A 144,179-nucleotide genomic window follows, 5' to 3' on the forward strand; every position below is an offset into this window, starting at 1 on the left:
TGCTAAAGTCAAGAAACAATACATCCACTGCTTTCCCTTCATCCACAGAACCAGTAATCTCATCATAAAAGGCGATTAGATTAGTCAGGCATGACCTTCCCTTGGTGAATCCATGCTGACTGTTCCTGATCACTTTCCTCTCCTCTAAGTGCTTCAGGATTGATTCTTTGAGGACCTGCTCCATGATTTTTCCAGGGACTGAGGTGAGGCTGACCGGCCTGTAGTTCCCAGGATCCTCCTTCTTACCTTTTTTAAAGATGGGCACTACATTAGCCTTTTTCCAGTCATCCGGGACTTCCCCCGTTCGCCACGAGTTTTCAAAGATAATGGCCAAGGGCTCTGCAATCACAGCCGCCAATTCCTTCAGCACTCTCGGATGCAATTCGTCCGGCCCCATGGACTTGTGCACGTCCAGCTTTTCTAAATAGTCCCTAACCACCTCTATCTCTACAGAGGGCTGGCCATCTCTTCCCCATTTTGTGTTGCCCAGCACAGCAGTCTGGGAGCTGACCTTGTTAGTGAAAACAGAAGCAAAAAAAGCATTGAGTACATTAGCTTTTTCCACATCCTCTGTCACTAGCTTGCCTCCCTCATTCAGTAAGGGGCCCACACTTTCCTTGGCTTTCTTCTTGTTGCCAACATACCTGAAGAAACCCTTCTTGTTACTCTTGACATCTCTTGCTAGCTGCAGCTCCAGGTGCGATTTGGCCCTCCTGATATCTTTCCTACATGCCCGAGCAATATTTTTATACTCTTCCCTGGTCATATGTCCAACCTTCCACTTCTTGTAAGCTTCTTTTTATGTTTAAGATCCGCTAGGATTTCACCATTAAGCCAAGCTGGTCGCCTGCCATATTTACTATTCTTTCGATTCATCGGGATGGTTTGTCCCTGTAACCTCAACAGGGATTCCTTGAAATACAGCCAGCACTCCTGGACTCCCTTCCCTTTCATGTTAGTCCCCCAGGGGATCCTGGCCATCTGTTCCCTGAGGGAGTCAAAGTCTGCTTTCCTGAAGTCCAGGGTCCGTATCCTGCTGCTTACCTTTCTTCCCTGCGTCAGGATCCTGAACTCAACCAACTCATGGTCACTGCCTCCCAGATTCCCATCCACTTTTGCTTCCCCCACTAATTCTACCCGGTTTGTGAGCAGCAGGTCAAGAAAAGCGCCCCCTAGTTGGCTCCCCTAGCACTTGCACCAGGAAATTGTCCCCTACGCTTTCCAAAAACTTCCTGGATTGTCTATGCACCGCTGTATTGCTCTCCCAGCAGATATCAGGAAAATTAAAGTCACCCATGAGAATCAGGGCATGCGATCTAGTAGCTTCCGTGAGTTGCCGGAAGAAAGCCTCATCCACCTCATCCCCCTGGTCCGGTGGTCTATAGCAGACTCCCACCATGACATCACTCTTGTTGCACACACTTCTAAACTTAATCCAGAGACACTCAGGTTTTTCCACAGTTTCGTACCGGAGCTCTGAGCAGTCATACTGCTCCCTTACATACAGTGCTACTCCCCCACCTTTTCTGCCCTGCCTGTCCTTCCTGAACAGTTTATAACCATCCATGACTGTACTCCAGTCATGTGAGTTATCCCACCAAGTCTCTGTTATTCCAATCACGTCATAATTCCTTGACATCACCAGGACCTCCAGTTCTCCCTGCTTGTTTCCAAGGCTTTGTGCATTTGTATATAAGCACTTGAGATAACCTGTTGATCGCCCCTCATTCCCAGTATGAGGCAGGAGCCCCCCCTCTCAGACATTCCTGCCTGTGCTTCCTCCCGGTATCCCGCTTTCCCACTTACCTCAGGGCTTTGGTCTCCTTCCCCCGGTGAACCTAGTTTAAAGCCCTCCTCACTAGGTTAGCCAGCCTGCTGGCAAAGATGTTCTTCCCTCTCTTCGTAAGATGGAGCCCGTCTCTGCCCAGCACTCCTCCTTCATGGAACACCATCCCATGGTCAAAGAATCCAAAGCCTTCTCTCCGACACCACCTGCGTAGCCATTCGTTGACCTCCACGATTCGACGGTCCCTACCCAGGCCTTTTCCTTCCACGGGGAGGATGGACGAGAACACCACTTGCGCCTCCAACTCCTTTATCCTTCTTCCCAGAGCCACGTAGTCCGCAGTGATCCGCTCAAGGTCATTCTTGGCAGTATCATTGGTGCCCACGTGGAGAAGCAGGAAGGGGTAGCGATCCGAGGGCTTGATGAGTCTCGGCAGTCTCTCCGTCACATCACGAATCTTAGCCCCTGGCAAGCAGCAGACTTCTCGGTTTTCCCGGTCAGGGCGGCAGATAGATGACTCAGTCCCCCGGAGGAGAGAGTCCCCAACCACCACCACCCGCCTTCTCCTCTTGGGAGTGGTGGTCGTGGAACCCCCAACCTCAGGACATCGCATCTCATGCCTCCCAACCAGCGGGGTCTCCTTCTGCTTTCTCCCCCCAGACATATCATCTGGTCCACTCTCCGCAATGGTACCTGTGGAGAGAACATGAAAGCGGTTAGTTACCTGTGTCTGTGTTACTGGAACCCGGACATTCCGCTTACCTCTTCTGGAGGTCACATGTTGCCAAGCTTCTTCACTGGCCTCTTGGCTCCTCTGTGCAACCTGCTCTACATCTTTAGAGCTTTGTGCCCCTAGAAGGCTATCCTGAGTTTGGTCCAGAAAATCCTCAGTCTCTGGTATACAACGCAGGGTCGTTACCTGTTGCTCCAGACCTTCAATCTTCTCTTCCAATATGGAGACCAGCTTGCACTTTGTACAGACAAAGTCGCTTCTGTCCTGTGGAAGAAAGACAAACATGGCACATCCAGTGCAGGTCACAATAGCTGAACCCCTCCCTTCCATATCACCTACCTACTATGAGCTTCCTCAGAGACGTTGGCAAGATGTAAGCCTCACTGGGCTCACTCCAGGCGAACTCCCAGGCAAACTCCTGCTGTGAGCTGCTCTGCTGTCCCCGCTGCTCAGCTGGTTCGCGAGGCTCTGGCTATTTTCAAACAGCCAGGCTTCCCTGACGCAAACACACAGACACCCTAATGCCCGCCCCCTGCAGGCTAGCAGCCAATCAGACACTCACTCAGGCTCTCTCCCTGCCCTCCCAGCAAACACACGCTCGGATACTTCCTCAGCAAGCAAACACACACACTCGGATACTTACCAGTCCCAGGCAAACTCCTGCTGTGAGCTGCTCTGCTGTCCCCGCTGCTCCGCTGGTTCGCTGCCGCTCAGCTGGTTCGCGAGGCTCTGGCAGAGATCTCCTGGCAGAGAAGAAATCTTTATCTTAAAGCCAACTGAGACCTTTGTTTATTACCTAATATTAAATACTGAAACACTCTTATACTGAGGATCTTTCCTTTAACGATATACTTGATAGGAGAGAACAGTCTATGTTCACTAGCTTTCACCTTCAGTATTAATAACAGTACTATTCCTATCTGAAATGTCTTTGATAATTGTGTAATTACACACCTCATTTATCCAATTGTTAAGCCAAGAGGCTGATTAAATATTAACAACTGCTTGGTTCTTCTAGTGTCATTAGTTGGAAAGCAACCCTGTAATCTCAGGTAACACATGATGGTAATTATCCTTCACAGTCACACTTAGCTGAAAATCCAGTAAAATCAGTGCAGGTAAGGTTGCCCAGTAGAAAATACGTTACCTTTATATTCTTTGTTATTTTAGTGCCCAAGCAATGTACATTTCATGCAGACTACCCAAGAATATAAAGTAAACCATAATATGCTTATAGTATGGGAGAGTTTTAATAAGCAGCTCAGTTCTCTCTTATGCCTACTCGCCAAAATCCACAGTTGAAAATTGCATCTTGGTTTCAAAAGTCATAATGGAATTTTTACATAAAGAAATGGCCAGTTTGTTTTTGTCCAAATATCCTTCCAGAAAACAAGCTGGAATTCGTAGCAGCTTGGCTGACTTTAGCAATGGAAAAGCCTGGAACTATGATCTGGTTCTCTAGGACTAGGACAATGAGGAGCGTACCCTGTGCATTCTATGAATTATACAAATGTAGCTGAGTTACATAAAAGAGAGATGACCCTAAACTAGAACCAGTGCATTACGTAGCATTGTGCATGGGGATGTCGCAGGGTGATTTCCAATAAAACATTGCTAAGGAGAGCATTCAAATGTTATAAACAATCCAAAGCAATGGCAAACAGATGTTTCTTTAGTTGAATAACAGTGTGGGACTGATGAATAGAAACAGGAAGTGAGACTCAGAGCATAGTTACTAAAGGCTCTCTCCCTCCCAGAGATCTCAGCTTGTAACATAGGACCCATTCTGACCTCAGTGAGGTGCCTAGAATCAGACCCAGATTAAGGAAATCTAGGGCCCTAGCCACAATCCAACTGGGACCTTTGTCGCTCCACCCTTCCTTGGGGTGAGAAAATCAACCTACGTAAGTGCCATCTGCTAGGCTGGTAGAAGTTCTGCCTCCACTCTTGTTTGAGTATGCCAACTCCCTCACCCCCACTTCTGGTCTATCCTGAAGCAGATAAGACTCAGCTCGCACCCACATAAGCAGAAAAGTTTGTATGTGGGCGTCTTTGCTGACACCATCGTAGCAGAGTCATGGTAGGGCAGCAGCATCCCCTTTTGCTCCCAAGTTGCTGGGAAGGTTTAGATGTGAGCAATGGTTTCTCTGTTAACATCTCATTATGATGAATGGTGCAGTTTACACCTCTGGGAGCTATGTGCTTCAAGGCTGTCTCAAAAGTCAGGTTGGCATCACCAGATCCACTCCATTCAGTTCATGTTTTCAAGCTTTTCTTTGTAATCATGAGGTCTAGAAACATTTTTTAAAAGGAAAGCTGAGATGTTTGCTAATTTGTAGCACCCTAAGATGCATCCTGGGAGCCACTTACAAATCCTCTGGGAGGATATGACTTGTCCACCCAACCTCTCTGCTGTGGTGATAAAGAGTCTTGGTGATTTCCTAATGTGCTTGGTTCTTTGCAGGTAGAACACCAGGGCACACTGGACATTGAGAGAGTGAAGTCTCTTGTCTTCAGAGGAAGTGTGGGGTTTTTGATGTGGAACTCAGAAACAATCCTAAGGAGAAACCTAGGGTATAATCAAAGATAAACCTTTTCTTTGTAAAATACTGTATAAGGAGGGTCCACCATGATGGCTCCAAGCTCACTGACCCTCCTAGCTAAGGTGATAGCTATTAAGAATGCCACCTTTGTGGACAGGTGGGCCATGGTACAAGTCAACATGGGTTCAAAAGCTGGACTAGTGAGCTTGGAGAGGAGGAGTTTAATGTCCCATTGAGGAGTACTTTTAAGTGCTGGTGGGAAGGTCCTGATCAGGCCTTTCATGAATTGTACTGGGTAAATTAAGATGGAGCGTCCTTCCATCGCAGGGAGGAAGATACTAATCGCTGCTAGGTGTAGTCCTCCTAGTGAACTAATAGAGAGACCTGATGTTCAGGGACGGGGATAGTCTAGAACAACCAGGATGCTTATGGTATCTGGAGAATGTTGGTGTAGTTGTGCCCAGGCCAAAAAGTGTCTCCATTTGGCTTGATAGCAGGTTCTAGTAGACTCTTTTCTACTGTGATTAAGATCACCTGAGGGGAGGCTGAATATTTCTTTGTAACCAATTCTGACTTTTATGCCTCATTACTTGTAATCACTTAAAAACTATACTTCTGTAGTTAATAAACGTGTTTTATTGTTTTATCTAAAACTTTATTGTTTGCATTGAAGTGTTTGGGGAACTTCCTTTGAGATAACAAGGTTTGTGCATATCATTCTCTATTAATAAAATGACAGACTGTTTATGAGCTTGTATTGTCTTGGACAGTTCTGGGCAGTGCAAGACACACATTTCCAGGGGGAAGTCTGGGACTGGGAGTTTGCTGGTGTTCCCTGTAATGTAATTCATGAGTGGCTGGCTATAGTACTCATACAATATAGCCGGGAGTGATTTACATGCTCGAGGCTGTGCATGAGCAGGCCAGGAGTGGTTGCTCTCACAGCAAAGCAGTGTAAGAGGCACTCCAGGTTGGAGAATTGAGGGACACAACTGGCCATCTGTCCAGAATGTACCGTGGAAAATGTCGCACACTATAGGATTGCCTCTGTTGTTTCCTCCTGGGGGCCAGAGTATAAATCCTCAGGGAACATAGAGTCAATCTTGAGTCTTAGTGAATGTAGGAACTTGCCCATTTTCTCTCTGAAAAGATTTGGCTCATCAAAAGAGAGGTCCTTGGTGGCGTTTTGGACCTCCCTAGGAAACCCCGATGAAAGCCATCAGGAATCCCTCCTCTCGGCTAATCCAACAGCCAAATTTCTGGAAGCCCTGTCGATCAAGTCTACAAGCCTGGAATAGGCATTAAAATCATATTTTGCTAACACTGCTTGTTAATTAGTGACACAAAATTGCAGGCCTGCAGAGAAGACCTTCTTCCCAGGAGATCCAGTCTCTTAGAACCTTTATCTGCTTGGGTGGCCCTTTGATAGTGTGACCAAGCCCTTTCAGCAGCTGTCTGAATCACCAGCAAGTTGGGGGTGGGATGGGAGAACAAGAATTCATCCCCTTTAGCAGAAACAAAACACTGTCTCTCTGCCCTTTTTGGTGTAGGGGCTTAGGTTGCTGAAGTGTGCCATATTGCTCTAGCCAGTTCTAGTATGGCCTCATTGATGGGCAGGGCCACTATTTCTTGGTCTCTGTGGCTGCAAGACGTCCGGAGCTGGTGTTGAGCGTCCTAGATCTCATCTAATGGGATCTATAGATCACTGACAACTCTTTGTAACAGCTTCTGGTATTGGCGGTGGTAATCCAGCAGAGAAAGCAAAGCTGGAGTGACCACCTCATCCAGGGATGATGAAAAGGAACCCATTGGAACTGTCAGTATCTATGGGTCTGGATCAACCTTATCTCCTCATACACTGATGGAACTAGCTAGTGAGAAGGATATAAGCAGTACGACTTCAGAGAGGGGTCTGGATGCCTACCATAAGGATCCTATGGACCCCAGTAAGGTCAGAAACAGGGATCAGTTGGTACCAGTGGAATGTGAGCATAGCCTCTTGATGTCTATCAGAGCAGTTCTCAACCAGGAGTCCGCAGCCCCTAGAGTCCATGAGCCTTCTTAGGGGGTCTGCGGGGCCCTGCAGCTGAAACACAGTGCCCTGAGCCCTGGTGACCCACCTGGGGCTTAAGCCCAGAGTCCTGCTGCTCCCCTGTGGGGCTGAAGCTGGGACTGGCATGGGGCTGAAGCCAGCAAATCCCCCTCCCCACTGAAACAGCCCGGGGCGGAAGCTGGGAACTGCGTGGGACTGAAGCCCCTGAGCCCCGGCTCTTCCCGCAGGTAGAAGTCCTGAGCCCATGGGCAGAGATGGAGGGGGGGACAAAGGTGTTGCGCGCCCCCCCCACACACACACTGCAGCACTTTACCCAGAGTGGGGCAGTCCGGGGGAAGCTCCAAACCCCTACCACCCTTAGCCTCCCTCAGGCCCAGCTGCTCCTCTGGCTGGTGGTGCCATGGAGCAGACAGCCTTGGTGTTCCCCCATCTGCTGCTGGTGTCCGGGGTTGCGGCTGCTCCTCAGCTTCCAGCCCCCTTTGTCTGCTCACACAGCCAGTAAGAGCCACCTAGGTCGGGGGACCCAGCTCTGGGTCCAGCAGAGCCCTCAGGGAGCAGCCACGATGGGGGGAGCCCTCCTGGCACACATCCCCTAACTACCCACTCCTTGCACCCTGAACTACCCCCCTTCCCAAACACATCCCCTAGCTACCACCTCCCTGAAACCTGAGCTATCCCCCTGCCTCTACACAGCCCCTAGCTATCCCCTGCCTACACCCTGAGCTACCTTCCTGCTCACACACAGCCCCTAGCTATCCCCTGCCTGCACCTTGAGCTAGTCCCCTGCCTGCACACAGCCCCTAGCTTCCCCCTGCCTGCACCCTGAGTGGTTTTCAAACTTTTTGACCTGAGTTATATTTTTTGGTTGGGGCCCCCCACAACCCAGACAGGCTGGGTGGCCTGCTGAGGTGAGTCAGGGTGAAAGTGGCGCTCCCTTCCTGGACCCCGCTGTGTGGAGTTGGCATGAGCCCTGCCAGCCGTTGACCCCCGCAAAATAGAAATCAAATATGCCTATGCCCAAGGGTTTCCTCCCCTTCCACTGCCTGGACTCCTGAGTCTGCCCCCCCCACACCGCTGGGCCCTGGAGTTTTTATAGAATGTTGAGGGGGCCTCAGCAAGAACAAGGTTGAGAACCCCTGGTCTATCGGATCTCTCACCTGCCTCTGCAGAGATTACAAGTGTGGCCATCTCTGTTTCATCCGAGTCCAGAAACTGCCCACTGGTAGCAGCAGTGCCGTCGGGACTGGGGACACTCGTGCCAGATGCTTGGAGGTGAGATGGCTTCTGGGACAGTGATGTAGACTCCCTCCTCCAGAGTAGGAACATCCCTCAGGAAGGCCAGACTGGAACGAATGTAGACTAGGACACGGAAGGATATATCCACGCTGTTACTTAAGTCTCAGGTATGACCTGGTATCCAAGGGATTCCTGCAGTTAAGTCTGATGGATCCAGTGCATCTTTAGTGACCAGACGGTCTTAGAGAGATGAGGTGTATTCAACAATGAGTCCAGGGCAGTACTCGTAGATGGAACCAGTGACGTCTATCCTGGATGCTTCAGTACCAAGGTGGACAGATAGATCAGCGGATTTTTTTTTTTAAGCATCTTGCCTCTGATCTGGAAATCTTCATCAGAACCAGTTCCTTAGGTTCTGTATGCAAGATCTCACACCTACCAGGACAGGCTCAAGGGAGGGAAGCTATCTTCTTATGGACAGTCCTCAGTGGGATCTGTCCTGCCATGAGAGTGCCCCCTACTCTCATGGGGAGTCCTAGAAGACAGGGCTTAGATGCTGAGGGCTCCACTCCCAAAGCATGTGCTTGGAGGGGCACTGCTGATCAGCTGAGGCTAATGTACACGGGGTACCCCTGGCCCAGATTGGAGAGAAGCCTGACAGCCATCAGGTGCTTCTGCAGGCAAAGCTCCTGGGCTTCTCAAGTTCTAAGTAGGAAGGAGCCACAGATACTGCACTTTGCAGAGATATGTGCCTCATCCAGACAGTACAGGCAGTGTTGATTTTCATCACTGGTGGAGAAGGATCGAGGGCAGACTTCTGTGCGGCATTTGGCATGCTACTGCACGACATTTTGATTAAAAAATGAGAATGATATAAAATTAACATAAGACAAGGTGGGTGAGGTAATATCTTTTATTGGACCAACTTCTGTTAGTGAAAGAGACATGCTTTCAAGCTACACAAAGCTCTTCTTTAGGTCTGGGAAAGGTACTCAGAATGTCACAGCTAAATACTAGGTGGAACAGATTGTTCCATAAATTCCATAAATAGTTAACACATATTGTAAGAGGCCATTCAAGCTGGAGTGGCCAGTTACAGTCTCTGCAGTCACAGGGCAAAAAAGGGGGGTTAGTGGGTTACAGATTTTGTAATAATAAAGATACTGGATTTGTAGTTTAAGGCCATGATTTTCAGTATCTAGCAAAATTATGACTTTAAACTCCCAGGCTTGTCTTGTGAGGGTGTTGTTGCAGGTTTCTTTGAGGACAAAAAATGAGAGATTAGATATAGAGTGATTGTTTGTGAAAAGTTTGCCCACGGGTGATATGATGTTCTTGTCTTTTATCTTTTTTTTGTGTGAGTTCATTAGAGACCACACAGATAGTCTGGTTCTACCCATAAGTTTTATTGGGGCATTTTGTGCATTGGGTAACATGGCCACACATGAATGGATTAAAAAGTGGCTAACTGATAGGTTCAAAATATAATTGTAAATGGAGAATCATCATTGTACATTTCCAGTGTGTCCCACAGGGATCTGTTCTTGGCCCCTAAGCAGTTTAACATTTTTTATCAATGAACTGAAAGAAAACATAAAATCATCACTGATAAAAGTTTACAGATGACACAAAAATTGGGGGAAAATGGTAAGTAATGAAGAGGACAGGTCACTGGTATACAGCATTTGGTAAGGGCACAAACAAACAATATGCATTTTAATATATTTAAATATAAACATATATCTAGGAACAAAGAACGTAGGCTTAACTTACAGGATGGGTGACTCTATTCTGGGAAGCAATGACTGTGAAAAAGATTCGGGAATGAGGGTGGATAATCAGCTGAACATGAGTTTCTAGTAAAACTCTATGGCCAAAAAGGCTAATGAAATCCTGTGATGCATGACCAGGAGTATCTTGAATAGGAGTGAAACCATTACAGTAACTGTGGTTACTTCGAGATGTGATGCAGATGTATATTCCAAGTGGGTAGTGGAATACACATCTGCAGCTACTCAAGAAGAAACAGAGATTATATTACCTCTATAGTTGGCACTGATGTGACTGCTGATGGATACTGTTCCAGTTCAGAGTGTCCATAATTCAAGAAGGATGTTGAAAAATTGGACAGGATTCAGAGATGAGCCCAAACAATTAAAGGATTAGAAAACTGACATAGTGATAGACTCAAAGTGCTCAATCTAGTTAGTTTAACAAGGAGAAGATTAAGGAATGACTTGATTACAGTCTAGACATAGCTACATATGGAGCAAATACTTGATGATATGGGTCTATTCAGTCTAGTGGAGAAAAGTATAAAATGATCCAATGCCTGTAAGCTGAAGCTAGGCAAATTCAGACTGGAAATAAGGTGTAAGTTTTTTAAAAGGGTAATTAACCATTGGAAACAATTACCAAGTGTCATGGTGGATTCTCCTTCATGGCAGTTTTAAATCATGATTAGATGTTTTTCTACAAGATATGCTCTAGGATTATTTTGGGTAAATTCTCTGGCCTATATTACACAGGAGGTCAGAACTAGACTATCACAATGGTCCCTTCTGGCCTTGAAATCTATCAATCTATAATAGTGTCACCGGGGTAGCCAAAAGCTCCTCAGATCCTGAAGGAATTGCCCTGGGCTAACCCAGCAATAGCTCAGCCCCCGTGTACAACTGGAGCCATTTCTGCCCACAGCAGAACTGCTAGTTTCCTTTGAACTCCAATGGCAGACTTCCTGTAGCACTCGCACAGCTGGAGCCAGTTGCTGCCCTGGCAGGTGGAGCACTCCTCTGAGCAGTTCCACTTCCAGAAGATCTGATTGCTTTCACAAGTACTGAGGCAGCACCAACTGGACTCCTCTACACATGGAACAGACTGACTCAGGTAAGTACGTACATTACACAAGAAAAACAAGAAGCATCTCTGTAATCTCTTGAATTCTAATTCCTGCCACTGACTCATGTACTCCTGATATAATTACCTTACAGGTATCATTAGTGAATTCCATCTGCTATCATGTTGTCCAAAGTCTTTGCTAAACTTTATAATTTTGTGCCATCTGCAATTGTCGCTATCTCACTGTTCAACCCTTCCTCCAGATTATAAATATATTAAATGTCAGTTCTAACACGTCTTTATGGCAGCCAACTATTAACCTCTTTTCCTGTTGAAAATTAAGTATTTATTCTTACTCTTTTTTCCTATCTTAATAAGTTAATGGTTCATAATAGAACTTCACCTCTCTTCACACAACTACTTAGTTTCCTGTAAAGTTCACTTGCTTCTCAGAAATTCCCCTTGTTCTTTTGGTATTGTAAACTCTTGAGTGGCACAGCTGTGTTCTGTAAATAGCTGATATGATTAATTTCAGGAGTGAGTGAGAGATTCCATTATATTCCATTGACTTACACAAGACTACTCACTGTACACAAAATGAATCAGGGCCATAGTGTGTAAAGTGCTCCAGGTTTCCAGTTCAGGAATGCATCCCTAACTAGGACAGCACTTATATATACTTAACTTTCAATAAATGGGACTGAAAAAAGAGTACACTAGTCACATGGTAATGTCTCCATCAGTACCCTACTGTATGAGTTGTGGTTTTGAGACATATCAGCCCTCTGCAGTCTATAAAATTATATGTTTTCGAAACAATATTAAATGCTCTACTAATAGAATGGTGCTCTAGTTGGATATTCTACCATCCAGTTAGTATTCTGGTACTTAGCATAGTGAGATATTAAAATTGGTAAGTTAAAAAATGGGAAGTGGTGCTTTTACTTTATTTCTTCTTAAGCTTTGTACTTAGAAATAAACTTGGACAACTAATCACTTCAATTTGAAAGTCAACTAAGTACTGCTATTTGCTATAGTTTCTGAAAATCTTTGGAAGGATTTGGATACATTAAAGATTTATTAAAACATTGACGTACTTTGCCTATTACAAAGATAGAGGACGAATGGTAGAAGGCTGTGCAGAACTGATACCAGAGAGTATTAATCTAACCTTGGTATCCTGAATGGCAGGTAACCTGAAAGGTGAATGACAAGCTACTTAAGTCTTCATTATAACTGCAACATTCATATTTTTTGACTTGATACCTCTGTCCCTGTAAACTGCAGATTCAACTGCTTTGTAGACTTAACAGTGATTAAAATTCTAGCATCTATTTTCCACATCAAAGCCGTACTATAATATTAGGTTAGGAAAATATGCAAATACAAACTCTGCATATAGAATAAATGACAATTCCAGATGACAAATTCATGCTTGCTCTCTTTTCCTTCTCTAACAATGAGAACAGATCTTTTTATGTTTTCAAAAGCAAAACAATATTCCTCCAATTATAATAAAGACCATTTTGATTGCTCTTAATTGTACTGTACACACTTTGTTAGAGCTGCAGAATTATGAAAATCTAAATCAGGCACAATCACAGAGCATTACTTTTATCTAGAGGAAGTAGTCTACACTCACATAGTTTGTAGATATTAGAGAGGATTTTTTTTAAAAAAAGACTTCTTTACGCAGTACTCACAGTTCACTAACTTTTTATTTGGAATTGTACTCACTCCAGGATTCCTCAAAACATTGATTATATATTTTAGGCACTAGCAGAAGATTTTGACTGAACAAAAAACAACTATATTTTCTTTCTTTATATATTTATATTTTGAGTGAAGTAAACCTGAATTCTCATAACTTTATGAGCTAGAAAGCCTTAAACATTAGAAGATCTTTCCCATAACTTCTAACAGATCATCTTCAAAAGGACAAAACCCCATCCAATGCTGGGTAAACTAAATAGTAATACGCTTTTTAAAAAAACCCTTTAAATCTAGCTTGTGGATTTACCATCTTACTTTCCTTGTATGCAACTGCAAAAAGGGAATTATTTTTCATAGCTGACAGTGAGTATACTGAACCCAGGAGGCATATAGCTCAAAAGATGTGACAGCATGCTTGCACTGTGCCTGAAAAATGTGACTCATCTAAATGTTGCTCAGAAAGAAAGAAAGAGAGAGGATGACTTTAATTGGTTCTGACTATAGAAGTCAGATCTCAGTTTTCTCTAGAGATGTGCATTGCAGGAAACACTTCCTGAACCTGGATCTTTTTTAAAAGGCCTAATTTAATCATGCTTCAAGATCATTTTATAATGCAAAAATGTAGGACACTATTAGGAGATTTAATTATAATATTTTGTAATTAGTAAAAATTATGAAATGTTCTTTATTTGAGGCCAGAGAAAATTATTTGGGAGAACAACATTATGCAATGGCAAAACACAAAAGCAAAGTGGGTCCCTTTCTTCTTTTTAAAAAGGTTCAAAACAGACAATTTATGAATAAACTATAGCTATTATGCTCAAAATGAAAACATGGGAGAAAAGTGCACTGAATAAAGTAAGTCTATTTACAATGAAGACTTGGAAACAAATTCTTCTTAGGCGACAGGTGACATGAGTTCAGTGATCAAAATATTTTCTTGCTCAGTGGATAATGTTAAACATTTCAAAATGCAGACAATTAGATACAATTAGCAGTTCTTGCTCAAAAGAGCCCATAGAACTGCAAGCTAAGGAGCTTATATTATCCTCCCATTCTAGAGTTAGACAGGAAGCATAGTTCATTGTTATATGAATTGGTATAGAAACAGTATGGAATTTGTCCTGTACTCTTCTATCCAGCTACAGATTGCAGAGATACACTAAGGGCTTCAGGTTTCTAATTTTTTCAATCTCTCAAATTACATAAGCACCTAATTTATCAAAAAGAAATAAAGGGGAAAAATCCATTCAGTGTTGAAATAGACAGACTGCCACCTGGACTGCTTCCTAATGTAAGCAATTCCCAGTGGTAAAGTTTAATACCAGATTTTTGTGCTGTACTAATATATTACTATCAGAAATTTTGTTTTGAGTCCTATATGTGCTGTTAACCAGCCATCTTAATATGCTTTATAAGAAACTCAAACAATTCAATAATTAATCCAGTTTCCTGGAGGAACTCAGATGGCCATTGTCTGTTTCAGGTTTTAGAGCAGCCATACATATATTGGTACTACAGTAAGCACAGCTTTACATCACTTTAATAAGAAGTAAAGAAAAATAACTGTCCTGGAATACACTGTGTGTAGTTTGGCATATACATTATTTTTACTAACACGGGGAGGTTTAAAAAATGCCACACATTTAATCCTTTTACAGTGGATATTTTTTCTTGATATAAACACCTGGGAAATTCTGCCCCTGACAGGCATTAGAATACTAACCTGTACAGAAATGGTAGTTTGTCTCCTGGTGTGCTGGCACCCCAACCATTTATCAGACTGTCTCACAAGGTAAAAATAAAATGGTGCTTGAATTTAACAGAATGCAATCAATTTACAAAGCATGGGCTCTGGTTTGGTCTAGTCAGAAGAGATAAGAAGAATGGACTGGAAGAGCATCATGTAAAATAACACAGGAAATAAAGACTTTTCTTCCCTAGAAATTTTTTTCGTTCTCTCCAACTACACATATTGAAAAATCAAAATACAGATTAAAAGGAAGGCACCTCTAGAAAAAAAAATCTTTTCTCCACTTTTATAGTTTACTGCAGTGATGCAATTCATCTTATTTAATATGCCTAACTGAAATGGTCTTCTGGAGACTGCTACATTTAAAATATCTCTCACAAACTTTGATTAACTTGACAGAAAGTATGGCAGATGACTTTTAATGGCAGGAAGGTGGATTTATTGGCAACAATGTCAGGGTTGCACTTTACAAGAAATTGGCAGATAGTAGAAAATGATTTGGATGGGATTCAGACTCCAACAGATGCAAGAGCTAAGAATTTTCTAAAAGGATTTATTTTAATAGGTAAATAGGGTAGAAAATATTTACTTTGGTTAAAAGTAATAAGTGCTTTACACTAAAACATGTAGAAACTAACTTACAGTGAAAACAGATTGCACTGCTCCTGACATGTGGTCAGAAATGCTCCCAAGGAGAAACGTGTTACCTTTAACCCTATTAAAGGTGAAGCAGACCAACATTATTTAACATACAGTAACAACGTACTTCATTTTTATCCTAATTGGTTTAAATGACATTCAGGGCATTCATTATTCATGAAATGTGACAGAATGGGCAGCTCAGAGTTAGAAAATGCAGAAAAAGTACAGGTCAGTGGCAGCACAAGCTTCCTCACACAGGCATGCAAATATACACCAACTGTGCCTTGGAAAGACCACTGTTCAGGCCTTATTTTTTACCCACTAGGGTAGGTTTTTTGCCGAAAATTTCTCACTGTTGCAGCTCTACCAGTTGTAGCCACGGCAGTTTTGCCAACTCTTGTGGTTTTATTGCCAAATCTTGTGATGCTTAATATTTTAACCACCCCAGGTCATAAAACATCAGACTATCTACTTTCATTTTAAAAAAAGATTCTAGCTCTCATGGTTGCCAAGAAAACCTGAATGCTTAAAAACCAGAAAGCAAATAAAAGAGAACCCAAACTTTAATTAAAAAGCTGTATATTTTAAGCCAATCGCGTGTTTTTGAGGGGCTTGACATGATTTTTGAGCAATTGGGGCTGGCACTACTGCAAAAGTGGGAGTGGTAATGTAGACAATGTTCCAGTGAATGCCAGCATTTAAATCACCATATCATATAGATCTGGTGGTAATCACAGGATTAGAAGATTTGGTGCTTAAAACCTCAGATGCTGCAATGGAGCCCTGACTACACTAGAACTGCCACGACTGGTAGCTAAATTGGTGGTAATAACTTTGGATATTTTTACCAAGAAGTCAAGCATGGCCAACTCCCTAGTGCAAGTGGCTTACATACCTATTCAGGCCTAGACTAAAACTGCAAACAAGGGAGCCATTTGTGATGTCCACTTTGGTGAGGCAGACATTTGATACTTAATAACTAAATATTTCCTGTTGGCCACAGAACAGGCAATGGGCCCTATTTTAAAATTCTCTCAGGGTGGATCTGAACTACTGCATTGTACCCTCACATCTAGCTTCCGGAGAGAGCTCTAGAGAAATTTATGATTGTACAGTCCAGCTTGCTTTAAAGGTACACAAAAATTACAGGATTCGAGTTAATTACCTTCCTCTGTCACAGATACAGTTCATTTGTGACTCCTCAACTCGTGTTTCCAAGTATTTCTCACTATTCTACCTCCCGGGCCTTTGAAGGAGCTATTTTCCCAATAATTTGATATACATAAAAGTAACATTTTACCATGACAGCAAGAACTAAAAGGCATTTTCCTCAATAATAAGGGTAAAAATTACAGTTCTCAAAAACCTGTAGCAATATTAAAGGCTAGATTGTGTGAAGTGGGAACGGTTAGTTGGAAGGTGCAGGGAACCTCCACAATCTCAGGCCTGTGTACAATAGAACTAGTACAATTTATGCCAATCTTCACGCCGACTACTTTATTTCCATGTTCTTCCTCCTCTTATCGCAATTTTCCACCTTTGATTCAGCTCTTTGGAGCAATGACCATCTCTTCCTATATGTTTTTCTAGCACTAGCACAATGAGTCCCTAATCTGGATTGGCTGCTACCACAATACAAATATTAATCAGCACTCCCATAAGAGAAAAAATAAGGGGGACATGTATTCTGCCAGCAGAAGACTTGAGACTTAAAACTAGCACCAGATATGGAACTATTAGCTGAACATTGATCATGTGACTGCGAAGTGTGTATCTGGAAACCTATCCACAGCCAAAACTGCAGAGTGAAATGCCAGCCAGCAGAATTTGGTTTGATTTCCATTGCCCCGTTCATGCAGGGTAGATCACTCACACACCCCACACAGTAGAATTTTGTCCAAAGTAGTGTAGACCTGGAAATATTTACTAGAATTAATGTGTTATTTTCACTATTTATTTTTAAAACAGTGACAAGTAATTTATAGCAATTGAAACAACTTTTAATCTCTGTCATCCCAGTATAAACCTGGAGTATCTCCAAGGTAACTTCATGATAAATTCTCTGGATTTACCCCAGGTAAGAGAAATCACAATCACAACCCATTATTTCTAGGAAAAGCAAGTGACAACACCCACCTGGAGAAGTTGGCCAGAAAAGTAAATGTGTATAGTCAGCCTCTTTCATGCTAAAGTAAACAGCACTGCACCATATCATTTTTCAGAGACAACAGTCTAAAATAATAAAATTGCCACACAGGTAATAAAGCATATTATCAGTTCTTACTGCAATTTTTGAAAACTAGTATCAGCAAACTATTAGCAGCTCACTTACATTTCTGAAACGTCTTAGTTTAACCCCCAAAACCTTGCAATTTATACTTGGGAAACTAGCAGAAGAGTCAGCCATACACAGGCAGTCACATATTAAGGCCCCAGTCCTGCATGTGCTCCATGCAGGGAGATGCTTGTGCAGAGTCTAATCCTACGTGTCTCTATGCAGATGTGTGTATGTAGGATGGTGGGGTCTGCCCATGAAGACCAGCTTGCAGGATCAGGCCCCATTCATTATTACTAACCAAGAAAAAATGCAAAAAATGCATCCGATGAAGTGAGCTGTAGCTCACGAAAGCTTATGCTCTAATACATTTGTTAGTCTCTAAGGTGCCACAAGTACTCCTTTTCTTTTTGCAAATACAGACTAACACGGCTGCTACTCTGAAACAAGAAAAAATGAGAACATTTTAAGAAACAAAAGGGAAACCCTCCCATAATGTAATGAATCATCTGTAAAACTGCATTAAAACGGGAAAAATCAACCGTTGCCACTCTTTTTAAGTCATCATATATAATTTTCTTCAAGAGGTCATAATTTTTCTTGTGTCATATTCTGTGCACAGACATTTTCACACTTCAGAGCGATGAGGAATTTGACAAGTAAGCCTATTAAAGTTATAGCATTTTAATCTTTATGCTTGATAAACACAAACCAAAGTTGTACAGGTTTGATAATGGTAAATTCAACATTAGTTGAATTTATAGTTATAATTAAAAAGAAAAAGAGTACTTGTGGCACCTTAACGACTAACAAATTTATTTGAGCATAAGCTTTCGTGAGCTACAGCTCACATCATCGGTTCATGAAGTGATAGATTTCCACTCCATACGGCTAAATTCAGTGCCTTGCATAATGACAGGTTTCAGAGTAGCAGCCATGTTAGTCTGTATTCGCAAAAAGAAAAGGAGTAAAGCTTATGCTCAAATAAATTTGTTAGTCTCTAAGGTGCCACACATACTCCTTTTCTTTTTGCGAATACAGACTAACATGGCTGCTACTCTGAAAATAGTTATAAATGTCCTTCCAAAACAAATGGATATATAGTGGATGTATTGTAGAAATATAATAAACTACATGGTTGGGCCTAAATAAGCTGATGATTCTCAAACATCAGCACCATTTGTCTAAAGTTAAAACTTAAATCTACTCTCCTAAATTCCTATTCATCCTTCTTATGACATTTTTTCCAAAAAGAACAGTGAATGGTAGATAAAATAAGTATCTACCAAGGCACGACAGTAGCTCTGATGGAGCCAAACAGCAGAGATCTAAATTCTAATAAATAAATGAAGTTTAGCAATTATTGCCAGCAATCATGTCAAGCAGGCCATAGGAAACTGTAGCAGTGCAGCTGGAGAAGGGCAAGATTCTGCAAGCCAGAGAAGTCAATGGAACTCATCCAGCTTTGATAATTTATGGCATGCTGACGAAGGAAGAACCTTCCATACAAGGAACAGCTTTTAAGTTGAACAGTGAAGCTGAAACAGTTTTAGAAAGGAAGAAAACAAAACAAAAAAAACAGAATACCCAAAACTACAGCTACAAAAACAATGACATTCATTTCAATAATTTTAAAAATCATTTATGTGCAAAAACAGATGTTAGTTTGTCAAACTTCGAGGTAAACAGCAAACTGTATTCATGACAACCACTTTGTTTAGCAGTAAATTTGCTCTATTTAATGATGCTGTAAATAGACCTCCACATGTTGCTTCCAAATATTATCATATTGAGTACAAATTCAAGCAGAAGCACATGTAAAGCAAAGTATACATCTGTAATTAATACTGAACTATTTTCAAATACCCAAAACTTTGTATTTCCTTGCACAGGCTATCATAATCATAAAAACCTGAAATGTATAAAATATTTTTGTTTTAGTGTCTGATTATAAGCACTCCAGAGGACACTGAGAAGCAGCTTAGAACCATGGTCTCATTTGCCTTTAAACCTATGAAATATGAGGACCTTTTATGCCTCTCTGGCTCTTTTATCCAGTGTCAAGGGGCTGAAGAGGGAGTGAGGATCTCATGGCTCATGAAGAATTCTAATTCTTACTTTAAAAGAAAAATCACCACAGATACATATTATATATAAAGAAAATAAAAATTAGTGTTTGTTCTTGTTTGAACAAAATAAAAGGGTAAATGTGTGTGCCTGCTCTCCCATTTTGCTGTTTCTGTTGCAGCAGCATTTTGTCAAATATTTTCTTAGGGTTTTTCCAAGAACTGCTCTGACATCACTGATGCTACTCCTGAACACAAGAAAGAACAATAAAGCTGTGTCTATTTGAGCTCCTTTAAAAATACATTGGAAGGAAAGGGGATTTTTTTGTGGGGAAGGGGGGGATTAATATTTGCAACAAAAAGTGTGAGCAGAACAGAAATGAAGATTTTTTTATTTGCAAGGTTTTGGCTAGATCTTAAAACAAGGGGAGGACAAAAAAATTAAAACAAATGTCCTTTTAAATATGACATGGTTGTAACATCTTTAAATTATTATTTAATGAAAACAAAACATTGAGTTTTACACAAGTTCCTTTGATGTGTTTTAACTACATAACTAGAGGGATTACTCTTATATTCTAGAATTTAGTCTCAAAGACACCACTCTAAGCAGTCTGAATTTGAAAATTAGCAAAGGCTAATTCAGAAGCATGCTTCTAAATGAAAACATGCTAATTCAGGAGAAAATACTTCTTAGGCCACGTCTACACTACCCGCCAGATCGGTGGGTAGTGATTGATCCCCGATCACTCTGCTGTCAACTCTGGAACTCCACCAGGGTGAGAGGCAGAAGTGCAGTCGACGGGGGAGTGGCGGCCGTCGATCTCACACCGCGAGGACGCGGAGTGAGTGATTCTAAGTCGATCTAAGATACGTCGACTTCAGCTACACTATTCTCGTAGCTGAAGTTGCGTATCTTAGATCGACCCCCCCCCCATGTAGACCAGGCCTTAGTGTAAATACACTGTACTTAATGAAATATACTCCCTGTTTGAAAAGAAACATTCAACTTTAAAAGTATTCTTTTCTAAATGTTCTGCACGTGCTTACTTCACCTATTCAGTAAGAGCACATGTGAAAGGTACAATATGAATACACGTTAGCATCAGAGTATGAACAGTTTTTATATCTCCAGGCAGTAGAGATTTACAGGTCATCAAAACAACCCATCAGAACATAAAATGAAGTATTTCAGAACTAGTTTGGCATATGAAAATAGTATCTTTCTGATAAAAGTTAAAGTAATGAAACAACCAAGTATTTGAATCAATGGGAATTTGGAGGGAAATTGTCAAATTCTACAGGGATTTTTTCCCCCTCCTCAAATGACTGCAGTTTCTGAGATTTTTCCTTTTTTTTTTCTATTTTATTTGGCTCCAGTCTCATAATTAAACACCAAACAGCATTATAGGATAAGGAATGTCATTCAAAAGTTATCGTTTTATCAAACTTTTATTGATGTTACAGAAAAATCATGTAGTATCTTCCAGAATCCCACTATGAGAATCCAACATTTTTTAGGTCTGATCTTCCTATGTTCCCATAACCAGGCTAAAGTCTTGGACTTTTCAGAGTTTTAGCAAAGTCGTATGTGCCTACCCCAGACTTTCTATGGATAATTCTTCCATCACTGTACTACCACAGGTACAGCTCGACAGATGATAGAAATGGAGGAAGCAATAGGGTAAAAGGAGTATCAGCATTTTTATCATTGTGTCATCTTACGTCCTTCGAGCACCGTTAGATAACATAGCGGTGAGTACCTAAGCCATCTACGTTAGTGTCCCCAAAAGAGTCTAGGTGTAGACGAAGTTTTAGCTCATAGTAGCATAAACACAACTTTTAGGCTGTGTCTACATTGGCTGGCCAAACAATATAGGAACCCCATTTGGTCACAACAAACTTTAAACAAGACTTATAACCTTGATTGTTAGTGCAGAAGGAATCAGAGCCAGCAGTGTGAAGGTTATCTTTATAATCAGAATATCAAACTTTTTTTTTTAAGAAAGCTTAAGTTCTGAAGACTGCTAAAGCAATCCATAGGAGCTCCTTGGAGTTCATTAATATTTTTTCTTGTGGTTTTCTATTGTCCCAGTGTACAACTGTGCTCCATATTTATAAGCATAAAAAAGCATGTACATTAAATCTTAACATGCACCCAGAGAACTGTATGCATATATACATTTCCCATAAAATCTGGAGGCACTGTTAAGACTGCAAATTATATTTTCAATCTGGTTTGTCATTCTGTACAAGAAGAGCATTTGTATGCCATTACTTTACAAAGGGCACACATTAATGTATCTGAGTTCAGCACAATATCAGTTCCTCCCTTTTTCCTCTTAATTTCAACCTCTGACATTCTGCATACTTGTTTCTGTGAAGGACCTTGTGCATCAACCTTAAGTATGGCATTATATAACAGGCTTGTGTGTGTCTCTGTGTGTGTGTGTGTATATCTATATATCTAGATATATAGATAGATAGATATATCTGAAAAGGCCTATGGTGAGAATTAACAGTTTTGTATTCAGCAAACAAACCTAAACTACATGTAAAACTACTGCAACTGATCACCAAAGAGAATGGGTGAATTAACTGTAAATTTTTGTGACACTGTAAATCAGACACAAATAAATCAGTAACCTTGGAAACGGAATACTTTTTGAGCTGAATTTTGCCAATGCTTCATTTTTCAGCATTATTAGAAAGTTCAATAACTCCCTGTTTGGAGAATGAATTAAAAATAGTCCAAAGAAGAGAGGGGTCTTCACAATTATGATGATTCTGCCAATGACTGAAAAGCTCCTCTTTTCTTCTAAATACCTGCTTGCATAAAATGCAGTTATAATCAGCTTTACACCAAATTTGAATTTTTTTATTTTGTGTGGAACAGCCAAAATTTTGAAACTCCTTTCCTGGTTCACTGTTACCTGATGGAATAAGCTCACTTTTAGTTAATATATCAAAATTATTTTGGTGAAGATATATTTGCCTTTTCAGTTTTGGAAAAGCATAAAACTCTTCCTCACAAGTGCCATGTTTGACTGGATTTCGTCTCTCTTTGTGCTGCTTCCAGAAATGAGCTGCATGTTTGATTAGTTCTTCCTGAGCGCCCTTGCCTCCCTGTAGAATTTCTTCTTTTATTCTTCCTTGGAGCTCCTCTCCATGAAAACACAACAAATGAAACTTCATCTCAGCAAAAGACTGTGCAGTAAACTGGCATCTGCCACAACTGATCTGCAATTTGACTTCTCCTTGACTCTGAAATAAATCTTCAAAATTGCATTTATTTCCCCTAAAATAGGAAGAAAAAAAAGGAATATGTACGCTACTTCAATACTAGCCATGTTTGGAATTAAAATGGAAATTTCTAATCTTCTAAATTTTAAGAAGTGGAAAAGGAGGAGGAATTTATGAAACATTATATTTACTTTATTAAAACCATGCATTTTTACTGCAATTAATAAAATGTCTGAGGTATAAGGACCGCAAAGAAAAATAATGTGATAAAATAGTAGGCAGTATGGGGTGAACAAAACAAATTATATGAAATTATATACAAATTGAAGCTGTCAGGAAAATAATTGTCTTCAAAATCAGGTTTTGTTAAACTTTTACCAATCCCTAGATAAATTTCAATAAAATGTTAAAACATAACAATAACCATATGTTGGCAACCCAAATATTGCAGCACTGTGTTAGTAAGATGGAAGTGAAAATTACTAGACATTGACTTTCAAAAGAGAAATTCATCAGGCTATTTTCATTTATTGACATGAGAAAAATCCAAGTTCTTTTTTTAAAAGGCAGAAATAGGAAAAATAAAATGGAATATTAAAGTTTTTTCGATTTTAACAGTCTATTACTCCTGAGGGCATTCTGCACCAAAAAAATTAAAATTCGGCACACACTATTTGTCAAATATATGTGGAGGCTCCGGCATGGCACTGGGGAGAACAGGCCACTGGCTGCACAGAGGTGGTTGATCACTGTGCAGCTCCCCCCCGCGGGATACGGATTCAGCAGTGAGGCTGTACCCAACTCTGACACAGTGCAAAGTCCTGGCCTGCCCCTCTGTGTGGGCCAGCAGGCTCAGCAAGGCAGGATCCAAGTGTGAAGGAGCTTAATGTGGGGAGGAACCAGGTGTGGGTTGAGAGGGTTCTTTGTGGGGCAATTTGGGTGCGGGTGGCTCAGTGGGGATCTGGGTGCAATCTGGATGCACAAGGGCTTGTTGGGGGTTCTGGGTGCAACAGTAATGGGACTCTGCAGGGGGTCCAGATGAGATGGTTGAGGCTCAGTGGGAGGAGGGTCAGGTCGGTGTGGGGGGGTAGAGCTAGGCAGGAGAGTCTGGGTGTGAGGGGGCTCAGTGCGGGGTCCAGGTGCTAGGGGATTGGGGCTCAGTGGGCTTGGCATTCAGGTGCAGCTGGTTGGAGCTCCGTGGGGTGGGGATCTGGGTGCGGGTGGTTCGCCAGGTGCAGGGGGAGTGGGGCTCATCGGGGGGAAGCGGGTTCTGAGTCTGCAAGAGAAAGGCTTGGCAGGAGGGTCTGGGTATGAGGGGGTCTGGATGCCTGGGGTTGGACGCATGGGGGAGCAGCTCCATGTACAGGGATCCCTCCCCCTGTAGCTGAGGAGCGATGGGTGCAGGAAACAGGGGAGTTTGCAGAGCTTCCTGCAGCCAAGGACAAATCTGTGGGTGGCTCTGACCCAGCCCCGAATGCCATGCAAGGGAAGAGGAAGTTCCATCCCCCACAGCTCAGCTGTGACCAACAGCCAAGCCTAGTACAGGGTAGGAGCCACCAGCCGGGTCTTCATCAGTTCCGCCTCCTGCCCCACAGTGATTTTTCTCTCTCCAGCTGCTCTGGGCACCTGAAACATACTGCTGGGGAGGCTCGCATGACCGCACTTGCAGCTTCCCTTTGCTTCCCTGTCAGAAAGTAATTTTTAAGCAGGGAAACAAAGAAATCTGCAGGGTACATAAATTCTGTGCATGCGCAGTGGCGCAGAATTGCCCCAGGTGTAGTCTATGATACTGTTGATGATATAGGTAAAGATTTTAAAAATATATATATAATTTATAACCAGACAGTAAATGCCCTTTTAATTTCTTTCTGTAACAGGATATAAAAAGATATGAAAGATAAAGGAAACAGATGTACAGACAGACAGCATCTCTTTGATTTGAATCAGGTTTTTGATATGGCTCCACAGAATACTTTCCCATAGTAGCTAGAGAAATATGGGTTAGATGGAATTACTATATAGTGATACAAAACTGACTAAAAATTTCGAACTAACAGGGTAATTATAAATGATTCATCATAAACTGGACAGTGAAAATTAATGAGGTATTATTGCGTGTCCACTTGGGTCCAATACTATTAACATTTTAATTAACATTTCAGAGGACAGACAATTCACTAGTCATACTCACAATGGTATAAAGCAGAGAGGGGGTCAAATTAAAACACAGTATAGTATTGATACAGTAGAGAAACAAAATGAACTTAATAAACTACATTTTAATAAATACAAATGCATAGTAATACAAACTAGAAAGATAGCATTTATCAGCCATGGAAAGATTAGTTCACCACAAGGTCATAAGGTAGGAGCAGGAACATTTTCTATCTTCTATAATAGAGAACAGAAAGCAGTAATCAAATGCATGAATATGGACTAGGTAGCAGTACTTCTGAGAAAGAACAGGGTAACAATACATAACATGGTAAACAGAGTACAAGTGAACAATGCAACACCATTAGATGTCTTGAAATGTTGTGTTCAGTTTTGAATACCATTCTTTTTAAAAATACAAATGGGAAAGAATACAGATGAGAACAAGGCTAAAATGAAAGACTAAATATTAGGAAATACTTTTAACTGTAAGAAGTCAGGGAATGAAAAAAAAACCCAGTTCCACTATTGGTTGTGGTATTACTTTAATAGGAAATATTCAAGACTAGACTAGACACCAATCTGTCAATGATAATTTAGGATTAATAAATCCTGATCGACTATAGGAGGAAAGGGATGGACTAGATGACTGACTAGAGAGGTCTAACAAATTTGCTAGCTGCTCTGAATCTCACCTTGGAAGAAAAAGTTAATAAAAATAAAAAACTTTTATAGTAATACAAGTCCATAAATAACACTAAAACAATTAAATCATTTTCTTATTGCCATTTAACTTGTATATGCACTCACCTTTCTGTTATTTCTTTTGCTCCTTTTATATTTATGTCTCTATTCTTTAAAGCATCTTGCAACTGCTGTTCACTTGTGGAGGGCTCAGTGCTGATAACAACCCTGTGTACTTCCTTCAGATGGCCAAAGTATACTCTTGCATGGCCAAATACTTTGGCACAAAACTCACAACACACAAGTTTCTTGAGTCTACCTTCGTTGTGATGAAGCTTCATGTGAGTGCTTAGGCTTCCTGAATGAACATATGCTTTATGGCAAATTCGACAACTATAAGGCCGTCTATTTGTGTGTGAGTTCATGTGGTCCTGAAGATGGTGTTTAAATTGAAAGTTGTGGTTACAGACATGGCACTTATGCCATGGCTTAGGTACAGTAGAAAATACATTTCTACACAGATCACTTTGTTTAGCAGAAGTGCCATCACTCTGCTTATAACTTAAATATTTATTTGGAAGTGGATCATTTAAGAAAATGTCTTGTTCTATGCAGTCAGGAGTATGAGTTTCTATTATAGCTGCAGGAGAAGTCAGTGGAGCTAAAGCCTGCATAACAACTACAGGTTTTGGTCTGATACTACGGTATTTTGTCAGCGACTCAGCCCTACAATCTTTTGATTCACGGGGATTAACTTTTATTCTCTCTTTACCCTCTCTAAATTTATTAATGATGCACTTTCTTCTTTTGGTCTGAAATGCCAATATATCATCTGGGGTTCTTCGTTTTCTGCCTCTTCTCTTAGAGGCTACACCATTCAATTTCTTTAGATTATCAACATCCAGTTTAGTGGCTGGACTGAAGGTATTTTCATAGGGGGCTTGTTTGGAGATTTGTGCAAAAGATATCGCTAGTAGTTTATCATAAACTCTGGTAGAAACATTAAAGGTTTTCACCAAAGGTGGTATTTTTTCACATTCAGGTCTTCGCCCAGGAGTAGATGCAGCCACAGTGTTAGAATTTTGTTTAGGTTTACAGAGCATTGCATTTTTCATTCTTGAATATGGCAAAATAGGAATTTTTCCTTTTGGTGTGGACTGAGTCAATTGAACTTCATTGCCAAATATTGCCGGTGACCGGACAGTGACAGAATTTGCGGAATTCACCAGTTTTTCTTTAAGTTTCTCAGACAGTATGACTGAGCCTTTTGTGGCTTCAATAGTTGATTTCATGGAATGTAGATTTATTTTCACAGGATTTCTAGCATTCATTGGCTTGGATAAAGATTCCTTAATGACAGATGGTCCCAAAATACTATCTTCAGCAGTTTCTGTTTTGTTTAGTAAAGGAGATACAGATTCTACACAGTTGTCTTCACTGAGTAAAGTAGCAACTGTAATTTCAGTAGAACCATGATCAATTAAAATAACTTGTTCAGATGAATTTGTAGTAGAATGAGCTTCAGGAAGGTCTCCAGTTGAAGTAGTCATTGCTGGTGTCTGTGATGAAATGTGTGCCTTGGTAGGAATCTTGTTAGGTGCACTTGACAAAGAGGTTTGAATTGTTTTTTTGTCAATCAACAATTTATTTTTTACAGATTGATACCTAGGAATAGGTAGCTTGAGGTTTTCAGGAGGGGGCACATTTGATTGTTGGATTCGTTGTGCTGCCAGTGAAGGGGTAATATGTGGCAAAGCTACAAGAGAAAAAGTTCCCTCACGACCAGCAACTTGCATTAGAGTATAGTTTTGTGTTGGCATTATAAGTGGTTTAGAGCTTGCAGATGAAATTGGATTAGTTTGTTCAGGAAGAACAGGTGGAAGACAAGACAACCCTGATGTTATAATTTTGGGTACCATCTTTGGTGCAATTGTCCTAAACTGACTTTTATTCTGAAAAGCGTTTCCACTTCTTATTATCCCAGAAGAAGATTTCCGTTTATCTGAAATAATGAAATAAAACACACAAACATGTAATATAACGTATAACAACTTTTTTGTTTAAATTACTTTATCAAAAAGGAACTTGTTTAGGAGGGATTCCATTTCACAAAAACTTACTATGTTGAGCATGCCTTTCTACCTGTCATGTTATCTTGCAATTCCTTTCTAACGCTTGTGGGTTTTTTAGATCTAGACAGAAGCTCATCTGATATTTCAAAAATTAATGCTACAAAACATGTAAACGTACCTTGGGATAAAATGTACTGCCAGCAAAACCTTATAATCACTCTTATTTCTGCCTGTTGAAATGATATGCACTTTGGCTGCATAGCACCAGAGTTCCATTTAAAGCTATGGTTGTAGTTCTATTCCCTTGTGGGACTCTTTTTTTAAAAGCTTTCCTCAGACTTTTATGTTTTTACATGTTTTTACAATTAAATCACAGACATTATAAAAGTGAGTCAACTCCTTTTAAAGTATTAATGGAAGAACAAAGAAAAACATGTTGATAAAGAATAAAGCTAATGAACAACAGAAGAAAGTTAAAATATACAAAAGGCAATGAACATGGATCAGCAGAGGCATAAGCCTACCTTTTAGGTAGTATGTGGAAAGACATTAAAGATGTGTCGCACTGCACCATTGCCATTTTCACATTACAGCCTCATTGCCTATCAACAAACAAACTCATTCTCTGACACCTCAAATTAGCACAGCCTGACGTTATTGCAGAAAAACTCCTCTCACTTTCTAGGAAGGAGGATGAACCAATGTTGCTCTAGATTTCCTGCTTGCTGATTTCAGTCACTTTGGTTTAAATCAATCCATCCTGTAACTTGAGATAGCTCTCATCCAGAACACTAGATGCTCAAATTCCAGAAATACAATCTGGTCAGGTCCATCACCTGTACGGTCCTAGGCCTTCAAGTAATATTGGGAAAAGAGCAAGGTGTGGTATTAGGAAAATTCAGTCTTAAACAGAGGGCTGTCAAACAGACAATATAAGAAATAAAGCAATATTGAAGGCTACAAGACACACCAAAAATGTTCACAGTGAAATACCGAGAAGTTGAAGTTTCTGTTATACGTACAGCATCACTGTACAGAGACTGAGAGTACCTTCCTTCTAATACTGCCAACTCTAACACTTTTATCCTTATATAGCATATACCAATTCATATTACAAGTTACATACATTATTTTTAAAAATACATTTTAATCTCACCCTAAAGGCCGTAATACAGAGGGGTTTTCACTAGAACCCACTGCTCTGCCAGAGTCCCTGGGCACAGAATCAAAGTAAAAAACCTATTCTTAGCTCTTAATACACAAGCTCTCAACTGTTAATATTATTGGTAGTACTCAGGCTTTTTGCTTCTTACACACAATTGTTGTTTTTAAGGTAAGATTTTATGTGCGTTTTGAGAAGTACAACATGACTATGTGCATTAATGTAATCATTAGCCCTGGCACATAATTCCGAGCTGTAGGCTAGATTCTGAATTTGAAAGTTCAAAATGCCTATATTATTTAATGACAGGAGATTAAAGGACAACTATATTTTTCTTTTAGGGGATAGAATCTGCTCTTATTTACTTTGTTACTTTCACCATGTTTGGATGTCAAAGAGTTTCTACACAACAGGCAGTTTTTTAGTTTATTACAATATTCCACATGAGGTTGTTTCCATTCTTCCTTCAATTTTGGCTTTCTCTGTGGTCTCCGTCATATTATCCCAAAGTCATTCAACAAAGTGAACATTCTGAGATGGATGACAATAGCTTTTTGTTTGAAGTGATGCTATAGCCTTTTTGATCCCAGGTTATTAGAGAGACAAGTTGGGCAAGGTGATATTTTTTATTGGACCAACTTCTGTTGGTGAAAGAGACAAGTTTTGAGCTTACACAGAATTCTACCAAATAAGTACTTTCCCTCTGACTAAAGAAGATGACCTATCAGAGACAATAATCCCAGTAACTCCCTGTGACAGACTGACAATATCCTGAACAAACCTTATTGAATTAAGTTAAACTTTACTAAATTAAGTTTAGCATCTTTGGAGTTCACTGTATTACAAATGCAAATATGTATGAACTATTGTGGGATTGTATGGAAGCTTTTTTAGATTAAGGGAGTTTCTCTAGGAGGAGGGGATATATGCTAATATAATTCCTCTTTTTATCAACCCTTTGAAGACTCCCCCTGAGGAGAGAGAGACCCATTGCACACTAATTATCTGCTTCTGGGAACACCAGATCAAAGATCTTTAATCTTTATAGTAGAGTGGACTAAACTTGTCATTTGAGTGTGCCTGTTCTGAGCTGAAGCTCTGATGAACTTATAATCACAAGGAAGCCCCTCAGATGGGGTGCTGAAAGAATGTTCTGGCCAGAGCCCACGTGACAGTCGGGAAGAACTCTGGGAAATACACAGTGAGGGCAGAGAATTGTGCAGCCTGGACACACCCTGGTCCGAAGGGCGCGAGATGTGGGTCTCCACCCAGAAAGGCAATGGCTGGAGATCTGGAAGCTGAGTTGGGCGCCCTTGCTGGATCACGGAGGGGAAATACAGGTGCAGTGGCCCTGAACACTCTAGGACCCAGGAGCCCAGAAATGTCAGGCACCACAAGAACTATTAATTTGGGGGTACGAGGCACCTTTTTTGGAAACTGCTGCATTAGATAGTGGGTATTTTTACATATTGTCCTTTTGTGAAACTCATGAATTTTCTTTATTGCAAACTTAGAAGACAGTAAAATGGTATTTATTGAAAGGAATTCTCTATACAATTCATCATTCTGAAGTGACAGTCTCATGAAGTTCTTAGCCAATAGAATAATAATTCATGAAACGGCCTTTAAAATAATGGATTTTTAAATCAATTTTTCATATTATGTAGTATATTGTAATGTTAAGCAATGATTTAGCTGAGTTTGAGACAAACACTTTTTTCAACTGGTCATAATTTTATTATAAATATTCCTTCCAAGCTGAACCATCCCATGTTTGGTCTCAGTATTGAGTGCTGATTTTTTTGCCAAGCTTACATTAGATAATCTAGTGAAGAAGCGTGCGTTGTAGTTTTTTTGGTATTGTAATGGATCACACACTTTTATCGCCTCCCAGTGGGAATGCCTTTCAGTCCAGTTTCCCACCCAAGATTGGGTTTAGCTTCAGCTCAGGTTTGCAATTTCTTTGCCCCTTTTGTTATCAAAGTGGGAGTGGGATTGGAACAATGCTTATGCCCCATTGCAGCAAGGATAGTTAGTATGGGAGTCTGGGCCCTCCGATGCCAACAGACACTGATCCAAGGCACAGCACCCTGGAGTGCCCTTGAAACCTTTCGTGGGTCACTTCCTATTATCTGTCCCTTCCCAGGGCTTCAAGTCCAAATCCCTTACCCAGGAGGCCTCAGGATATGTCTGTCTTCCTCCTCAGCTTCCCCTTCAGAGCGGAGTTGTCCCCGTTTAAGCTTCCTCTCCAGTTGTAGCATACACTGCAGGTCTGGAGGATTAAGACTACCTGGGCCCAGTACTGTACTCCTTTGGGCCCAGTGTGGATTTTCTGTACAGATATGCAGAGGATACTCAGCTTTTTATTTCCCTCTCATCCAACAGCTAGTGTAATTAAGATTCTTATCTAATAATAGAGAGACTGGGGCATCAAATCCTGTCTCAGGTAGCCACAGCAGCACATGGGACAGCAGGGGGAGCTATGGGTAGCCTGCTAGAGAAGAGATGTGACCCACTGCCAGTGGAGCTGCTGCTTCTCCCCCAATCATGGCTCCCATGCCTCCCAATCATGGGCCATTCTACCTCTTCTAGGTAAAAGGAGGAATGCTGGATGCTCTCTCTCTCCTCCCTCGGCCTCCTCTCCTTTTTCCTCCTTTTCCATTATGCTGGTGGTCGTGGCAACACGAAGATGGAATGGCAAGGGGCTGGCCAGGAAGACATACAGGTGACACCAGTACGACTGTTCATAGGCAGTACTATGGGTGGCATTTGTGTGAATACCACGACTTCTTATTTTTTGTAATTTAACCAAGGAGTACCTGAAACTTGCTATGTTACGTATGGCAGAAAGCTTCAAGATGTCAGAAACACTATTTAGTGATAAATGTTAATTGTTAATGGCAAAAACTGTATTATGGGAGTATTATATAAGAGATAGTATTATATAAGAGTAGGTATATGTAGATTGAAAGATAATGCAAAGAGTATAGCTCTCAATGTGTCAGGTGTGACAGTTTTTTTTAATTGCATTTAGTGATAAAGAAAGCATGACAAGCACTGTGGCCACACAGAGAGGTTCCGAATGAGGGAGAAAAAAATATGTGATTATGTAAAGGCTGTATCATAATGGATATGCAGTAGGGGGCTGAATTAAATTGTATAAGCAGCCTTAATTCTAGCACTTCCTAACTTTCATGTGCTTGACTTTGCAATCTAAACAACATTTTTTAACTTTTAAATATATTTGTATTAATAGTTGTGCCTGAAGGTCCTAATCAGGATTTGGGCCTCATTGTACTAGGCACTATAGAAACATAAGAAAATGCAGTCCTTGCATTGAATTGCTTATAGTTTTAAAAAAAAAATGCCACATAACACACGTAGATACAGTACATAACAGAGTATGGATTCAAAACTGTGTGACAGTATGCATGTTGGAGGAAACTATATCAGGTAAAAAGAAAAGGATGACTTGTGGCACCTCAGAGACTATTACATTTATTTGAGCATATGCTTTCGTGAGCTACAGCGCACTTCATCGGATGCATGTAGCTCACAAAAGCTTATGCTCAAATACATTTGTTAGTCTCTAAGGTGCCACAAGTACTCCTTTTCTTTTTGCGGATACAGACTAACACAGCTGCTACTCTGAAACCTGTCATTATATAAGGTAAGGTACTACAGGAGTCAGTATTGGAAACCATCATGTTGACTATTCTCATGAAGGAATTAGAGGAAGATAGATTAAAATCAATACAGAATACACTTGATCCCACACCAAAAGCAGAGGCACAGCAAACACACAGGAGGACAGAGTAAAGTGCTAAAGTGATCTGGAGAGACTAGCACAATAGATACATGGGATTAAATAAGATTTAACGCTTATAAACAATGTCCATCTACTTGGAAAAAAGATGCAAACCGATACTAATTGGAAGCGAAGTTATATAGATAGCAAGAAAAACAGAAATACTTATGGGTGACAATAAGTAAGAAATTGCAAGGAATTGTCCTTGAAAAAATAAATCAACATTATTTTTTATTCATATGAACTAAACAGATAGATATCTTGTATAAAATTAGGGAAGTGATAATGCTTCTATGGGTAGCTCTGTTACAAATTACCAATATCTAAAATACTGGGTGCTATTCTGGTCCTCAGAGTTTAAGGAGGATATTGAAAAGGATAAAGAAAATACAGAGGAAAAACAAATATACGAGCTAGATATTATTATTATGTACATGTACAAAGATTAGAAGATAACATACAAGGAAAGAAATCAATTTATGCAATATTTAAAAACTCAATGGGGACATGATTGCTGTATATAGACACACTAAAGGAAATAAGATGTGAAAAAAGAGTTTATTCACAAAAAGGTAGTACAAGGAGGAAAGGCCTAAAATTAAAAAATAAACTTTTAGACTATCAATTGGCATGTTTTTTGTAAAGCTGGAGAAAATAGGCATTGGGACAGTTTTCTCAGGGCTCAGTCATAAGCCCTCTTCCATATCCACACAGAAGGGGAAGGGGATCGCCCTCGCTCTTCTGTATGGGCTATACAGGAGGAGGAAAAAAGAGACCACCACTGTCACTGGGCTGCTTAGGTTCCAGCTCATGCAAAAGGGAGTTCCCCCATGAAACAAAGAGGAAGCACCAGACCGGATTCTCAGAGTAAATCTGATCCATGACGTGTTACCTCTTACTACAGTCATAATAGAACAATCCTGTCCTGTACCTACCTAGCTACTAGGTAGGACATGAGCGATAATAATGTAGGTCAACATCCAGGAATCTGGATGACTCAAGGTGGTATTTTCTGGCCCTACTATCTATGAATTTTACAGAAGAATACGAGTTTTCGATGTCTGCATGAAATCATGAAGGCAAAATACCTCTAAACCACCATAGTCTTAGAAGACATTACAGACTAAGAATAGTCAACCTTTATTTCCTTGGTAACTGTTGTCCACTTCAATCAATCAATTAATTCATTTGGAAAATAGTGAACAACAACAAAAATCTCATCTCACAGTAACTACCTAACTGAGTGTATGACTGGACCAATAACAGACAAACATGAAACAAGAGAACGATCATCTTGCTTCACATGAAAATTCAGACTTTAGATCAATAGGGCTTCATATAATTATTTTATTAAATGTGTCATAATATTCCCAGTTTTTTGTTGACTTTAAAAGAACTAATCATTTCTAAAGGGAAATACAAATGGTTGAAATATAGAAGAAAATTGTTATAACTGAGAGTCGATATTACATGTGTGTCAACACTAGCCAACTATTACATTTTACCAAATCTCCATACCCACTGTGGATACTGTCTTTCCAGTATAAGTTTCTTGTGTTTGACGACACAGCATAGTTTGTTGGACACAATGTTTCTCTTCAGGATTAGCATGCAAAAAACCACGATCTGCAAAAGTGCTTCAGTCACTTATAAACAGATCCCAAGACAAGAAATACATTAAAGAGACAATATACAGCTTTATCTTCCAGTTAATGCATTAAAAAAGATAAAGCTTCCTCCTCTTTGTCATTCTACTTCCACTCAAATAGCACTTTAAAAACTTGTATATTAAATGCTAAAAACAAGGTGATAGTTTAATAAATGACAAACGCTGGTTAATTTGATAAACAGACAGGACGATTTAGTTTCAGTGTTATGGCATGCAGTCAACAATACCAAAACAAAACAAAAAGCTCAAAGAAAACTGAAGTTCCAACAGCTCTTAAATACAGAGGGCTTGAAGGCAGTGCTGATTTACACTTCACACAATCCCACTGACATCAGTGGGACTGCACAAGCTAAGTAAATTCAGCACAGAATATCTTGAAAACTGATTCTGATGCACACTATTACAGGCGAGGCTGATAGCAGCACCTATTATGGTTACCCAACAATGACCATTATAAAAACCTGTTTCCATACTTTAACTGTTTGGACTGAAGTTTTTCATGCTAGCTGTTTGACTCGTAACGAATTTTTTTGGACAATTTCAGTTGAAATGGTTCAACTTTTTTCAAGAATGAGACTACGGGGAAAATATGTTGTTCTGTCCATGTAAAAACTCCTGGCAACCTTGTCTTTTAAAAAGCTCTAGAGACCCCATGTTCTGTAACAGACACTTGAAATTTGCAGTGAGGATGAGAAACTGTTTGTACATGCTCAGTAGACTTCTTAGATTTTTAGTAGCTAAATTTCCTGGAGAATCCATCTGCATTGGGCATTCTTCAGCAAATGGCTAAGCATGATTTGCCCTGCAATTGCACCTGTATGCTGTGAACCATGCCAGGTCCAGGCAACTGAACAGAAAGCAAGGAGACTCTCTCCTGTGCAGAGATCCAAATGCAGATGGAACAAGAGCCAGACCTGCGAGAAGAGTCCACTGGGACCGGGAGCTAGAGGAGGGGAGGGTTGGGCAGAAATCATGACTGGAAGCTGGTTAGGATGGTGAGAGGGAAAATGAAACGAGTAGTTTGGGTGGACAAAGACTGCTATGGGAAGCCATTGCGGGGACTGCGACTGGCTGAGCAAAGAGATTAGGAGCTAGGTATGGGGCTGGGATTGAAAAAAAGTTGGGCGGATAGAAAAAAAGAAGGGAGACTGATCTGATGTGGACTCAGGGTGAATAACTGCAATTAGCTAGGCAAAGAGGGTTGAGGAGCCAGGGGTGGGGACACTAAGATTTGACAAAGAGGCCAGGATATAGATTGGGATTAGGAGCCAGTGGGGCAACTGGATGCCAGTGAGTGGGCGAGAGACAGATCGGGTGATGAGTCATGATATGGGAGAGGCAACTGGGATTGACTGGGCAAGGAGACTGGGGACAAAGATCTGGGGAAAGACTAGGAATGCCTTAGCTAGGAGACTAAGACTGGACGTAAAGAGAGGTGAGACTAAGACTGGCATAAAACACCTAAAGAGTGGAGACTGGGACTGGGTAGGCAAGGACAGGGACTAGGTCAAGGTATGGGAAAGAAACATGACTGGGACAAGGAGAGGTTACAGGAGACGAGGTAGAAGAATTTGTGCCCACCAGAGCAAACTCCCTTCTAGATCTTGAGTCTCATCATTCTTCTTCTGACAACAAACATCTGTGAAACCCAGTGGCTGATGACCACCCATGTTGATGGCAACAGGATGCCATATAACCGAATTTCTGGTTGCTTTTTTAAAAACATAGGAAATTACACACACACACACACACACACACACACACACACCTATGTTAAAACATTATTAAGGTTGCATTTCAAGCATTTAAAAGCTGGGAAATGCCAGAATTAAGGTGGCTTGTCCAACCTTAATTCAATCCCCTTGTGCATTATGATAGTCTATAATTACATGATCATATACTATTTATTTCATAGACCCCTAACTGTAGGATCCTTGCTTCATTTGATGGTAAATCTGCTGTGAATGAGCCAGGGAATTGCACAAGAAAAGGCAGTCTCAACCCTTGGTTCTGCCAGAATTCCTATGTGATTCTGGACAAGTCACTTAAACCAAACTTTTCACAGGTGGTCATTAATTGTGCATTCTTCATTTTCTGGGTGCCTGACTTAAAAACCGGAGATCTGATTTGAAGTGCTGAGCACTCAACTGCAACTGAGGTCAATGGGAGCTGTGATTTGCATATATGAAGTGTTATACAGTGCTAAATATTCTGAAAAATCAGATTCTAGGTATCTCAAATTAGTGGATATTTTTGACAGTAAAAAGATTTGAGAGTTGGAGAAAATGTCTTACAGGAGTCTTAAAGAGCTTAATCTGTTTAGTTTATCAGAAAGAAGACAGAGATAACTTGATTACAATGCAGAAGTATCTTCAAGGGGAGAAAATACCAGGTACTAAAGGACCCTTCATTCTAGCACAAGAACCAACAGCTGGAAGATGAAAGGAGGCAAATTCAAATGAGAAATCAGTGGTAGATTCTGCATTTCTTGATGTGTTTAAATCAAGACTGGATGCCTTTTTGGATGATATGCTTTATACATATAAATTATGCTTTAGCAAAACACAGAAGTTACTGGCTTTTATACAGAGATAACTGGATAAAATGAAATGGCATGTGATATACGGACAAGAGTAGGGCACAAAATATGTAGGAATGACAGAGTAAGTCCTGGTAGTGGGGGAGTGGCACTCTATGTGAAAGAAAGCAGAGTCAAACATAGTAAAAATCTTAAATGAATCAAATTGTACCATAGAATCTCTATGGAGAGAAATTCCATGATTGAATAATAAGAGTAGAGCAGTAGGAATATACAACTGACAACTAGACCAGGATAGTGATGGTGATTTTGAAATGCTCACAGAGATCAAAGAGGCTAGAAAACACAATAATAATGGAGGATTTAAACTATGCCCATAATGACTGAGTATACGTCACCTCAGAATGGGATGCAGAGATAAACTTTCTAGACACCATTTGTGATAAATTAAGGGGGAGGAGAGGTAGCTCCCTTTTATGGATACCCAGCCAGACAGTTAACTATAAAATCCCTGTTAGTAGCTGTTCTCTACTTGTTTTACCTGTAAAGGGTTCAAAAGTCAATAGGTAAAAGGAAGGGAGTGGGTACCTGACCAAAAAGCCAATGGGAAGGCTAGAACTTTTTAAACTTGGGAAAAAACTTTCCCTTTGTCTGTGTTGTTCTCCTGGAGAGCAGGGACAGGGCTGGAGCTATGCTGTAAAAGCTTGTGCCAGATATGAAAATCATCAAATAATACTTAGAACTACTCATTTAAAATCCCAGATATGCAAGTAGATCAGGAAATGTCTAGGAAGACGCAATTAGGTTTATCTCGTATTTCTTTGTGACTTGGGGACTCCTCTGTGCTAATCCCAGGCATTTTTGTTTTGGTTGTAACCTTTAAGATGGACCTCAAGAAGCTATCTTGATGCTTAATCCCTGTAATTGTTTTAAAAACTAGCAAAAAGCCTAAATTCCAAAGGTATTTCCCTTCTTTTGTATTTAATAAAATTTACCTTTTTTAAGAATAGGATTGGATTTTTATGTCCTAACAGGTTTGTGCATATGTTGTTTAAGTAGCTGGTGGCAAAAGCTGATTTCCTTTGTTTTCTTTCTCAGTTTTTCTGTGTGAGTGTGTGAGAGAGAGCAAGCTTGAGGGTACCCCACAGGAAGCAATTCCCAAGTGTGCCTTCCTGGGTTCTAAAAGGGTTTTTTTTTTTGCAATTGAGTGGTGGCGGCAACTACCCATCCAAGGTCAGAGAAAAGCTGTAACCTTGGGAGTTTAATACAAGCTTGGAGTGGCCAGTATTAATTTTTAGAAACCTGTGGGCCTCCACCTTCTGCACTCTAAGTGCCAGAGTGGGGAATCAGCCTTGATACCATTAATGACTGCTTTTTGGAGCAGCTAATCCTGGAACCCACAAGGAGAGAGGCAATTTTTGATTTAGTCCTAAATCAGCATTTCAGCTGGAGCACAGGATCTGGTCCAAGAGGTGAATATACCTGAACTGCTCGGCAATAGTGACCATAATACAATTAAATTTAACATCCTGTGGGGGTGCAGGGGAAATACCTAAGAAGCTCACCACAACAGCATTTAACTTCAGAAAGAAGGACTACAAAGAAATGAGAAAGTTGTTGCCAAAGGATATTGTGAAGGTCAAAGCCATAACAAGGTTCCGAAAAAATTTGTTAGTCTCTAAGGTGCCACAAGGACGCCTTGTTGTTTTTGTTGGAAGACAGGATACTAGTCTAGATGGACAATAATTCTGACCCTGAATGGCCGTTCTTATATTCTTAAATAATCTAATGGTCCCTTCTCACCTTGAACTCTAGAAAACCTTAATCTCTGTGCCTCAGCTCCCCTTCTCTAAATTGCTGCTAACAACACCTTCTCATCTTGTAGGTGTCAAGAATCAGGGCTCGCAGCAGAGCCAGTCCCTTGGGCCACCTAATGAGTGTAACTGGCCTGTAATAGGCTGCCTGGTTGGCTATACCACCTAACTGGCGGAAAGGACCAGCAGTCCAGCTCTATTAAAATTTATCACATTTCCAGCAGTAATTCAGTGGCTGCGCAAAGCATTTGCTCACAGATGCATTAGCTCCTGTGCCTGCTTGTTCCCAGCCGTGCTCCTAACTTGGTCCCAGACTTGGCCTTGTCTTACCTCATTCCAGGTAATCCAGCTCTGCATCTTCGCTCTGACTCCTGGCCTCCGACTCCAGCTCTGACCCCTGACTCAGACTTCTGACTGTGGCTCTGCATATGGCCTCTGTCCCTGGGCTCCTATTCCTGGCTACCAACACCTGTTTAACCACAAGGCACGACTGCCAACGTCCTAGTCTCTGACAATAGGAGTGCTGTGTAAACAAATTCATTAATATTTGTGAAGCACTCATACTAAAGTGATGAAGGCCATAAAAAAATCCATTTGGAAATTAGTCTTAAGTATGAATAGTCTTCAGTAAATAAGGCATGAGACCACACAAAGAACAATGAGGAAAGCTGCTCATTAAGTGAGCACCACCTATTCTGTGCACTGAATGAGGCAGCACTCCTGTGAGGGAAAAAAAATAGGTTTCAGAGTAGCAGCCGTGTTAGTCTGTATTCGCAAAAAGAAAGGAGTACTTGTGGCACCTTAGAGACTAACAAATTTATTTGAGCATAAGCTTTCGTGAGCTACAGCTCACTTCATCCGATGTAGCTCACGAAAGCTTATGCTCAAATAAATTTGTTAGTCTCTAAGGTGCCACAAGTACTCCTTTTCTTTTTTTGAAAAAAAATAGTAACTCATACATCCTGCATATGTATGGAGTGAATTAAAGTTGCTCAGGTAACCTTAATTCTGATATTCCTAACTTCTGAGTTCTTATCTTTGCAACCTTAATAATGTTCTTTTAACATAGTGGTTCTTTTTGTTTGTGTGTATGTAATTCAACATAGGTTTGAAAAATAAACTGAGCACAACATTTAAACTATTGTTATAATACAGGGATAAAGAACAAAGATGTGTCATTAGCACAGAATCTCCAGGGTGCAGAAGTACACATACGTACAGAAAACAGCACACACTTAGGGCCATAGAGGGAAGAAGCTTTAAATAATTTGTTAGAATTCTACAAGTCAAAATGAGAGCCCTTTTAGAGTTACACGTTATCTCTGATTTAAGCATCAAGGTGCTCTCCAGGCTGAGGTATTTTTAAGCTGCTCAATATTTTACCACTGAGAATAGCAAGGACTGCCCCCGGTTTAAATCTGAATGAGGTAGCTTTTTTTCCCCCCCCATAGGGGAGTGGAGTGATAGTGACTTACAAGGAATGATATGACAGTGGGGAACTTCCTGGATCCCTTAAGTATTCATTTCCATACCTTTCTTCTTAATGGGTAGAACATTGCAAAGAACATGTATTTTTTATGCAGTAACTGGACTCCAATGAAACACACTTTCAACCTTAACTATTTTTATGGAAATGTTTAGGTTGGGAATAAATTAAATCTATTTTTGGCACAATCGATTTATGGAAGTCACTTTGGAGGGGTAACTCATAGTATCGTCCAGCACCACTTGGTACTTTGGGCAAGTTTCTCCTATTTCCTGTCCAACCCAGTTCCTTCTCCATGACATATAGCCTCCGTGCACTGCCAAGCAGATCTCAGTATATAACATGAGCCACAAAATTCATGCCCAACTTAATTTACACATGAAAAGTATAAAAAAGGTGAATTCTCAATTAAGGCCAACCCTGCCTTTCTTGTTACCTTCCTCTTTTGTTAGAAAGTGCCCAATGGATCTGTTCCCTATTTGCAGTTTCTTTCTCCAGGCAGACTCCTTCTGACAATACCAAGCTATCCAGCCCCCAAAATCTCCAGAGCTTTGCTACCAGAGAAAGACTGGCCAAGGACAGAATCTTTTGCCAAAAGTTAAACACATCAAGTGTGGATAAACATTCATAAGATCTTTCTGTCATATTGTTATAATCAAAAATAATGAACCCAAGCCATCATTCTGACTGTGTCCCTCAGAGAAAGAAAGCCTTGCACTAGATTTTAAATGTCTAACTGCTTTGTATTTGATCTGAAAATTCATATCTGAGTATTGTTCAAACTCAAATCTTTTAAAAATACAGTAAGTGCTACATCTTGGGGGATTTATTAATTGCCAACAGTTTGGATGAACATTTTGGGGGTCTGGCATAAAAAAATAAACATTAAAATATTGCACCACATATTAGCAAATCAAAATTTTAAAACACATTTTATATATATATAAAATAGGCAAATCAATTAGAGTAAAATTTGGTCATCTTAAAAAAAGCCATCTTTGAGCTACTGTATAGAAAAGTCTGGAGTCCCTGACAGGAAAAATTAGTTCCTTCTCTAAATACCTTTGCTTCTAAGAATGGAGGGATCCATTGCCTGGACATCATTGCTGGGAAAGTGCTACTCATGTCACAGCAACAGAAAGATCTTAGAATGTACTTTTGTAGTGAGGGGACAGCAGAGTGGATTTCCTCCCCATCCCTACTGGATTACAACAGTCCTAAGCCCCAATGAAGATTTCCAAAGCTGAAAATTACATAAACTTAGGAGAAATGCTGCTAACAACATTACAGATAAACACTACTAATAAAAAAGAAAACTGTAACTTGTACAAACTTAATTTTACCAAAACCATTCCTATGTACAGGGAAAGTGTTCGGACAGAGAATGTTACGTTATAATAAACTACAGAAAAATTTACTTTTTGAATTTCTAGTAGAAAAATAAGTTGAGGGCCTACAGAACCAGGTAAAAGTATCACTGGGAGTTTAGTAGAGGTTCTCTTGCCTGGTATCTTGATTACTTACCCAGAAGGCGGAAGCCCAAATCTAGAAATTTGAGGTTGGGGTTTTAAACAACCATTTGCAGTGGATTAAAGAAAAAGTAGAAGGCACCAAATTCTCTTATCATTTGGTCATAGACAATTTTGAGATTTAAAAAGAAAGTTACCTTTTGTTGAAGGCTCAGCCACTCACATTCTAAACGATTTCAATCTCTAATGGTTAAAATAGTTGAGAAGTTTCAGATGAACTTTAAATGCCTTCAAATCAACTGCTGAAAATCACTTCAAGAATGCAAGATACAAAATACCTAATTATTAATATCACGGTCATCTATATCAGCTTGGGAAATCAGTCTGTGTGACCAATAAGATACCAACATACAGCAGTGGTTCCCAAACTTTAACAGCTCAAAAACCCTTCACTAAATTGTGAAATCTCGTGAACCCCCTCCTAAAAAATGAATATTTCCAAGGATTGAAGTTTAAATTTCTTCCGCACTCCACAGGGCTCCTGCTGCTGGACCCCGATGACCATCCCGGTCAACTGAGCTCCACTGAGCTCGGGCTGCAGGTCCCGCTGACCGCTGGGGCTTGGGCTGCCAGCCCCAACTGCCCGGCACTGCTCTCCCTGGGACTCGGGCTACCAGCCCCGCGCAGTGCACTGGGATTCAGGCTGCCGGCTCCTCCACTTACGGGGGGGGGGGGGGGGAAGAGGGCTCGGGCTGCCAGCCAAAAGTGCCCGACCCCGCTCTCTCTGGGGCTCGGGCTATCTACCCTGCAACTGGGTCCCACCTGTTGCCTCCAATGCCTGGGTTCCTCTGGCCGCCATTAGTGAAATTTTTCTGGTGAACCCCCTGTAACATTCTGTGAACCCCAATTTGGGAACCACTGACATACAGCTATTCAGCCCTTATTTTTCATACCACTCTGACAATAATAGAGCCAGGAAGAAACTATACATGTTCAATTCAAATCATGAACTGGAGCTGGTGTCTATCTTCCACATCCAGAAATGCTGATATCATAGGAAAGACATTGATATTTTCCTGTTTAAAAACAAACAGTGTACCTGAGGGAGAAACTGTTTGGTGGACACATTATCAAAGATATATAGATCAGCTTCTACATCCCTCTGCCTACCTTAAAGTTAGTCTTACACCCTGAGAATATGCTGTTCCAATACATGGGCCCCAACTGTGCAGGAAGGGAACGATTATGATAGCATTACAATTCAATTTTTTTTTATCTTGAGTCCTCTTGCTTCTGTTCAGTTGTCACACAATGTAGAAGGTCATCCCTGGGGACTTGTGAAGTAAAGCTTCAATGGCAAAACTACTTTGGAGGAACTATCAAAAGTTCTAATTGTTCAGAAGAACTAACTTAATGGATGGAGGTGCAGCACTGGCCACTGAATTCATACAAGCATGGCACCAACATGAATGTAAACTAGACACACTAAAAGATGGCTATTGAGCAGAATATTTGAAAGGAAAGGTTGAAACTGAATGTTAAAATTTTCTCTTCTGGAAGAGCTGCCACTTGAGATGTCTTAAAATGAGTTCCAAGAGGGATAAGACTCCAACTAGCAGTTCATTCCTTGTGAAGCAGATATAAATGCCTTTAAAAAAAAAAAAGGACTATCAAGGTCACATCAACCTGGACAACATTCTGGGAGTAGAAGATATATTGAATAATGTGGTAATTAATAGACAACGCTCCCCCTGAACTCCAGGAAATGATAGTGACCAGGTCTGAGGGATAAATGAAGGTAGAATTCTTGAGAACTGTGGAGCAAGAAAAGGTCAAGTGGCACCATTTCATTTATAAGTCATGGAATGTTTTCTGTGCTGAATCTTGCTTCCCTTAAAAATAAACTGAGGATAAAATCTTTTTGTCTTTGTATTGACTAAAAAGACCCCCCAAAATACACCTAGATGATACTTCAAGTGTAGTAGGGAGATAAGGTCTCTTAACTCCAAAATATGTTTTTAACACAGAAGCGCTGGAATAGACAATAGAATGAAGACAATAGGGAAAGTATCTTGACATTTTATGAAGTACATCCTTTTATGCGACATTTAAAACCCTTCTGTCTAAAGTGGAACCAGTTCAGAGAACAGAAAATGTTTTATTTACCAGTTAGGCTTAAAGCCTCCTGCAGCAGCAAATATACATTGTATGGTGTTATTTGAGTTGCTGAAAAAGTATGTGTGTTGACTTCCATATTGCAAACCTGGAAAAATGCTTTCTGGTTTCAGACAAACAAGAGAGCTATAAGATTGACTGTTGAGACTTGGCCTGAAAAATGTTGTAATTTTCCTGTTGTTCTTGTACAGTGGTTGATCATCCCTGATGGAAGGACTAGACTGCAAAACAGACTGCTAAATCTGGATGATTTGGGGGAGAACCTTTTCTTAGGGTTTTTGTAAATAAACTCAGTTCCACTGAACATGGCCTCGGTGATTTAACTTCTGAATGTGGTAACTGCATCTAGGATTTTATGACAGGTTTCAGAGTAGCAGCCATGTTAGTCTGTATTCGCAAAAAGAAAAGGAGTACTTGTGGCACCTTAGAGACTAACAAATTTATTTGAGCATAAGCTTTCGTGAGCATCCAATGAAGTGAGCTGTAGCTCACGAAAGCTTATGCTCAAATAAATTTGTTAGTCTCTAAGGTACTACAAGTACTCCTTTTCTTTTTTAGGATTTTATACTTTTCTTTGATCTATTCCCTTCCCCTTTCTTCTTTTATGATGAGCAATTTATTTACAGTAAAAACATATAGTTCTGGCTGAGATTATACAAGACACTGACACCTATAGCCAATTTGGCTGTGACACAAAAAAATGAAGTTCAAAGAAGCTTCACTGTATTCTATACAGGCATGTCATTTTCCTTTCCAAACAAAGGCCACCAGAGCATCTGCACCATATATTAGAATTAAAATCTCTCTGGAATGATTATGGTTCTGGTTAAGAGAAATCTGAAGTTTTCAGAACATATGAAAGTTCCCACTTTCTGTTGAATGTGAACTTGGCTGAGTCTCTCTGGAACATGTACTGAAGGCCCAGTAGACAAGAAATCAGACTACAGTATCTCCATGTTTATCTCTTCCTGCATGATTCCACCTATTTGGAAGGTTTGCTGACATTGGTAGATGAGCGGAAGCTGCCAGACCAATAGGCTGTGGCTGCTCTAGGATACACTTTGAGGAAGATGCATAAATACTGTGATGATAAGTGCTAATTTACTGAACAACATATAAGATTTAGCTAAATCTACAGGAACCAGTAGGAATGCAGAATCAGCAGGCAGCCTTCTCAAGTTGTCCTAAGCAGAGAGGTCAAAAATTGTATTTATTTGGAGTACCCAACAGTTTGTGACAGGATATTCTCTCACTCCCAAGCACATTGTTTTGGACAGCAGTGAGTTTGAAGCTGCTCGCTCTCAGACAAAGCAAGTGAACTGTGGCCAGAATACTATGCAGCAGCAGTCCAGCAGGGGGAGTCTGAACTAAAATAAAGCTCCTATTTAAGCTCCCTTTGTTGGTGTGAAATGGGTAGTCCTAGCTCAGCAATGAAGTCCAGACCAATGCTCATTAATGAAAAGAATGGGTTTATAATCAATGTGCCATCTCAACTAAGTACAGCAGTGCAAGCAGATGATCCTACAATATGCCAGAAACAATTGAAATTCTAAATTACAAGTCTAGTAACTTTGTAATGCTGTGTTTTTATTGAGAAATACGAACTACCTTGAACAATTTATGACAAATCATACATTACTTTCAAACATTATTTTAATGAATTTCTTTCAAAATATTTGTTAATATTCGATCTTTGCATATTTGAATCAATCAAGATATTTTGCACAACTTTGAGTGCATATATGAATATTTTAAAGCATGACAGTCAAACTTGCCATTAAAAGTAATCTATTTTGCATCATTTTTAAATAAACTGGAATTATAGTGCTGAAGTGGGACTTTTTTTTAGTGTTTATGGTTTTTGTGCCAATACACTTAATGTGAAAAACAATATGCTTTGTTTTATGAAAAGCATTAGTATGTTTATATGGATCTCTATTCTTATTTGTGGTAGATATTTGAAAACAAAATAGAACTGTCTGACCAACACTCAAGAAATCTCTCTCAAACTTTCCTGCTTTCATCATTGCTCAGCTCATCACACAAGCCATCTGCATAAATAAAGATGTAAGCATCTGTTATATGGCAAGTGGTCTCAAGGGCAGATGTTTTTATCCTTGCATTCATGTCACTGGGCTTGGATACATTATTTGAACAGATGTACACAATCTGAAAGTGATGTGTCCCACAGTGAAACATCTCCAACTGCTTTCTCTCAAAGTACATAAACGCTATTTGCACCTGCATTTATACTAATGATATAAAGGCAGTGGGGGTTCTGAGAAAGTGCTATGAAATACATGTACATGGTTAATTGAAATTTGAGAGCTTCAAGCTCCAAATGACTATACTGACATTGATATATATGGAACTAAATTGTATAAATTATTTTTTTTACATGAATGGATTGATGATAAGGCCATGCCCAGCAGGAAACCTGTGATTCCAGTTTACCATTAGTAAGATTTTATTCATGGTATTATATATATATATATATATATATAAAAATAATAAAAAAAATCAGAAAAAAAATCAGAATACATTCCTGGATCTACCTGACCTGTTTCATGTTGTAAGACCAGTTCACATTATCCTGGTTTAGAGGACAAGATTTATAAATTACATTTCCCATCTGAAGATTTGTTAGCCCTCCAACAGGCTGATAATCCACAATGGTAATTTGCATGGCTATTAAGCGTTAGAAAAATCTCAGTTTCCAAGTTAAGAGGACAAATAATATGCTTGCAAGTGAAATTCTGTGTATAAGGTAAGGTCAAAATATATTATGGTTTAACAATTTACAAATGCTAGATTTTGATTTTTTCCTCGAAAGTTTAAATATTTACCACAAAGACAATTCCTTTGTCACATGAGCAAACTCCCTTTGAAAAGTTCTGTTCATAAAATAGTGTTTTCCTGACCAGTATATATGTGTCCGGCAGGAATACGTATCAAATGACAGTAGTAATGCTGGTATTATATAACAAACGTAGGAGTGAGGGGTTTCGGTAGTCAGTCAAGGAACTTGCGCTAACAGTTACGGCTGTAACTTTCTACAGTTGAAAATAATGGGCACTTTCAATGAGTAGATTTATAAGCTGATAAAACAATAGTATATTGTGTGTGTAATTGACTGAGAGGTTCCACTTCCAGTATCATTTGTTTTCTCACCACTTATTCAAAAGAAATGTATCTGCTTATCATTGCACATAAATCATTATGAACTGTTAATGTAATCATAGAATTTTCACAGTGAAACAGCGTGTTTAAGAAACAAATCTGATTTTTGATTAAAAAGGACAAAATGCTTTTGATGGCAAAATACAATATGTCACACCAAAACTAATAAATTTTTAGAATATTACAGTTTCACACTGATGTTACTTTAGTCAGAGTCCTGTCAGCATTTCCAAGGAAGGAAATAATCTTTCATTTCCAAGTTTTATACCTAGGCTGTTATAATTCACTCTGGGCTGAAACGAGGCACACACCATAATCCTGGGATGAATTTTTCTTTTAAAAACAATTTTTAAAAATGGTTCTGCAGTTTCCACATATTAAAAAAATAGCAGCTTCACCAGTTTACATTTTTTTCCTATTACTCAAAAATGTATTTAATATAAAACACTATATGGATTTGTGCATATTGGAAATCAGTTTTTATTATTTTAAAAAAATATAGCAAAGACTTTTCAGTTTAAGGACCAAGAGCACATGCAAAAGAAATGGATTTATACAATAATAAAATATATCTCCAAAGGAATAATGGTTCCATCAGGCCTAGGATGTGCCAATGAAGAGGAATTTACAGGACATATCATAATGGCTTCTTCACAACTTTTACAGCATTGCATAAAATAGTCACTCTTTTAAAAATGTCAAAATACAAACATGACAGTAAGAGCTCTAGACTTCCAGTTAAAGAAGAAATTTTTTTTTTTAAAATTAGCATGAACAGTACAACGCATATTTAACAAGTCCCTTCTAAACCATTGCAGGCTGTTATGGCCTATGACACTTCTCTCATGTTTTAATACTACTGTTAACAAGAATGAAATTCACAAGTTAAAAACAACCTTTAAATGTTAGTTTTATGACCACATTTACGTAGAAAAAGAATTGAAGTTAAAGATGAAAATGCATTCAAAATTCTCAGTATAGTGAAGATGCATTACAGCACATATATATACCTACCAATAGTTGGGGAGACAAAATGGACACATTTTTTAACCCTACTGAAATACAAATTGACAAGAAAAGACTTTTGAAGGGACAAAGTAGAAATACAACAAAATAGATACAGTGACTGTCCCTCCTAAGTGCAACAATAGGCACACACAGTAATACCAAGCATTGATCTCAACATACTTGAATACAAGTTTACATTTTCTTGTTTGTACTAGTTATGTCTAGTAACTTTAAAATTACTATACTAGTTAATAGTGTGGAGAAGGTTTTGTAAATTTTTTCTTTCCAAATTCCACTATAAAAGTTCAAAGAAAAAATATTCTAATAAATTTAATAATCTTCAAATAATGTAGAACAAAAGAAGATCAGAAATATTTTCATAGTACAGGAAAGTACAGTATTCAGCCTTGTGAACAAGCAGTTATTAGCTTCCATTTTCCATCATAGATAGTGAATGTATATAAAGTACATTACCAATTCTCTTCAATAACAAAAAAATCTGAACTATTCCAGTTGTAATTGTGATTCTAGTACATATGCACAAAATAAAGGTAGAAAATCTAAATGTGAGCTCATTTTAGTGTATTTCTACTAATTTTCCACCACATCCCAAATCACAAACTATAGTTTCTCATAAAATTGTTTAGAATGTATACAGTACCTTCAGAAAGAGTTAAAGGATTCTGCATTGTGCCCTCTGATAGTCACAGTAACTTTCCTGAAGAGGAGAAACAAATACAGGTATTTAAAATTCTTGATGCCATTTCTCAGATTCTTAAAAAAAAAAGAAAAAAAAAGAAGCATCAGTATAACACACTCAAATATAAAATTATGAACAGATTTACAAAAGTCATTTGTTTTGAGAGGACCACTTGTCTGTCTATCTTAAATTCTTGTTTATAAATGCAAGGGTCAACAGAATTAGCCAAAATGCAGGCTATTTAGTTCTGAATGTAAAAGTCAAGTTATTTTTTTCCCATACCCTTCATCTTCCCAAACCTAACTACTTGTACAGGTAAGTAGATACATGAATGAACTTGCACAGGATACCTTTCATCTTGAGAGCTATGAAAGCATTTTGTAAACACTGTGCAAACCAGCTGCCACTTTAAGCATAACTATCTTTAAGGCCATGAAGCTGACACTGTGTTCCAGAATGTAACAAAAAAGCCTCACTGTGATTTTTCTTGCTAGTAATTTTCCAAAAATTTCAAGGCATAAGGAATCAAAGCACTAAGCATCTACATAAAGAAGTAGCTATACAAAGCAAAATAAATCAGTAAATCAGACCACAGTATACATTAAGGGCGTGACCCAAAGCCCATCAAAGCAAATTGAAAGCATTCCATTTTTTCAGAAGACTTTGGACCAGGCTCTAAAGAACTAATATAACATGATTTATACATTACTTTTACGGCTTATTTTTCTGTTAATATTTTAAATGGAGAGATTGCTATTTTAACTTAATTTGGTGCTTGCAAGAAGTGCCAGAGTAACAACTCTGGAAGCGGATGTCCTTTGTATAACAGTAACAGTGAAAGCTTCCTTACATTTCCCAGTCGTTATGCCCCAATCTTGACCTGTAGGAGCTACCTCTAGAAATGAAAGTTCAGTTGTTATGGCCCATTTAGTCACTCACTTCTCTAGTGAGACTTCAATAAGGGTGCCAAGTGTAGTATTATACTTAACACTTATATAGCATGTAAACACCTGTGTACTACGCGGAGACACCGCCAAAATCTGCATAAGGCCACTGAACAGTACTCAAGAGTGTTGACCCCAGTCCTGATTTATGTGCGATGGTCCAAGTTTCTGATGGGACTCTACTGAAAAGTTTTCCAACCAACTCATTGTCATACAATGGTGATATTGCATCACAATGCAAATGTAACTGCATCACAAAAATGCCAACAAGTTATGATGATTTAACAGTGTGGGAATCCTGCTTAGATGCTGGTCACTTTTGGTCATTAACTTCTTATGTCCTACAGTAAGTGTAAAAAAGCTTTGAATCTCATTACCCTACTTATCCTCTGAGCTATCCAACTCCCCCAATGTCATCAAGCTCAATGGTTATGCATATATTCAGTCTTCAATTTTATTTTCAAAGTGTATTTATATTGGTTAAGTTTTCATACATACAACCGAGTTAGCATTCATGCTCTTAAGGTTTTAATTTAGTAAAATACAAAGTGGCTCTTAGTCAAATTGTCAGGAGCACTCCTAGCCTGGGTGGTCAACATTGTTGACCTCCTCCTCCTCTGCAACAGATGTTTCCGAGTACACATGGGAGTCAGAGTTAGCACACCAAAGAGAGAAAACAATGGTGTACCCCAAGGCTCTCTGCTGTCACTGACACTTTTCAATCTATACACAAACAACTTCCCACTTACCCAGTACTGTAAGTTCACGTACGCAGATGACATTTGCTTAAGCATTCAAGCACGGTCATCACCAGAACTTGAAGACACCCTAAATGCTGACTTGACTAAAATGTCTGAATACTGTAATTGATAGCATTTACAACTAAGTGTAACCAAGACAATTTTGAGTGTGTTCCATCTTAACACCAGAGCAGTCCAAGACGTCACTTGAAACACAAATCCCACCCAGTCTATTTCCGAATAACCTTAGATAGATCTCTCTCATATCTTAAACCACCAGAGAAAAACCGAGGCTCAGGTGAAATTGTGTAACAACTTCCCAAGAAAACTGGCCAGCATTTCATGGGCAGCAAATGCTCAAACTCTCTAATCAGTCTCTCCTCTGATGTCATCTATTATTCTGCAGGAGAATACTGTGTTCCATTTATCACACATCAAGTTGGCCGACACACAACTACACTCACCCAACTGCATTGTAAAGGGTCAGATCAGCCCACACCAGTACCATCACTTCCTGTGTTAAGCAACATCATTCCTTCACACATTTGTTGTGAAGTTGCTACAGCAAACCTGAGCCTACCGCTATACACAGACCACTTTGACCACCCAAAAGTTACCTATTGTGGCTGTGACAGTCTATACCTGGGGGAGCATCCTGGAAACCCCACATTTCTCATTTGTATATAATCATGATCTTACATATAAAGCATGCGTTGTAAAGTATCAGGGGAAAGGTTATGATCTGCTGAAAGTCATTTCTCTATCCATATCTGGATATCATTAATGCATATGAAGTTAAGAAAACTGTGGTATATGGTTGTCACTAAAACATGCTGTAAATTGGGGAATCAACTAGATATTAGCTCCCCAGAGGCAACAGCAAGGAAAGTAACCAACACCCAGGTGGGGTTTCAAACAACCCCACCAACAACCATTGTCCAGCAAGGAAGCTACAATTCAATGACTCATCTGCATGAGGCCACACCACAGAATTGCTCAACCTTGCCTGGAGACTCAGCAATGCCCCCAGACATGCCTGGACTTGTGTTTTCCAAGCACATGGACTGAGGTATAAAATAGACAGAGTTTGGGCTCTTTTCCTGTTCCCATCTATGCTGCAAGCAACGAAGACACTGAGAAGACGACAAGATTCAACAGAGGAGATTGGCCCAGATTTAAGGAACAAACCTGTATATTTAGGACTACACTATCCAGTGGGGTGAGAAAACCGCTTAATCTAGATGTTGCCCAGTCTAATAGGGTTGAGTGTTTAGACTGTGTGCTTATATTTCATTTCTTTTGGTATCTAACTCTTACTTTTTGCCTATCAATCACTTAATACCACTTAAAATCTACTCTTATAGTTTATAAATTTCTTTAATTGTTTATCTTTACCAGTGAGCTTGTATGAAGTATGGGGCAAATCTGCTCAGGTTTTGCAAAGGCTGGTATATGTCCACTTTCCATTGTTGAAGTGGTGAACCAATTAATAAATTTGCACTGCCCATCTTGAGCAGTGCAAGACAGTATATTCCTCAGGTACAGTGCTGGGGGAGATCTGGCTCTGGTACCTTTCTCTGTGAGATTCATGAGTGGCTCTGGAAGCATGCATGCATGCAATATAGCTGGTGTGGGGCTCCACATGCTGTTGTGCTAAGCGATCACAGCTCCTGGAGGGGTTTGCTGCTGGTCACTAGCAGGGAACTGTGAGACACAGCCCAGGCTGGAGAGAGTTAAGGGGGCACAGCGGTCCCACAGTTCCAGACTGCACTCCGGGGGGATCCCATCACAGTGGCCCACTTGCCCTGCCCAGATTTCTCTGCAACGTCCAAGTGGTGTGAAGAATGGTCTGCAACTGACATCAGAACCAGTCTCTTATAACTGATCCAACCATGCATACACCCAGCTTTGATTTGCCACACATCTCGTGGACCCTTCTGAACTGATTTTTAAGCGGCTAGGGTCAATGTGCAACTAGCCTTCACACCTGAGGCCAATGAGAGGATTGCACATGCAGCTGTGGCCAAAAACAGACAATGTCCCACATTACTGATGACAGCCCTCTGACCACATCTGATGGTGGTCTGAAGGATCAGCACTTTGCTGATGAGGCTGTTGCAAATGGGCTTGGCAAACTCTGCATCTGACAAGAATGGCTTTGCCTAAGAGCCACTGAGGAGATACCTCAGAAGTACAAGGGAAGAGGTTTCTTTTCCCAATATTTCTGTATCCTGAAGAAGGGTGGTTTTTGTCTTATCTTAAGCATGTGGAGACTGAGCAAATACTGTCTCATGTTCAGGATGGTAATGCTTGCCTCTATCATTCCATGTCTGCAGGCTCAAGACTTGTTCATGATTCTCAACTTCCAGGACACATACTTCCATATCACCATCCAGCTGGTCCACAGGAGGTACTTGAGATTCACCGTGGGACCAATCACTATCAGTATTGCCCGATGGTAACCTGTTAGTTACATTATAGTTAAGGATATGATTCTGTTATGGAGGCCACAAATTCCATAACTTTCCGGGACCTCTGGGATTTCTTCTGGGGCAGGGCTGGAGCAGCTGTCAGCCCCAGGGCCGCTAGAGCAACGGCTGGGTTTGGCTCAGAATCCCTGGGTTGGAGCAACTGGTGGTAGTCAACGTAGATGCTACCAGAGCAGCGGTTGGTGGCCAGCGCCAGGGCTGCTGGAGCAGCGGTTAATGGCCCGTTGAGCAGTGGCTGCGGTTGGGTCAGCCTCCCTGGGGCTACCAGAGCAGCACGGTCAGCCTGTGCCACAGGAGCAGCAGCAGGACTGGAGCAGCTCCAAGCCCCTGGCAGCTCTCTGACTATTTGCTCTCTCCTTCCCTCTGGGTATTTTTTAGTAAAAGCCAAAGACAGTTCGGGAGTGTCCGTGAATTTTTGTTTATTGCTCATGACTTGTCCCTGACTTTTACTAAAAATACCCATGACACAATCTTAACCTTAGTTACAGTAAAGGTGTGTATTCAATATGTACATTGGGTAAGTGTAGAAAAAAGTATTCGGTTTGCAAGAGTTTTCTAGCCTCTAAACGGTTAGAACTCTGCCACATAATATTTTTTTCAGTGCTAATGGATAATCTATGGTTAAATTCCAATTAAGCTTAGTTTCATTAGGATCACTTTTTAATTATTTCTGGATGACTGACAGTGAATGCTTATTAGATCAAACCACAACCTTCTACCACTGAAAAGCTATCGTGTTTCAGAGATTCAAATGCCAGAGGGGACCATTGTGATCATCGAGTCTGACCTCCTGTGTAACACAGGCCATAGAACAGGGCTGGGCAAACTTTTTGGGTATGGAAATTGTATGGTGGGCCATGACCGCTCATGGGTTGTGGGGAGTGAGGGCTCCAGCTGGGGGTACAGGCTCTGGGGATGAGGGGGTGGGGGTGCAGGAGGGTGCTCCGGGCTGGGGTGCAGGCTCTGGGCAGAGCTTACCTCAAGCAGCTCCAGAAGCAGCAGCATGTCACCCCTCCGGCTCCTATGTGGAGGTGCAGCCAGGCGGCTCTGCGTACAGTCTTGTCCGCAGGTGCAGCCCCTGCAGCGCAGATTGGCGGCAGTTCCGGACAATAGGAGCTGCGAGGGCGGCACTTGGGGTGGGGGCAACATGCGGAGCCCCTTGGCTGCCCCTACGTGTAGGAGCCGGGGGGGGAGAGAGAGAGAGAGACGGGATACACATGCCACTGCTTCTGGGAGCCTCGCGAAGCGGGGCAAGCCCCTGACCCTGCTCCCCGGTGGGAGCTCAAGGGCTGGATTAAAACATCTGGAGGGCCGGCTGCAGTCCATGGGCTATAGTTTGCCCACCCCTTCCACAGAACTTCCCCAAAATAATTTCTAGCGTAACTTTTAGAAAAATATCCAATCTTGACTTAAAAATGGTCAGTGATGGTCAATGCACTGTGACTCTTTGTAAATTGTTCCTATGGTTAATTACCCTTACTGTCAAACAATTATACCTTATTTTCTATCTGAATTTATCTAGCTTCAACTTCCAGACAGACATTCGATCAGGTTATACCTTTCTCTGTTAAACTGAAGAGCCCATTATTAAATATTGTTCTGCACATAGGTACATACAGACTGTAATTAAGTCACCCCTTAACCTTCTTTTTGTTAAGCTAAATAGATTGAGTTCTTTTAGTCTATCACTATAGATAGTGTTATCTTATAATCTACTCTTATAATCGTTCTTGTGGCTCTTCTCTGAACCCTCTCTCCAATTTATCAACATCTTTATTGAAGCAGAGTTCTGTCCATTTACAGGTTAAAGAGCTCTTGCAAACCAAGTATTGTCCTACAATGAGAGAAAGACATCTGAGAATTTTTAATCTACACCATAGAAAGCATCACCAGGGTGCAAAGAGCTGTTCAGTATCAAAATGTTTCAAAGACATACTTGGATTGATTTGAAATATTTAAGGACAGATACTGAGACAATTACTCAATGTAAGTATTGAATACATGCCTTTACTATAATGTAAGCATTAGGTACATTTTTAGAGGCTTTGGCACAAAATCTGTAAGTACTTTATAAGATTAAAAACAACAAAATTTTTCATTCTTGATATATTCTAAGGGTTATTGTAATGCTTAGTCTTTTTATTATGTGTCTTGCTTTGCCATTTTTATTCACTAATAATGCACTTTGTATTTTACTAAATTAAAAACCTTCAGAGCATGAATGTTAACTCAGTTGTATGTATGAAGAGACTTAACCAATACAAATTATATTTTAAGTCTCTCACACTAATGGATTTTCTCTAATCCTCAAAACATTTTTGTGGCTCTTTTCTGCATCTCCAATTTTTCAACATCTTTTCTTAACATGTGGACACTAGCACTGGACTTGGTATTCCAATATCAGTCTCACCAATGCCATATACACAGGTAAAATCACTTCCCTACTCCTATTGACTACTCTCCTGTATATATCCAAGGCTCACATTAGCCGTTTTTGCCACAGTATTGCACTGTGAGCTCATATTGTTTGCCCACTATGACCCCAAAATCCTTTTCGGAGTTGCTGCTTTCCAGGATGTAGGTATAACATGCATTGCTTGTCAATAGATGTATAATTTTGCATCTGGCCAAATTAAAACACATTTTCTTTGAATGGGCTCATTTCACCAAATATTCCATGTTTCCTTGTATGGCTGTCATGTCCTCTTCATTTACCATTATGCCAATCTTTGCATCATACATAAATTTTATCAGCGGTGATTTTACATTTACTTCCAGGTCATGGATGAAAAAGTTGAATAGCATCAGGCCTGGTACCAATTCCTGTGGAGCCACACTAGAAACACTATTAGATGATGATTTCCCACTGACTACTTTTTGAAATCATTTAGTTAGCCAATTCCTAGTGCATTTAACATGTGCTCTCATTAATATTGTCTTTTGTGCTAACTTCTTAATAAAACTATCATGTGGTAGTAAGTCAAATGCCCTACAAAAGTCTAAGTATATCACCTACATACAGTTACCTTTATCAACCAAACTTGTAGTCTCAAAGAATTAAAATAGGTTTGTTTCACAAGGCCTATTTTCCATTAAGCCATCTTGACGGGCATTGATTATGCTCGTATCCTCTAATTCTTTGTCAACTGAATCTTGTATCAGCTTTTTCCATTATTTTGTCCAGGACTGATGTAAGCCAGGTCATCCCACTTGCCCTTTCTGAATGCACATTGGCACTCTTCCAGTCTACTATACTTTCTCCAGTATTCCAAGATTTATTAAAAATGCACATCAGCAGGCCAGAGATCTCACCAGCCAACTCTTTGAGGACTCTTGGGAGCAAGTTTGCTGACATAAAAATGTTTATCCCTAGCAGATTTTGTCCAACATCCTGCTCGATTATTTATGGACTAGAAAGTATTTCTTCATCCTCATATTAGTCCACCATTCTGCTTCTCTTCAAACACAGAACAGAAATATTTATTGGACATTTTTCTACATCTTTAAGTTTTATCACCACCATGTAATAAAGGGCAATATCATTGCTGAAGCTTTTAAAATTTGATACAGTCTTGATTCTATTTTGCTCACCTTTAAAAAATAGCATTAAATAAAAAGGATCAGGATCTGGGCCTTAAGCACTTAGGATGGCTCCACTGTAAGCTTATTATTGACTGGTTACAGAGGGAAAGAATTATCATTAGTTCAACTAAGCTGGAGTCACAGCAATCTCTGAAAGACTCTACTAGAAGAAAAATGTACATCAGTGTCACAGAACACGTTCTATCAATGGGTGTTGCTTTGTAGTTTCCACAAAAATGAAAAAAACAAATTGATTTCATAACTGAAAAAGAACTAGATTAAACAAACTGAAAAAATCCTAACTACATCATAAATTAGTCTTTAAGAGGAAGTGGTCCCAAAGAGTAGAGTGCATTTCAAAGATAATTTAATGAAAAAAATACCAGCAACTCCTTTTCCAAGTATGAAATGGGTGTCTTGACAGACTCCCTAACATCTGAATATCAGGTGAACCCAATTAACCTAATTTTTTCTTGTCTATACTAAGTGGTTACTTTAGTTGTTACACTATTCTAAAAAATCCTTTAGGGTACTACACAGAAAACCATAAACAGGCTGTAAAGGTTATGACATTAATTTTGCTGTCACTCTCATGCCTTAAGTAGGCATCAAAACTCAAAACCTTGTCCTTTGGGAAGGAAGAATCTGAAACTAATTATGGTACTTATTACCATAATATTATTAAATTAAGCCACTATGACCCTAACTTAATTTATTCTTGGCGCCTTTTGTTAAAAGAACAAAGCTTCTCAAATAAGATGGCTGTACCTTCTAACACAGAGAACATCAGTTGAGACTCCTGAAAGGAAGTAGTTAATCAAACCTTGCAATTTCATTCAGATTAAGCTTAATTATCAAACCATTTAAAACTAGGCATATAAAGAAATATTATGAACTAATGTATTTATTACATAATTTCACTTCAGAAGGACAAAGTTTAAATTTCCCTTTTCATTTGAAGACTGGGTGCAATTTAGAAAATGGTTTATATTAACTACAGTCAATGAGGTGTTCATTAATACTTTAAGAAGTAATTTCAGTATTTTTTTTTCTGAATTGTTTTCTTTCAAGTACTGTGTCATCTCATAGGTTAGGATTTTATGTAATAGTTGGAACTATTATCCCAAATCCATTTGCACTGTTTTTTGGGGAAAAAAAGGTAGCCTTATTTGTGCCAAGCTTACACTTCTCTATGGACCCAATTATTTTACCATTTTGCAAAGATTGAGACTGAAGTCAAGAGACATCACATGCGTGGAGCAAATACTATATCTGGCATTAATTTGTTAAAATACAGTAGTAAAGATTAAACTACTGTTGCTGCTCAAAGGATGATCAAGTCCACAGTAAATTTACAGATTAATAATTCTGCAAGCTCATGTCTTTTCAATCTTTTATCACTGGTATGTTGAGACTTCAAAATATATTAACTCTCCCTCAGATGTTCCATAGGAGAAGCAGTTTAATTTTAAGTATCAGCCAGTGAGCAGGGACTAATCCAATCAAAAGTTACTGTAACAATAATCATTAGCTAATAATGAAATTAAGTACGTCTTAGCTTAATAGCATCACTTCACCATTACACAGGATTTTGTAATGATGCTTTTTAAAAAAATTGCCCTTTATTACTGTTATGAGAAAACAGAGGCTTTTGCCTAAGTATCTCCAAATTATAGTTTCAATTTCAGACTCTATAATAGGGTGTATTAGCCACTTCAATCTATATTATGTAAAGATATTGAGCAAACTTCTGATATCAGTTAACAACTATGAACTGCACCTGAAATCATGACTGGAACTGCTGCTTGTACTTTACTCTTCTTGGGTCCACTCATTTTGGTAACTGTCCCATATTATGATGCATATCAGGACATAGATGAATTGATAATTATGGATCTTATCCTGAAAGCTTTTTAAAAATATTTGATTAAATATGTTTCTCAAAACTGATGTTTGTAACATCTAGAAGTGAGTAAGAAAGAGCATTTTGGGGGGGGAGAAGGAGGAAGAGAGAGGCTAACACAAGTGAAAAAAAGATACAGCAGGCAACACTTTCATAATCTCCTTTTCTGTATTTTGTTCATAAAGAAGCTGAAAAAAACTTTTCATCTGAAAAAGTGACTTGTGCATATGTGCATGAAGAAAGGGATCCGTAATAAAATTCCCTATAAGGCAAGGCCCATAGTTTTTAATAACCACTTAAAGCACACCAAAGCAACTGCATTCTCATCAAATATGCAGATCTTGAAACAACAGACCATAACAAAACTGAAGGTTGATTTTTTTTTTAATTTCTCATATCAAATTATACTATTTTAATCAGCAACAACAGAAGATACTTCATCTAGTTTTCCTATTGCAGTAACCTTACAATGCAGACAACTTCAGGTTAGGTTGAACAGATTTTTTAAATGCAATTTTGCTATTTGCAGAAAGTTATCAGAAAAGTATTTCACGAGAAATTACTCCTTTTGTGCAGTAACCATGGTTCTTCGAGATGTGTCCCCCTGTGGGTGCTCCACTGTAGGTGTGTCTGCATCCCTGCACTGCTGATTGGAGAACTTTGGTAGCAGTGTCTGTTAGGCCTGCACATGCACTGTCTCTCCTTGTGCTGTGCCACGAGGCTAGGCAGCACGCGCGAGCTAGCCCCCCACTGTTCCTTTTCTCCCATAGAGTCATAGACAAGAACTCTGAAGTAGAGGGGAGAAAGGAGGTTGTGAAGCGCCCACAGGGACGCACATCTCCAAGAACCATCATTACTGCACAAGATGAATAACTTCTTCGAGTAGTGTCCCTATCAATGCTCCACTGTAGGCGACATCTGAGCAGTATCTCTTCTGCAGGGCTGGGACTTCGGAGTCTGGTCAGTTACAGATGACAGCACTATGGAACCTAAGATGGCATCAGAGGCAGAGTCCCCAGTGATCGTATACTGTTCTGTGTAAAGGAGGACTAACATCCATGTCGCCGCTTTACAGATCTCTGAGATAGGGACATTCTTGAAGAAGGTAGTGGAAGAAGAGACTGACCTTGTGGAGCGAAGAGAGTCTGGGGGTCATGTTGTGAACTTGATAATTCTGTCTGATGGAATTCGAGATCCACTTAGAGAGCCTTTGAGCTGATATTGCTGAGCCCTTGGATCTTTCCATAATGGAGGGAAAAAGCCTAGGGAGCTTTCTGAAGGCCTTTGTCTTGTCCAGATAGAAGACAAGGGTTCTTTTGACATTTAGGGTATGTAATATAGCCTCCCTGTTGTCCTGGTGAGATTTGGGTAGAAGATTGGAAGGTGAATCGATTGATTCATGTGAAATGGAGAGGTTATCTTAGGGATGAATTTTGTATGCGGCCTGAGAGTAACCTTGTCCAGAAAAAATACCGTGCGTGTGTGTGGGGAGGGGAGGGAGAGATGCGCCATCAGAGCTGCTCTCTCTCCAATTCTCCAGGTTGAGGTAATTGCTATCAGGAAGGCTAACATTGATATGTGCATCAGCGATCAGGTGGCCATGGGTTGAAAGGGAGGTCTAATCAGTCCTTTCGGTACCAGATTTAGGTTCCATGTGGGGGGTAGGAATTCGAGGTTGAGGGAAGAGCTTTACTGTACCCTTGGGGAACCTTTTAGTAGTTGGGTGTGACCACACTGAGCATCTTTCTACAGGTTGGTGTAAAGCTGTTATAGCTGCTAAGTGAATCCAAAGAGAGCTTAGAGATTGTCCCAACTGTTTTAGGGTCAAAGCATAGTCTAGGATATGCAGAAGAGACATGGATGTTGGGGAGATTCATTGGGACATGCACCAAATCTGAAACCTGGACCATTTCTGCAGGTAAGTACATTGTGTTGAGGACTTCCTACTGTTAACAGTACCTCTTATGCCTCCCTTGAACAGGAGCTTTCTAGGTGTTGGAACCAAGCAGGAGCCATGCCTTGAGGCACAGACTCCCCAAGTTTGGATGTAGTGTATGTCCTCTGTTCTGTGAGAGGAGATGCAGGATGGCTGGGAGAGGGAACAGCGGGTATGTTGGGAACTGTGCCAGGTAAGGGTACCAGGTCTGTCTCCGCTAAGTAGGAGCAATCTAAATGACGTGAGCTCTGTCCCTTTTTATTTTCAGTAGGACCTTTGACAGAAGGGGAAAAGGATGAAAGGTGTAGAGAAGGTCCTTGTCCCAGAGGAGGAGGAAAGCATCACCCAAGGAACGTTGTCCGATCCCCACTTTGGAGCAGTAATGTGGACATTTCTTGTTTAGGTGAGTTGCGAAAATGTCTGTGACTGTTGGGTGTACTTTCCACTCACGGTTGTGTGGGAATTTGTGACTGAGACTGTCCGCTATCGAGTTTTGTGTGCCCAGGAGGTAAACTGCAAACAGCGTAACATTGTGGGAGATCCACCAATTCCATGGCCTCATCTCTTCTGCACATAAGGAGGGCGACCTGGCTCATCCCTACTGATTGATGTAGTACATATAGGCTATATTGTCTGTTTGGATCGTTGTGTGCGATTCTGTGATCAGCGGGAGGAAATGGGCACAGGTGTTCCTGACCACTCTTAACTTGAGAAGATGATGTGAAAGGATATCTCTGCAGGTGAGCATTTGCCTTGTGTCGTGAGGCCATTTAGATGCATGCCCCACCTTATGAGTGATGAACTGGTGGTGAAGATCAACAACGGTGTTCTTCGTGAGAAGAGGACTCCTTTGCAAACGTTCCAGTCAACAGACTGAGGAGTTTTGATCCTGGTGGGAGGTGACTGGGATTTGTCTAGCCTGTCCTTGTTTCATCTGTAAACCGAGCTGAGGTACTGCATGTGAAGCCTGACATGTGGTATTATTACTGTCCCCGCTGTCATATGCCACAAGAGTTGGAGGCAAAGCCTGGCTGATATTTGTGGGCTATTTTGAATGGTGTCTATGAGAGTGATTAAGGATAGGAACCTGTATTGAGATAAGGCGGCTTTGGGCTGTAATGAATCGAAGTCGGCCCCTATGAATTCCAGACGTTGCACTGGAGTGAGTTGACTTCTGGCTGTCGATCTGTAGATCCAGTTCCATAAACAAGTATGTGGTAGCGTCAGTGACTTGGTGAGCCTCTTGGAGAGATCAGGCTTTGAGGAGGCAATCATGCAGGTAAGGGTAGATCATTATCCCTTGAGAATATAAATGAGCGGCCACCACTGAGAGAACCTTAGAAAATACTTTTTGGGCTGATGATAACTCAAAGGGGAGCACTCTGTATTGATAGTGGTTGAGTCCCAGAGTGAATCTCAGAAATTGTCTGTGAGCCAGTAAGATTGAGATATGAAAACAGGTGTCCTGGAGATCAAGAGCCAAAAACCAGTCTCCCTGTTCGAATGTTAGAATGATCATTGATAAGGTGACTATCTTGAATTTTTGAGGCTTGAGAAACTTGTTGAGAGCTCTGAGATCTAGGATGGGTCTCCAACCTCCCTTCTGTTTAGGTATTAGGAAATAACTAATGTAGAACTCTTTGCCTGGTAGATGTTGAGGTACTGGTTCGATGGCTCCTAACTGGAGAAGGCAATCTATTTCTAGTCATAGTAAACTCTTGTGAGAAGGATCCCTGAAAAGGGATGCGGAAGGCTGTTGTGGAAGGGGTAGGGAAGTAAAATGGATGGAGTACCTGGTTCAAACGATCTTTAGGAACCATTAGTCCGATGTTGTGTGTTCCCAAGCACTGCAGACCACCACCAATCAGTGGCCAAATGGGTGTGGAACAACGGTCAGCTGTGTAAATCGCGAGGAGTGACTTAACAATGAAGATTGAAGGCCAGATGGTTTGTGTTTAGGGAAGAGAGGCACCAGTCTTCTTGGTGAAGAGCTTCCTGCCCTCAGATGGAGGTCCTTGACTGTGGATTGTACCTCTTTCGGGAAGCCCAACAAACAGAACTCTGATGCTAGTCACATCACCACAGCCATGGAGATGGACCTCGACACCATGTTGCCTGCTTCGAGGGAAGACTGCAGTGATGTCTTTGCCATTAGTTGACCCTTCTGGATAATGGCATTAAACGAGTCATGATGTGCTTCTGGCATTTTTTTTTTCAATAAAAGTCATTCAGTTTTGAGTAATTTATATAATCATATTTTGCCATGAGGCCCTGATAACTGTTGATATGGAATTGTAGAGCAGCTAAACAGTATGCTTTTGTGCCCAAAAGATCAAGGCACTTCCAATCCCTATCATAGGGAGTAGCCTTTGACTAGTGTTGGCCATGTTGATGGCATTCACCATGATGGAGTTGGGTAGCAGATGGGATAACAGGAATTCAAATGCTTTGGTGGAGACATAGTATTTTTTGTCTGCCCACTTGCAGGTTGGTTCCACCGATGTTGGGGTTTGCCACACTGTCTTTGCCAGATCTAAATGGCTACATTAATCGGGAAGGTGATTTTCAAAAAGGACAAAGAGTGGAGGATGTCAAGAAGTTGGAGGAGGAAGTGAAGGCTACCCTCCAGATATCATTGGTTGGTGTCTCCCACACTCTTCACCAGCTCCTGGAAGAGACGGAAGTCATCTGCCAAAGACTGTGGAGGAGGCATGACGGCTTCGTCTGGAAAGGGGGAGAATATGGTCCTTGGTGTCACTGCCTCCCTCAGTACCAGCTTCTTTTTCCTCTATGTCTCGAGGCGGTTCTGAAGCTTTGGATGCTGCGGTCAAGGGGATGTGCCTCGAGAGTTCCTGGGCAAGCTCAAAGCCCAAGGCTTGCTGGCAATGCGCCAATATGGCCATGGGAGTGGTGGTGGCATAGAGCCCGGGGGTGGTGCCCAAGGGTGGCAGTAGCAAGGTAGTGGTGGTGGGGCCATCTGCAGGTGTATCCTTGGGTTCTGTTGGTAATAAGCACCATATGGAGCTTAGGAAAAGTGACACTATGTCATCTGGCTCACTGTCTGAACCCTCACTACAGAGAAGAGGAGCATGGCATGGCAGCAGGGATACTTCCCATGCTTGAAGAAAAGAGTATTTGTGGCACCTTAGAGACTAACAAATTTATTTGAGCATAAGCTTTCGTGAGCTACATCTCACTTCATCGGATGCATTTGGTGGAAAATACAGTGGGGAGATTTATATACACACACACACACACACAGAGAACATGAAACAATGGGTTTTATCATACACACTGTAAGGAGAGTGATCACTTAAGATGAGACATCACCAGCAGCAGGGACGGGAAAGGAGGAAAACCCTTCATGGTGACAAGCAAGGTAGGCCATTTCCAGCAGTTAACAAGAACATCTGAGGAACAGTGGGGGGATGGGGGGGCAGAAATAACATGGGGAAATAGTTTTACTTTGTATAATGACTCATCCATTCCCAGTCTCTATTCAAGCCTAAGTTAATTGTATCCAGTTTGCAAATTAATTCCAATTCAGCAGTCTCTCGTTGGAGTCTGTTTTTGAAGCTTTTTTGTTGAAGGATAGCCACTCTTAGGTCTGTAATCGAGTGACCAGAGAGATTGAAGTGTTCTCCGACTGGTTTTTGAATGTTATAATTCTTGACATCTGATTTGTGTCCATTTATTCTTTTACATAGAGACTGTCCAGTTTAACCAATGTACATGGCAGAGGAGCATTGCTGGCACATGATGGCATATATCACATTGGTAGATGCGCAGGTGAACGAACCTCTAATAGTGTGGCTGATGTGATTAGGCCCTATGATGATGTCCCCTGAATAGATATGTGGACAGAGTTGGCAACGGGCTTTGTTGCAAGGATAGGTTCCTGGGTTAGTGGTTCTGTTGTGTGGTTGTTGGTGAGTATTTGCTTCAGGTTAGGGGGCTGTCTGTAAAAAGGACTGGCCTGTCTCCCAAGATCTGAGAGAGTGATGGGTCAGGATAGGTTGTAGATCCTTGATGATGTGTTGGAGAGGTTTTAGTTGGGGGCTGAAGGTGATGGCTAGTGGCGTTCTATTATTTTCTTTGTTGGGCCTGTCCTGTAATAGGCGACTTCTAGGTACTCTTCTAGCTCTGTCAATCTGTTTCTTCACTTCAGCAGGTGGCTATTGTAGTTGTAAGAATGCATGATAGAGATCTTGTAGGTGTTTGTCTCTGTCTGAGGAGTTGGAGCAAATACGGTTATATCGTAGAGCTTGGCTGTAGACAATGGATCGTGTGGTGTGATCTGGATGAAAGCTAGAGGGCATGTAGGTAGGAATAGCGGTCAGTAGGTTTCTGATATAGGGTGGTGTTTATGTGACCATCGCTTATTAGCACCATAGTGTCCAGGAAATGGATCTCTTGTGTGGACTGGTCCAGGCTGAGGTTGATGGTGGGATGGAAATTGTTGAAATCATGATGGAATTCCTCAAGGGCTTCTTTTCTATGAGTCCAGATGATGAAGATGTCATCAATGTAGCACAAGTAGAGTAGGGGCATTAGGGGACGAGAGCTGAGGAAGCGTTGTTCTAAGTCAGCCATAAAAATGTTGGCATACTGTGGGGCCATGCGGGTACCCATCGCAGTGCCGCTGATTTGAAGGTATACATTGTCCCCAAATGTGAATAGTTATGGGTGAGGACAAAGTCACAAAGTTCAGCCACCAGGTTAGCAGTGACATTATCGGGGATCTGTTCCTGACGGCTTGTAATCCATCCTTGTGTGGAATGTTGGTGTAGAGGGCTTCTACATCCATAGTGGCTAGGATGGTGTTTTTAGGAAGATCACCAATGGATTGTAGTTTCCTCAGGAAGTCAGTGGTGTCTCGAAGATAGCTGGGAAGTGCTGGTAATGTAGGGCCTGAGGAGAGAGTCTACATAGCCAGACAATCCTGCTGTCAGGGTGCCAATGCCTGAGATGATGGGGCGTCCAGGATTTCCAGGTTTATGGATCTTGGGTAGCAGATAGAATACCCCAGGTCGGGGTTCTAGGGGTGTGTCTGTGTGGATTTGTTCTTGTGCTTTTTCAGGGAGTTTCCCATGCTTGGTAAAGGCTCAGTGCAGAGGTTTTGGTACCCAAAGGTGGGGTCTCTGGAGTGGCGGGATTCCACTGGTACAGATTGTCCTGGTGTCGGGTGCTGGGGTGGGGACCTTGTCTGCACAGGTCGCTCCAGTGCTGGGTGAGGCGTCAAGGGCGGTATTGACATGGGATCGCATACTGGTGCCTTCTTAGAGGAGTGCTTGGTCCTGTCTTTGTCCGTTGGTACCACTTACTTTGTGCCCGTGCCCATTGGGTCCGTAGGTCTTTTCAATGGTATCTGCTGCTGAGAATTTCTGCAAGCCCTGGGTACTGGACTGGGGTCTCGGTATGCGTGCTGGAGAATGGCTACAGTTATCTTGGGACTCACTGTAGGGACTTCCCGCTCTCTTTTTCTATTTGTGAGAGGCATCAGTGGCTTGTTTCTTCAACTTACTGCCTTTAGATGTTGAGGGTTGTGGGGAAGACTCACGTCTGCCAGGTGACTTGTAACACAGGTCCAGAGAGGGTCAGAGTGCAGTCTCTATGAAGATGATCTTCTGCCTCATCTCCCTATCCCCTACCCCTGTGGGGCCTGAGTTTGCTGACGAAGACCACACTTTTGTTGAATGTGGCCTTCCCCAAGGCAGCAAATGCACTTGGGAGTGCTGGTCTCTGACAGCGACTGCCTTTTTCGAAGAGAGCGAGCGCATGTGCGGGCCTAGCAGACACTGCTACCGAAGTTCTCTGATCAGGAGCACAGGGATGGAAGCACACCATGGGAGCAGCCATGGAAATACTACTCGAAGAAGAAAAATTATTAATTGATGTTAACTGTAGGCTAACATTAATTTAATTAATGATGTTAATATCTGAAAATTTGTTACATTTCTCAGTTCAATCAATATTTACTGATGAAATCCTGCTGAAATTCAAATTGTAATCCTTTCTGAAGATCAGTCACAGAATAAGTTTACAGAGTATATTGTAATAATTCCTGCAATATTCATCATGTTTACCCCCTATTAGCCAATTTGGTATCCTATTTTGTGTTCTCTTCACTGTCATTTGTTAGCCTTCTTAAGTTTACAGAATAGATGAGCACGAACTTTACACAACAGCTCTGAAGTTACTAGTAAAAAAAAGGTCTAGTTTAATACCAGTTAGAAAAGGATAAATGCTCTTTAGACTGAATAAAATTACAGGTGAAGTTCTTCAGATTTCCCTCATTATTACATTTTCAGCAGCTCATATGATGCACACTTATGGCTTGTGACAGAGGAGCAGTGTGCCTGGAGAGCTGTCTGCTGGAGCTGAGACGGTCTCAACTTCCAAGCTTCATAAAGTTGTCAGAGAGATCAACTGCAGGTTCTTCCTCTTCCCTGTTGAGGAAATCCACAAGCAGGTGGAACTCAGCGTATTAAGAGGTAGCATAGTTGGCAAGTGAGAGGACTCTGACAGGTGGCCATTGAAAGATGGTGTCAGATAAAAACTAAGGGCATAAGGCAAATAAATCCCTACCTAGAGGGAATTTCAATGACAGTCTTTTGGGAATGAAATTAGTTCTGATTATTTAAGAAGAGAAAGCTGATATGAAAAATAAAGTAGTTTTATCCCCAACTTATAAACACATTAGTAAAAAATTGTTTATTTAAAAATAAAGTGCTATTGTCAACATACATGCAGAACCAAACAGATAAAGTTAGATGGAGAAAGACACGTCCTTGGAGTTATGTGGTTTTTATGTTTTAATTTCTTTAATGCTTTGTTAATTTGTACTTTTTGCACAACCAATTTTCGAATAAATTCATCTTTGTGACCAATTTGACATACAATTTGAGGAATGGTGGGAGTAAGGCGGTCTAACTTTTGCCTCTGACTCCCTGAAATTCAGAAACACTTAGGCTATATCTAAATTACGGACCTTACAGCAGCACAGCCATACCGCTGAAGCTCCACCACTGTAACGTCTCCTGTGTAGCTGCTATTTGCTGGTAGTAGAGAGCTCTCCCGCTGGCATAATTAAACCACCCCAACAAGTGGTGGTAGCTGTGTTGGCAGGAGACGGTCTCTCGCCAACATAGCATTGTCCACACCGGCGCTTTATCATTGAAACTTATGTTGGTCAGGGTGTGTTTTTCTGGGTTTAGGGGGGAAAACCCAGTGCGCCCCCCATTTGTGATGGTCTATGTTACTCCAAAACATTACATGAACTAGAATGTTTTTTGCAACTAGAAACATTAGATTCTAATTTCAATCGGTGAACAAAAGCGATGTCTTCTAAAAAGTTAAAAGGGAGGTTTGACAACACCAAGGTTGTTGTTATGCCTATAATGGCAACAATATGAACGTCAATAAATTACATCGTTTTCTTCATATTCCATATACTAACATTCATTTGTTTCCTTTGCAAAAGCTACCTCAGTAGTGTTGTTTTTAACATCATTGGCTGTAGCCCTGTGTTTGTTGCAATTCTGCAGCAGTGAAATCCACCCTTACCACTAAATTGTGTTACAAAATCTAATCTTACATTTAAAAATACATCTAGTTTTTACAGTTGTGAAGATAACCCTGAAACCATGAATCAAGTGTAACCAATCCATTGTTTTCTTCCTGAGTCTGCAGACAGCCTGAAATAATAGCTCTGAAAAATGTAAACTGCTCATTACATCTCAGAAAGGTTCCCGGAATCTACAATGACAATCACAACAATACTTAACTGATTCAATTATGATCAACTTAACAGAAACATCAAGTTAATGTTCTTGACCCACAATCTCACATTGCCTCCCATCAATTTTCCTTCTAATTTTTATCTCTGCAAAATGAATGACTACATAAAGTCTAGTTTAAAATCATCTGAACAATTACCATTTTCCCCCTTTTCCTCATACTAGTTTACCCTTTCATTCATTCCATATCCAAATTATTGCTGTGCCTTCTCAGTCACTCACCAATCTACCTCACTTTACTTCTCTCTACCTCACACACCTTCTTCTGTTACTTTCAAAAATAAATGCTACCACCAAAACAGAATTTGAAAAGTAGCATTCAAAGCAGTATTTATATTTTGTCCAATACATATTTAAAATATAATATGCCTATATTGGAAAAAAGTATAGGAAATTTTCTAATGACATCTTTTTATTATTCTTGTATGTATTTCCTATTAAAATTAGTACAGACTACAGAATTTGTTGACCTTTCTGCCACATCTGTAAAAAAAGTTATAATAAATTAATTTTTCAAAGGATAAAAACATTTTCAGATATCAAAATATGGTTAATTCATTAGTTATAAGAATAATTTATATTGTTAAATATGACATACACTTACATGTTAAAGCAATTTTTAAAAAAAGTTTAGCTTTGAAAAATATTACTTCCACCTTTCGCGTATTTTCATTCCCTAATTCTTCTATTTTCGCCTTATCCTGATGAACAGCAGTCATCAACTCATATTGCATATACATGCAAGATAATCTAAGTATATTCCTTCATAACTATACCAATGCCATTTCTGGATCCATCAGAAGGTGAACTTGCACACAGTAATATAAATAATAAATTATGTTTCCCATAAACCAATCATTCACATTGAATAATAAAGCAAGGAAAAGTTAGTTACATCCTGGGAATAACTTTGGGCATGATCCTACAAGATTCTGAACACCCTCAGCACCCACTAAAAGGATATTTTCACCACTTTACAGGATCAGATCCAAAGTTATTGCCAGAAGTATAACATATTGCAAAATATCTACAACTGTTTTAACAAAATAATTTGGATTAGATTATAAATAGTATTGACTGAAACATAGTAAGACTACCCAAGTTTTAAACTGGTAGGGAAAAAATACACCATCCAGAGGGCAAAAGAACATATCAAGTTTTTGGGGGGGTTGTTTTCGGTTAAACTATGTATTTACCATAGTTTGGAAATGATTTCAAGTACTTCTTAATAACTTCAGTCATGTCAGAAGATTTCAGGACTCTCTCTAAATTTTGTTCTCCTAATTCACATCACTCCGCAGAAAAGCCACCTTTACAACATGCAAAAAATAAAACTGAGTTAATGCAACATTTAAAAGGAAACTTTCTACACTGTACACATTATGGAGTGAAATATGTCAAAAACTGCTTTACATAAAGTTAGCTTTCAATACGGATTTTGATATATAACATTCCATGCGTTACTCAGTTACTATTCCAAAAATATTTTAAACTTGCTTTATACTGTAGAGTCTTTCACGCTGTAAACACACTGGCTAGATCCTCACCTGGTGCAAACTGTCATAGCATTGAAGTCAAACAGGCAAAAGAATAACCAGGTCAATGTAGCATAACTTCATTCTCACATGTCCTCAGTCCCAAACTACTTGAATAAAACTAAATTTCAGGTGCTCTCTGTGGGGAGAGGAGTTAAATGTTAAGGAAGGTTGACATGAAGAGAAGTTGCAAGAGGAGAAACAACTTATGCTCACTTGCTACATTACACATCCATTTTTCACTTGTATCTTTATTATAGATATAACAGAGGAACTAAAGACTAGGAAGGACAGCAGTACCTCAGAGAACAAAAGGCAAAATTGCTAAGGAGAAGAATGAATTAAACAAAGACTAGCTATCTGTTGGTAAAAGACCAAGAAGTGGCCTTGCATTTATCTGCTGTTGGCATCTTCTCCATCTTTACCAGCTGAGTGAGCATATTAAGAGACAAAGACATTTCTGGTGGAAATATGCTTTAAGGATACTGCTGACTTATCCATCTGGATGTTGTGTGTGATGAGACACACTGACCCAGACCATATAACTGAAAGGACACTAGCGCCCAGATTTTAAAGCTATTTAGGTGTTGCTATGCTCAATATTGCCTTGCTTACTGATTTAGGAGCCTAAATCATTTTCACAAGGGATTTAGGCAGTTAGGAGCAAAAAATTCCATGGACAGTTGATAGGATTTAAGCATTTAGGAATTCTGAAAATGAGATGGTCTCCTAAATCAGTTAGATTTTGCAATGCTTAGCACGGAAATGCCTAAATACCTTTAAAAATCTGGCCTAAAAGCTTATCTATTTCCTAATTAACAGGTTCCTCTAACATAACGTTTTAAAGGTCTTTGACTTATGACAGCTCTATTTACATCACATTTGTGAATTTGAGTGTAAAGACTTAAAGGTACATTTGAGATTTTAGCTCATGCCAGGATAAATATCAATAATAGCTTAAAAAACAAACTCCTTTGCCATTGCAAAAAAAGGGTCGGACGCCACAATTAAAGCATGAACTTCACTTATTCTCTGATGCAATTGACAATACTCCAGATAAGCAATGTAACGCTAAAGTTTTAACAGCTTCAAAGATGATGCCAAAATTCTCTGAAAAGCAAATGAACCATGGAAAAACATGAACCAGTTTTTCTGCTTGGACTTAATCATTCTGGGCCATTCACAAAAGGAACTACAAAAGCCATTTTATCAGGACACTAACTTCAATTCTTACAAACAAAATGATAAAATATTGTAGGCCAGTGGTGTGAAATTATGTACAGGGTTTAATTATCTTTTTTGACAAACTGAGCAATAAGTTTGGAAGTTTTTAAGGCTGTTCTACAAGTAAACAAATCATCATGTGCAGGCTATCTAGCAATCCAAAAGATGTTTGAAAACTTGGAAAGGTGAATTTCTTTGTACAAGACCTTTGATTCAAAACATGGAATTCTTGCCCACTTTACAGCTACAAAGTTGAATATACACAGTGGTCCAGAGTGGTCCAGCTCTTTTCAAATGAGATAGATAGGATAGATAAGGATACCACATATGAAACTCAATAGCACAAATTAAAAGATAACTTCAAAGTATCCATTAGTTATTCATGAACAAATAAAACAATAATTCAGATACTGATAATTTAGGTAGAAAGAGCTCTCTGCTACACTATGTAGAAGATCCAAGGTGGAAGGCAAATTCATGTCTGCCAAACGAGACTCCAAAATGGGAGTTGTGTTGCTTCCATGGCTACCAACCCAAAGAGTGGTATTGATGGTAGACTTTTACGAAGCTTATTGAATCCTGAATAGATCAAGTACAAGTTCAACAAGTACCTGGCTGTGACATTAATGGATAGCATGAAGGGGAAGAGGGGTATGAAAGAAAGAGAAGGTAATCATTTCAAAAATGGCCATATCTAAGAAACAAGTAATATTTTCCAATGCTTAACCCAATCTAAGTGCAGCTACATTCCATACTTTTGATTTCCCTCTTCTCGACATTAATTTGCATTGTGTTACTGACAATTTTAATATATTAAAATGAAGATTCACCCCAATTTTCTTCAACTAACCCCCCCCACTTCTATTTGCTGTCATTCTGAGGAGTGGATGGGTCTCACCTGTGAACTATTCACCAACAACTCTCCTAATTCAGCCAATGGCAATCATGTTACATATGACATGGCTCTTCTTTACATTGTAATGTACAGGGGGGGAAAAAGCACAGAACTATAAGTCGTGCTAAAGATCACTTTTATTATTTTGGTTCATGTTGAGTCCCTTTCCTCCATTTTGTGTCTATACTTTGCCTACTTAGATTGTAAGCTCTTCAGGGCAAGAGATTTTTTTTCTGGATGGTTTCATGCTTAGCGCAGTTTGTGCATGAAAACACATTAAAATAATCATTTCCTATAATAGAACCAGTGATGTAAACATAATAGGTTAATTCCCTTTTCTGATGTTGGGTACCAAAAAACCAACAATATTCAAATTATGAATTATAAACCTTTTGTTTTTTACGCACTTACGACTAAGACTTCATAGACCTCATACACTAATTCACACAAATGACTTGCTAAGAAATTTATTGCCCTTGCTACATCCCCACCCCCCAACAGTCTCATCAGATAAACTGCACTTTGAAAGAATTAGAAACCTCAAATACTAGGGTTACACATTATGCTGTAGAGGACTATATAACTAGAATGTCATCTTAAAATTCAGAGTAGCAAATTCACACTATAACCCTCGCTATAATGCCCTTCACAATAGCGAACCTAGTCCCTCGATCCCACCTCCAGCCCTACCACTGAAGAGGAGGAGGCTGAGAGCTCCTCTGGCTCCAGGGCTGCAAGCGGCAAGGTTGGGTGGGGCAGGGGAAGTAGGGAGGAGAACAAGACTCTGACACACCCTCCAGCCCCCGGGTTTGGGGGGGGGTGAGGAGGAGCAACGGCTTCTCCAATCCCAAGGCCTCAGCCGGGGCAGACTTCTCCTCTGGCCCTGGTGCCAGAGGAGTTCTCTGTTCTGTTGCAGGGCTTGAGGTGTCAGCCACCCACCCTACCTATAGCAGAGCTCTTTCCCCATAACGAACCACTGGCTATAACAACCAAATGGCTTAGATCTCCAGGGATTCATTACAGCGAGGGTGTATTGTACTTAAAATAATGCAGAATTCAGAATACTATGTTTTTCCCCACAGATTATAATGATAGTGCTTTAAATATTCAGTATTGTTGTACAAACATCATTGTAAATAAAAAAACCTTAAACACAAATCATTTAGTCAAAATTATGCTCTAAAAGTTAAACTATAGTAGTTTAAGACCAATTAAAAATAACCAGCTATGGTATAGCTCTACATGCAATATTTAATGACAGACATTTCTTTACTACTTCTTAATACCAATCTTAAAATTGAATGAAGGAGAGTACGTGTCTTATCTGACACTGCTTGAATGGTTTGTATCCATGAAACCACTTTAACTCATTATTAAAGCTGGTAAGTCATTTGCCATATGGCACAGATGACAACTAATGAGAAACAGAATGGAAAAAATGCTAAGATTATTTAAATAAAATATGTAATATTTGATAAATATTTGTGACCGAGTGCCGAGCAACAGCACCTGATCCAAACACTCTGATAGCTGCAACTCCACGTAGTTGCCCCAGAGCACATCTGACCACGGAACTGATCCCAATTGATAGATTGGGATAGGCTGGATGGAAGTTAAAGGCTAATGAACTCATTGCACAGATTTGCAAAAGTCACAGGAAGTGCGACCGGAAGAGGAAAGTGAGAGCTGAGTGACAGAGAAAGAGAGCTAGGCTTGCAGACAGAGCCATAAGAGATTTCTCCCCTCCTGGCTCAAGAGCTGAGGGCTCCATGTTATTGTTGGTATGAGGTGACAGTCTGAAAAGGTGATGGAAAAGAACACTGTAAATGTATTGTTTTATCTAAAGGTCTCTGAACTGTTTGTGGGACTACATATATGTAGACTGAGTCTGCCCTGCCATACTCTTCTTTAGAAATGAATCCCTGACAGCACAGCATTACGGACAAAATACATTTTTATTACAAAGAACATTCTTTCAGATAAACATGCAAAGAATAAATCAAATTATAAACTTATACTTGTTCACTGCATTTCTTCTTTGTTATTTTTATTGTACAAATAATCCTGCCAACATAACTTCCACATCTGAATCCTCACCCATTGGGTTGTTTTAAATATGTCAAGGACACTGAGTTTCAAAGAACAACAGACATACTTAATACAAGTATCCTCAAATCATTTTCACTGCAAAAAATATGAAATAAACATGTCAAAATTATCTCTGGCTATTCTCCAGGACCAGCTGTGATGCTCAGACAAAGTTATGCCAGGGAACATTTTTCTTGCTCTGCAGGCCTCCAACTTTTCTTTCAATTCGTTAAAGATATGTATCTTGCTAATTCATTCAGTAAGATCTCAAGCTGAACACAACTGGACCAATTAGTACTTTGATAAAAAAATAAAGAATGTCCAAGGTGCTGAAAATGCTAGGTGTTCATGATTTGATAAACAGGACCTTTACCTCCAAGTCCTGAGAACGGTGTTAGGAGACAACTTGCTAGTTACAAATTCCATCTTTCAGACAGATAATGTCAGGAATCAGCGCCCTGCAGCACAGCTAATCTCCAAGTAGCCTCATCAGTACAGCTGGTCTGCTGGAGGCTACCTTACTGGCCAAGCTACATGGTTCGCTGGAGGGACCAGCAGCTCGCAGGCTGCTCAGTGCTCATGCCCACTGTTTTTCCTGCTTCTGTGTTACTTTACTCCAGCTACTCCACCTTTCACCCAGACTTGCCTCTTTCTTGCCTGCTACCCTGCTCATTCCAGTTCCTGACTTCCAATTTAAACCTGGCTCCAGCTTCTGACTACTGACTCTGGCTTGACCGCTGGCTCTGGTATCTAGCTTCTGACCTCCAGCTTGACCTTTGCTCCAGCTTCAAACTACTGACACTAGTCCTTGGCTCATGACACCAACTCCAACCACTAAGTTCTGACGCCTGCTCTGATCACTACACTAGACCACCCTCACCACGATCAGCCGATAGATAAACCAAAGTGCCACTTCCAGTGATTAAGTCTCCTTAAGTCTCAAATTTGTTAGTCTCTAAGGTGCCACAAGTACTCCTTTCTTTAAGGTCTCTTAGGTAACTCTACTTCCCATACTGCCACTAATGGTATTAGACCCTCCATTTTGGCCAAATTAAAACTTTAGCAATTATGTTCACCACTTCATAAATTCCCCCGTAGTTCAGTTAGATATAATATGCTTCACTGTCATAACTGTTACCACATTCACATGAGATAGTAAATAGCTCATATATCTAGTTTAATTTGTAAACTATACCGTGATCCTTCAAGATTTAAAGATTTGCAGAAATGTATGAGATTATTATGGTGGACTATTTGCTTTCAGAGAAGACCCAGTTTTAAAAGCACTATTAATCTGGACACATGTCCAATATAGTCTTCATAATCTCAGTTCATCCTAAAAGTAACTAATGGCATCAAATATTAGGAAATGAAGATTCAGAAAGAAAAACAGCACCTCTGAGTTTATTGGATTTGATTCAATTCTCAAAGCAGTAATTTCCTCCAAAAACAATACAGCAGCTGTCAAATAATTCGTAGATAACAGTCCCTCTTAGAATACCTGATACAGTCCTGTTCTTTACACTATAGTTCTATGGAATATGGCATATAGATGAATCAATACTCCTCTAGATTGGTTTCTTCTCCCACCATGTGTTTCAACTCTCTCACAGGGCACTCACACAAAGCATCTAATATTGCAGAACAGTCTCAGATGATCACTTTATAAGTTGGCTATTCTCTTCTTACAAGATCCTATCCACCACCCCGTTAGTTTGGTCTTCAAAACATCAGACTAAATAGAAACTCGTTGATGTCAACAGAAGAGGCTGCTCCTGGTTTATTTATTTTATTTTCATTTTGTAGATTTTTAAAATATGCCTCACCATGCCTGAGGTGAGTCAACACATTTTTAAAGCATATACACACATTTTTTCAGCTTCTTAGTAAGATTCCATGCTCTCTACGAGCTATAAAGAAAAGAAGACAAAAACAAAGAAGTCAGTGGAACGTTTACAAGTCTAGAGAAGATTACAATCTACCACCACAGATCAAACATATATGTCCACATTGCTGGGAAAAGAAATTAGTTCATGTTTCTGGAAGGTTTAATAAATTATCATTTTCCCCCCTGTGGAGGAATAAAAAAATCAAGATTGCAACATGGCAAATCAAACTTAGACAGTCCCTGGATGTGAAACCGCTTCCTAAAGGATGTCCATAGGATTGTCCTTTCTTGGCTGCTTTTAGAGCATGTTGTAAAGCGCATGTTAAGTTTCACTGCCACCATTTTTAAGCCACTCTTTTGTTTTTGCTTTTTATTTAATATTTGTAAACACCTATTCTTTCTATTCTTTTGATTAAATGGGACTTGGTTCTCTTTGTCTGGTGGGGTGGTTCGCTTGATGGCTTTTGGGCTCATCTTTTATATCATATATCCATATATAATCTTCCATTTCAGTTTTGGAGTCAGATTTAAGACAGATCATTTTAATCTAATTTCCTGCAGAACATATGTCAAAGAACCTCATCCAATTTTCTGCATCAAGCCCATAACTTCTTTAACCTTTAGAATAACCTTTAGAAAGAGATCCAGTCTTGATGTAAAAACTTCAAATAATGGAAAATCCACCACATTCTTTGCTAAATTATTCCAATGGGTAATTAACCTCACTGTTAAAAATTCTGCCTAAAATTATCCACCTGTTAGATCTCCTGCTTTTTTTCTGCTACATTAAAGTACCATCTAGCATCAGAAATCTCTTCCCCATGTAGGTATTTACAGACTGAAAAAAAATTCACACCTTAATTTTGTCTTGGATAAATTAAATAGATGGAATTTTTCAAATCTCTCACCATATGGCATGTTTTCCAAATCACAGATAATTTTTGTAGCTCTTCTCTGAAGACCTTCCAAAATCCTGTCACCATTCTTTTTGAAGTGCAAACTCTGGACTTGTACACAGTATTTTAGTAATGGTGATGCTGTACACTGAGGCAATATCACCTCCCTCTGGGTAATCTCATCCACAAACAAATTTAACTACTCTCTCTATTCTGAGGACTCAGAGATCCATCTCTCTGTTGCTGACTCAGCCATCAGCACAAGCTCAACATGGCTAAACAGAGCTCAATCTTTCCCTCCATGCTGTTCCTGCCACCTCCTTTCTTGATCACTGTTGATACCACCATCCTTCCTGTCATTCAGCCTGGTGTCATCTTCAACTCGGACCTTCTCGAGGTCCTCACATCCAGCTATGTTTAAATCTTGCCAATTCTTTCAGTACAATATCTGTAAGACCCAGCCTTTCCCATCCATTCACACAGCTAAAACTTGAATCCAGGCTCTCTCCATCTCACCTTTCAATTATAGCAACATCCTTTTCTCTGCCCTTGACAAATGCAATCTTGCTCCACTTATATCCATTCAAAATCCTGCAAAGATAATTTTCCTAGCCCTTCGCTTTGACCGCGTCAGCCCTCTCTTTGCAATCCCTCTACTGGCTTCCCCTTCTCTATCACATCAAATATAAGCAACTTACCTTCACTTGCAAAGCCATTTATGGCCAATCCCCACCATCTCTCATTTACTATCAAGATATCAACTCCTACCTTACCACCCACTTAATTTTTCAAACGAGCACCTTCACACTTCCTTCCATGCTGCCTCTCATTCTTGAGAGGAGTTTCCCATAAACATCTGCAAAGATACTTCATTCTACTTCAAACACGCCTTAAAAACCACTTCTTTTCCACAATGTCTATAAAAAAACTTGACAATGGTTAGACCGTTGTATGTGGAGGCCATTGCTAACCATGCTGACCAATATTCTCATTGTTTCCTTATACTCTTTACCTAGACTGTCTGTACCTGTCACATTTTATATTTAGACGATAAGCCCTTGAGGCAGAAATCATCTTTTTATTCTGTTTGTGTAACACCTAACATAATAGAATCATAGAATATTAGGGTTAGAAGAAACCTCAGGAGGTCATCTAGTCCAACCCCCTGCTCAAAGCAGGACCAACACCAACTAAAACATCCCAGCCAGGGCTTTGTCAAGCCGGACCTTAAAAACCTCTAAGGATGGAAATTCCACTACCTCCCTAGATAACCCATTCCAGTGCTTCCCCACCCTCCTAGTGAAACAGTGTTTCCTAATATCCAACCTAGATCTCCCGCACTGCAACTTGAGACCATTGCTTCTTGTTCTGTCATCTGCCAGCACTGATAACAACCTAGCTCTATCCTCTTTAGAACCCCCCTTCAGATAGCTGAAGGCTGCTATCAAATCCCCCCTTACTCTTCTCTTCTGCAGACTAAACAACCCCAGTTCCCTCAGCCTCTCCTCGTAAGTCACGTGCCCCAGCCCCCTAATCATTTTCGTTGCCTTCCACTGGACTCTCTCCAATTTGTCCATATCCCTTCTGTAATGAGTGGACCAAAACTGGACAGGGTCCAGGGATATGACTAGGATTCCTACACAATACAGTAATTTAAATAATACATAATAAATACTTTATATCTCCCTGCTTATATATCCAAGGATTGAATACATTATCTTAGCTATAGCATGAGCCCATGTTCAATTGGTTATCTACCATGGCCCTTAAATCCTTTTCAGAGTCATCAACTTCCAGGATACAATTTTCCATCTTATAAATGAGATCTATATTCTTTGTTCCTAGATTAATTATCTTGCATTTGGGTGTATTAAAATGCATGTTGTTCAAATAAGACACCTTATCAAGCAATTCATATCAATCTGTATAACTGACTTGTTCCCATCATTTTTTAGTCACTCCACAATTTTTGTGTCATCTACAAGCTTTACCAGCAAGAATTTCCTATTTCCTTCAGATCTTTGATGAAAATATTGACTAACATTGGGACAAGAACAGATGCCTACGGGACCCCACTAGATACATCTCCATTGGATGACAATTTCCCATCTACAATTGCTTCTTATGACCAGTTTTTTAATATATTTGATATGGGCTGCATTGATTTTATATAGTGCTATTTTTTAATCATAAGTGTACATAAGTAAAAATGCCTTACAGAAGTTTATTATGTCAACTGAGTTATCTTTATCAACCAAACTTCATTGCAACAAAAAAGTTCTTTGATAAAACCTATTTTCCATAAAACCACGTTCATTGGCATCAATTATGCTGCCACTCTTTATGACTTTACCAACTGCATCTCATATCAATCTTTCCATGATTTTCCGGCAGACTAATTGGCCTATAGTTACCTGAGTCACCCCTTTTAGACTTTTTGAATATTGGCACATTTGCTTTTTTACAGTCTTCTGGACCTTTCCCAGTGTTCCATGATCTGTTTAAAATCAACATTAATGATTCAGAGAACTCCTTGGTCAATTGTCTTACTACCCATGGTTGCCACTACTGCAGATTTTAAAATGTTTAATAGCTGCTGTTTAAACATCCTTCCTTATTACTGATGGGATTGAAATGATTTCATCATCACCGTACAATATAATGCACCATCCTACCTCTTTCTGAATCAAAACAGAAATATTTATTGACTAATTATGCCTTTTCTGTATCATGATTGATAATTATACCATCCTTGTCTAATATAAGACCTATAACAGACAGGATTTTGTTTGATACACACACACAGTCCTTGTCGTCCTTAATTCTAAGGATCATAGATTTTTATTGACACCTTTAGCTTCCCTTACCGATTATTTCCTAACTGCTTGGTATGTATTGCTATCAGCTTCTCCAGTTTTTCTATTTTTCAAAATTATTTATTTTATTTTGTATTGGTACCTTTCACCACACCTCTTAACCAGAATTTTTTTTTTTAACCAAAGAAGCCTTCTTTCGTAACTCAAAGAACATATTTTGTTGGGTATCTAATCTCTCTTGCGCATTTGAAGAGTAACATTCTATACATGCAGTTGTAGGTCCATAAGACATTTCCAAGGCCTCCCTTGTGACACTGGACATTTTCCAATTCACCTTTGAATCTAAATTTGGGACACTACATTATGTGCTCAATGATCTGACTGCTCTCACGGAAGTCACACGAAGGAGAGTTCTTGATTTTCCATTTTTGGCTCAAGTAGCCATATTGTTCATGGTTTGTTCAGATGTGGTTCAATGCAGTCCAAAGTCTGTGTGGCAGGTTGAAACCAGGAGGGTAGCTTCTTGGGTTAGTAATAATGTGCTTGTTTCGAAGGGTAGATGAAGTCCAGACACTTTGCCATTCCCTGGCCAGATCCAGAGACATGAGGTGATCACTTGTGGTACATAGTGGTTTTCGTGATTTCAGGCATTGTTAGGAATGTAGCCGGGAGGGAAGTTCTGCGTAATCTTCAGCGTGTTTAAGTTCTCATGCTCTGGCTATATTTCAGCTGATAGCAAACGCTGAACATACAGCTAATACAATGATCACTTGCACAAATGGAACCATCAGTTTTTAGTTCAGTGATCAATTAATCTTTATCCATCAGAATAAACGTAGGGCCTGAGGAGGGGGTCTACACAGCAGACAATCCTGCCGTCAGGGTGCCAATGCCTGAGATGGGGAGTCCAGGATTTCCAGGTTTATGGATCTTGGGTAGCAGATAGAATACCCTAGGTTGGGGTTCTAGGGTGTGTCTGCGCAGATTTGTTCTTGTGCTTTTTCAGGGAGTTTCTTGAGCATTGCTCCTCAGGCCCTACGTTACCAGCACTCCCAGCTATCTTCGAGACACCACTGACTTCCTGAGGAAACTACAATCTATTGGTGATCTTCCTAGGTGTGTATATCAATCTCCCCTCTGTATTTTCCACCAAATGCATCCGAAGAAGTGAGCTGTAGCTCACGAAAGCTTATGCTCTAATACATTTGTTAGTCTCTAAGGTGCCACAAGTACTCCTTTTCTTTTTTGCGAATACAGACTAACACGGCTGCTACTCTGAAACCATTACAAATAGATGTTTAAGTAGCTGCTCATCCTCTTCCATTATGTCATGTGGAATCTATAACTGACCCCCACCAGTACTCTGTCTTGTGATTTTTCAGTTAGCACATTGATCCATATGCATTCCAGGTCCCATTCTTCTGAATTTTCAGCACCTTCTAAGGATATGTCTACACTTCAAGCAGGAAGTACAATTTCCAGTTCGAGAATGATTGCACTAGCATGCTACAAACAGTTTAGATCTTGAAAAAAGTCCTGAAATGAAATGGAATACTACTGAAAGTCTTCATTAAAAAAAAAAAGACAGATGTTTCCTTTGAAGCACATTTTCTTGTACGAAAACTTCATTGCACCTTTCAATAATATTCTTAAAAAAAAAATTCAAGATATATTTTGTAAAGTTGATCCCAGTTTTTGGGATCTACATGGATACTGATGGTTGGCTTGTTCCCAATCTTTGCCATCATCTTGTACAAGGGAAAATAAGATTTAGTTCTGTTTTATGTGCCAAAGTTCATCCCCCATCCCTTCTTGGAGTGTTTTGAGGGGGAAGGAGGAATGGAGCCACAGTGGCTCATAAGTGCCAAAGACATTTATCACCTCTCTCTTGTGGATATTTTTTATCTGTATAAATTTGCTTACTTTATGGAAGCCTCTTGATGCATACCATGTAAATGTCGGCAATCATGCTAGAATCTTGCATATTTCTATTTAAGGTTAACCTGCTTCAGTGCTGATGACAAACATCCACTCTCAATTTCACTGTCCTTAAGTTAGTCAGTTTTCCTCTTGGCGAATGCTTAGTTGCATGAATGACAATTGTCTTTATAGAAGCTGAATAGGTAAAACCTCCCAAAAATAGGTTTCTATATTTTGACTACTTTGTGTCAAATAAATGTATTGTTTATAAGGATTTCAAAATGAACTGCTTTCTTCAACAGATATTACACTAAGTCAAAAGTATCTGAAAACCTACAGAAGACAGACCAAATTCATTTATAAGGTTAAATGGTTGAACTTCTTTATAATTGCTTCTGTAATTCAAACTTTTGTACAGATCAATTTTATAAGTAGATGAGAACAACATTTACAAATTTAATCCTTTTATTTTAAATTTAAAATATTCTATAGAAAGTACAAGACTTATTCAATACCACACTAGACATCAAAAATGAAACTCCCTCCAGAAAGCAGCCATAAATTCACCATAAATATGTACCATATGGATTTCATAGCATATAATCATGAAACAATAAACTCTTTAAAAGTATTTTAGAGGAGCCTCTCTAAAAAGACAAACTAGTACTAAAGCTCAAGAACTATACAATATGGGAAAAGGAAAGTAATAATGATGAGGAGAAATTAGAAAGATATTAATAAAAGCCAAGAAAAAATTCAGGGGTAGGACAAACTAAATATTTTTAATAAGAAAAAGTGAGTTTCATTCTAAGGATTTCTCAGAAGACAGTTTATAAAGGATCTGAGTTTTTCTAGATAGCCCTTTCAGTTTACCATTACTTCCTGCACTCCTTTCACCTAGCAAAATACTTTTATAAGTAAAACACTCCAGACAGCAAGTATTTTGTAGAAATTTGTTTTGTAAACACACAATTAAAAAGCCACACAAATTAAATAGGCAGAATAAAAAACAGATAACTGTAACATTTCTGAAAGTATTTCGTCTTCTCAAATGTCAAAAAAAAGAGCACAAGATTTATTTTTCTTTGGCACAGAAGAATGCCTGGACAATCAAAACTAACACTGTGCTTATGTTTTTATTTAGCCTTAACTTTTTTTTTTAAAAAAAGGCAAATCCTCTAATTATTGCTGGCAGCAATAATTTAGCAACAGCTAAGTCCATCTGAAATCATTGATTCCCAATAACAAGCCAAGTCTCGTACACAGAAAATTTCCCAACTGGACAATAGAAAACTAAGAGTGTGAAGGAGCTATTTTAATCACTACACTAGCATTTTTTCTGCAGTTTCTGAAACTGAACTAATAATATAAATTATTAACCTGACCATTACTGAAGCTGGCATGCCCTCTTCTTCAATTAGAGAATCCGAATTCTAGTAGCAAAACTCAATAGTGATCACTGAGTGATTCCCTTGAGAAATGAGTATGAAGGAAATGAGTTTAAAATTCCTGATTCTGCATGAGATGATGTTACAGATATATTAGAATCATTTTGTTATTTGCTTGCTGTCAGTGTTTGGAGTCTAGTTAGAAATAAGTTACTTGAGGTCTTTAAGTTACACTGCTGTGAACGTTAATAAACAAAACTGGCTATATTGATGAGGTAATGGAGAGCAAGGGTGTTTACAGACTGGTTTTTAAAAGAGATATGACCTAGTACCCTAGTACCTTGTTCGACATTTTTGCTTCGTTAAAATCCAGTGAAGCAGTAAGCAGAATTCGTGAGGTTGGAAACGTCTGGTAGAGTGTGTAAACTTCACATAAACTATTCAGAAACAGAAAAAATGGAGCTGTCAACATCTTGAGGATCAATGGCAAGCCTATGACACTGATGGCACAGCCTTTCTTTTAGCTTCACATTGTAAATAAAACATTGCAGTCTGAAATGTGAAAGAAAAAGTAACTCATGCACAAGATTAAATTATTTACGGATAAAGGGCAAAGACCTGCCTCCTTCCACTGGTATGGAGTGTCTTAAGAACAGCAGACAGGCTACATTTTCACTGCATGGGGTGAAAGTGGAAGAAGGGCAACCTTCTTTACACCCTTTAATACTAACGGAAAAAAATGTACCTCCGTAGCTCTGAGACAATATGAGGAAACCACTCTATCTTCTTTTTTTACAGTCAAGGGGATATCAATACTGCCCATTAACCTCAAATGTAGTACTACAGAAATGAGAGCAATGGTATCTCAAATATGAAGGTCCCAGGCCATATAAAGGTTTTGATTTATAAAGCCAACACCATAAACTCCACCCAGAAGCCAAAAGACAGCCAATCGTGTACACGTGGATCATCATGGTCAAGTCTGAGTCTGACAGAAGCAAATGTCTGGGCTCCAGTGATGGAACTGGGCATTTTTGCCGCCATGTTATTGGCTTTCCATCATTTGCCATCATCGACTAGGACAGTGGTCACCAACCTGTCGATTGTAATTGACTGATCAATCCTGGAGCCTCAGCCAGTCGATCTTGATCTCTGGACTGCTAAAAGTCCAGCAATACAGCAGGGCTCAGAGGCTGCCTGCCGTGGCCCCATGCCACACCATTGGTCAATGGGAGCTGCAGGGGCAGCACTTTCAGGCACTGGCAGTGCACAGAAACCCACTGTCACCCCGCCCCAGGGGCTGCACTCAGAGACAGGCCAGCAGCCAGCCGCTTCCAGGAGCGGAGTGGGGCTATGGCAGGCAGCCTGCCTGAGCCCCACTGACTGGGAACCACCTATGGTAAGCACCTTCTGGCTGGAGCCTGCACGTCACACCCCTCCTGCACCCCACCCAAAGCTCCCTCTCAGACCCTGCACCCCGTCCCACATCCCAAACCCCTGACCCAACCCAGAGCCCCCTCCTGCATCCAAACTCCCACCCAGAGCCCACCCCTTCACCCCCTCCTGCACTCCAATCTCCTGCACCAGCCCGGAGCCCCTCCAGCACTAAACTCCCTTCCAGAGCGCACACTTTTCACCCTCTCCTGCACCTCGACACTCTGCATCAGCCTGAATCCCCCTCCTGCACCCACGCTCCCTCCCAGAGCTTGCACCCCACACTCCTGCACCCCATCCCCTGCCAATGCACACCCCACAGTTGAGAATGTTACACTGATTTGTGACAATCCCTGAAGGATTTAGGATCTATAAACCACAAATGACACTAATAAAAAGTAAAACTCATGAAATATCCAGTGGATTCTATGAGATTAGATGCAGTGTGACCACATGACACCTGCACCCAACCTCCCTCCCAGCGCAGGACATCTCACTACTGCACCAGGCTCAGCCCGGAGCCCTCTCCCACACTCCGAACCCCTTGGTCCCAGCCCAGAGCCTGCACCCCAACCCCCTGCCCCAGCCTGATGAAAGTGAGTGAGGGTGGGGAGAGTGAGCGACAGAGAGAGGGGTGAATGGAGTGAGCAGGGTGGGGCCTCGGGGAAGGGGCAAGTTAGATCCTGAGTTGACCTTAAGTTCAAAAAGAGATCATGTGCATAAAAAGGTTGGAGATCACTGATCTAGGAGTCACAAATATCCCAAGGCTATAAACAGACTCAGTTTTGTATGCATCAGTCTGCAATTCCATCAGTGATGCTTGAGTATTTTTCTTCCTATCTGTTTTGTTACAGGTAAAACAACTCTTTAGATTTAGTCAAAGTTCAGGCACTTTCTTAAAAAGTGAATGGAACAAATTAAAATTGTATGTTAAAACTGATATTGGTATGGAGTGTTACAATGAAATGAGAAAGAAATCACTTGCATACCCTGAAAGGTGCCATGTTGAAATATTTTTCATGTTGGTTTTAGCTGTAGCCACATGTCTAATATAAAATGCTGTTGTGAAAAATGTGTTTAGTATTATAACTCAAATAAGCATGACAAGATCTCTTGTAACACTTGATTAACAGCAATGATTCCCAACACAAGTTCCATAATTTTGACAGCACCAGAGCCACTGACAGTATAGTTTCCCCCCAAACCAGAGAAAATGGAGTAAGTATGATACAAAACTGTTAATCCTTTCCTTTTTTGAGTCCTGACAATAAAGAGCAGTAATAATCAATATTAGGATAGTAATTAATTTCCATGGTAAAAATGATTAAGTCTCTCAGAAAAATCAAAGTAACATAAAAACAGCTTTCTAAAATCGAATCAAAAGAAGCTACCCGAATGTGACTAAACTTTTGTGGGTTTCACTGAACTTGAAAGTGAGAACCCGCTGTACCTACAAGCAAAAAATGCTATTACACCTGATGTATATGTATAAAACCGTTTAAACGTTAGTTTCAAAAGAGCAATAAAAATGTAAGTGAGACACCTTTGCCTTAGATAAGTGAAATGACTTAATCACTGTTGCTGTTTTATTTTAGGTATATTTATGCACATTGTCATAACAGTAATTTACATGTCTGCTTAAGTGGAGGGCTTGTACCCTTTATTCACGAAACTCAATTAATTACATTTGTGTAAAAGCTTGAAAAAACACCACACAAATTATTTTTTAACTTGAGAATAGTTGTTAAATGATTTCAAATAAATTAAACTTGCTTCCTGCAATGAATACTGAAGATGATGGGCTCAATTCTTCCTTGGAACTCCCTGGATCTGCATGAGTTAGAGAAGCCTAGGGCAGTTAGAGGCTGCTTTAACTTAAACCAACAAAAGGATCAGCGGAGCAGACCATTACCTCAACCCTTCCCTACCCAACACACCTTCTACTCAAAGAAGGTACCTTTAGTCACAATACAAATGTAGCTGCTTTGAGTTTACTTCTACTTTTTGTGCAACTGTTTTTCTAGAAAACACCACCAGGTTCTCCACTGCGTGTTTGCCTTTTTGCACTGGAGACAATTTTTAAATCAAATTTGGATGTTTCTCTAAAAGATATGTTCTATGGCCTGTGTATACAAGAGGTCAGACCAGATGATCACAATTGTCCCCTCTGGTCTTCAAATCTATGAATATGAATTACGTAAAAACAAAAACTGCAGCAGTCAATTAAATGGATAACAAGCTATAGATGTACAAAACATGAACAGATAAACATGGGACTAAAAAGTTGTGATGACAGTTGTGTCCATAATTGGGCACTAGTTGGATTACTCATATGAATATGGAACGAGAATTTGGCCCAACTCATTCAATCCAAGGTGCACTGAAGCATCTAGTATATAACTTTATTGATATTTAAAGCAGTGAACATCTATCTGTAACTCAGGATATAAAAAGGGGAAGTAAACAACTTACTGTGAAAAAATGCTACTAACAAAGTGGGCTTCTTATTTCCTAGTTTACTGATTCACACATGACCCCAAAGACAAAGTTGCTACTGTCTGACAGCTATTATGTGACATAAAAATAATGAGCTGGTCGTCTGAATTCAGTTCTCAGTGAACAAGTGTTCACAACACAAAAAAACCACCACCACTCTTCATGGGCAGCCTCCCAAACTGAACGAAGGGCATGGAGAGTGAACTCCATTCTCACCCCTACACGCAAGTCCCTCTAAATCAGGGTTGCGGAGCAGTTGTGAGATAGCCTAGGAAGCTTGTAATACCACTGACCTTTCTGCACCAGTTCTGTGGACAAACAGAGGACTTCGGTCTCCAAGGCTCTGAATCTAGCATTCTTCACCAGTACTACACCCATTTAAAAAAATTAAAAAGAAAAAATGATTGAATGCTTACAGCTCATAATGTATAACATGAAAACTTAGGGGTACTGTAGACTACCTGAACTACATGAAGAAAGGTAGAAATAAGTAATATCCCCCCTTTTTCTGAAAACTATGTAGTTTCTGCAAAGAATACAAAAGAAATGAAAATCCCACAGTTTCAACTAAACACTTTTATATTCTAGACAGCTTAAAATGAGTAGACAAATTATATGGGCAAAAATGAAATGCCACAATTAAAATCTGCCTTCTTTTGGTATCACAACCTATTTTCCAAACTTGTTTAAGAAGAAAAGATAATCTCTAATGTGAACCAGAAATCAAACAGGGTTCAAAAAATTTGAAACTGCCCCCCCCCATTGATTTGTCAACTACTTGGCTGCAAAATCTGACTTTAAAAGACTAATGTGCTATCTTATTATTACTTTTAAAAGGGATTTCTTCTGGGATTGCACAGCAAAGGAATGAGCATTTAGCCTATTTTACACAGGAAGGAGGAGAGATTTTTATCCTTAAAAACAGGAGGTTCGCCCACATGATCACCTGGGACAAACTTGGCCAGTGAAAGCAGGCTAGAAGGTTATAGGAGCCTGGGAATGTTTATCATCAAGAAAGTAATTACAGCCCAGCAAGATCAGAAGGAATTACACAGGAAATGTGAACAGTAACCCTTTCATGCCAAAAAAATCATGAAAAACTGCATTTTTCTGCTGCCAACCTATGACAAAATGCTGACAACCTATGACTATACAAAGCAACTGCAAAATGCAGGAATGGAAAAAACATTATATGTTACTAAATTATAAATTCATAATGATGTGATAAAAGTGTACTTCCAAGAACAGAACAGAAACTCTGATCTTTCTTGTTACCATATATATGTTGTACCATTAAGAGTTCAGAAGAAACATAACAACCTTTCAAACACCATATTAGAAGGGACTGAGAGGTCAGTAGTATTTTTAGAAGTTTTTCATTTTATGCTGACCAAACAGTCTCTGCCCTAGAAGGTGGTTAAACATCTTGTTCTTATTCAATCAGGGACATTTTGCTTCCAAAATAAATAGTAAATTACCCAAACAAAAATGTTAACTCATTTATCTATTCTATAAAAATGTATCTCCCAAACTCCAAAATAAACCATGTAGCTCATAAGAATGGGTTCAAGCTGCCTTATGTATTGACTTCAGATGAGAAAAGCTTCCATTTCCTGGAATCACAAGGAAATCTGAATAGTCTAACTATGGCTGAATGAAGTCCTCCAGTGCCAATGTTTTGGGGGTAGAGAGTGTTAGACCATAGATACTCTTCATTATGCCCCTGAGAACAATCAGAGTGGTAGTGGGCAGGGACTCCATTCCTGTACTTTGTTGAAGGACTTGGCAAGAGCCACCCTTTCAGCCAAGGAAGGTACTGCAGTTCTGGCCGTAAAGCAGCAGCTGAGTGGATGCGTGGCTGGGACAAGCAATATTGTATTCTTTATACAGACATTCATAACCCTATCTGAATACATATCTTATAACCATCAAGTTCAGAACATTACAAGCTTTCATAAAAGATCTTACCTGACATATTTTTATACAGAACAACATCATATACAACCAGTTGTTTCAATTGCTTACTCTTTGTGGTTCATACTACCTTCTGTTCTCCCTTGGGGTGTCAGGACCCTGACTGTCAGATCCCGTTTATGAATTTGATGCTGGATTTTCTGTACTTTCAGAGTTAGAAGTATACAACTGAGAACAATTCTAATCAAGCAAGATGCTACTAAGTGATTTTTTTAAAGCTTTCTACTGCAGAAAATAATGCATTTCTCTGTATCCACCAGCAGGTGACATTATAAGAGATTAACAAAAACCTAAGGGATAAAACATGAGAGATAAAAGAGTCAAGTATTAAAAGATTTTTTTATGGATTTGCTGTTAGAATTATCTATTGAGAGTCTCTTCTAGGTGTCATATTAAACAAAGAGATTGTGCCCCTTGAAATAAATAATTTTTTTAAAAGTACACTAAATTAGCTTACAACCTTGATTCTCCCAATAACTGAAGCACACAGGGTTGGTTTGTTTCCCCCCAATAAAAGGGCACTAAATCCAACACTGAAGGATAAGTAAGCACAGGAAAGAAAGGACTGCAGGGAAGTACAAAGCGTTGCCAAAATTCTCATTTGAAGTATACAATTATAGTCAAAGAAAATTATTTTTTATTTCTTCAAATTGTTATTAATTGTTGTCTCTTTGAAATGAATATTCCTTTCTATTTGTCTACAATTACAGGCCAGAACAGCATCACCTCTTGTCATGTATTTATAATGAACTCATCATGGTAGCATATAGGTGTCAGCATTGTAACATTTCTTGCCCTTTTCTATCCCTATCATGAGGCCTACACTTTTCCCTCACTACCTGCCTTTCCCATGTATTCCTCTGTCAAAACCTCCTTCCTCTGCCCCCTCCTCCTCCTCACCCCTCCGATGTCTCTTGGAATTTTCCCACTTCCCAGCCTCATATTCAGTGACAGAAGAGATGACCTTGAAGTCTACCCGATTCCATGTTCAGTGGACCTGCCAAGTAAAACAAACTGAACAAAAAACATACCATAGAACCACAAGATACAATGGCAGAGTACAAAGGATAGGCATACAAACAAGGCAGATGTGGTACAGGCAAGGTCCACCACCCCAGATGGCCAGAAAGATCACTGCTGACATTCTGACCTGCATAAATAACTATGTAAATCATTTTGGGAGAGAAAAAGTTGAAACAATTTACTGTTACATTTTCCACTACTTTATTGAAACACAGGCAGAAGAGAACCAATTATCTTGACCATAAAACCACTTTTTGGATGGAGGGCTTGTATGTTTAAGCATCCATTTCCCCTAGGTTATAACCTAACCCCACTCTTAGGGCTTGTCTATATGGGAAAACTGAGCAGAATAATACCTCATGAGGACACTCTATTCCAGAATAAAAGTAACTTTATTCCAGAATAATAGTAACTTTATTCCAGAATAATTCGCACACTTCCAAAGTGGAGTAATTATTCTGGAATAAAATGGCTTTTATTCTGGAACAGTGTCCACCTGAGGAACTATTCCAAAGTAGCTTATTCTACAATTGTTATTACAGTCAATTTCCCCATATAGATAAACCCTTACTCTGCAACAAGTTTTCACTGGTCAAGGACTAGATGGGACTTCATTCATAACACATCAACACTGTTTCTAGATCCATCAAAGGGTAGCTATGTATTGATGCAAGGTGCCCTTCTCTTCTCAGGTCTTTGTCTATATTAAGGAACTTTAGAAAAAAATTCCCTCTGATACTGCTACCACCAGTTTAATTGTGCCAGGGGCTGCCCTACTGTGCATAAGACTCCAACCTTTTCAATGGCTTAATGGGTTTAATTGACATGATTGAAAAAACACCAGAAGCTAGGAGCCACTAGGGTTGTTGTCAGTGCAACTAAATTAGTGGCACACTACTGGCAATTTTTCCTAAATTTCCCTAATGTTCCCAGAGGTTGAGTACTCCCTCCTGTACGTCGTTCTCTACTCTGCTAGCTCAGGATCAGACTCATAAGACAGATGAACTCAGGTCTCTCATCTGGTTGTGCAGAGCATTAACCATAAGATCCCTAAGGTAGTCAACAGTACTTTTTAAAAAAAAAATAGTATTCACTGCTTATGGTAACTCCTTAGAAGCTTTGAAATGAAAATTGGTTCTTTACTATTTTATTCCCTCTACCATGACTCACATATACTGATTTGTTACTGAAGGTTTGTTGATGAGTTTTGGAGTACTGATATTGATTTTTTTAATATTTAGAAAAAGAATTAGGGAGGGTTTTTTTATATAAAGAAAGATAACTAGATGGTCTTTGAAAACAGAAAAGAAAGTAAAGGAAGGTCATATTTGGGCTCACATACCTTAAGATATCATTTTAAAAGAGGATTTAAATTATACTACTTTACTTAAAAGCTGCTAAATTTCCACACATATCATTATAGATCATTTCAGTGGCAAACAATTGTTTTTAATGTATAAATCCATGAAGCAACCCTTTCTGGAATGGCAACTTTCCAGCATTCTGATCAGTACTGCAAGAGGGGAGTTTGCCTTTAAATTAAAAGCTTTTCCCCACAAAACAATACTCAACAGCTCTATAAAATATAACTACCACCAAAGACTGAATAAAAACAAATATCTTGACATGTAAATTGAGATGCCTGACCAGAGTAAGAGAAATTGCCAAAGAAAGCCTAAAAACTTTTCCCTCCTGAAACTCTCTCCAAGATGTGCGTTTGGGCATCCAGCATCAAATAATACTGACCTTTTTTAAAAAAAGAAAAAGAAAAGAAACACCTATTAATCTTTACCATAATTATCCTTCTGACTGCTTTAACATCTTGGGGGATGGTCTTTCTGTTTAATGTCAAATTATTATCTAATAATTGTATATTTAGAGTGAAAGGTCTTTAACAATGAGTGAAAAATACAATACAAATTTTTTAATATAATTCCCATTAGATGAAAAAACTTTGTATTGTCTAAACTTATTACTCTTCATATAACAGAAATCAGAGATGGAAAGACATTCTAGGTTATCTGGTCCATTCCATTTCATTACTCTGATACGACAGGACAGTTGCCAACAATAACATTCCCCTAGCACTCTAAACAGTCTAGTTTGAAATGACCCACAGTCTACTCCACAGTCTATGAGATTATGTTAGGAAGCTCTTCTTGTTACTTAGCTAAATTTTCTCTACTTTGATTTCATCCCATTATTTCTAATTAAAGCCCCTTGTACAGTTCTACACACAGTTAAACAGTGTTTGAGGTTTTTTGACAAATTTACTTTTGTTTTCTGAAATGAAGAGTTTCCTGGATGAAAAAATATGCAGTCAAGCAATTCCATAGTAAATAGTTTGTGTGATGTGAGTTCACAGCAGACTTCTAGACTATGTCATTTTTCCACTTCTTAAAAGTTGGTCAATAAAATTTCTCTTTTCAGTGAGATTATTTCCAAACCTAGAAGTACTAAAGACATATCCTTTCCTGGAGCAATATTGCATGCTCGCTCTCTCTCTCTTCCTCACCCCATCAACCACTCAATGACAAATGCTACATAATCAGAGGCAAACTCTCTACAGTTGACTGAATATTGCAAAGGGGGATAAACAACACTGCCCATTTTCACTACTCTTGTGCAGAAAGATTACTTTTAGATAAGAATTTTACCATTCCTGTTTTCAGAGGACAAACCAGGATTTTCATCCTCTGTCCATACATCCCAGAGAACTGAAAAAATACAACAAAGAATGTCTGTAGGTTACTGCCATGTTACAATGCCAGAAGATGGCAATAAAGATTTAGGTTTACTAACAATTTCTTCTAATGATTGCAGTTTTTTTCAGTCTTCATTAGATATCCTTGTATTAGACAACAGATTTACTCCTGCTCATACAATCAATAAAATTGCAAATGCCTCGGGATAGGGAATGTATCCATGTGCTTATTAAGTGTAAAGCACATGGTCAATGCCTAATAAAGAGGCACGAGAGCATCACATGAAGCACTCAGAATAAAACTGATCTACCCAGCTTTTGCAAATGCCTACTTGGGGAAGATGAGATTGCATAGCGTTACATACCAATGAAAGGAGATTTAATGCTCTAAAATGTCTTAGTCATAACTAGAACACGCTTTATTTTGATTTCATCCCAGACTCTAGCTTGGCTATAAAACAAGAAATATTTCCAGGATAATTTAACTGCATCAGAGATAATCTACTACATGTGAATGTCTCCATTTCTTACGGCTGGATTCACGCACGCTGTGCATAAAATTTTTCTGGCTTCCAAATTCTGGAGGGTGTACAAAACTTTACTAGAAAGCTTCATTTTCCAGCACATTTGTGGCCTTGTAGGGACTTAGGTGGCAAAGACGACAATTCTTAAAAAATTGAATCCACTCCTTAATGAAGGACGTGCAATCTTCAACCTGCTAATCTCAGTCTAATAGGGTTAGATATGCCATCTTTTCCAATGAAGTACCCCTATTTCCAAATTTAATAAATTTATAAGGTTCTTGTAAAAATTTGCTTCATACTCAAAATTGGAATCGTACTTCTTGAATTTGAAGCAAATTTCATTCTCCCCCCCCGCCCCAAAACTGCTGAACTGTTTTAAGTTAGAAATATATTAATGTTTCGAGCCCTTTTGCATTTCTGTAATTCAAGCATGGCTTCATTTAAAAAACAACCACAAAGATTTTGTTCTGCATTAGTCCATAAAATGGAATTAAGCTTTTGGGTACTCCAAAAAAAAAAAGTTAACGAATTTTTACGATGTTACGAATGTTAACGAAACCCAGTTCACTACACATGAACATCAATATTTTTGCCCAATAACTGCCAAAGGATTTTTAAAAACATAAGATTCGATGCACGTGGGTGGAGCACCAAACAGCCTTTAAAACCATCATACTCAATCATACATGTGAAACAATTCTTGGCATAATAAGCCATAACAACCACAATAAATAATAATTCTAAACAAGCAAGCACAGGCTATGTGGCAAATAAAATATATTTAAAACATGCAATTACATATTACACAAAAGACTAATGCTGCTGACATAGCATGCTGCCTGAAGATGTGACCTTACTCTTTGCTTGATTCTTATCCTAAACTTTACTCCATTCATATGCAAAACACTCAGTGCTGGGCTTTTTTTCTTCTCCTCCCCTATTAACTTTGAACAAAATAGAAGCAGATGATTATATACTCAAATGCTGCACAGCATGAAAGAATCACAGATACAAGAAAATAGAAAAAATAAAAATGAGATGCCTACTATAATACTTTGTTCCATTTCTTTGAATGGAATGAGCTTTAATGCTTCATTGAAGCCTGGCTGACAACTTTCAACTATATCTCGTATGCTACAAAACTTAACATTTATAAAAGTTTTACCCAGTGCTTATTTATAGGGATCAAGATCAGCCTTTGAATTATGCATGAGTATCTGTGCCTTCACGTTATTAAGTGGAAAATTAGGTAAATTTAGAATATTTTACAGGAACACAGCCAATTACAAATGACAACAGTTCAAACAGGGTCTCAGAAAAGTGATCTTTTAGCATCTTAATACACAGATGAGTAGAAAATATCACTGTATTTGTACTACATTTTAGATTATTATACAGTGTCGATACAAATGGGATATCATTATTACACATTATTAATGAGATATATGCAAAGAAATAACAGTTTTACATTTATTATGTTACCACACAATGTATTATGAGAGGATAGGCAAGCGAAATGATCAGTTAGGAATGTGAGAATTTCAAAGTTTCCCCACAAGATCTCTGACTTTTAAATTGATTTAAAAATCCCCAGCTTTCTGGCATTAACTTTTCCCCAGTCAACAAAGGAAAATGCAAGTGCTCTTCTCCCCTGAACAAACAATAGGCAATCTTGTTTTTCACAACCACATCAAGGAACTGTGACTAAAATAATTAACATAGTTGATCTGCTTTATGACCATCGCTATCTTTGCCAATAATTAGCCATTTACAATGTGATGATAAAGTAGATATTGCAGAGCGTGCAGAAATCTTTATCTGCTATCTGCAGACCATAGGGAAAAATGTACAAATTGTTGGCTCAAGCCTGTCTGCTGTAGTGATAGATTGCCCTGGTGATTAATCCCAAACATAAAAACCTCTTGCCCCTGAAAGAGTTAAAATTACAGTTTAGTGACTGTTTTGCTGTTTCAAATGATTTTACTAATGTTCTGTACAATCAGTGACAGATTGGGATATGCACATCAAATTATGCCCCCCATTTTGTATACATATTGAACTCACATCTAAACTTGCCTAAGATGTGCTAATTGAATAGCATTCCAGACTGATGCCCTGTGCAGGAAGATGCTTGACACCTGATTGAAGGACCAGGTTGGATAAAATTGAAGACTGGCAAAGTCATCGCAGGCATTGGGACCTGGCCTATAAATCCAGGAAACACCATCATGTATCTCAGTAGGATCAGCCACTGAGCGCACCTGGGCGGTCTCATACTCCTGTTTTATAGTTTCTCCCCATGGAAATACTCTCCAGGTCATGGAAAAACACTGATCTGCCCAGTAACTACCAGCTCTTGATTCTAGATGGTTGTAGGCACTTCAAAGAAATGGCCTTCCTCTGCCTCCTTACATGTGTACACAAAGATATAAACAAACAGAAATCTGTTGATTTCTCAAATGTCTCCCTCTGTCTCTAAACAAATAAAATTCTGCAGCACAAAACGCACGCAAGTCACATGAGCAGAAGTCTTGGATTGTTATTAGTTCTTTTGTTTTCCTGGGGGTAGGGTGGAGTTGTTACGTAACAAGAGAGAACGAGCACGATGTTCAACTGGAAAGGAGCAACAGTGGTCTCAAAGCAGGACACTGTGGGAAGAAAGGACATTTGTCTGAGTGCAGACTCTGGTGCTGATTTCAGCATCTGGGAACTGGAGAAAAACACTGCCATGCCCGCAGGTCATAAAAAAGACCCTATTTGAGAATATTTTCAAAAAATTCCTGTATCTCTGGGTAATAAAGGAACACATGTCCAAGGTAAACCATACAGCACAAAGCTGCAAGGCCTGGTTGTCAAAGGAAACATCAGGACAAACCAGAAGACAATGAGGAGGAGGAGAAGGATGTGGCCATGTCTGAACAATCTGGATCAATTGGGTAGTAAACTTATTTTCTGTAAAGAAATGCCTACCATGTCTTACTGTGCCAGTAAATCGTTATTTAGATTATTGTCTGCAGTGTTATTGTAACCATGCTGATCCCAGGATATGAGACAAGGTGGGTAAGGTAATATTTTATTGGACCAACCTCTGTTGAGAAAGAGACATGCTTTCAAGCTACCGAGAGCTCTTCTTCAGATACTCTTCAATATTTATAGAAATACTCCCAGACTTGAAAAGAGCTCTGTGTAGCTCAAAAGCATTTCTCTTTCACCAACAGAAATGGTCCAATAAAAGATATTACCTCATCCACCTAGTCTCGAACTTAGATTATTGTCATACATGTGTGTTTTTGGTGGATTACTTATTAATTTCAAAATGTTTGTGTTAAAATACGTTAATTTGCTATGGGAGTATTTATGAATTTTACTTTTACTGTTATTGCTGGACTTCTGAATAATTTTTTTATTGCTCAATATAATCAAACATCCTAGGTAAAAATTTCCTGTTCAAAAGAAAATTTTATTAGGTATTTATGAATTTTAACATTGAAAATGTGGGTTTTTTTCAAGCTGTTTGGTATGTTGCTAGAGATAAGGGTTTAAGGATTATCTAAGTCTGTTATGATTTATTATATTCCCTATAAAACTGGGTTTAGAACAAATTAAATCTTTTAAGTAATAGCACAAACAGCTGCAGCAGGAGGAATCTTTCCTTCACAATCTCATTTTTTAAATCAGTGCACTAAAATATACTCCGAGTGAGAGTGACTTTTTATTCATTTATTTATTTATTTATTTCACACAACTTTGTTTCAGGGTCTAAGACATGAAGGGTCTTGAACATCCATAACCTGCAATGTCCAGCTTCAGAGTTATCTCCCAGTATCACCAGCAGTGCTGCAACTAAACATATGTCAGATAGTAAAATACCTAAGGAGTACTTGTGGCACCTTAGAGACTAACAAATTTATTAGAGCATAAGCTGAAAGCTTATGCTTATGCTCTAATAAAGCTTATGCTCTAATAAATTTGTTAGTCTCTAAGGTGCCACAAGTACTCCTTTTCTTTTTGCGAATACAGACTAACACGGCTGCTATTCTGAAACCAGTAAATACCTGTATCAAAAAAAAAAAAAAAAAGACTTTCTTCATCATCCAGTAAGGCCATTGATGAGTTCAAAATCAGGACCAGCAAATTCTAGCAAGACTCCACAGATGAAAAAATGGCTGAGTTCATTTATAAAACAAAATTCTCCCTTTCACCTTGTTCAGAACAAGCTTTTCATTGACATGGTTGAATCATTATGATCAGGCTACACACTACCCTGGCAGAGCAGACATTCCTGGATAAACATATGAGAAGGAAATTGAACATGCAAAAAAACATTGACAGGAAAGTTGTTAATCTGAGTCTTGATGGGTGGAGCCATCCAGTAATATATGCTTGTGACACAACAAAAAATGGGCTTGTCTATCTTACAAAAACAACTGGTACAACAGGAAATGCCCATACAGCAGATTACCGAAAAGAAAGAGCAGTAAAAGATATAAGAAACTGAACAAAAATTCACATACCAAGAGCATAGCTTTGTCACACAATACTGCAAATGTACAAAGATGGGAAGAAATCTAGAAGATGATAATGAAGAGAACCTGAAACTTATAACATAGGGATGCAGTGTTCATTCAATGCATCTTTTAACTAAAGACTTGAATATAATTTTAGGAATAAAGGAAAATGTTGTTGAAATTGTAAAAATACTTCCATAACCACCACTTTGCTTCAGCTTCACTAAAAAGAACAGGAGGATCCAAACAAATTGTCTCCCAAGAAGTAAAATGGAATTCAGTGGTTCCCTGTTCTGAGCAATTTATCAAGAACTGGCCTATTCTGATGACTATTTGTGAAGAAAATTGTGTCAAAACACAAGAAATTGTCACAGCCAAAGTCATCAACAAACTGGACTAAAGAGAAATGGAGAAGATCTGCTGAATATACTGAAACCTATTTCCATAGCCTTGGACAAGCTGCAGAAAGATTGCTGCAGTATTTCTGGTGCTGTTGAAATTTGGAAAGAACTTCAAGAGAAACTGAAGAAAGAAATATCCAACTGACAGACTGACAGAGCCAGAAGAGTACCCAGAAGTCACCTACAACAGGACAGGCCCAACAAAGAATATAACAGAACGTCACTAGCCATCACCTTCAGCCCCCAACTAAAACCTCTCCAACACATCATCAAGGATCTACAACCTATCCTGAAGGACGACCCATCACTCTCACAGAGCTTGGGAGACAGGCCAGTCCTTGCTTACAGACAGCTCCCCAATCTGAAGCAAATACTCACCAGCAACCACACACCACACAACAGAACCACTAACCCAGGAACCTATCCTTGCAACAAAGCCCGTTGCCAACTCTGTCCACATATCTATTCAGGGGACACCATCATAGGGCCTAATCACATCAGCCACACATTCAGAGGCTCGTTCACCTGCGCATCTACCAATGTGATATATGCCATCATGTGCCAGCAATGCCCCTCTGCCATGTACATTGGTCAAACTGGACAGTCTCTACGTAAAAGAATGAATGGACACAAATCAGACGTCAAGAATTATAACATTCAAAAACCAGTTGGAGAACACTTCAATCTCTCCGGTCACTTGATTACAGACCTGAGGGTGGCTATCCTTCAACAAAAAGCTTCAAAAACAGACTCCAACGAGAGACTGCTGAATTGGAATTAATTTGCAAACTGGATACAATTAACTTAGGCTTAATAGAGACTGGGAATGGATGAGTCATTACACAAAGTAAAACTATTTCCCCATGTTATTTCTCCCCCCACCCCACCCCCCATTGTTCCTCAGATGTTCTTGTTAACTGCTGGAAATAGCCTACCTTGCTTGTCACCATGAAAGGTTTTCCTCTCCCCCCCCCCCCCGCTGCTGGTGACGGCTCATCTTAAGTGATCACTCTCCTTACAGTGTGGATGATAAAACCCATTGTTTCAAGTTCTCTGTGTGTGAATATAAATCTCCCCTCTGTATTTTCCACCAAATGCATCTGATGAAGTGACCTGTAGCTCACAAAAGCTTATGCTCAAATAAGTTTGTTAGTCTCTAAGGCACCACAAGTACTCCTTTTCTTTTTCCAACTAACAAAGTTCAACTGCAGGCAGTAAAGAAGCAGATGCATCAGGCACTTACTCCACCTAATTTTCTTGCCAATATTTTCAATCCAAAGTGCCAGGCTAGATGCCTAACTGCTGAAGAAGATGCTGCTGCTATGACTTGGGCATCTAATAATCATGCCAGCCATAATAAACTTCCTGGTTGGAGGCAAACCATTCAAGCAGGATACATTTGCTGATGATGATTTAAAGAAAGTCACACCACTGAAATGGTGGAAGTCACAAGCTAAGACCTGGAACTACAGTTTGAGAGTTTGCTGAAGTACTAGCCCAGCTTTTTGATAGCTCTTGCCTCTTCTGAAGACAGAGAAAGAATATTTTTTTTCATTAGGTCTGATTAATTCAAAGTTGAGAATCAACTGGTAGTTAAAGCAAGGAAATGTATTCTCTTCCAGTCTATGAATAAAAATGAGGTGGGAAGGAATGAGATCTACTAGTTTTAACAGTTTAAAGGACAGCCTAAGTAACTTAGAAGACTGTTGTCTCCTTTTCAAGAGACTTAGGCGAATAAGAATTTAAGCTCCAGTCACTTTCACTTAGGAATATTTGAAAAACTTTCCAGACTGATTTGAAATAATCAATTTAATTCACTGACTACAGGTAATCCCTGTTCCTTTAATGAATTATTTTGTTTTTAAGTACATCCGAAGCAGGAAGCCTTCTAACAACCAGTGAGACCACTAGACAATCAAGATGATAAAGGAGCACTCAAGGACGATGAGAACACTGGGAGAAAATAAATAATACTTTGCATCGGTCTTTACGGCTGAGGATATGAGGGAGAAGATGCCAAACTTGAGCCATTCTTTTTAGGTGACAAATCAGAGGAATTGTCTCAGATTGAGGGTCATTAAAGCAGGTTAGAACAATTGATAAATTAAACAGTAATAAGTCACCAGAATCGATGGAATTCACCCAAGAGTTCTGAAGAAACTCAAATGTGAAACTGAAGTACTAAACAACTGTGGTTTATAAACTAAACATTTAAATCAGCTTCTGACCAAATGATAGCTAATGTGACACAATTTTTAAAAAGGGCTCCAGAGGTGATCCTGGAAATACTGGCAGGTAAGCCTGACTTCAGTACGGGCAAACTGGTTGAAACTATAATAAAAATCAAAACTATCAGACACATATATGAATTTGTTGGGGAATAATTTGTTGGGGAAGAGTCAACATGGTTTTTTCTAAAAGGGAAATCATGCCTCGCCAATCTACTACAATTCTTTGAGGCAGTCAACAAACATGGACAAAGCGTATCTAGTGGATATAGTGTACTTAGATTTTCAGAAATCCTTTGACAAGGTCCCTCACCAAGGACTCTTAAGCAAAGTAAGCTGTCATGGGATAAGAGGGAAGGTCTTCTCATGGATCGGTCACTGATTTAAAAAGATAGAAAATACATGGTAGGAATAAATGGTCAGTTTTCAGAATGGAAAGAGCTAAATAGTGGTCCTCCCCCCACCCCAGAGGTCTGTACTGGGACCAGTACTATTCAACTTATTCATAAATGATCTAGGAAAAAGGGGTAATCAGTGAGGTGGCAAAATCTGCAGAATGATACAAAACTACTCAAGATAGTGAAGTCCAAAGCAGACTGTGAAGAGCTACAAAGGGAATCTCACAAAACAGGGTGACCGGCAACAAAATGGCAGATGTAATGCCCATTGGAAAACATAAGCCCAACTATACATATAAAATGATGGGGTCTAAATTAATTGTTATCACTCAAGAAAGAGATCTTGGAGTCATTGTGGATAGTTCTCTGAAAACATCCCACTCAATTGGCAGCAGTAGTCCAGAAGCTAACAATGTGGGAACATGAAGAAAGGGATAGATAATAAGATAGAAAAATATCATATTGCCTTATATAAATCCATGGTATGCCACATCTTGAATATTGCATGCAGATGTGGTTGCCCCATCTTATAAAATATATACTGCAACTGGAAAAAGTTCAGAAAAGAGCAAAAAAAATTATACGGGTATGGAACAGCTTCCACATGAAGAGAGGTTATTAAGATTGGGACTTTTCAGCTTGGAAAGAGATGACAAAGTGAGGATATGATAGAGGTCTATAAATGATGATTGGTGTGGAGAAAGGAAGCATTATTACTCCTTCTCATGACGTAAGAGCTAGGGATCACCAAATGAAATAGGCAGCAGATTTAAAACAAACAAAAAGAAGAATTTCTTCACACAACGCACAGTCAACCTCTGGAATCTCTTACCAGAGGATGTTGTGAAGGCCAAGACTATACCAGGCTTCAAAAAAGAACTAGATAAATTCATGGAGGGTAGATCCATCAATGGCTATTACCAGATTGGTACCCTCTGTTTGCCAGGAGCTGGGAATGGTGACAGAGGGTGGATCACTTTATGATTACATGTTCTGTTCACTCTCTCTGGGGTACCTGGCAACGGCCACTGTCAGAAGACAGGATACTGGGCTAGATGGACCTTTGGTCTGACCCAGTATGGCCTATTATGTTATCATTTAGTTATAAATGTAAATACATTTTGATAAGAGGAGTTTATGTACCTAAAACATTTAAGGTATGCTTGGCCTAACAAACAATATTTTATATACTGTTTTGTGTGTTTACTTAAATTCTAATTACCATCCTAATACAGCTTGACACAAATCATGAGCAAAAAGTTAAAGATGTACCAAATCTAGCGTAACGGCTCTATTTTGTGGTAAATCAACATGTTTTAATAGGAATATCAGCTAACAAGAATACACTTTTCTTTAGAAAAATAACTGAAGTACAACTGGAAAAGTTAATTAAAATAATTATTTAAATGTAGGTTTCTACTTGGTGACTGAATCATATTTAAATCTCAATTTAAATCAATCCACCCTGTGAAGCCATCATGACTAATCTAGGGCCATCAGCCTTAATTATCTCTCAGTGACTGGCTCACTACCATGGAATAGTTTTTCTACATGGAAAACGGGTGCTTCTCACAGCACATGTCAGGGAGACAGTGTCTCTATTTAACAACAAGGTTCTGCTCTGGATGACGGGGACGGGGACGGGGGGGGGGACACTGCCAGACAACAAGGGCTTACAAGAACAAGTCAGCAGGAGAGACCTGCTCAGCCTGAAATACTAATAGACTTTGGACTCACAATAAAGGGGCAAGTTCAGACATGGGGAGGTGCATCTCAGGACTTTATTCTTTTCAAAGATCTGTAACTCTGGAGTGCCTTTAAGGAGTGAAGTCACTGATTAAGAAATTCCTTTGCTAAGGCCTGTATTCCTTGCTTTCCTGCAATGATGTCACCATAGGGGGTTAAACTAGAAGTAAAGAGCATTCAGAACTCAGAAAGAAGGATGTCAGAGGGAGAGGGAGAGGGAGAGAGAGAGAGAGAGAGAGAGCGAGCGCACCTGAAAATGAAGTTCATTACAGCGTGGTTGGTAGATTACTCTGGAATGACCAGAATGGACTATGCTTTAACTTTCATTTCTCTGTGCTAACTTATGCTAACTTGATGCTGTGTTCCAGTTGACTAATAAACCCTACTGGTTTTTAAAATGCTGCTTGAGTGTCCCTGTACATACCTGATGAGGTGCATTAATCCCTGAGGACCATACAAGTGTCTACCAAGAGTCTATTTCAGTTGGACTCACTGAACGGAGCTCCCAGTGTGAAGCGGGAGTGCTGAAGCCCCAGAGGTTCGATCTCAGCAGGCGGTGAGGCCATGTAGCCTACCCTGAAGGAAGGAGTGAGACCAGTGGCAGTCTGGCACATGTGAGGGGTTCTACAAGAGACTGTTCCAAGTTGGGGGCCTAGCACCTATCCTGTGGATCCATAAGAGCATGTCAGTTTAAAAAGACATTATTAGGAGAGGGAGTAGAATTCTTAAGGACTGAGTACAGTTAGAGTGGCTCTCTGCTGCAATTTGTTTTTAGTACTTTTGTCTACCACTTAGATCTTTATTCTAATTTCATTTGCTTTCAGTCTGTATTAGCATAGGATTTTGATGATGCCAAAAAAGCAGACTGGCTGACAGACAAATTTCATCATAAATATTCAGTCATTAAGATACCCAGTGCCATCTTCTTCCATAACCTTTTCCATCCTTGAAGGAAGCTTGGCTAGCTGATACACAAGCCAAAGATCTCGGAAAACAACAAAAGTCCTGAGATGAATCCTTAGCATGTCTTACCTCACCCTTTCTTGTGAGTTCAAGACCTGTTTGGGTTTCAAGCTCTTCCCAACTTGTTCCTGCAAGCCCTTTTTGTCTGGCAATGGTTGCCTTCTGCACAGACAGCAAGTCACTTTTAAGCACAGTCTCTGTCTCTTTTTTTTTTTCCCCATATGCTTTATTGGTACACTCCAACCCACTCTTGTCACATCTGGCCCACTGTATAGAAACAATTGTTCCAAGGTTACAGAGACAGAAATAAAGGTGCTGGCCTGAAACTGAAGTCTTCATGGCTTCTCAGTGTTAAGTCCATCAATAAGATATCAAGCACCTTCCTCTTCATGGCATCTCTGGGTAATGCAGTTCAACGGGCATGTCTTGTGCACATCTGAACATGAGTTCATCATATAATACAAGATGAAGGTCATAATCTGATACCTATGTATTCCACACTGACAGAGTGCCTTTCTCTCAGATTTTCAAGTCTCTATAGAAAATATCAATGTAACTGAGAAGAAAAATATGAGTGAAGATAAGTGTGAGGAGCTCTTGAAAAATAAAGGAGTAATTGCTTCTCACAGGAAACATGAATGCTTTAAATTGAAACACAGAGAGAGGTGCAACCTTTGATGAAATGACAGACAAAACACAAAATATCACTGAGTAAGTTAAAGAAAAATATCCTCAAGAGTTGTATGGATGTGATTGACCTGTAAATGGATTTCCGGGAGGGAACTACAAGTGAACACCATAACCAGGAAGTGACTCCTGGAAGGTCTCAGTTTTCTTTGCTGGAAGCTGGAAATAGGGGGATCAAAAACTTTCAAGGTCATTTTCTTCTCTGGCCATTAGGAACAATATTGTCAAAGGCAGTTTGTTGGGTTTTTTGGAAGGATATCATGTATATAATATAAAGATGTGCCCAACAGTTCTTCCCCTCCACTTTGCTGGACAGAATAAACCATTTTTGAATATTACAAAAGGCAGCTGAAGCATTTAGGTGCAGAGAAGAGTACTTCTTTCCAAAGGTAAGACCAATTTGTTTTCCTCTTTCAACAAAGCAGAAAAATGTGTTGAATACAGCAACTATAAAGTCCACTGAACACTCAGACATATTATTAATTGTAGGTACTTTTCCAGTAGACTGGTATTGTGAGATTGCTCGATTCATCACACAAAATCTCTTACACCCACAATGTTATCTGTGTGATTTTTATAGAATATAAGCCTTTGTATTTTCATAACAATATTTTTCTGCTTTATGTACTTTCACCATTTAAGGAATAATAAACATTGAGAGAGATTGACACTGGGTTGAAAATGTATATAACTTAAGCCCCATTCCCTTAATTCTGAATACATGCTGTCTCCAGACCACCCACTTTGTTCTGATTGGGCTGAGAAACATTGAGAGATCACAAAGCTCAAGAATGATAGAGGTTCATCCCTTGTGGCATCCAGTTCTATTTCATGGAAATAGCAGGCTGATAAGACATCTTAGCCAACAAGCAGTCGTACAATAATACCAGTTCGTAAACTGGTGGGTTTACAGGTTAACCAACTGGAGCAATCCAAAAAAGCCCAGTGCTCAAATTCAATTATACTTATACTACATACTTAAATTACTCAGAGAGGTGATTAATAAATACACGATGCGAAAATGCTCAAACAATACAACACACTAACAGACCTTCCCGCCTTCTGCAGCTGGGAAGTGAAAGGACACAGCTTTCCTTATTAGGTAGCCTTTCCAGTCTACTAGGGAAAGATTCCCCACTAGAGCTTCCTTAACTCTGGATCTCTCTAGCCTACTGCCCCTGTCTAGGAGATGAGTTAGTCACTACAAGCCACATGGTGGCTCCTATCATGTGAACTGTGACTACCACTTCCTGTTTTAAAGGGCCCAATAGTCAACCCAGGCGCACTGGGATACACACCCCAAAGCCCAAGGCCTTGTTATAGAGTTACTCTATGAAACGGATATTATGCAGAGAAATCCCATAAATGAACATGCATTTTTATCCCAATATCCTGTCAAAACTGCAGGACACAACATAATTACATATAGCAACTCAAGCAAATGGAGAGCAAAATGTATATTATGTATACCATGAGAGAGGAATGTGAACAAAGAAAGCAAGCCCTTTTTCAGTCTTTACCATGTTCATTACTTGCCATATAAGATTCAGAGGGATCCCTTGCTACCCTACTCAAGAGTATATAGATAGCATCAATGTATGTTGAAACAGAAGTTTTCGATGACAAACTGTGGGGTTTAACAATGTATAAATATGTATTAAAAGTAAAATAGTTAAATTTTTAAACACATTAAATAAATATTTGTGGAAATTTAATCTTTTTTGTTGTTTTTTATGTCTCTGACTTTATATTGTAGAAATAGACATATTCTGAAACAGACAGTAGACTGCAGTATCACTTCTCTCCTTCTTCCCACACCTTTCTATCCTCTCTCCTGTCTCTCAACACAAATATTCCAAAAGCACTCTTTCCCATACCTCTTATGTGTATCTCGTTTTCGAGGGACATCACACATTTTCATCCAAGTTATCTATATTTTGCACAAATTTTATATATTCCCCTCACTTTTAGTGGTGTAAAGTATTTACCTCAAATGAAGTATCATGACATTGAGATACAGAAAGAGTTCTTTCGACTAATGAAAGGAGCTCACAGGATTTCAGTTTGCTGAATGGATCATTTTTGTTTCCCTCATTTTGGATCTTTGTCACACATTGAGTCCCATTACTTGGGCTACGGCAACTTGAGAAGTTTGATTCTTCCGCACTCAAACATCACCTGGAGAACAAGATTCTCTCCAAAGGCTGAACTCAGATTCCACTGATCATTCCAGGGCCTGGTATATGCTACAAAATTACGTTGACATAAGTTACCTTGTAACATATCTGTGCACGTCTACACCAAAATTGTCTCTGGCCGACATAAATGCCTTACAGCAATGCACCTCCCCAAATGGTGTGGAATCATTGTCAACCTACTGACATCAACACCATGCCAGTGTAGACACTGCTTGACCTATGTTGACCTATAGTCCTCCAGCACCTTTCCCACAATGTCCCACTCCCTGTGACAGTGACCTCTCTGGTCACAATTTTAAACTCCACTGCTCAGGGGTCACAGAGACTGAAAGCCACCTTCCCTTTAAAACTAAGGATATAAATATTGTTTTAAAGTTAACTATTTAAAGGATTAAAATTTGATCATTTAAACAGTTAACCGTTTAAATGAAGAGGGGTTGGGGTTGCTCTTGGGCCAGTTGCCTGGCTGTGGGCTGTGGTTGGCAGGTCGGCCAGCAGGGTGGGGCCAGGGCTGGGGTCCGGCCAGCATCCAGTATGGCATGGCCAGAGTGGCATGGCCGGGGTACGGCCGGCACTGCGCAGCCAGGGCTGGGGTCTGGATGCACCACACTGCGCAGCCAGGGGTTAATGGTTAATGTTAGTTAACATTTTACATCCCTATTTAAAACTTCATGAGTAATTTTGAAAAGGCCTTTTCCTGATGGCCCACCTTGATGAGCACACGTAGCAGCTATCCCTTGTTGAGTCCAACTGCCCAAAGGACCATACTAGCTCAATGCACTAGACAAACTCCTGCCTAGAGTAGACGGGAGTATTGGATCTCCTGGGCCTGTGGGGAGAAGAGGCTGTGCAAGCACAGCTATAGACCAGCCACCAAAAGTGGACATTTATGAGCAGATTGCATGTGGAATACAGGAAAAGGGGTACAATAGAGAGCAGCAGCAATGCCGCATGAAAGCAAAGGAACTGTACTTAGCACACCACAAGGCCAGGAAGTGCGATAACCCATCTGTTGCTGAGCCGCAGACTTGACACTTTTATAATGAGCTGCAAGCCATACTTGACAGAGACCCCATCATCATCTCACAGAACACCATGGATGCTTCAGAGGAACCTGAAACAAAGACCGCTACCATGAACAATGAAGAAGAGGGAAAATTCGGCAGGGGGCCATGACCTAGGACCTGCTCGAGACTCAACCGCTGTTTAGCCAGTCTGCCAGCCAAGCATGGATGAGCCCAAACAAGGGGAAAGAAACCTCTAGTAAATGTGTACATTCATTTTTCCTTACCACTTTTAAATTTAAATATGGTGCCCAGCCCAACTTACAGTCACAGGTATCAACTTTCACTGTTTTACTAGTACCATTCCCTCTTCTTGTATAACAAAGAGAGGCAGAGTTGGCATCTGCTTTTCATTCTCCTGTTGGGTTAGGCAAGGAGACGCCATGCAGTGCAGTTTACATTCAAAGAGATGTCCCTTGTATCCTCCTGAGATAGCTCTATGAACCTTACATGGATGTACCCTAAAATCCTCTTCTGAAGGTTTCTAGGGATAGCTACCTTATTTCTTCCTTCTCGGTAGGCTACTTTCCCATACCACTGTGATGACTTTTGGCTGGCACCATTACAGTGGAACAGGCTAGAGGCAGATGGGCCCAGACAGCTTTGGGATGTCAATAGCAGCTGTGCTCTTTGTGCCTTAGTTACCCTCAAGAGAGGGATATCACCTAAAGCCATCCCCACCTATGGAAAATAGTGCCAATTTTCAGTGCCACTGCCTATACTTGTACCCATGGAATAGGGATCAAAATGTATCATTTCATGCAACTGAAATTCTTTCCACACTGCTTCTTGCACTAGAGGAGTCATACTCAATGTGGCTAGGGCTGGAGTGTGGTGCTGTGCACAGAAGCTCCACAGCGGAAATGTCAATAAGCATGTCTTATTATCAACTCGGGCACATTAAGAAAAACCACAACTTCACATACGCTGACAACGGCAGTTCTCACAGATGTGTAGCCATGATGGAGTGCATTTGTGTACTGAAATGGACAGAAATGTTTTCTGCCTTTCCAATTTCAAAATCCCATTCTGTTAATTTTTCTTTTTTGCACATTGCATGGCAAAAGCAGTGCAGAAAAACAACTTTCTATTTGGGGGAAATATAATTATCTTCATTAGTTCACAACACTTATTGCAGAATACACAGCAGTACTCGAAGCACATACTACTAGTAAATATACAGCAAGCACCATAAAACTCAAACCTTCAGGAAAATACCCACTCATATTTTAAATGTACAGAAGCACTACACTATTCCTAGCAGCACCCAAAGCTCCAGGCCCAGAGAACAGTCTAGCACAGAACACTACTGTGGCTGACCATTAAAGTCCTCTTTCAAAGGCTCTCTCAACTTTATAGCTCCATGTTAAGTTCTTGTAATGTCCCTTATGTCTGGCTGCTCAAAGTTAGCCACTCCACCTCCGCCCACCACCCTGGCGGCAGATTATTCCCCAAGCATTGAGCACCTTCCCTGACCAGCCCACACTGATATCAGTAAAGCATCCCCAATGATGCACCAATGCTTGCATAATCATAAAAAGTAGTCCTTTCTGTTGATACTATGGCTAGTGCCAAAACAGGGATATGCATGCCTTGCCCCAGGAACCAGTGCTACAAATCCTTGCATTATGTACAGCGCCAAAGCAAGTGTTATGTGACCAGGACATGGTTGTCACGCTTAGTGACTGGAGCAGAAGTCATGCCCAATGGTCAAAACAGGAGTCAGACCAAGAGATCAGAAAAGAAGCTGGTAGCCAGGAATCGGAGCCTAGTGTCAAAACCAGAGTCAGAGACCAGAGCCAGGGATCAGATCCAAGGTCAGAAGCCAGGAGTCGGAGCCCAGAATCTGAACCAGAGTCAAAGGCCAGATGCTAGAGCCAACGGTCAGAGTCAGAGGCCAGGAATCTGAGCTGAGGGTCAGAACCAGAATAAGGCAAGGCAGCGGCATGGCTGTGGCTAAGACAAGTGCAGGGCTGGAACAAGGCAGGAAAAAGCAGGCACAGAAGACATCACAGCCGCGGGCAAATGCTTTGAGCAGCCACCAAACTGTTGCTGCTGGCTTTAAGCCAATCATGCAACCTCCTACAGGCCAGTTGCACACATTAGGTTACTTTGCTGCAGGCCCTGATTCCTAACAAGCAGCCAAGCATGCACATGAATGAGCTATATACAAACTTCAGCAGCAGTACACTAATACAACTTTCATTGACCAAAGGTGGTAGTGAAGACATGCCCACCATAACTTCACTCATGGATCCTGCTAAGTCTCTCAGACTTGGTTAACTTCCCCTGCAATTCTTAAATCTCCTTGGACTAAATATACCTTGCCAGCTGCCTTCCCACCTCATTTATGTCTGCTACTCCTTGTCAAGTATCCAAGTCAGCCACAAGAATACCTTGGTCTCCTCCACCTTCCTTTCTCCTCTGAGGTTTGTGGTTGTAGGGGACTGCAACTTTAATGAGCGGCCCTGGCAATTGTCACCTCTACATACACACAAATGGCTTAGATGGAGAAGGGAGTGCTGTGGAAGGTGCTGCCAGAAAATGAAGGATAAAGGATAGATTCCAAGACCAGAAGGAACCAGTGATCATTTAGTCTGACCTCCTGTATAACAAAGACCACAGAATTTCCCCAGCATAATTTGTAGAGCACGTATTTCTTAAAACAACATCCAGTGTTGATTTTAAAACTGCCAGTATGTTTCAGCACATATATGCTTCCAGGCAATAAGTTGTTACATTGTTATTTTTTTTTTTCAAAAGCCAACATTGTTCTTGGAAAACATAGATTGTTCTGAACTTTTTAAACAGTCCTCAATTATAAAACGAAATTGTAGATTTGTTGCAAAATAAAAATACTGTTAATGGACTAGACAATATACCAAATGAAGGTGAAGCTGCTATGCAATGAAATCATGAAAATATATACCATAATACATGCGGAACAATTCAATTGAAGAATCATTGAATTTCTTGCAATTGCAGTGTCCTGCTTTGTACAATGGTCTAAAATTAAATTAGTGACAACTCAAAATATTTCAGAAACTATTCTGTTTTTTACATAATTCCACAGATCAGTAATTCAACTCTTTCAAGATGATAGTGCAAAGAATGTTTTCCAGGAAATTACAAGTGTTTCACATCATGAGACACAACCAGAAATGAAGAAACCACAACAGGGTGCAGACCTTAATCATGTATCAACCTACTTTCTACTATTTTCCTTTACATTACTGTAGTGATTAAAGTACATTGACAGTTGAATACAAAAGTTGTCATTTTCATAGATTAGCTAGCATCCCTCCAAAAAAGCATCTTAGTACAGTGTCCTCATTATAAGTGATTTCAGATGGTAACCAATGATCCAAGGGTACTTTACAATTTAAGTGATGAAATAAAGTTCTCTCAAAGTGTTTAAAAGACAGGGTAAGCAAACATGAGATGATCGCTCCTTAATTAAATATTTGCATAGTTTTGTATCCTTGCTTAATAAGAACATAAGTTGATTGCACCACAGGTTAATTGTTCTACAGATAGTGTTATAGTGTAATTTGATTATACTTTTAATATTTATTAGCAAGATTTTCATCATGTTTTTCACAATATGTGATAACATCCTCCTACAAGGTTTAACTATGCTAAAAGCATCCATGACATCAGTTGTTTAAAAAAAAATTATTTATAACGTTGACTCAGTTGAAGCCACTTACAGGAGAGGACTCAGAACACCCAAAATACTGCTGTGACACCCTCCACCCCCATATTCATCAGTTATATATGGTTATGATATATTTTATACAAAGTATGCCTTGTCAGATATTGAAAAGTCATCATCTGTTGAATGTTACTGTTCTGTTTAAATGTATGTATAATCACTATACATGAAGTTATGAGATTTTAATATATGTTTGTTACTGATACATGTTGAAAGTCTGGGAAAAGGGCACAGACCAGATCCTGAAAAATAACAAAGGAACTGTAAACACAAGCCTTACATGTCAAGTCTCATGTATACAGAAAGTGCAAGCAAGAATTTGCCATTCATATGAACGACTGAGTGCTGAGCACCTACTCAGTGGGGGTTGCCTAACCTCATGACACAACAAGGATAATTCCAGCACCTGAAGGACAGTATAAAATAAGGGACAGTGACATCATCAGACCACCTCTCCTCCCCCACCTATACTGAAGGTAACATGATCATTTGAAAGACAGAAACAATGTTGAACTCGGGGAGTGGTCCTAAGTGGAAAAAAAACTTTCCCGTCAGCACAGACTGCTGTAGGCTTTTGGGTAAGAGAAACCTTTTTGTTTTAGATTGGACTTAGCTTGGTAAAGTTTAGGAATTAGACGGTGATTACCTTACCTTTTATTTCTTTTTGCAACCAATTCTGACCTTTTATGCTTATACCATTTATAATCACTTAAAATCTATCTTTCTTTCATTAATAAATGTATTTTGATGTTTTATGTAAACTTGTGTGGTTTTCACTGAAGGACTTGGGGAATCTCTTCTCAGGTTAACAAAGGCTAGTGCATATTAATTTTCTTTGATAAAATGATGGACTTATGAGCTTGTGTTGCTTAGCAAGAACTGAACATACAAGACTTTACATTTCTGGGGTGCAAGGCTGAGACTAATGATATGCAGGTGTCACCCTATATGTAATTCAAGAGTGGCTGGGCATAGCACTCTGGTAGTTGTCTGGGTGTGACCTACATATGAGAGGTTGGGGTGAATGGACAGAGTGGCAGCGCACACAGCAAAGCAGGGCATAGTATAGACCATACTGGAGAGTTAAGGGGGCACAACAGTCCAAACTGTACCCCGGGGCATGTCACAATTGCATTAACATAAACAACGGATACCCTTTTAGCTGCCATCATATCATATATTTACAATATGGCTAAATGTAAAGGTGTACATCTGGGAACAAGGAACGTAAGGCACACTTGCAGGATAGTGGAGCCTATACTGGGAAGCAATAACTCTAAAAACAATTTGGGGATCTTGGTGCATAATCAGCTGAACATGAGCTCCCAGTGTGACACAGTGGTCAAAAGAGCAAATGCAATCATGAGATGCATAAATAGGGAATCTTGAGTAGGTGTAGTTATTTTACCACTGTTATCTGGTACTGGTACAACCACTGCTGGAATACTGTGTCCAGTTCTGGTGTCCACAATTCAAGAAAGGTGTTGATAAATTGGAGAGGGTTCAGAGAAGAGCCACGAGAATGATTTAAAGAATTAGAAAACATGCCTTATTGTGATAGATTGAACTCCTTGGTCTCTTTAGCTTAAACAGAAGTTCAGGGGTGACTTGATTAGTCTATAAGTACCTACCTGGAGAACAAATATTTAATAATGGGCACTTCAATCTAACAGAGAAAGGTTTAACAAAATCCCTTGGCTGGAAGCTGAATCTAGACAAATCCAGACTAGAAATAAAGCATACATTTTTAATGGTGACAGTCATTAACCATTGGAATGATTTACCAGGGGTCATGGAGGATTTTCCATGACTGACAATTTTTGAGTCAAGATTGGATGTTTTTCTAGAAGATACTGATCTAGGAATTGTTCTAGAGTATTTCTATGGCCTGTGCTAGGACATCAGACTAGATTATCGTAATGGTTCCTTCTGGTCTTAGAATCTATCAGAACAAACAAAACAGCAGAGGCTAAACTATCTTGCTTTTCAGAAAGACTTGACCAGACTACAACAGCAGAGCTCCAAAGAACCAGGTATAATTTTCCAACTCAATATATTAAATTAGCACTAAAGACCTCATGTAATACGAACCACACAGAGAAGGAAGGCAGAGAGAAACACATGAAATAATGACATTTGTATTTAATTTCAAAATTTAAAAGAAACCCTTACAAAATAAAAATTATTTTTAAGTGTGATTTGTATCTTTTATTCTGTTGGGAAAGGTTTGCATTTCTCTCAGCCTAGGTAATGAAAGTATACTAATATGTTTCATGCTGTGGTTCTCACGTATTAGCACAATACATTTGTGTTTGGTTTTCCATTAGAGGAATATTTTAATTATGTCTCAGGAAAATGTTAAAAAGAAAAAAAAGGAACAAAAAAAAACCCAAAACAAAGCACACGATGGTCCCTTATTCAGCATTTTTAAAAAATCAGTAATGCAGCATTTAGTTCTGGCATGCAACAGCACAAGCTCAACATGAGTGCAGGCAAGAATAAATACCAGTGCTAATCTTTTCACTGCTGCTGAACCATAAACATTTTTGAATGGATTTCTTGTGAAGGGGCACCACCTTACTCTGGTGGCAAGGGGACTAACAAACTTTTCTGGGCTCATCCAACACCAACCAGGCACACCTGTAAGGCCTGCTTTGCCTTAATGCAGGGATGGGAGCAGGGAGTCTAAAAGGGAAAACCTGTCACAGGGAAAGGACTGCTACACTTCAGAGACTGCTGACCTCAGATGGAGATCCGCCAAGACGGAGACAGTCTCTAGCTTTACTGCCCCTGGAGCTGCATGGACAGTTGCAAAGAAGAATGTCCCAAGAGTAGAGGCTGGAGGTAGCCCTTAATTAAAGGCAACAGACCCACTGAAACACCTCCTGAAAGACTGGCTAAGAGACAGACCACTTTTGCTTTTCTTTTCCGTCACTTGAATTACCCTCTCTCAGAAGAGAAAGAGAGAAGTGCCTTTCTTTTGTTGTTTTGCTTAGAGAACCCCATATATGTTACAAACTGAAGGAGAACATTATAAGAAACCTGAAGCAGGGTCTGGTGGGGATTTTGGGAGGATAGGGGCTGCCCTCACTCCTGAATACAAGGACCTCATAGTGTGGACTGGAGGAAAGTTTTTCTTAATATTACCTACTATATCCAACACCACTAAAAGCTAGATGCCCCCCCCCCCCAAAAAAAACCACCACCAGCCACCTGTATATTTCAATAAAAAATGAATGGGTCAAATATATGCACAGTGACTCTTTCAAAGCCATGATTTAAGGAAACTCTGTGATATATTTTCTAAGTCTCTCTTTTTAAAAAATAAAAAAAAATTCTATGAATCCTGCAGTCTTTCACAAGAAGACCATATGTACATTATGGGGACAACAATGGCACTGCTACCATGCCATAGCTCTGTTGGTATAAACCTGTAGTGTAGATATGACTTACAGTGACAGAAGGGTTTCTTCCATCATTGTAGGAACATCAACTCCCTGAGCAACAGAAGCTAGGTCAGCGAAAGCATTGTTCTGTTGACATAGCCACTTTTAGACCAGGGGTTAGGTGAACATAGCTACAGTGCTCAGAAGTGTGGATTTTTCATACCCCTTAATGCTGTAGCTACACTGTCCTAGATTTTAATTGTAGACCAAGCCTAAGTATCAGACCAGGTCTAAGAATTAGCAAGTTAAAATGTTTTGTAAGGATATTGATTTTCTTACTTTGAGGTACTTACCTTTATTCATCCTGCTGTGTTACAGCCAATAAAACATTCCATCCACATGGATTCTTATTTGTGAAAAAGCATTCCAGCAGTTACCTTTAGTAAAATATAGCATATTGAAATATTCTGGTCTACTGTTTATTCACAAAGGCACAAACTAATTCCTGGGCATTGTACAAAGGTACTGTGACATGGATTTTAGAAAGTACTAAATACTGCTAAAGTAGAATCCCATTCCAATTTGTTTTCCTGAATGGTACTAACAGATATAATTAATTTTGCTAGAAGGCTTAAAGTACATTACAAGTAGTTTTAGACTAGAAATCATAGTAATAAGTACTTTGAATTAATATTGCTAAAAAGTTATTAAAATCTAAAGCATCACAAGTTTTATTACTCATTTTAAAATACATAATAATTTCCAACATTATAGCTTCAATGTTTCCAGCTAAAAACTTTTCAAATCAACATGGCATTCACGCAAGTTAATCACACATACACATGATCTGACGTTGCACCCACCTTCCAGCGAAGAACACACAAAACTAAGTGTTTTGATCTACATGTTTAAAACATTAAAATATTTCCATAAATGACACATTACCTCTTTAACAGCACATAAAAATCCATGAAACAGCTCAGGTTGCATATAAAGAATGTTCAAGTTTAATGTAGCATAATCATAATACCTGTATGTTAAAAAAAAACAACACACATAACAGTCACATAACTGTATTTCTAAAACTCTACTTAAAAATAAAGTCAGAAGTATGCTGTATTTGCTTAAATTGGCCTGCGTTAATGTTCTTAACAAAACTATAATAAATATAAAGGCTGCTCAAGACACCAACATTTTTTTTCATACAGGTTTGGAAAAAAATATTTTACATATATCAAGTACCTCAAATTCCATTATTCTGACAAGCACTGAGAAGAGTTAACATCTGAATTGCAGCCATACAGCAATACAATTTTTTCCAACCTCATAAGTCATCCCCACCCAAGAAAAGTCTTAATAATTAAATATAATGCTATGTAAAATATTACAAATGCACATTTTAGTACATCAGCATACATATTATCTTGCAAACTTAATGATAACAGTTGTATAAAACTGTCATAGTTACTTGTTTCCTCTCAGTCATAACTTTCAGAAAAATTCTTTCCTGGCCAAAAACGTACATGTTTGATGTCAGCCAAAAGGCTTTTAGAGTTTTTTTAAGTCAGAAGAAATAAGTTACCACAGTAGGAAAAAAATGTATTTCTGCTTTGAGAAGAAATGTAAAATTTCATTCTGAATACAAATAAAGGGCTGAACTCTCAACTTCACACAGGACTAGCACTCAATGAGGTATAGCTGTCTTTGAGTTTGAAAAAGAAATACTGAGACAAGCTACTTTACCTACTGAATGGTCCAATTTAAAACCTCTGATATTGCACACAATTACTGTACAACTCCATAGTGCCACATCTACTTCTATCTTTCAAATCCAATTTTTTGTAAGAAAAATAAATACAAATTCCTGTTTTCATACCATATTGCAGCTACAAATTTAAATAAAGCAGTCAGAGATAATTCAAGGATATCAGCTTAAAGTTAGGTGACCAAAGTTACATAGGTTTCAGAGTAGCAGCCGTGTTAGTCTGTATTCACAAAAAGAAAAGGAGTACTTGTGGCACCTTAGAGACTAACAAATTTATTAGAGCATAAGCTTTCGTGAACTACAGCTACAAAGTTACATAGTATTTAAAAGCTAGGTGGTTAATGAAAATCTTGATGTATTGTATGGAAAACATTCAGTTAACATTAACAATGAGAGCAAGATAGTACTTGGAGGAAAAGCAAAATGACATAAGGGATAAAAGTCTTCCAAGACAAGATTTTGTATAGAATTTTTCTTCAGGCCTGGAATTGGTGTAGTTTTTCCACCAAAGCAAAATATTCAGACAATAAAGCCAAACTGAAAAGGAGGACTTGTGGCACCTTAGAAACTAACAAATTTATTTGAGCATACACTTTTGTGAGCTACAGCTCACTTCATCAGATGAAGCTCACGAAAAGCGTATGCTCAAATAAATTTGTTAGTCTCTAAGGTGCCACAAGTACTCGTTTTCTTTTTGCGAATACAGCCTAACACGGCTGCTACTCTAAAGCCAAACTGTTTGTTTTTCAAAAGTGTTTAATTCCAACTCCCCTCCCACTGAATACACTACTGCAATCACCCCAAAACTGCCTCTTCAACACTCTCTTTTTATTCTTCCATTTTCATCTTCAGACCTTCCTCCATGGCAACTATTATACTTGGAATTCTCTCCCATTTATTTTGTAATGAGGTAAAGACTATACACCCTCCTTTATATGAATTCAAAACTGGCGGATCTCAAGCTTTGCAAGATACATGAATGCTATGTCCTTTCCGATACCATGGCACCACTGAAAATCCTGAGGTTTAGAGCATTGGTTCCTAAACTTTAACAGCTCGCAAACCCCTTTCACTAAATTGTGAAATCTCATGAACCCCCTCCTAAAAATGAATATTTCCAGGGATTTACGTTTAAATTTCCTCTGCACTCCGTGGCGCTCCTGCTGCTGGACCCCACTGATCACCCTGGTTAATTGAGCTCGGGCTGCAGGTCCCGCTGACCGCCAGTGGTCAGGCTGCCAGCCCCAACTGCCCGACCCCTCTCTCCCTGTGGCTCGGGCTGCCAGACCCATGCTGAGCACTGGGGTTCAGGCAGCCAGCTCCCCTACTGACAGGGACAGGGCTCGGGCTGCCAGCCCCATCTGTCCAGCCCCACTCTCCCTGGGGCTTGAGCTATCTACTCTGCAACCGGGTCCCACCTGCTGCCTCCAGTGCCTGGGTTCCTCTGGCCACCATTAGTGGAATTTTGCAGGCGAACCCCCTGTAACGTTCTGCAAACCCCAGTTTGGGAACCACTGCTTTAGAGGAAACCTTATAAAGCTGTAAAAGCCTTACATCCATCTGGTGGCTTACAAATAATATTTATACTTTATGGGAAAACTATCAGTGTCTAGTACAGTGGTCCCCAAACTTTTCATGTTGGCATGCCCACACCCCCCCCCCCCGGGAACCAGGAGCACAGCTGGAGGGGGGAGGCATGCGGACAAGAGTAAGGGGGCTGAGGCTGGGGCCACGGCCGCAGCTGGGGGTGGGAACATGGCCACAGTTGGGAGCCGGTGCCATGACAGAGCTGAGGCAGAGCACAGCCAGGTGGAACACCCTTCCCATCCCCAGGCCCGGGCCCTGCCGAACACCCCCTTATGTTTCTTTGCACCTGCCTGGGGAGTGCGCCCCAGACTAGTGCACTGGTCTAGTAGATAATGCACAGATCTGGGTCTTGCCAGAGATTAGCTTTGAAACCTCATACAGGGAACATTCCCTCTGTGTGCCTCAGTTTCACCAAATATAGTGCTTCCTTGCTTCTTATAAGAGACTTATACCATTACCATTTGTAATACCATACCATTTGTAAAGGACTTTAAGATCCATAACTGAAAGCCACTGTACAACTCCCAATTACTATAATTTTTTAAATACTGAATGCTAATAGTGGATCCTTTTTTGCATGTCTTGAGTATAAACTTATATCTGATGGCACTATAAGTATATTGGGGCACAGCCTGTTCCTTTTACATTTGCACATTATACTCAACTCAAAAACTGACTTATACCAAGGTTTTTGTATAGCTGTATTATGAATCTAGCATCAGCACTTTGATGTGCATAGCAAGCATTCAACAACTCTTAGCATCAGAAACTCAAATCTATGAAGGCCTATTCTACACCTAAAAGTTTGCAGAGCAAGCTATATCGTTCAGGGTGTGAAAAAGTCACATCCCCGGGGAGATGCGTTGAGCCAACGGAAGCCCCACGGCAGACTGCACTATTGACAAGTTGTTCAAATTATTCTGCAGACCTATGGCCTCTTGGAGAGATGGATTTACCACAGTGACCAGAAAAACCCCTTCTGTCACACCAGTATCGCCACAGCAGCTCTGCTGCCGCTGTAGCGTTACAAGTGTGGACGTCCCCGAACTCAAGCAAATGTAGATGTGATGCATTTCAGTGTCACGGCGAGGCAGCGTCCCCATGAACATACGCAACACATGCGTCGCCTGAAACCACTTCTAAAGTCACGCCGCTGTCTCCATGGGAGAACCCCCCGCGCAACCACCCCACCCATTAGAGGGGAACGTTTTGAGAACTGCCTTCTCAGACTTAAAAGTCCGATGCCTTGGCACGGCCACCCCGGCCGAAGCTAGGCCTGAGGCGGCCCCCGGCCCTGAGGGGGGAATCGGGAAAGTACCGCCACGACCAAAATGGGCAGCACGTGACTCAGGCAGGGGCCTCTGCCGTCCGGCCGCGGGACAGAGCGGCTCGGCGGGCGCAGGATCTGCCGGAGGCCGCTCAGCCCTGGCCCCGGCCGCGCGGACTCTGTCTCCGCAAGTTACAGCCACGCTTCAGAATTAAATAACCGGGCAAGTCAGGGAGACGGCTGGCCCCGGGGGGGGGGCGGGGCGGGGCCGGGCCCTGCTCGGCCCGGTGTGTGTGTGTGTGTGTGTGGAGGGGCTGCTGCTGCTCAGTGACGGGTCACGCCAGGGCGCCATCCCCACCTCCGCTTCCCCTGGCGCCGCCCCCCCGGACCAGCACCCCGCAGCCGGGCTCAGGACCGGCGGGGCGGTGTCCGAGCGCGCACGGCCCGGAGCCGCCCCGCCAACCCATGCGGGGGAGGAAGGCGGGAAGCGCGAGGCCTGCGGCGAGAAGCCGCCACGTCCCACCCCCCTCCCCCCAGGCAGGACCCGTAACGTCGGGGGGAAGGGAACTTACAACTCTCCCTCTGCGTGCCTGCGTCACGCCGCCAGAGCTACGGCGCGCCGTCAGGCGCCGCCCCGCCCCCGCCGGCCCCCTCCTGTCTTTGACCCTCCTCCAGAGCCCACCCGCGCCTCTGGCACCTTTGTGCGCAGGCGCGGCCAGTCCCGTCTCGCCCGTCCCGGAGTCGGCGGCAAGGCGGGGCGGGTGTCGCGGTGCTCTTGCTGAGGGAGGAGCGGCGGGGAAAGGGCTGCGGGGAACGGGGCCACTACCCTCCCTTACCCCTGGGCAAGCAGCCTGCTGCCACAGGGAGCCGATCCCATTCCATCCCCGTATCCGGGGCAGCCCCTGGGTCCTAGCTGCACCCCCCGGGTCCTAGCTGCACCCCCCGCCTTTCCCTCCCCCACCCCAGTCACTGGGTTAAAATCCAGGGTGGGTCACTCGCCTGCCCTGTGTTACGGCCCGGCCCGCCCATGCTGGCCTTTGCCTGGCTTGATGCTGCACAGCCCCGCTGGTCTGGGGCTGCCTCACGGGGGCTGCCTCAGCTGGGCTGTGCTAGGTGCTGTCACCAGTCCAGGGCTTTGTCATTGGCGCTGGTTGGGTGGTGGCATTGCCACTGGGCAGGGCTGGGTGGTGGTACCAGCCCAGGGCTTTGTTGCTGGCCTGGGAAAGCACAGTGTTACAGGTAACAAAAAGCAAGGGCAGTAGTGCCAAACAGGTAACCCAAAGCTTACTGCGAGCACTGCTCCTGGTGGGTTTCTTTAAACTCACTATTGCTGTCATTACATTTACAAAATTTGCCATCATCATTTCCTAAGGAGACTGAAGCAAACCTTCCTGCCAGCTAGGTTGCGGTCATAGGTCTCTGGTCTTTGTGTGAGGACCTCCGACCGTCCCCCACAAGCGAAGGTGGCCACCAGCTCCCCTTGTTTTTAGCGAGCTTGAAGACAAGCTGCACTCAGCAAAGGTGGCTACTCGTCTGTTATGATGGATGGGAGAAGGGAAGGTGGAGAGCAGAAGAGAGGCCGTAAAGGTGCAAGGGATAGGGAGGAACAAGAGCTGGTGGAGGTGAAGGCAAGGAACCCAGAAAAGAGAATGAGGGAGGTGTAAGAAGGAGATAAATTGGAGTTTACACAGGACCACCTAGGGAATATAGGATTTAGGAGGAAGCTGAAGAGAGGAATATAAGCAGCTGGGGAAAAAACTGATAAAGTGCAGGGAAACATAGGAGAGAGACAAGCAGAAGAACACAGAGTGTGCTGAGGGAGTCAGGGAAAGTGGAGAGTAAGAAGGAGATGGAAAAAAAGTGTAGGAAGGAGGGTAAAGGGGTAGGACAGTAAAAGGGAAAGAATAAAAATGTGAGGATAGGTGGAGGTATAGGTAAGTGGAAGCATGTGCGTAAGAAAGGCAGAAGGAGAGCGAGGACAAGAAAGAGCCCCTTCTGAACAACCAGTAAAGAGGTGCACAATTTTTCATTAAGGCTGAATTTTTGCAAGTTCCCCTACAAGCTCAATAACCAAAAGGCAAATACATTTTTATTTATTTTGTACCTTTCCCAGACCTAAAGAAGAGTTACACACCACCTGAAAGCTTATCTCTCTCACCAACAGAAGTTGGTCCAATTAAAGATACTACCTTGCCCACCTTGCCTCTCTATTTTAATCTCAGAATTTTTAAACCAGTCTTATGATATTTTTGTGTCTGACTCATGCTTTTTGAAGGCTTGGGAGCTTGGCAGTACTGAGAAACGCACTTATTTCCAACCATCAAAAGGAAGAGAAGGGTGGTATATTAGAATATTCCCTACTGGAAAAATATAAAATTGTGTGTTCAGCTTTCCACTGGCAACGATGTGAACCAGAATTCATTATTTTGAGTGCTGATAAACAGGTACCTCTATCTTGGCAGAACAAACATGGGGTGACTAAAACATCAGTACACTGGCATCAAGAAAGCCATTTTTACTCATCTCTGAAATCAAAGTTATGACAAGATAGAGAGTCATATTTGTGTTGTCATATAGCCCTTTCATTAGTCTCTATTCTGCCTGAGTATTCTTTGCCATAACTGAAGTTATTTTATGCTTCAAAATTCTTAACCTTAGCCATCTTAGTTAAGGTCACCTAGTATTAGTGTTTGTTAAATGTATTTATTTTGCACCTTTCCTCCCCAATAATTCCAAAATGCTTTGCAACTACAGAACTGTTGAAATACAACTAATTTTATCGTAAAGAGTGGCAATCAACTAACACACTACACTGCAGGGAGAGAAAATTTTGGAGAACAAGAGCAAAGCAAATCCTTACCTTTATGAATAATGTTAAGTAATCTCAATATCCATGCCAATAGATAGGACTTTGGATTTTAAGGTCTCATAAGAATGATCATAAGGTTCCAAAAAATGCTACATTTTTTTAAAGTTTTTATAAAACATACAAGTTCAACTGGAGTTGTTTAATCAAGACCATTACTGCAATCAATACAGATAAATCATCACCAGACTGAACAATGAATTAGTGTAAGACAGTTATTAGATACATCCAGAAAAAAAGGTTCTTATATCATACCAGCTCAGTCCTGCATTTAACAGTTCTTAGTTTAAAAAAAAAAAAAAAAAAAAAAAAAAGATCATGATTGATTTATCTGCTCTTGCCTAAATTAAAGAGACAAGGGACCTGATTGTCATAATACGATGATGTAAACTTAAGTTGTAAAATATTATTCTGCAGCCACAGAAAAGGTTAATCTAATATTTATAGGAACTATTATTGGTTATCTTTTTGCATTGGTAAGGATAAATGCAGAAATTTGGAATAGTAAATTATTTAAATATGGATTAGTTGTCTTAAAGTGGTAGAAGGAATAATTATACAAAGTTGTAGATAGCAGTCCTTAGATTTCTCTAAGTTTCTGTGAAGCAGTATTTAACTGCGACTTTTCTCTCTCTCTCTCTCTCTTTTTTTTTTTTTTTGTAAAGCTGTATTTTTTCTTCTAACACACTTTTTTTGGTGGTATGTGAGAAGTCCTTTATTGAACATTTCTTGGTTCTCTATGAATGTGGTTCTGAGCTTGGAGTTCAAGAAGTTCAAGAAGAAGAGTTCAAGAAGTCATGAAAGTGAAGCAGTTATACTTTAAAGTTTTTTGTAAGTGAATTTGTCTTAAAAACAAAGTGGTAGAAGGGATGATTATAACTGGAATGGATGATAGACAAATCTTAGTAACCAATTAATGATTTATTGCTTTTGGTGAACAAATAATGAATGCCAGGGCACTTGGTGCAAACATTACTTTCTATTGTTGCCTGTTCTACAGACCAAAGGGATCTTAATTATTTTAAAGACTTAACTGGTTACAATTTAGAATTCAGGGTTATCATAAAGTAAAATTACAGGGAGCACATCATCCAAGGGTCACTTCTAAATTAATACTCCTATGGTGCATCTCTTTGTAGGCAATATCATAAAAGAAAACTAATGCGATATTAATGTTGTGAGATCCATCTCTGCATAAGGAAATTCTAAAAGTTAAAGTTGCTCCAGCAGTATTACCAGCTACATTCAACATGTATAATATACTATATACATAAAACTAAGTTAAAATAATGTTTAGTTTGTAAAGTTAAGCACTTGGAAATTAGGAAAGGTTAACTTTATGGTTGCTTGTGCAATCTTAATTTTTCCCCCTGGTTTATCCGTATGTACATTAAATGAGACAGGATTCCTGGGGAAAAACAGTATGATCATGTAATTAAAGACTATCATAATGCATACACAAAGGAGGTTGAATTAAAGTTGCACAGGCAGAAGAATTTTTAAATCTGCCTTTAGAATATTTAAAAACGGGGTTGGACTACTAAGTAGTAATGAAGAGCTTGTAAAAATTGCTGTTGCTAAAACACAGGTAAGGAAACATTTGGAAATTAGAAGCATTACAAGTCAGCCAGTCCAGCTGCTATACATTCTAGGGCATACAGGGAATTGTTAAACTTCCTGTAATGCTGACAATTAATCTTGGAGAGAATAGGGGGTAGAGCTACCAGAGGGCTGGAAAATGCAAAGGTGGAACCAGTTTCCAAAGGAAAAAGATATCCCTTGCAATTACAGTCCAATAAATATTTTGGGGGGCATTAAATAACCAAAAAGGTGTTGGATATCAAATATGAGCATAGATAACACTATATTTCAGACATCCCTTAAAGGTGAAGATTTTTACTTTAAACATTTGAATAAATTTCATCAAGCTGTCAAGTCTACAGTTAAACATCATTTATGAAAAACATGCTACAACTAATGGACAAAGAGAGACACTGAGCCAAGTGTTGCATTCACAGCATACAAAGAGAAGTTAGATTAAAAAGTCCCCATAAATTACTCTTTCAGTATGCAACTCATTATTTTATTGCTTAAAATCCAGAACCATAGCACAGAAGAACCAAAAAACAGGGAGAAAATATGCTGCTCCCTAAGGCAGAGAGGCACAACTCAACTCACCTTGCTGTAACCTGGTCTTAGCAAAATGACTGATCACACTCTTCCTTACAGAGGCCCCTAGCCTGCAAGCAGGGCCAGTAAACCCCTCACAAATTAAAGTGACAGCCTGCCATACACCACACCAAGTGCTGGTGAAGGCAACCTATATTTATAGGCTTCTCCTAGTATGTGAAGGTCCTGGGAAAAGATAATCATTGATCCCAGTACCAGCTCCTCTCCTATAAGTGTTGCAAGTAATGGTATACATATACATACACTCACACACACACTACAAAGTTAGTAACTAAATAAGCTGAATGTTACTGGTTAGGTCTGATTGGGTCATATATCTGTGCTATGATACTGAAGTCTCTCTACTGCTTTAGTATTACAAGATGTTTAAGACCTGATACTTGGCTGCTGTAACTTCAGCTGGGGGACTGGGCCAGAACACAACTAGCATAGAGTCGGGGGGGTAGCGCCTAGTCTCAGGGATGAGACTGAGGCCTCAATCCTGCAATGCGAGTTGTAGGGGCAGTTCTCTGCAACTGTGCAGAGCCTCAGTGAAGTCAATGGGGCTCCATTTGGACACAAGGACCTGCCTATGTGTAACACATTGCAAGATTGGGGCCTAATAGCAGAACATGTGTCTAAACACCTCATTAGCATGATGAAAATCATGCTTAAACCCATGTCTCTTCACACTCACCCATTATTTGCCTGCACTTTCTTTTTTACCTTGTCTACTTACAAGGAAATAAGTCTCAAACCTCTAGTATACCTAACACCAGAGCACAGATTTCTAGAGCTACCATAGCACTACACATTTCCTGTGCCCTCGTGTAGCCACTGCTTGCACTTCTTGCAGAGTGCAACAACCCCATTGTACTCCACGCAAAGACTAGCAGGATCGTGGTCTTAATATGACCAATTTCTTGGATTATATTAAATTTTTGTCAAAAATCTGTGACTAGACTTAGTGATCATGAAAGTAAAGGACTGAAAAAGCACTGGGGCTGAGCAAGCATAGTGCAGTCTGGTTCCATGCAAGTTTCCTTACAGAGTTCTTGTAGGAGGAAATGGTGACAATTTTTAAAGAGCAGTACCATAACACTAATAGCATAGTCTTTGTAGCGATACAAGTCAAGATAATGATAGAGGTAATGAAATCATGTCCTCTGGGTCATATTCTGTGAGTTTTAAAAGATATTATTCCCACCTATATACAGAACTGCACAGTTACCAGGTTCTAGTATTTAGGACAGGGGCATTGTCTTTAAAACATCACTGTAGCAGGCAGGATACAAAATAGACCAATAGTTTGATTTTCTGGGATGAATTCTTTGTTTCTTCTCATCTTGACTGCAACACCCAATGGGCTGCCGAGACCCATGCATAGGATGCCTATGCACCAAGGGCAAGTCATGCCTGACTAATCTAATTGCCTTCTATGACGAGATAACTGGCTCTGTGGATGGGGGGAAAGAAGTGAATGTGTTATTCCTTCACTTTAGCAAAGCATTTGACATGGTCTCCCACAGTATTCTTGCCAGCAAGTTAAAGAAGTACAGGCTGGATGAATGGACTGTAAGGTGGATAGAAAGCTGGCTAGATCATTGGGCTCAACAGGTAGTGATCAATGGCTCCATGTCTAGTTGGCAGCTCATATCAAGCGGCATGCCCCAAGGGTCGGTCCTGAGGCCGGTTTTGTTCAATCTCTTAATTAATGATCTGAGGATGGTGTGGATTGCACCCTCAGCAAGTTTGCAGATGACACTAACCTGAGAGGAGTGGTAGATACGCTGGAGGGTAGGGATAGGATACAGTGGGACCTAGACAAATTAGAGGATTGGGCCAAAAGAAATCTGATGAGGTTCAACAAGGACAAGTGCAGAGTCCTGCACTTCGGATGGAAGAATCTCATGCAGTGCTACAGACTAGCAACTGAATGGCGAGGCAGCAGTTCTGCAGAAAAGAACCTAGGGGTTACAGTGGACAAGAAGCTGAATAAGAGTCAACAGTGTGCCCTTGTTCCTGTATAAGTTTGGGCTGTATAAGTAGGGGCATTGCCAGCAGATTGAGGGATGTGATCATTCCCCTCTATTCGACATTGATGAGGCCTCATCTGGAGTACTGTGTCCAGTTTTGGGCCCCACACTACAAGAAGGATGTGGAAAAATTGGAAAGAGTCCAGTGGAAGGCAACAAAAATTATTAGAGGACTGGAACACATGACTTACGAGGAGAGGCTGAGGGAACTGGGATTGTTTAGTCTGTAGAAGAGAAGAATGAGGGGGGATTTGATAGCTGCTTTCAACTACCTGAAAGGGGGTTCCAAGAGGATGGATCTAGACTATTCTCAGTGGTAGCAGATGACAGAACAAGGAGTAATGGTCTCAAGTTGCAGGGGGGGAGGTTAAGGTTGGATATTAGGAAAAACCTTTTCACTAGAAGGGTGGTGAAGCACTGGAATGCATTACCTAGGGAAGTGGAGGAATCTCCTTCCTTTGAAGTTTTTAAGGTCAGGCTTGACAAAGCCCTGGTTGGGATGATTTAGTTGGGGATTGATCCTGCTTTGAGCTGGGGGTTGGACTAGATGGCCTCCCTTCCAACCCTGATATTCTACGATTTTAAAACTACAATAAGACATTTAAAACTATTAATTCCTGGTTATTTTTTCTTCTCTTTCAAACTAAAATTTTAATAATTTCTTTTTATGGTACCAAGTGATCATGAAAACCACATTCTTCTTCTCCAGTTAGGAGTTAAGGCTAGGAAGTCTTCGAAGTAAAAGTTGTAGGGATTCTCAGCCAGGAGGGTCACAACCACTCTGCCTTTCCCAGACTGCTAAATAGGAGGAAGTACTCTAATTAGATCCTGTAGATAGGAGGGGCATCCTGGTATGGAAAAAGGTTGCGAGTCATTGACCAATTGGTAACCCTCTTTGGAAAGTACTTTGGCTTATCTCCAGCATATATGTAAACTGTGTTTGTTATTACTGGTAATCTGTAATTTCTACTTCCCTGGTTTTCACTGCATTACAGCACCATAATAAGTCTAGAGGTCTTCAGTTGCCTTCAATGTTTGGACAGTTCCCACTGAAGTTAGGTCACTGAACTAGAGAACAGACTTTTCAATTGGCTCTCAAACCCACATTGTGGTGGTAGCGCCACACTGTCATTCTGGGCCACATGAGATACCACCTCTTGTCCCACAGCGGTCAGGCATATTACGGAAAAGTTCATCTCAGAGTCACTAACTCCACATTTAATTAGTGATATTTTAATCACATCAGTGTCATCGCTGTTTTATGTTTCATACCCATGAGTGCATGTATGGTTTGGAGATAGAAACATGAAATTAAAGTTCCTCTTACGTGTTTTCATGTCGGGGGGAGGGGGAGAAATCACATGGAATAAAAGCGTGAAAAAGATGTTCGGATTTTGTTTCTGTTCCCAGATTGGATATAAAATTAAAGGAACAAACTCTGGTCACAATGAAGTATCATATGCTGAAACTTCATCACATTGCCACATCACCAACTAAATTGAGTAAAGATCTGGGTACAGTAAAATGACAGACCCTTTGGCAAAAATTGGTCTTCAAATTTCATAGGGAAGTATATTTGTTATCTGATTCAAACAAGAGTCTGCAGAGTTGAACCTTGCAAGCTCTACAGCCAAAACCATGGAAATGCAATTTAAATTTGAATAGTAAGTATCTTTGTTGCAAATGGGTACATACGTAAAAATCCTTGATGCACATCTGCTAATTTACCCTTAATCTGAGGGGGGGTAGGGGAGTACCACCATTTTTATATTGAATATTTTATCTGAAGTCTGCTGTATCTCAGTCATTCTGAAAACACTTTCTTTTTCCTCAGACATTGTTAACAAGAGGAAGTTAAATAGAATTTTAATCTTAATCTTTCTTATGAATATGTTCTGAGGGCCTGATTCTCATTGATACTTTGTCAGCGTGAAGGGCCTTAAAATGGGTGTCAATTACAATTAGAATCAGATCCTGCATCTTTTACACTTTTGTGAAGGGTAAGGTTTCTCAGTCGGACGTCCACAGATCCAGCTCCAGGTAACAGAGAGCACCTGGCACTGGCCCAAAAACACATTTAAGCAAGAGTATGTCTTCAGAAATCAGAATATTATGTTTAAAAAAAAAACATTCAGAACTTGCAATTTATTTTTACCCTTGTTCTTTTCAGGATTAGTAACGTGCATAAAATCATTTTTCATTATAATTTTAAAACAATGAAATAGGAAAAGAAATTCCATAGATTAAATAAATGCCTTGCATAATGACAGGTTTCAGAGTAGCAGCCGTGTTAGTCTGTATCCGCAAAAAGAAAAAGGAGTACTTGTGGCACCTTAGAGACTAACAAATGTATTTGAGCATAAGCTTTCGTGAGTGAGCTGCAGCTCATGAAAGCTTATGGTCAAATACATTTGTTAGTCTCTAAGGTGCCACAAGTACTCCTTTTCTTTTTATAGATTAAATAAAGTAGTTTATTTAATTAACAAAGTTATATTATTATACTGTTTATTCAGATGCACATTGAACAAACAGTAGACTACTTGGTCCATGCAAGGAAAATAATCTGAAATTGTATTTTAAAATACATGGGGCCAGCTACGCCAATTTACACAATTTCATCATTGGTAAAATGGGGATTGTGTTTACCTCAGAGGGTTGTTGTGAAGCTAATGGATTGTTAGTACAGTACATTGTATTTATAGAGCAACTTCCATCTGAGGATGACAAAAGTATTATTTACCTTTATAGTCACAACCAATATTCTGTCCTTGGAGGAAAAAAAAAAAAAAAGACTAGGAGGAAAAAGAGGAGCCCAAGGTAGGTCACCAACCCAGCTATTAGATAGGAGTTGTGAGCACTGAAAGGAAGGAAGGAAGACTAGCAATCTTGACTGGTGACTAGTGAACTTTGTCCAAGACATCTGTGTTCTGGATAAAAGAAACAAAAAAAGTTTTGCTATACGGTAAAGTATGTCACAAAAAGGATGTTGGATACCCTAAAGAATTCCTACCATTTACAGTAAAGCTCACTGGAGACTTATCTGTATCTACATATTTGTCCAATGGCATGAAATAGACTTGGTTCAGATGATCTGATAGGTTGATTAGACATTGTAGAAATGCATGACCATCCCTCCCGGTCAATCTCCAAGGGAGGCCACACCTTCTCAGCATCATTCACTTAGAATGATAACCTGTAAAGGGGGCGGGGGGAAGTTTCTAAAGCTGAGGCTCTCTGGGCTAGGAAGAGCATTTATCTGTCATCAGGCTCAAGCTCGCAAGTTGGGTGATTGCACCCAAACAGTATAAAGGACTCCAGCCCTCAAGTAGAGCAGAGTAGTAGATAATCCAGGAGCCCAGGCCCTTCAGCAGGGCACTAATCAGTCTAAGGCTCCAGCCCTCAGGCAGGGCAGAGCAGAGCAGAGTAGTAAATGGTCTACCATCCTAGCTCCTGGTCTAAGGTGGGGAGGCTGCCACCCAGGGGTCAGGTAGACCCAGGCCCACCCTACTCCATCAGGTCCCAGCTGTTAGAAAAAAATGTGTTGGTATTGTTTAAATGTGTTTAATTAGTTGTTTTAATGGTGTATATAAGATAAAGGTTATGAAAATCACTGGCTCTAATGAAATCCAATATGGAGTATATCATCTGTGACCCTTGGACTCCATCTTTGTAAGCAAATTTGTTTACAATTTAGACACTGGAGTCCCCTGGCTCAAACCCGGACAGAACTAGTTTTTCCCCCACCAAAACCAACCCCCAACACACTATTCCATCAGAACTTTTCCTGCCTTAAAGATTATATAAAATCTTGCTCAGGTCTGCACGGGGGCTATCCATTCCAGAGGCAGCGCATGCACGGTTGGGTCTTCCCAACGTTCCAGAGCTAGCGAGAAAAACATCATCTATCCTGAAGCGAGACAGAGGAAGGAGAGGCCTGTCATCATCATCGTTCCCGCCACAAGTGAAACCATCTTACCTGTGAGGGAATCCTGCAGCTTTCTGGTGTCCATCATCCCAGAGGGTCTCCCCGCCTGTGACAAAGTCCACCAGTGTCAGGACTCCCCAGTGGTCCTTCTCAAAGGCTCCCAATCAGCCAGAGAGTTGAAGGGTCATGGGCCTTGCATCTGTGCATAGCATCCACTGCGCCTAAATATTGTAGGGAGGTCTTTGTATTGGGGTTTCATTTATTATTTTTCTGAACACCAGGGAGGTTTTATGGGTCTGAGCTTCAAGCGCCTAAAGCCAGTCACTGTTTCATTGTATTGGTTAGGTTTGTGTTTCTTCTTCTCCCCCCCACCTACCCAATTTGTCTCAGTTTTCTGTACCTCAGTTTTTCTTTACCCTGAATACACTTACCTTTGTTTTGCATATACCTTGTCTTCTCTTATTTTATTTATGTTACACAAGGAGGGAGGGACACCCTTATTGTAAGATAAATCCACTGGTGACAGATACAGGAGGGAGTCTAGTCTGCACCTTCTGAGAAAGGGGCTTTCCTTTTATCTCCCCTTTACCATTTCTAAAGTTTTCCTTTCTGAAGTGTTACCTTATTCCCTTGAGGTAACACAGCCCAGGGCCCTAACACTGGCAGAGTGTTCTACTACTGGGTCAGCAGGGAATCCAGCCACAACACACCAACCTGGACTCAGGCAGCAAAGCAATCAGCCTAGAGTTAGCTGTCCCTGGGCTACTTCATACCTTCCTCTCAACATGCACCGGAGTCCAGAGGTCATCCTCCATCTCCTCAGGATGCACAGTCAGCGGCAATCCCAGGAGCTCCTCAGCATCAAGCATGTCTGGCAGCTCTGGTGAGTCCTCAGGACAGCAGACATCTTCTGCAGACTCCTGCACCAGCAGTGAGTTAGAAGGATCTAGCTCCCACAGCAGCTCTAGCCCACTGAGCTGCAGGACCCACTTTCTGTACTTCCTTTTCCTATCCCGCCCTTCTGTTTCTGGTGGGATGGGTGTGGACTTCCTGGTTCCACCCACCAAGGTTTGTGTGGCTTCCCCTCCCTGTCAATCTCCTAGGGAAGCCATTCCCCTCACTACAGTGTATTTCAGCTGCTTTGGGATTTTAGGTATTTGAATTGTTGATGTTTAAGGTGACATGTATTTGAAATAAGAGCCAATACATTATTCAGTAAAGCACTGCTGTAATGATTGCAACTTATGCCCTTTTACGTAGAGCGTTCCGTTTGTTGCTTTTCTTATTACACCCCTCTTTTCTAAATCTTCAGCATATAAATTACATTAACTTAATTCCATTAGACTAAGGGTTTGTCTACATATACAGCACTGCAGCGGCGCAGCTGCACCATTGCAGCGCGTTTGGTGAAGATGCTCTGTACCGAGGGGATATTTATTCAACCCCTGAGTGACATAAGTTAGGCCAACATAAGCTGTAGTGTAGACATAGCCTAAGACTCAAAGAGCCTCTGAAGGTATAAGGGATGCCATTCCTCTGAAGTTAGAAGCCTGCAGCTAGCTCATTAGCGCCCCGCCCCCCCCCCCCCCACTTAACCTGGGAAAACCAGCTAGAACTTAATTAGCTGATCCTCAAAAAAAAAAAAAAGGCAGCAGGAAGTGTCGGAAGTAGCAATACCCTCCAGAAAGCTGAGGGGGCCAGTGGTTATGTGCCACAGGGACTGCTGCTGGAGCAATTGCAGAGAGGAATGGCTCCGGAAACCAAATGGACAGAAGCGTGGTTCTTTATTACTGAGGCTCTGAAGTAAGAGCCAGGAATTTTGGTGACAGGTTTCAGGTAGCCGTGTTAGTCTGTATCAGCAAAACAATGATGAGTCCTTGTGGCACCATAGAGACTAACAAATTTATTTGGGTATAAGCTTTCATGGGCTAGAACTCACTTCATCAGATGCATGGAGTGGAAAATACAGGAGCAGGTATAATACATGAAAAGATGGGAGTGCCTTACTAAGTGTGAGGTCAGTCTACCGAGACAATTCAATTAACAGTAGGGTACCAAGGGAGGAAAATAACTTTTGTAGTGGTAATGAGAGTGGCCCATTTCAAACAGTTGACAAGAAGGTGTGAGTAACAGTAGGGGGAAATTAGGTTTAGGTTTTGTAATGACCCACCACTCCCAGTCTTTATTCAGTCCTAATTGATGGTGTCCATTTTGCAAATTAATTACAGTTCTGCAGTTTTACGTTGGAGTCAGTTTTGGAAGTTTTTTGTTGAAGAATTGCCACTTTTTGGTCTGTTGTTGAGCGACCAGGGAGATTGAAGTGTTCTCCTACTGGATTTTGAATGTTATAATTCCTGATGTCAGATTTGTGTCCATTTATTCTTTTGCATAGAGCCTGTCCGGTTTGGCCAATGTACATGGCAGGGGGCATTGCTGGCACATGATGGCATATATCACATTGGTAGATGTGCAGGTGAATGAGCCTCTGATGGTGTGACTGATGTGGTTAGGTCCTATGATGGTGTCCCTTGAATAGATATGTGGACAGAGTTGGCACTGGGGTTTGTTGCAGGGTTGGTTCCTGGGTTGGTATTTTTGTTGTGTGGTGTGTAGTTGCTGGTAAGTATTTGCTTTAGGTTGAGGGACTGTCTGTAAGCAAGGACTGGCCTATCTCCAATGTCTGTGAGAGTGAGGGATTGTCCTTCAGGATAGGTTGTAGATCCTTGATGATGCACTGGAGAGGTTTTAGTTGGAGGCTGTAGGTGATGGCTAGTGGCATTCTGTTGCTTTCTTTGTTGGTCCTATCTTGTAGTAGGTGACTTCTAGGTACCCTTTTTTCTCTGTCAATCTGTTTTTTCACTTCACCAGGGGGGTAGTGTAGTTTTAAGAACGCGTGATTAAAGATCCTGTAGGTGTTTGTCTCTGTCCGAGGGATTGGAACAAATGCGGTTGTATCGTAGAGCTTGGCTGTAAACAATGGATCATGTGGTGTGTTCTGGATGAAAGCTAGAGGCATGTAGGTAAGTATAGTGATCAGTAGGTTTCTGGAATAGGGTGATATGTATGTGACCACGCTTATTAGCAGTGTAGTGTCTAGGAAGTGGACCTCTTGTGTGGACTGGTCCAGGCTGAGGTTGATGGTGGGGTGCTAGTTGTTGAAATCCTTTGGTGATCTTGAGAAAACACCATCCTAGCACTATGGATGTAGATGCTCTCTACACGAACATTCCACACAAGATGGACTACAAGCCATCAGGAATAGCATCCCTGATACTATCACAGGAAACCTGGTAGCTGAACTTTGTCCTCACCCACAACTATTTCAGATTTGGGGACAACGTATACCTTCAAGTCAGCGGGACTGCTATGGGTACCCGCATGGCCCCACAGTATGCCAACATTTTTATGGCTGACTTAGAGCAACTCTTCCTCAGCTCTTGTCCCCTAACGTCCCTACTCTACTTGTGCACGGCGATGACATCTTCATCATCATCTGGACCATGGGAAGGAGGCCCTTGAGGAATTCCACCAGGATTCCACCATCATGGGCCCCCACGCCAGGAACAGGGGCCCCAAATCCACTAGTCTGTGCTTCAGCAGAGAGGTAAGCTAAAGTGCAGGAAAATGGGAAGTGTGAGAGCAGTCAGTTAGCCTTAGAGAGGGCATCAGACGCTTTCTTCTAGAGAACAAACATACATTTTAAAACAGTATTTGGAATGCTTTTGACTGTTCAGCACTAGATCTACTGGTGTTCCTTATACACCAAGTGTACATAACTACACAAGGATAAGGCAGTGCAGAATCTGACCAAAGAGCTTGTCATGCCCCCTCTCTAACAAAAGTGTTAAGTAAATTAAAAAGAAAGTGCTTGGGGAGCTATGAATGGAAAGAGCTATGGAAGACTACATATTAATTATGTAATCAGAAAAACAACCGGCAGTCTGATAGTTGGTAGAAAATCATATTTATCTACAGGAAATTGATGTCACACTCAGATCTAATTGATAAACTTATTAAAAAGTTATTTTTGTGGTTTGTCCCTTTAAAAATGGTTGTGGAGTGTGGTAATAGTACAGTTTTTGCTATTATGTCATTCTGTGTTTGTCAGTGGTAAGAAAAGAAAATCCCACAAGTTAGTACTGACTCACAAGCAAGGAAACTTATGCAAGGATTTTTTTTTTAAAGTAACATTTCCCTGCTTTGTTCTTTTGAATGGAAATATTTTTCCTTCTCTTGATGCTCCTCCTCTTTTGGAATTGGCCCCTGGTAGCCTCAGTGGAGAATGGGCAGGTGTGTTTACAGCACAAAACCTGTTAAAAGGAACACTGTTGCTGTTCACTGAAAGTTGGTGAGCCTGATTCTGATCACCCTTAAACCAGTTTTACACAAGTGTAATGCCATATTGTGAAGTCTTGGCCCCTATTGAAGCCACTGACAAAACTCTGATTAACTCAGTAGGGCCAGGGTTTTCTCTCACTGATTTCAAAGGAGTTACTTCTGTACACAGAGCACTTGACCACCCAAGAGCTCACTTGTCATGAAGGCAGCCGTTGTGGGCCCACCTACCAGATTTCTCTTTGACATCAATGTGATGCGAAGAAGAAGCTTCAGCTGACGTCAGAAACCAGTCTCTTACAATTGACACTACATGCATGTTCCAGCTTTGATTTTCCACACTATTCATATGCCCTTTTGAACCAGTTCTGAACAGGCCAGGGTCAACGTGCAGCCAGCCTTCACATGCTGGGCCAACTAGAGGATCCCATTTGCAGCTGTAGACAAAAAGACAGACAATGTCACACATCACTGTGTTGGCTGCCCTCTGACTAAATTTGATGGTGGTCTGAGGGCTCTGTACTTTGCTGACGAGGCTGCTGCAAAATTGGCTTGGAAAGCTCCACATCCATTAAGAAGACTCCTGATTTACACAGGTGTAACTGAGATCAGAATGTGGCCCAATGTCTCTATTAAAGCAGAAAATTAGAAACTGAAGATTCTTATTTAGAGCTGAGTAAGATGTGGGGACAAAGAATAGATCTATAGTGGCCAAAGGAGGCTCTCAGCTATTCTACCTGCGCAGGTAGAGCAGTCTTTCTTGTTGCTACTTTAGAATTGGCCACATATTTACCCCATGCCTACTTCCAGGAAGGGGAAGGAATGTGGCACTGGCTCGCTCTCCCCTAAGCGAATGCCATGCCCACCTGGGATGCACCAGGTATGCTAGCTGCCCCACCCTGGGTCTTGAAGTGCTAGTAGCAGAGGTTTGCTTGGGGCTTGCATGCGTATGCAAGAAGGATGAAGAAAGTTCCTTTACCCTCTTTCCCTAACACTCTTACAAGCCATAAACAAATGTTAGGTGTCAGATAATGACCATGCCCAAACACATCACAGCATATGTACTCTGAACAAATACAGTGCTTTGACTTCATTATATAGAAAATTCTTCTATAACCACCACTGCTAGTTTTACCTGGTTACCCTTGATATTTTTTTTACCTAGCTAACGCTAACTAATCTTCCCAGTGTAATACTCCTTATTCTGGAGTATAGCTAGAGAAACTATCTAGTTATCTAAGGGGCAAGTCTCTGACAATTTTCAAGTCTGACCACAGTACATAGCTGTAATTGCAAGAGTCAATTAAGAAAGTGCCAGATCCTTTAATCCTAAATTTCCTACCAGGAGTCTCCACATGCTCATCTCATATCCCTCCCTCCATGGGTCTCCTGCGTGTTTTCACTCTTCTTTCTGAGTTCTTCCAAGGCTTGTCTGCACGGCAAGTTAGTGTGCAGCACTCTAGGATGCGACTTCATGGCACACTAGCTACTCCACAGTAACTCCCCATGTGAAAATTTACTGCACGCTAAATGCCTCACATTTAATAGGGTCCAAAAAGCAACATGGCAATTAAATCTGCTTTGGGCAATTTTAATGCGCAGTAAGGGTGTCTACCTGGGGAGTTAGTGTGGAGTAGCTAGTGTACTGTAAATTTGCACCCTAGATTTCAGTGTTGTAACTTCCTATGTAGATAAGCCCTTAGTTTAAAAAAAAAAAAAAAAAAGTGATGGTTCCCTAACCTAGCATTTTCCTCATCAAGCTGTTCACCTACCTTTGGAGTGGCTCTTGCAGTAACTTTGTTTCACAACATATGTCACTGAGGAAAAAGGTTTTATTATAATAAAATATAATAATTGACATGTGCAATACAGAACCAGAATGTCTTGACATCTGCAACTTTGACTTTCATAAGTTCCAAGACAATATGCCCTCTTCACATAGGAGGAAATATTATATTTGGTTACATGCTGCAGTTGAGCAGGACAATCCACCTAAATTAATGTTCCCATTCCAGTGACAGTTTTTTCTCTTTGCAGCTTTGTTTGGCTCCATGAACCATATGCACAGAAGCACAAGACTTATAATCATCAATTATAGTTACTAAACTTCAATGTTTGGATCCTGTTATGAAGCCAAAGCTAGTTTTAAACTACTTTAAGTTTTAGTACAATCATGCAGACATTTCCAAGTCTAAAACATAACATTGTTAATAAAATCATTACTGTCATCTCTATGCTTCAGAAACATTAGTGAATTCTCAAAGCCTCATATTTAATAGGGCCCGAAAAGCAACATGGCAATTAAATTTGTGCCACTTTCCCCTTTATTGGAAGATGCTACTGCACGTTTATTGAAAAAGAGATGCCACAATGTGCTGAATTGTTTTTATTGGTCTGTTCATAAAAATCAGCTTATTTACCAAATTAACACAGTGTAATATATAAAAATATAAATAAAAATAGTTTCATTTCCAGTTAAAGACCTGAAATCCCTGCAAAGTATATCAATATCAAGTAATAGTGATGTTTTACATATATCTTTTGTGTGACATTCAGAACCAAACTCAGAGAGGATGTTAAGCTAGTGTCTACTGTCCCCCTCAGTGTGTAAATTAGACTCCAATTCCCTTACACTCAAACCCTCTTTTCAATGTGTAGCTTACATCCCTTTACACATGCCTGCAGGAACAATTTGTACAGTGGGGCTGTTGAGAGATATTGAACCAAACTGTAAATCCTGTATATGATGGAAACCACTTCAAGCCAGAGGGTGCAGCAGCACCCCTAGTTCCCGCACCTATGCGTACATGTGAATTTGGCCTGGGAAAGAATTGGCACCTATCTTGTAGTGCCCTCCTTCTACCAGACCAGGTTTTACTCTTGCTGAGCCAGGTCACTCTGTGGGGTAATTCTGTCTGAAGCTCTCTCACAGAATCCAGAGATGCAGTTTCCAGCAGGTTAGTTGCTTTTATTTTAAGCCTTCTTAACAAAACAAATCAAAACTTCACAGACTCTTCCCTCCAAGTCTGTGCTGATTGAGTAGTCCCTTCCCCAAGTCTGTCCCTCACACGAGTAAGTTCAGCAACCCAACATTTCCTGGCTTTTACCTCAGAGCCGCAGTAATAAAAGGACTCCAGACTTCTGTCCATTTGGTTTCTAGAATAATTCCTCTCTGCAGTTGCTCTAGCAGAAATCCATTGGGTGCGCAGCCACTAGCCTCTCAGCTTTCTGGAGGGTATTGCAGTCTTCCCCCTTAATTTCCTGCTGCCTTCTTTTATGAGGGTCAACCAGTTAAGTTCCAGCTCTTTTTCCCAGGTGCAGTGGGCAGGGCTACGCTGGCAGCTGCAGGCCACTGACCTCAGAGGGATGGCATCCTTTACACCTTCACATATCACCCTAACTTGAGTGAGCCTGTCAGGGCATTCACTGCAGGGTCCCATCTTCTTTGGTTCTTGAAAGAAAGTTTGCATTCCAATGGTCCTTGCTGGACTAATGTTCTATTTGAAAATCCAAAAGGCTGTAAGGCTAAGTACCATGTGAGCACAAGTATCACGTGGGCATTTGAGACCTTCATGGTTTGGAGCCACCTTAGTGTTACATGGTTAATGACCAGACAAAGGGTGTTCCAAACAGGTAGTATGTGAGTGCATTTATGGCCTAGTGTATGAGCATGCATTCCTTCCTGAGGACAGAGTATCAGGTTTCCTAGTCTAGGAATTTTCTACCTATATACAAGATAGAGTGCTCTTGTCCATGACAGTTTGGGATAGCACTGCAGCAAGTGCAAGGCATTTGTAGAATGAACTCTTGCTGGAACTAGGGACTGTGCAGTAATGCCTTGTTGCGTATATCTGTTTAATTTTCTGAAATCCTTGATCACACTGGGGTGGGAGGTGGGGGGTGATGGACAACCATGTGACTTGTTAAGAAGTTGTTTTTTTTTTTAACAATGTCAGTAAAAAATGCAGCGAATAAGGCAAAATTAGGCACAAATCTTCTGTAGTACCCGGCTAGGCACAGGAAGACCTGGACCTGCTTTTTAGATTTTGGTATGGGATTTTTTGCTAGGACCTCAGCTTTGTCCATGAGGGGTTGTACCTTACCATTCCCTAATAAATGCCCCAAATATTTCATTTCCTGTTTTCCCACCTTGCGCTTCTTTGGTTTTGCTGTTAAATGGGCCTCTTATAGGGCTTGAAGGATGGCTGCTAGCTTCTGAAGATTTGGGCCAGTCCCCACTGTAGACGACTGTATCACCTAGATAGGTTGTGGTATAGTAATGGTGGGGCCGAAACACCTGGTCCATCAGCATTTGAAAGGTGGCCAGGATCTCATGCAATCCAAAAAGCATGGTAACATTTGAATAGGCTCACCAGAGTAGAAAAAGTGGGAGGGGGGTGCGGGGGGGGGGGGGGAGTTTCCCCATCAGGCGTAAGGGGAATTTTTCAATAGCCTTTAGTTAGATCTAATGTTGTGATAAACCAGGCTTGACAGAGGCAATCCAGAAGATCATTGACTTGGGACATCAGATATGCATCAAATTCAGAAATGTCATTTATCTGATAGACATCTATACAAAATCAGACAGTCCCATCTGGCTTTGGTACCAAAACCAACGGACTACATTGGGGGCTACTGAACTCCTAGATTACTCCCAATCTTAACATTTCCTGTACTTCCTGAACTAACACGGGTTTTGATATCACTTCTGGGTGGGCTTGGCCCCTGGCCCTGTGAGGATGTGGTGAGTCACCAAGGAGGTTTGTCCTGGTAGTGGAGAGAACACCTCCTTGTAAATGCTCAGCGGTTGTTTATTTGACTTCTTTGCCTATTAGGCTACCCCAAGTGGCATCTTTTCTATCCCAACTTTGGCCGGCTTAGGGAGCTGAGGCCCCAGATCCTCTTCTTCTCCTCTGAGTGGATGAAGAGGCTTTCCTGTACTTTCCAGGATTTTAAGCAGATTTACGTGATAAATCTGCTCTTATTTTCAGTGATCCAGGCACTGAATTTCATAATCTACTGGCCCCACTTGATGGAGCACTTCATGTGAGCCCTGCCATTTGCTTGCTCTCTGAGCTGGGAAGGAGTAGGAGCAGTTGGAATTCCCTGGCTGTAGCCCCTTTATTATATTGTTGCATCTGGGTCTGTTGAGCCTGAGAGAGGTTATTTCAGGAAAAGTGGCCCAAGTGTTCTAACATTTCCCTCATTTGAATATGAGAGCAGCTGATCCCAGTCTTTGGCCTCTGTTACCAAAACTTTTTAAACATACTCTTATTGAACTGCTCCACCACCATCCATCTGGGGATGGTAGACTGAGATCTGGAGTGGTTGTTCTTTCAGCAGTGCCTACTTTGTTGGAGCAGCGGGACATGAAATTTGCGATGACTGTTGATGGAAGGCCAACCCCATAAAACACTTGGAGTAGCTCTCACACTAGGGTGGAGGCAAAGGTCTTTTGTAAGGGAATTGCTTCTGGATATTGGGTGGCATAGTTCACAAGTACCAAAATAAACTTGTGACCTCAGGTGCTCTTCTCCAGAAGGCCAATATGTCAATCCCTACCTGCTCAAAGGGAAATTGGTGAGATGCGTGTTCAGAGATGACTACCACCTTGGAAGGGGCAAGTTAGTTGAAAGGAGGCCTACCTAATCAGGCCCCATTCAAATCTGGCCAGAGAAGGAAGCAGAGGAGGTGGTAGTGGTGCCCACATTATAACTTTCAGCAGTGGTAAGACACTTGGGAGACCCCTGTTCAAATTCTCTCTCCCCTCTTCTCATGGGAAAGGGGATTGAACCTGGGTCTCCACATCCCAGTGATTGCCCTAACAACTGGGCTAAAAGTTACAACATGGGCACCCTCACTGTTTTGTGCAGGTGAGGCAGGCACCTCACTTCTTCTTACAAGGAAGAACTGAGATGCCTAAGCCACCTGTCTCCAGGAGAGTGGTTCCTGGTTATGAACCACAAGCGGAGCTAGGCACCTCTCTCCCTGAGAAAAATGGGGCTTAGGATACACCCCTCTCCTTAGCATCTCCCATTGGTTATTGTAGACTGCTCTCTGCCTAGCATACTGGCATTTGTAGATCACATACTTAGGTGATTCTCTCTCCCCATGCATTATACAGGGAGCCTAGTGCCTAACTCAGGCTTTATGCATCATAGTGTTGTGCCTGTAATTTTCTAGGCACCTAAAAGTGAGGTGCTGTAACACTGAACATTGTAATACTGAGTCCCCTTGTGGATCCAGGCCTCAGTCCTTATAGTTTGACCTTAAAAATGTACGTGAGCGCCACCTGGATTCTCCAGAGGTTGAAGAGAACGGTAACCTTAATTCCCTTCCAAACCCTTCAGAATCTCCTCAGGAAAGATACAGTCCAAAGATCCTTATAACCAGTAGCAAATTCTAGTTCCTGAACTAACAGATGACTGTCTCCTTGGTTTCTAGCAAGATTGGGAATCTGATGCCTGCATTCCAAGTGCTACAAATATTGGGACACAGCCTTTACACCAGTCACATCTCTTGGTCCTGCATCAACCAACCATTGAGCCCTGAGGGAGGCCTCCAACTCCCATGTGTTTAAACTTTTCCCTCCTGATCTCCAGTTGGCACAGGTCTCAGATGGTGAATGTGAGGACTGATTCCCTCAGTGGAACTTTCTGTACATCTCCAGAAACAGCTACTGAGCACATCTCATCTACCACACACCTCACCTAGGTATCTCTAGGCCATGTGGACAACCCATAGCCCACATGCAGCCTAGCAGGGTAATCTGATTGCAAGCTGGGAGACATTTTGCCGATGTTGACCATCCGCAGGCATGGCCCCCCACAGCTCTCACTTTCACCGTGGGCTGCAGGTTGCCCACCACTGCTGTAGGCCCTTCCAACTAAGCTGCCCTGCTTTCCGCATAGGTGCGCAGAGGATTCAGCTAAAATTTCTCTTTTTGGGCTTAAATAAATACATAAATAAAGAAAACACTGCATTTTAAGTACATGGATTACACAATCACTAGAGGTTGGGTGTTTTTGGTTTTTTAAATATACAGTATACATCACACACACACACACACACACACAGGTTTATCCCTTCAAAATCTAACTGCGACACCTATTTAGTAAGTAAATCCATATGCATGCATACAATACAGTCAGCTTCTAATAAGAGAATTTATCTCATCCAGCCATGTTAAACAGCACCATGTTAAGCAGCTCTGCAGTATGGCCAAGAGTGTAGTAGTTCTAATATGGCTTTTCTGTTTGAAATATGGTCCAGATATAGATTATAATATTTCCCTAACTTGATTCTATAGCAGTGTTGTCCCATCCATGCTAGTAACAAAAACAGAGAGACCTATAATTAAACCAGACACCCATGCACTGATATAGTTAGAGCTGTAGTGTGGCCAGGCCTAAAAGTGGCCTCTTTGGGGACTGAATGTGCTCCGGTGTCTGATCTTCTTTCATGCATCTTGTGCATAGGCCCAGGTCCTCCTCAACATTTGATCTCTGGGAAACAGACATTAGGAAACATGTTATCTGGTTACTTTATCTTATCTCATACGTTATTCATCTGCTACATTTTGGGTTTTAACTACAAAACCATCTTCCCTGTCCCAGCTGAATACTCTACATGGAATCTAAAATGATATTTCCAGCAGCTGTATGTAAAATATGTATTTAAAGCATTAAAAACCTACCCTCTTTGGAGAGGCAGAGATCTAACAGCAATGCATATCCTTCCCCCCCACCAGGCTCTGTTAGAGGTGCTACTATAGAAAAACAACCCATTAGACACAGGATTCACAGAATCGTTTTCTACCACCATCTTCCTTCCTTGTTCTCAGTAGCAGAAACCACTACAAAACATTACTACAATGATCCAAAAAATCTGCCTACATCATCCAATATATACAGCAACCAACTGTTCCTTATTTTCCGATTAGTGGCCTAATTAGCTCCAAATGTTCCTTATTTTCTCCCTTATAGTCCTTACTCTGAAACCTGATGCTGGTAATGAACGCTGTCCTCTTGTGACCTTTTCTCTTCCTGTCTCTGCTGCTGACTAACTGTGCAAACTCGAAAGCTTGTCTCTCTCACCAACAGAAGTTGGTCTAATAAAAGACATTACCTCACCCACCTTGTCTCTCTAACTTTAAATTGTGAGCTATTGTAAAATGGTAACAGTTGCACACTTTATCACTCTCCTCTCACACCTTGAGATCTGTTTGCCACATTGCTGGAGGCTGAGCCAGGCAGAAATCTGCTCTCCTGTCTTCCCAAATCACAGGATAGTGGAGAGGTAGGACAGAACATATTTCTCACTGCTTGATATAGCAGTGTTGTCACCCTGTTCGGTAACTATCAATACTACAGTAAGTCATCACATCATATCACAAAAAAAAAATAACCCAAGTTTCTCAAAAATGGCCAAAAGTTGTTTTGGGTGCTTTATTTTTCTGAGGGCCTGCCTTGAAAAAGTCAGACCCATAATATCAATGAAATAGTTTCAGCAAATCTTGTAGAGGTCCGTTAGAACTAAAAAGGAATCAGAAATTTAAGTACAGTAGAAAAAAAAACAGAACAAATGTTACATTAAAATGGACTTTAAAAATAAAGAACAACTCTTTACAACATAAATCAGTATAATTGCACTGAAGTTAACAGAGCAAGGCTCATTTACCCCTGCTGAGAATCTCTCCTGAAAACTTGAATTTGTTACAAAAGCCCAGGCTAAATGAAATAATTATTGACATATAGACTGATGGACCCAATCACCAGCTTGGGACAAACAAACAAAAACAGCCACACTAAGTTCAGTTTGTAGCTTTTCCTGATGACTCTGGTTATTTGTTATCATAAAAAATGGAAAGGGAAACTAGAATAATAACCAAAGAAAAAGCAGCAGTCCTGTTCTCAACTCAGATTGTTGGGGTCCTCTAGCCTCCAATAGAAAAATGGACAGGACCTTCACCAGCTTACCTTCCATCTTATAGCCTACTGCTATGGCCAGGAGGGTACACCCACAACCTTCTCCTGATTCTAGCCAGCTACATGCTGTTGGGCCCTCATTTATATCCCCAACCTGGGGCTCATCAGTCCCAGTCACTAAATGCTATCCAGCTAGGTCAGATGATTCCCAGCACCTGCCTTCTGGGCTCCACTCCAGAACAGGAACAGCTGCTCCACTGCTCCCCTGGCCTTTAAAGGGGCAGGCCGTCCTATTATAGGGCTTAACACGCCTCTCACAGCACTAAATCATGAGTAACCCGATACAGTTACTAGAGCTACACTGATGTAAAACAGGTATGAGAGAAGAACCAAGTCTTATGTCAATACGAATTTAATATTTAATGCCAAACAGACATGTTAAGTTTTTCTTATCAAATAATTTGACTAAGATGGTCATGGGCCATTTTCAGTACTGACACCTTCATACTATGAAAAAGACAGCATCAGTGTCTTGAGCGATATTTGCATGAACCTATAAGTAACAAGTAATAATCTTATAGTGTAGATAGTAATACAGAATCAACATGTACCATTACTATGTATATTTTATCCTAATACAGACAAAATTCACTCTTAAATATAATTATATCATGTAAATGTGCTACTAGCATTTCTAAGTACCAGAAGATTAAAAAACTGTGGAAAAAATGAACTTTTTACCATGCATGATTTATGTGATGTTCCCATCTAACAAGAATACATGCAGAATATAAACAGTTAATGGAATGAATGCCTTTTTTGGGGGGGGTCACTTCTTAATTGTTAGAATTAAGTTGATGCATCACCATGACATGTTTAGAGTTAATCAAACTGTACTGTCAAGACTACACTTGTACAAAGTGAATAAGAACTCTATTCTGCCTTCAGATAAGTTCTCATCTGAGGTTTACATGGTTAAATTTGCTCTCTTGTGTAAATAATCAAGAGC

The 144,179-nt window shown here is 40.4% G+C and overlaps 1 protein-coding gene across 9 annotated transcripts; it reads right to left on the minus strand.

Moving 5' to 3' along the window:
• Positions 1 to 22,326: 22,326 nt before the first annotated feature.
• Positions 22,327 to 119,797, minus strand: ZNF438 (zinc finger protein 438). 9 transcript variants are annotated; one of them, XM_043509533.1, is made up of 10 exons: positions 119,485 to 119,592; positions 115,239 to 115,323; positions 114,647 to 114,730; positions 93,857 to 93,943; positions 87,068 to 87,142; positions 83,185 to 83,281; positions 48,763 to 48,819; positions 27,084 to 27,721; positions 25,846 to 27,053; positions 22,327 to 22,936 (listed from the first exon to the last, which is right to left on the minus strand). In XM_043509533.1, exons 7-10 carry the CDS (start codon positions 48,788 to 48,790, stop codon positions 22,327 to 22,329), a joined length of 2,484 nt encoding a protein of 827 aa, XP_043365468.1. In that variant the 5' UTR covers positions 48,791 to 48,819; positions 83,185 to 83,281; positions 87,068 to 87,142; positions 93,857 to 93,943; positions 114,647 to 114,730; positions 115,239 to 115,323; positions 119,485 to 119,592. The 9 variants fall into 9 exon arrangements, with proteins under 9 accessions (XP_043365468.1, XP_043365467.1, XP_043365466.1 ...); XM_043509532.1 differs by lacking the exons at positions 83,185 to 83,281; positions 87,068 to 87,142; positions 93,857 to 93,943; XM_043509531.1 differs by lacking the exons at positions 83,185 to 83,281; positions 87,068 to 87,142; positions 93,857 to 93,943 and having other exon boundaries at positions 48,763 to 48,875.
• Positions 119,798 to 144,179: the final 24,382 nt, after the last annotated feature.

The sequence above is a fragment of the Dermochelys coriacea genome, chromosome 2 (assembly GCF_009764565.3).
Source record: "Dermochelys coriacea isolate rDerCor1 chromosome 2, rDerCor1.pri.v4, whole genome shotgun sequence".
In the NCBI taxonomy this organism is placed as follows: domain Eukaryota; kingdom Metazoa; phylum Chordata; order Testudines; family Dermochelyidae; genus Dermochelys; species Dermochelys coriacea.

Excerpts from the sequence above, each read along its gene's own strand:
- ZNF438 (XM_038391514.2), bottom strand. The coding sequence starts at position 48,790 with ATGCAGAATCCTTTAACTCTTTCTGAAG. Across the intron at positions 27,722-48,762 it reads TCCTTTAACTCTTTCTGAAG|ATAAACGGAAATCTTCTTCT; the intron begins GTACTGTATACA and ends TCATTATTTCAG. Across the intron at positions 22,937-25,845 it reads GCAAAAGAAATAACAGAAAG|GGGAAATAAATGCAATTTTG; the intron begins GTGAGTGCATAT and ends TTCCTATTTTAG.